General features: G+C 41.2%; 2 protein-coding genes across 2 annotated transcripts; both read left to right on the top strand.

The window, feature by feature from the left end:
• Nucleotides 1-14,644: 14,644 nt before the first annotated feature.
• LOC310939702 (ankyrin-1-like) lies at nucleotides 14,645-99,668 on the top strand (the record flags this gene model as incomplete). Its single annotated transcript, XM_083904517.1, has 45 exons — nucleotides 14,645-14,770; nucleotides 47,915-48,007; nucleotides 64,569-64,670; nucleotides 66,731-66,829; nucleotides 66,915-67,013; nucleotides 67,331-67,429; nucleotides 67,617-67,802; nucleotides 67,880-67,978; nucleotides 68,299-68,397; nucleotides 68,505-68,603; nucleotides 68,971-69,168; nucleotides 69,263-69,361; nucleotides 69,449-69,547; nucleotides 69,627-69,725; nucleotides 70,080-70,277; nucleotides 70,468-70,566; nucleotides 70,664-70,762; nucleotides 70,843-71,040; nucleotides 71,138-71,236; nucleotides 71,517-71,615; nucleotides 71,946-72,044; nucleotides 72,150-72,242; nucleotides 72,346-72,418; nucleotides 72,575-72,595; nucleotides 75,634-75,754; nucleotides 75,978-76,056; nucleotides 76,756-76,871; nucleotides 76,970-77,194; nucleotides 77,840-77,994; nucleotides 78,079-78,290; nucleotides 79,928-80,132; nucleotides 80,267-80,363; nucleotides 80,468-80,696; nucleotides 80,774-80,902; nucleotides 81,020-81,139; nucleotides 81,230-81,314; nucleotides 81,407-81,481; nucleotides 81,709-81,840; nucleotides 81,981-82,136; nucleotides 87,088-87,733; nucleotides 87,951-88,296; nucleotides 91,145-91,228; nucleotides 91,507-91,659; nucleotides 94,353-94,451; nucleotides 95,965-99,668. 44 exons carry the CDS (start codon nucleotides 14,645-14,647, stop codon nucleotides 94,422-94,424), a joined length of 6,111 nt encoding a protein of 2,036 aa, XP_083760643.1. The 3' UTR covers nucleotides 94,425-94,451; nucleotides 95,965-99,668.
• A 988-nt stretch (nucleotides 99,669-100,656) lies between these two features.
• On the top strand, nucleotides 100,657-113,445 carry eif4ebp1 (eukaryotic translation initiation factor 4E binding protein 1). The gene is made up of 3 exons (XM_083904469.1): nucleotides 100,657-101,057; nucleotides 112,595-112,783; nucleotides 112,958-113,445. Exons 1-3 carry the CDS (start codon nucleotides 100,922-100,924, stop codon nucleotides 112,987-112,989), a joined length of 357 nt encoding a protein of 118 aa, XP_083760595.1. The 5' UTR covers nucleotides 100,657-100,921; the 3' UTR covers nucleotides 112,990-113,445.
• Nucleotides 113,446-113,656: the final 211 nt, after the last annotated feature.

Raw genomic sequence — 113,656 nt, 5'->3', positions numbered from 1 at the left:
CCATTGTTGCAAACTTTAAATGTAAATGACTACACCTTGACGATTTACAGTGTCATTTTTTTAAATGTCTCAGCCAGTATCTAAGTCTGTAGTCACTATGCAGTAAACAGCAAATAGTAAACAGGGTGTGTGTGTGTGTGTATGTGTGTGTGTGTGTTAGGTGTTCAGTAACCCTCATCATGCTATTTTTACCCATTTTCTTTTTTTTTGTCATGATCACCATACAAACCTCATTCTCAGGACATGAAAAACAAAGAAACACAAAGAGTTAGGTGACATTTTTGCAATGTTTTGTTTTTGTTTATAGTCTGGGTTTTATTATTATTTATTTAAGAAAAATAAATATTAGCAATTTTAATATTATGTTTATGTTTTGAAGCCATCTTTATTTGAAACACTACAGAAAAATGGTGCAAATGTGATTTGAATATCTCAAGTTGTAATTATATTTTGTGCTCCAAATAAAACAATTGAGAAAAAAAACAACTGCTGCTTTACTGTAAGTGTGAAAAAAATGTTTTTTTTTTTTTACAGAGAACAAACCGTATTTTCCTGGACGTGAGAGTTTCCTGCGAGGCTCTCTCTTCTGCGTCTGTGCACGTTCTGCTGGCTCTATTTTCGACTGTGCTCATCACCCGTGCGCTCGCACAGTTTGCTACGTTTTTTTTTCCCCCTGTATACATAGCTGATGAGCCGCAGCGTCTTAATTGTGATGAAAGCGTTAAAGACTGAGTCGAGCATGTCGAGATAAACACCACTACGCCGCACCTTCCCCACACACACACACACACACACACACACACACACACACCTCTCTCTTCTCCTCTACTCTCCAATAAGCCTGCTTCTCTCTGAGGACCAAGCCTCTGGGGGCCCGAGTGAGAACCACATGAGTCTTCTTCCAACATGGTCTCCTCCTCTCTCTCCTCCTCACTGTCTCTTTCTCACTCTTAAAACACACACACACACACACACGAGCCTCACTAGTGCCTTGTTTTTCAGTCTTTGTTGCTGCTTTATCCTCTCCTCTCTCGTCTCCTTTGCTCTCTCGAAGTGGCCTTTCTCTGCTAATGTAATTAGCACTGGTAAAGGAGGGCAGTTAATTACCCACTCTATTTTGATCGGGTAATTAATGTTATGCCAGGAGACGGCAACTGTTTCATTAAGGTGGCGCTCAGGAAAGGATATAACTGCCCAGTGGCTGTTTTCCGTGTTTGTCTGATATGATGATACAACACGCATGGACCAACAACTCCTCTCAGTGACAGTGACACACAAGGACTTCAAACATCTGTGGTTTGACCTCAATAGTATCTCTGTTTTTCCCGCCTGTGCTGTCTTTGTCACCATCGAGTACATGATAAAAAAAAAAAAGAAAAAGAGTCCAGGCTGTTGCCTTTCCCTTCTCATCCCTCCCTCCCTCCCTCCTTTGCTCCCTCTTTTGATAAGCTGTTAATTTGACAAGTTAGAGTCAGCTTTGTTGCCGGCACCTCAGCATTCATCTTGCTACAGTGCTCCTTCTGCCCAGCGGTGCAGGAGCCATATGCTCCTCTTCCACATGACTGTTCTGTTGTTGTTGTTGCTGCTGCTGCTGCTGCGGATGCAGCATCACCGTTTACTGTCGTCTGATCGCAGTTTAGATAAAGACAGGAGGAGATGCCACCTGCCACCGTGCTACGTTCCACGCCATCACTTCAAAAGAGCATCTTGGCTGCCGGGGCAAAACGGGTGCCAAAAAAAAAAAAAAAACCCTTGTCATTTTTCATTATTGATAAGACTCTTAACGCTGATGAGGCTTCATGTTGTCCTCAGCACAATGGATTGAACATAAACCACAAAACACAGCCTTCCTCTCTCACCTCTCAGGGGATGTGTTTGTGTTTATATACCCAATTAGCCCTCTGGCCACAGCATGGACATGCATTAGGCTGACATTAGCCCCGGGTGGATGTAACATATGCGCATGTGTGTAAAATACAGTGCACCCCTTCCTCATTTGGAGCATAATTTCAGGGGTGTGTGTGCCTTATTAGGCAGACGGAGGCCGAGCTTGACAGGGGTGCATGTGTGTGGGGGGGGGGACCCAGTGTTTTGTCAGATAGATTGGTAGAACGGCGTCCACGCAGTGTCCTTTGCCTTTGGCCCGTCAGTAAAACCATGCATTGTTGCCCATTAGACCACTGGACCCGGACTCTCCTTGCTTTTTTTTTTTTTTTTTTTTTTCAAAATGAATCCCCACCCCTTCTGCCGTTCCCCTGGGTGTCAGTAGAGTGGGGTGGCAGATGGGACAGACACAGAGCTGCCCCCATGAGACCACCCCCCCCCCCCCACAAAAAACACACACACATATACACACATGTAAACACACATTCACATATAGGTGCACACATGTGCTCAGACATGCATGCATGCACAAATGCATAAGCAGCAGCAATACACACACACACACACACACACACACACACACACACACACACAGCAACACATAGCTCTGTCTCCCCTGCCCCCAAACACAAACCTCATCAGTCAGCCTGCTGCTTTTGTCCCGACCGCAGGATTATATGTTCTGTGAGCACAGAGTGATGTCTCTGTCCCTGCCTCTCAATCTGTGCTTTGTGTACATGTGTGTGTGTCTGTGTGACTCTCACTGTATGTGTGTGTGAGAGTGACAAACTGCACAGCAGCACCTTTAACAGAGGTGGAATTTTCAAATGGATCGATGACGACAACGACATCACAGAGGAAGTTGCACTAGTTTTACAACTTTTATTTCCTTATATAAGTATATTACAGTCATATCAATAGCTGAAGACGCAGTACATGAATTCAAAGTGGTTTTGATCTCGTATTGAATCGCAATCGTTCATAAGTATAATATAAGTAGTGTAGATTTAGACGAGCCACTTACACCATAATAATAATCAAGGAGGTCACATTACAACAAAATCAATAGATGAGGATGCATAGATAGATAGATAGATAGATAGATAGATAGATAGATAGATAGATAGATAGATAGATAGATCATAAGAATATACTGTGCTGGGTAGACAAGAATAAAATAATAGAATCAAACAAAAAGTAAATGACCACTATATAAACATAAGTCACCTGAATGTATATACATTAGTGCAAAAGCCATATGTAAACATGGTTAAACTCAGCGTTTCTCATTTTTAATTTAGCATTATATTTATTATAATTATTTATATTATAAGACACATTGACAGCGTTAGAAAACGTAACTGAAATACAGTGATGGCGATAGTTTTATTATTGATATCATCATTATTATTGATCAGTAGATTCTGGAGTGATCTGTGTGTTTCAGTTAACCGTGGCCTGTTGTGTTATATACTGTATATTATACAGTACATAAACACTAGTAATCAGCAGGAAGTGTAGGTGGTTGTTAATTTATACTTTTAAATTTCACTCCCTTGCTTCACATGGGTTGACTGTATTTTATTTCAATAATCATTTTCTAGACTTAGATTTAGACCTTTTGGAAAACATCATATATATATATATATAATAGACACACACAGAGACCCACATACATATATATATGTAAGGTTGTATTGTCTTTTCCTTTGGGTGCAGCATTGACAATTAGCCAGATTAAAGAAGCGAGGATGTAATTTGGGCCAAACGCGCGCATTGGCTGCGAGTGCGCGCGGCGGTGTGAGGTGAGAAGGCCCCACACTGGTGATTAATTACAGCCAGGCCATGTGACAGAGGTGGGAGCTCTCCCACTGCTGTCTGAGGCAGACACACGGGGAAATACAGCCGGGCTAATTGACCCGGCTTCTGTAAGGCCATCCATCAACCGTGGCCCGAGTGGCCCCGCAAGAAACACATTATTCCGAGGTAAGTTAGTTAACCAACTAGCGCTTCACCATTCATTAATGCTATTAGCTCTTCTCATGGCTCTTCCTTCAAATAATAAATAAATAAATAAATAAAAGCCACTGCGTCACGAGTCGTGTGCTTCAAACCAGAGAGAGAGTTAGTACACAAAACATAAACAAGCACAATTCACCTGACAACTTTTATTTCCGGATATTTTCACAACTTACGCCTCTTTTAGCCTCGTAGTACCGAAGCTAACTTAAGCTAACTGAAACAGTTAGCTAATCGACTGAAGTTAGGGTTAGCTTAGCTTAATTATTTATTTATTTTACACGACACAAAAGTACTGAAACAACAACAACAACACACATTGTGCAGGAGAGACTAAGAAAGTAATATCATATCTCAAAATATGAATTAAATAAATAAATTAATAAATTAACTTAAAGCAGTTAAAATAATATAATGAGGGTGTCTATGTAAATGTGTAATCAGTAAAAACTCCCACTAAAGAGTAAGTCCTAAGTTTGTTTTTTTAAATAATTTTATGTATGTATTTATTTATTAAGACTTAAGTACATGTAAGTGTTCCATTGCTGAGACACTTTATACCTAATGGAGATATTTCCAATTTGTCACGTCATGTATTGTAGTTGTGAAAGTCAGATTTTAGCTGGAAAAATGTTGTTTGAGTTTAAATGTATTGACAGACACACAAACAAAAATTAAAGTGTGTTTTTAGTTGTGCTCATATCTTTTCCCAATCATTGCAGTTGACTGCAGTTCCTGTCTTAAACAGCAGAGTGCGCAGTGACACCCAACGTAATTGTAATTACTCACAGGAATATACAGTGACCTACTTTTTTAAAGTGAACACCTTTTTGTGCCCAAACATCTTCTAAAAATGTGTTTTCATGACACAAAGGTTCCCCTTGAGCGTATGAATGTGTGAATTCTATTTTTTATTTTTTTTTATTTTGCTCTTTGTTAGTAGTTGGACTATTGCAATCACTTCAAGTGAGATTTCTCTGTGTAGATGGTTCACATACATATTAAGCCAGTGTGGGGGTGGAGGCTGCACATAGAGGTCAAAGGTTAGCCACAGCAATGTGTTAAAAATAACACATTAAACATTTGAAACAGTTGACATTAAATTAGTTTTTCTCAAATGTACCAAATGTAGTTTCATTGACTGCTATTAGTTGAAGCATAACATTGCCTCACGACTCACCTTACAGCTTGTGTGGTAACTGTCAGTCCTGCCTGTTTTAGATTTCACTTCACCCTTTCGCCCCCCGTTGCAGCTTTAACAGACCAGACAGGTACTGTGGAGTCCAGGTCAGCTGTCAAAGCTATGGCTCGGTGTATTTTTCTTTTCGCTAAACAAGATGGAGAGGTCTCGGCTCTTCACACCTGGTCAGAGTCCACATGTGCTTTCACTCACTTTCCCACAAGAAAAATCCCTCCAGATATCTCACAGTAGAAGGGGGGGGGGGGGACATATGGAGACGTGTAGGGAACTGGGGTGGATGTTTTGATGTTAGCAGTGAGAAATGATTTCTCATCCCCAGAAGGTAACTTGTCATCCCCAAATATCTCCCCTCCTCCTACCTCCTCCTCTTCCTCCTCCTCCCTCCCAGCGAGTGTTTCTGGGGTCTAGAATAATTGCAGCTGGGTCACATCCAGTTGTCACGGTTGACCTTTTGCCAGTGATGAAGTTATAGTTAATTTGTGTGTGCGTGCAGTGTTACTACAACTGAATAATTCTTTTTGTTAAATTGCAGAGGAGCACTTCACTCTGGCTCTGGTGTGTGGGACAGCCCCATAGCGCCACCTACCTATGAAAGAGATTTTGATTTTCCTTTCCCTTCAATCTTCAGTGTCACTCCAGTGGAGGCATTCCTCTTCTCATGGTTGGCTGACGGCAGCTTCATTCGTCTTAAGATAAAACAACACTTCGCAGACGTCTGGACCCCACGGTGATTCCGTCACACACACACACACACACACACACACACACACACACATGCGGTGTTGTAGTAGCAACACTGTGACAAACACCCCCATTTTAATGTCTTGCTGTCTGTCCTCTGTATAGCAGCATGCATAAATATGTAGGACAAAATCTAATCAAATAAATCCGTTCATTAGCAGAGCTGCTGGTATTTCTGCTTTTGCATTAATTACATAGTCATTACCATATCAATTAGAGAAATCAGAGATCATGTAATTAAGGTTTAACCAAAAGCACCTGCTGCCTCTGAGCTGAGTGTGTGTGTGTTTGTGCGCTTCACTCCTAATCTAATCTCCATCCTTTGACAGGACTCCCCCTCCCTTCATCAATCCCGAGCTGACGGAATTCAGCTTCTTTTTTTGTGCGCGGGTGTTTTGTTTTTGTTTAGAGGAGAGGGTGGCAGCAGTGGTGGCGGTTGTGTTCGGTGTGGAGGGGGTGTGATGCGAGATGTTGTCATGGCAATCAAATTGATTGGCAGGGACGCCTGGTTAGAGGGGAAGAATAGGGGACAGGTGGGTGGAGGCGGGGCTACACATCTAAAGGAACAGATTGGGGACAAAAGTGAGGACTCGCTGGGTGTCAGGGAGGGGAGACACTGTCTGCGTGGCTCCAGTTTCACCTTGTAAAAGATAACCAGTAATTACACTTAACGGTCCATGAGAGTATTCTGTACTCTGAGGTTTTTGCTATTGAAAAAGGGCCCAGACAATTATTCAATAACAATATATCACAAGATAAAGGCTGAATAACACACTTTGAGACATAACGTGTAATTGCTTCGAATTATTTTCCTCTTTGGTCAACATCTATTTGATGTTTTCTGTCCATAAAATCAAAAGCAAATCTTTAATTCTTATACATCTATCAGGGTAATCTTTGCTCTGCTGCCCAGCCATAATATATAATATGTTTGTTCTAAACTGCCCAAAAAGACATGTAAAACCAGAATTCGTTAACTTCTTGCACTTAAATGTCTTCTGCAATAAAATGTCAGATAATTATCAATATCAATTGATTTTAAACCTTTTTTAACATATAATATGGATGTGGTTATATCGCTCAGCCCTAGTGTGTAACAATATCAGTCTATGTTTATTTCTTTGTCTTTATTCTAACTGAATAATACCTCATTCCCACTGGTCAAACAATCCCAAACAAAACAGCTTAATCTGTGATTTAAACACGTTTTTCACCAGTGGGGATATGTTTAATCGGTTGCTCACTCCCAGGTCAAAGAACTCTGCAAAGAATTCAGGTTTTTATTGGTATCAGTGGGAACATAAGACATATTTTCGGTAATTTCTGGCAGTTAGGATTAATGTTTGTAGCAACCCTTATGTTTTAAAAATTGGGACAGCGCTCAATATCATTAATTTCATCAATTTAATCTTCTAAAAGACAGATTTCTTTGTGGCATTTCACACCCAAGATGAATTTAGTACATCTGAAATTCTCAATGTTGCCACCAGTTCTGAGAGACATGATGGCTGTGAATGCAGAAGGAAAAAGCTGTAAAAGGGCCGTATTTTCAGTTACTGGCCACCTGTGAGGGAAAAGATGGATGGAGCTGAGGGGAATAATTCTTTTAATGAAGGAGTTTGGAAATTATATGTAAGAAAAATACACAGAGGAAAAGAGAGAGGACAGAAGAGGAGATGAGGAATGAAAGGAGGGAGGAGCGAGAGGAAGGGAATGGGGCTCAGGGGGATGGACTACAACCTCCGGCCTCTTCCCCCTCCTCTGCACTTCCTGCTCCATTTCCTGTCTTGTCTTGAGTCTCGGTTTTTGCACCTTTCACCCCTGAGCACATCTGGCTCGTTTTCTGAAATTAAATCATAGCTGCGCTTACGTAAATACCATAAATGCCATAGATTCCATACAGTCGTGATTATATCGGCACCTTGACATTATTACCACTGACAATTCTCTGAAGCACAACTTTATTTCTTCATTCCATGGATCAATTATTTTTATTGTCATTTACTCAAACTTGATTTATCTTCAAAGTACATTAACTGCCTTTAACAGTAACAGTTCTGTGCTTGGTGTGTAAAAATACTGTAGATACAGCTCAGAAATGACTGAAAAAAGTGGAACCACGAATAACACTGGTATTTGCTAGCTTCAAGTCGCACACAATATGCATATGCATTAGCCATGAAACATATGAAGTATGAAATCAGTATGGCTTCTATTTCTGTAACTATATGTTCATATTTGTTTACGCTTATTCATAACAAAACACTTACCTTTTTGGAATTATGCCTCTTACAAATGGACAAATATACAGAAAAATGTGGTTGAAAGTGTGTAAATGTCTGTGAGCTATGAATCAGAAGTGAGCCTCATCAACAAAGCTGAAAGTGCACTGTAAAGCCACTAGATGGCAGAAGAGAGCTGGATAAAAGTTCCTCAGCTGTTCATATTCTGTAGCCACAAACTGAAGCTTCCCCTCTTCATCAACATGAAAGGGAGCAAGGTATTCTGGGTATTTCAGCACACACTGAGCTGGCATATTTTCTCTCTCTGTGGAACTCTGCACATTTTTATACCAAGTGACGGATCTTTCTGTAATTGATTGGAAATTTCAAGAGATAAAAACAACGCCGCTGTCCCCACGTGTGTCTTCACCTGTAAAAACCAAGCCAGTTGCTTCTGTTCTCTGTAAAACTTTGCCTACGTTTGCTGAACCTGCAGTTGCACTTACTCTTCACAGATGGCAGTCGCTGCTATTCGTGGCAAAAAGATGCACCTGAATGATTTACAACACAAGGGATTTCACTCACTCTGAGCTATTTTTAGAGTTTCAGTCACAATTGGTTATGTAACTGCTTCAATCCTAAGAAAAGCCCCCTTTTTAACCTTCAAAGCAAAGGTTGGGTGTCTCCTCACAGCTGGTGGCACGGTGATAGTCACACATCTTTGACACCACTCTGAAGTGTTGTACACACCGTGGAGCCGGTGGTGCTGCACTGTCAGTAACACCGGTGTACACTGAGCTTTGTTCTACATATGTCTGTCGAGTGCGGAGCCAAATCGGCTCGGCTCTTTAGGTGAGGTGGCAGGTTGCCTGTGCCGCGGTGCAGCGTGTCCTGCCCCTGGTTTGTTATCTGCCATATGGCTTTTCCCAGTCACGGCTCTCTCTGGTGGTGTATTAGCCAGCGCAGAGACACTGAGAGCGAGAGAGTCATTCAGAACACGGAGCTAATCTGTGATATCCTCACTTACTAGCCAAGCAAAATGTACACCAGATGTTGGATTAGACCGCGGTGACCGCAATACTGCCTCAACAGAGGACATGAAATATGTTGTGTCTTCTGCAAACCTTTGTTCCAAGTAGATATAGTTACTGTTGTCTTTCGTCTATCCGTGTGTCATGATTTTGATTGTAAATCAAATATTAATCGAAAAAGATGTCGCAATCTCGACCTTCTAACATTTTTTTTACACTATGTTAAATGACATTTATTTCCTAAACTACATAGCCTTTTATTTATGGCCCTTCACTTGCTTCATTTAGCTAAATCTGGCCCTCTGGGGTGAAACAATGGTGTAGATTCAGCTCTGCAGTGGCTTCTGCTGCCCGCATGAAGACAGTCAACATAATAGTGACTTCAGTATCTTTTCATGTGCAGAATTAAATGCACAGCAATCCCACCTTGAAAGCAGCCTGCATTATGTATGACACCACACATGTTTACTGTATACTTTATTGATCTATTCTTTTACACTGATGTCATTTTATCATCTTAAGACTTTACTGAAGCTGCTTCTTTCAGCTGCCAAATTGTATATTAAGTATATCTTTTTAATTTACTATTACCAACACACTTCATATTACACTATAGACCCCATGTAATTATAATTCCTTTTTTGTTGCAGTTTATCCAACTCCTCAACAGAGGGCGCTGTCTGACGTGTTTTTCCATGTGTCATATTTCTTCCCTTTCCAATTGATCTCCCATTTGATGACCAACCATAATCTGCTTCATGCTTTAATAAGGCCAGTGTTAGGATACTTCTGTCTGCTTCACTCTTAAACGCTTTGTTGTATTCAGCCACGGTCAAGCAGCACAAATAAAGCCCGGTTGGGTTTTATTCAGCCCAGCATCTCCGTTTTGGTTGGAACCGACTTCACGGTGCTGCTGAAATAGCTCTGCTATAAGCTTCGGTGGATGGTGCAGAGGATGGCTCAGGCCTGTAGAATACTGTATTTCAGTTTAGAATGTAGCCCTCTGCCAGCTAACACACAGGAGACTCGCCGTATTAGAACCGTTGACGTGGATTCAGTACGAGCTGCATACTAAAAACCAGCAGTACAGTTGGTTTCGATGGGTGGAAGTCAGTGATGCAGAGCAGTGAGTCGCTTTATTAGCTCTCCTGTTGCTGTGACTAACTCAGATTTAATAAAGTGTTTGTTTTAGAAGTATTTTCCAGACCTGTGTGGTCTATCCCCAGTGAGGGTGAGGACTAGTATGTTCTTCTCACCTGTTAAACCACACTTGACCTCCCTGAGTGTGGCATTTTAAGACACTGAAAGCAGCCGCCTGCTTCCACCAAACTGTTCCAGTTTCGAGCCGAGACATCTCACTGAGTTTGGCTTTGCTTAAAAAAAAGTTACTTGACTGACTGACTGTGCTGCTTTGCCGAGAGCCTGGAGTTGTTACGCTTCCATGTGCTGAATATCTGTCTCTTCACCGTAGTGTCTCTGTGTGTGTCTCTCTGTCAGGTCCTCTCCGCTGTTTTCAGAGGAGCAGTGAAGCCGTTAATGTGCTGGCTGTCATACTAAAGACAGCGAAGGCAAGTAGCTCTTGTGTTTTTCTCCCTCAGGTCCACACAACCTGTCCCTTTGTTTCCCAGACGGGAGCAGTCTATATTCAGTACACAGGGTGTACTCTGCGGAAAAAAAACAAAAAAACAGACAAAATAAACAATTTTTTACCATTATATTCTCACAAAATATGCAGGAGCATTTATTTGGTAAATAAAAGTGCTTGTTAAAAAAACATGAGATTTATTGTCTATACAAACAGGCCTTAATAACTTTAATACAGCAGTCTTATGCAAACATAGAAGAGAAGACCTTAAAGGTGTGTAACATTTACGGTCTATAGGTGGAATTTGAATCTACTACCTATAAGTGTTTTGGTATAAGTGTAAAACTTATCCTTAGGATAAGCATTTTTTATAAACTCAATACAAAGTCCTTTCTTCACAGCCATCTTGTACCTCTATCTACAGCAACCTAAATGGTAAACCCCGCTTGAGCAGAGATGGGCAATTAGTTTTCCCTTGGGACCATGTGACAAACGGAAAATAGTGTTGAGGGCAGGATCAATAAGCTCAATTCTGCTCTATGCTTAATTTTATCTCTTTCTAAAAAGCAGTAAAAATTTACAATTATCCAGTATGATCACAACATAGTTATAGACATGATTTATAGATATGTGTGTATATTTTATAACAAATCATAATAATGGTAAATCATTGACTTTATAGGTTTATACAGGTTTTCAGGTTGTTTTGATAGCCGCTGGTTTCCGTTAGATTTGCATATGCTGCAGTAATTTTCAGTCACAACATAATTTACATCACTGATGCATAAAGCAGTTCCAAAAACAGCAACTATACCTGTTTCCTCTGTTTACTTAACTTCTCGATTTACAACATCAATAAACATTTTCCTGAGGAGTTTATGCTCTTAATAGCTCGTTTCTGGTCTTCTCCAAGAGCACACAATGTCGATTTTTGTAAATGATGTTTCCGTTCGGAGGAGGAGTTAAGTAAAGTGAAGCAAATCGTATATGAGTGGACCACAGTGTGATTGACGGCTGGTATCATCCAATCAACGTGGCGCCAGCCAAATTGTAAATCTCAATACTTCAGAATTTGGTGAGTTGAGTTTCTGAATGGGGCCACACGGTTGGTGTAGTGGTTAGTACTCCTGCCTTTGCAGCATCAGGCCTTTTCTCTGAGTTCTCCGTCTTCCTCCCACAGTCCAAAAACATGCAATATGGAGATTAGATAAATTGGACATACTAAATTAACCGTAGGTGTGGGAGTGCATGGTTGTTTGCCTCTATATGTGGCCATGCGATGGACTGGTGAACTGTCCCCTGCCTATCGTCCTATGTTAGATGAGATTGGTGCCTCGTGTGGAGGATAACGTGGTAGAAAACATATGGATGGAGTTTCTTAATGCATGACGTCATACCCCCAAAATACACTGGTTGCAGAACGGTTGCGTTGCGTCTCCGACCTGGCGTCGGAGCTGATACAACATTCTAGCGAAGGTGTTGGGTCCGCGCAGTTGCGGAAGGTCGGTGTATGCTGCAGTAGAGCCAAGTATATTCAGCAGAATTCTGCACTAGCGGGAGGAAGTAGGAAAATAAAACATCTGGAGTATTTTTCCAGAATAAAACATCCTGTGTTGATCATATTTCACTTAAATACATCACAGAAAGAATCCTTGCCCAGCGTACTCCGGTTGCTTAGGTCAGTAGAAATACTGCTCCGTTTTGTTGTGTTTACAACGTTTACAGTGTGTGAGAAGAACTGCGAGAAAACCTAGTCGCGCCTCTCTAGCGCAGAAATGAGACAGTGTAAAGCAGTGTAAATTGGCGGAGCTGTGCGGATCAGAGCGCACCGTTCTGCAACCAGTGTATTTTAAGGGTAATATGACACTGCGTGAACTGTCAGAGTCTGTAGGTTTGTCCGTATGTGATGAGGTTAAGACGCCCCTTTCCCCCCACAGTGTCACATTAAGTCTCAGATGGCCTTGCGACAACAAAGTGGTCCCACTGGCTACGGTAAGAGAATAGCTTAACAAGAACAAATTAGTTGGCTAAGCAAAAAAACCCACCACCATTCTAACCAGTGCAGTCAGTCCTGCCGGTGATTCATTTAGTCACAATTCCCTGGAGCTCGATATTGTGATGGATCTCTCGCCACAAAGCTGTCAGGTCATCAGTATTTGTGTTTGTTTGTGTCATGGCTGGGGCCACGCGAGCAACTGATCTGTGCAGTAACATTGCAGACAGAAGGCGATATGACCATGTTTTTTTTAGTATGATGCAGCAGAGAGAAACACACACACACACATGGAGAGTGTGAGCTGCTATCAGATCGAGGGGAGGCTGTCCAGGAGAGAGCAGGAGAAAGACTTAAATACAGCAATGTGGACACAGTAGAACGAAAATGTATGAGGAATTTCTTCAATTTAATTATTTGGATTTATCCATGTGATCGTTCACTGTAATCACTGTAAAAACAGCATACGATATGAGTGAAAACTAACCACATATGACGTCAGAATACTTTATTAATCGTGTGTTTCTGTGTGAGAGTCTACACAGTATCAGTGTGAACTGCACATGTGATGTATAGTGAGCCAAGCAAAGAGAGATGTTACAGGATCTTTTTTGCCTGCGTCAGCAGCATTGCAGGGAGGACGGGAGGGAGGGAGGGAGGGAAGGGAAGAGAGAGGAAAAAAGAGGGAGAGAGAGGAGAGCAATACAAGTAAACAGGTGCCAGCTCCATCAGCACCTCCCTTCCTGTGCACCTCTCTTTGCACACTTCCACACATACATTTTTTGAGTGCCAGACACAAGTAATTCATGCAATGATACTGTATATTTATGACAACGCCGTTTTCTTTTCTCATTGTATGGAAAACTGCAAAGGATGATGATGATGGTGTGAAAAATCGGTCGGTTCCACAAAGCTTTTTGTCGGTGTTACTATATGACACTTTATGTAAGATCAGGTCAGTTTTAGAGATATGGAATAAGCCTCTCGTTGCTCACAGGCTCACTCTAACATGCACAAGCACACTGCACCAACATACTTGCAAGGGTACCAATCCTGTCTGCTGCAGCGCCTGAACAGTAAGGAGGGAGGAGGGAGTAGAGAGGGATAGGGAAGGAAGGAAGGGAGAGTTAACGAGTAAGAGGCAGTGTGTGTGTTGTTGTTTTTTTCCCCCTCATGCATGTTTTACATTTTTATCCTGTTATCCTGTGTCTGTCTGTCTCTGTGTGTGATGGCATGATCGGCTGTGGTGGTGGTGGTGGTGGTGATGGGTTCCCTGTGCAGCCCACAGCGATTGTCCACAGATGGACACACAGCAGGACACTGTGAGATACTGAGAAATTAAATACAGGGAAAAAGGAAACAAAATCAATACAATGTGAGGAGGCAGAGCCGACTTTGATTTAAAAGCTGCTCGAGCTGCTCCTCAACTGGCTGCCAGTTCATTCCTTTTTAATCTTTGTTAATGGGGAAGGGTATAGGAGCATTTTCACAGCATGAGAGAAGGGTGATGTAAAGAAGGGGAAACAACCAGATAAGAAGGAGAACCCGTGTTTCTTTTCACTTATTTTCTTTCGCACACAGACAAAGGAAGACCGAGGAGGAGAGCAATAAATACAAAACTGAGCGAAGGAAGTGTTTATGAGCATTTGAAAAAGGACGTCCGTGAGAGCTTTGGAGAGAGAGAGAGGGAGGGAGAGCGAGAGAGAGAGTTGCGCTGCAGTAGCATCCCACAGCAGACGGTTGAGGACTGCCGATGTGTGTGTGACTGCACTGCTGAAGAGGAGGAGGAGGAGTAGGAGGCAGAGAGGGTGAGCGCGCTCGCAGACTCTGCAGGAACACACGGCAGCAGCGGCGGCGGCAGCAGCAGCAGCAGCAGCAGCAGTCCGGACCAGGTAGTCCCCCCCGTCCCCCACCCGCAGGACCTGCACACACCGACGGCGCTCCGAGACCCCCACCTCCGCCAACGCCATGGCACAAGCGGCCAAACATCTCCGCAAGAACAAGGATTTAGAAGCCGCCGCCGAGCAGGAGCGCAAGGAGAAGGAGGAGGAGAAGTTCAAACGGAGGAGTCGCTCGCGGGATAAAAAGCGCAAGGTACTGGGACTACTCCCAGATCGGGTGGTCATGGGTGGGGTGAGGTGTTGGTGGTGGGTTGGGGGGGGTGCTGATATGGGGAGTAAGGTTGAGATGCCAACCCCCCCCCACCCCGTCTTCTTTCTCTATCATGCTAAGCTGTGGTCAGGGGGTTCCAGGGGGCACACATGGAAACCCAATCATGAATGTGTGTTTCTACTGTGTGACACTCACATGTATGTCCTGCACATACAGACACGGGGGAAACGGTACAACACACACTGCATGTCTCCCTACTCCTCTCGACTGCTTTATACCTGCTTTATTGACTGTCCTGTCCGAGCCGTCTGATAAGGCAGTGTAGTACTCTCTCTCTCTCTCTCTGTGTCCCTCTCCACATCTCCCTCATCCCCTCTCTCTCTGTCCCCTCTCTCGCTTTTGTTTCCACACTGCGGTATCATGTCAGTGAGAGAAATTCCACCACAGCACCAGTCGTGGTGGAGCTTTTTTCCCCCCTCTATTTTGGCGTCTCTAATGACCGCAGAGCAATACCTGCAGGCTTCCTTCAGTGCGACCAATCCCAAGCTGTGGTGGTGTGTGGGGCTCGTTGTAAACAATAAATCTCTCATTCACTGCAGGAAAGGACGGTGTCATCAAGCGGGGTCGACTTTATCCCTTTTGGCTGCTTTGTCGCATTTCACCCAAACTCATTAATGAAAAAAATTAGTCATCTGCAGATTGTGCTGGTGTGTATTGGTTGGCAAATTGGCCCTCGGCGACTTGAGCATGAGTCCAGTCGCCCTGTGAGGCTGCACCGTGCCAGGCAGGCTGTAAACCAATCTGATGCTGATGCAGTAGAGACAGTGTTATGGACTCAGCTTCCTCTTTCACTCCAGAGAGGAGAGGCATCACTGAAATGCTGCTGCCAGGGTTTTGATTTTTTCTTTGCTTGTGAGTAGAGTGAGAAAGGTTTTAGACGGTGTGTTGGAGCAAAAGTATAGACGGGATAGAGACGAGGAGGTATGACTCACATGTACCTGGGGTTGTTGTATCTCAGCAAGGAATTTGAGAGTCGGCCCAGTCTTTTCAACACAGACAAACATGCTGCCACTCTGCGTGATGACTAACATGAGTCTGTGACTGGGGCTGTCACTTCTTCAAAAAAAAGAAGTTTGTTTCTTTCTAAGTTTGAATGGGGGAAGACACCTCTAACTGTGACTCATATCCGCCTCTGCCTTCATTAAGAGACACTATTCATGTTTTTGCTGAAACAATACACAGATGCTTGTGGGTGATGTGTGCAAACTCGGGTCACTGCTGACAGTATGAATGAGAATTCTGTTCTGATGCAGCCCAACTTTGACTGAAAGTGTGTGGTTTCAGAGAATCCCCCCATCACTTACATAACCATGCAGCTTAAGTCTTTTAAATAAGCTTCACTCCAGCTTCCCCTCCCAACCTCGCTTCCTTTACTTAACAGCAGCTTACAGCCATTTCTGCAGATATTCATACTGAAGAGGGGGGGGGGGGGTGCTTCCTCATATCTGTCTCTCTTTCTCTCCAGTTCCCCCCCTTTTTTTGTTTTCCTTCCCTGATGCCTGCAGCTAACAAGTCAGAAAATGACCAGTTGTTCATCGTAGCAGAACGAACAAAGCCACCGCCGTTGCACTTGGTGGTTGTTCTTTATTTGCCTCTCGACACCTGTGTTATCCTGGTTTTCCATCAGTGTCGGGCCGACATCTTGGAAATGCCCCCAACCTCGCAGTGTTGGCAAGGTCATCATAGTTTTATATGTACATGAAGACATTTATCGCACACATGAGTTTGTTACCTTGCAATCAAACGTTCTTGTGCGCCCATGTTTACTGTAGATATTTCATTAATCCTGCGTGTTTTATGTGTTCTGAGTTATCCTATGAGGAATGACTCAGAGCCTCTTGTATTGATCGTTTACATGCCTCATACAGAGAATTGTTTCACCTTATAGTGGTTGATTAATTGTCGCTCAGGTATTTCGGGCACAATAGCCCAGCTGTAAATGGATGGCGGTGTCAGTCGGTCGCTGTACGCCATCATCTAATTAATATCCTTTGGTTGACTTTGGTCTGATGAGTGTTGTGCCCTCTAGGGGCTGCTCGCTGGTGTTTTACAGTCAAAAGACTCCTAATTTAATTTTAAGAAATTCCTTCTAATTTACGGATCTGCTATAGCCGTTCATTGATTCGCTCCCTCCTTCGCTGACCCGCTTTATCATTTCCATCTCTTTGATCTAGTGTTGGTGTTTAACATGATTATTTGCCTCTCCATGGAGACACAAATCAGGTAACAATTAGTCATCAAAGGGTGGATGTGCCATTTTAATTGGCTTCCTGGTGTAGTGGTATAATACAGCACAGGTCAGGTGCTGAGCACTGGATAATGTTGTCCTCAAATTACTTTTATTGATGAGTTTGCTCCTCGTTGAAAAATGAGCGTTGTCGGAATGCGAACAAAGGCCTTTTTCCACGTCAGCAGCCATTTTCAACTCATTCTGTGTGTGTTTGTGTTTACATCTAATGCTTTAGAGCAAAGTGGTTCACCTGACAACAACGGGTCAGAAGTCTGGAAATATTTCTTTAAGAATAAGAATAGTAAACTATTATGATGGCCCATGCTTTCTTCACATGTGAGTAGTTACCGGCAGTGTTTTTTAAATCAAACATAAAAACAGCTTAAACTTAAAGCTCCAGTGTGTAACTTCTGTTGCTCCACACCTCAGGTGAGCATTCATAGTATCTCACTACCTCAATCATGTTTCTGAGAACCGGGGATAATTCCTTAACCTAAAGTTCACTGCAGTCTTCCCTGCATTACTTTGTGTCACCACTAGAGGTGCCATGTGTGTTTTAACCATGTGCAAATTGACAATTGACAATTAATTGAACAAATTAAGAGTCATAAATTAGTTCGAACTTATTTTTTTGACAAACTGACTGACTAATTGGTCTATACAGTATATAGTCAAAGTGTCAAAGAAATTGGGGCTTTTGTTTATATTAATGATGTTTGTTTGAAACTCTTTCTTTATTTTTACATTTTAAGTTTAAATGTTCAATAAATAAGTAATATTGTGTCCATTGATATACTCTGTAAGCAGCAATCTCTTAATTATAACTCGGATATAAAGGATATCGACTAAATATCGATATTGTTAAAATAAAAATAAAAAATTTAGATTTTTTTTTTGCCAATATCGCCCCCCCCTATCACCACAGACACGAGCCGTGTGTGTCTTTAGAAGATAAACGATAAACAGATGGTGTTTTTATTGAAAAGTTAAACAGTCAGTGCTATTTTTAACAATGATCTCAATTTGTCTTATGAGCTGGTCGTAAAAGTCACCAAAGTTTTTCAGTCAGGCTCTTAACGACCATAATGAGATCTGCTGTCCCCACTGTAACCAGTTGTTTCTCTGCTACAATATGTGAATATTTTTTATGGCGAACTCCCAGGCTGCTTAACTTATCCAGTATTTTGCCTTTTTGTTCCTATGATTGAACGTGTGTACGTTGTGTTACAGTGAACACTAATTCGGGAACATATTTTTTCAAGTCTATTGGTGTCGTATCATGTACAGTACAGCAGTAAAGTTTATAGAAAGTTTGATGAAACTACACTGAATTATTGTGGAGTTATTTAATATTTTTTTCGGGTGTTGCACTTTGTAGACGGTCCCTGCTCTCTGGTCCCACTGATGTAACTGCACGTATAGATCGGTGTAGTTTCTCGAGCCCTTTTTGATGAAAATTATGTTGTAGCTTGTTGTCTACGTTGCTATGATTCTTGCGTGCGTTTCGACAATGTTTAGTTTAAATGTTATTGATCGTAGAAATGTAAATCTTTGTAACTTTACTTAACTTACAGTACAATAACTTACATTGGATGGGAAAATCAAAACTAGACGAAACGGGAAATGCACGTTATCCGTTATTTAATATTTCCTTTTATTTTGAAAATCAAATAAGCAGTTCCTTATTTTGAAAAACCAATTGATGGGGGTGCACTGGTTATCATTTTTACTTGAGTGATAAGAGCTGAAAATAAGGATTAGTTTTTATTTTTATCAAATTAATTATTACGGTATGTTGTCCAACCGAAACTTTACCTTTTAAGTAATAATTTAAAGATTAATGTTGCCGATAAAATGTAGCTTGGTCAACTAATGGGGGGAAAAAAATCCCAATATCTTAAGACTTTTTTGAAATTAAACATTTTCCTGTAACACTACAAGGCCTGTTAAAGATATTACTTCTGAGCACAGGATGTTATTAAGTAAGTCGATAATTATTCCCTCATTACCAAGTGATCATTGGAAGTTTTTAGTTACTCTTATTTAAAGCTGGATCTTAACTGTACAATACTTTCTAATTGGTTATCTGATTATTCTTTAAATATAATGTTATTGTTTTATCCCATTCAAGGGAGCGTGGACTGGTCAATATTACAGTGATGGTAGTAATAGATTACAAGGATGATCAGAATAATAAACATATATTATATGAAGTCTGTGTTTGACACAGCTGAAAGCTCATTATGAATGTTTGCATACGACGTTTGACTGAGTGTTTCTCAGATTCTTCGATACACCGAGTCTGCTCGTGATCATGCACGATGGCTCTAATGTTGCTGTTTATTGTCTGGCACTCGGAGGTGCTGCTTCAGACTGCAGCCAATCAGGCTTTCTGGACAGTAAAAGTCAGGTGTACAGACGCTCTGGTTTACTAAACAATATATATGTGGCAGCAGTGGATCAGCATTCCAGTCTCATCCTCAGTTTGTCCTCCAAAAATCTCTTGCCCTCTCTCTCTCCCTGAACAGGAAGCAGCGTCTTCACTGCACTGAGGTTAATGTGTCTGAGACAGATTGGTGCTGTAGTGCTGTGTCTGTCTGTGTTGATGCTGTGTTAATGTATGTGTGTGTGTGTGTGTGTGTGTGTGTGTGCAGGATTGGTGCAGTGGATTAGGACTGCAGCAGTGATTAAGCCCATCACAGTCAACTCTAACACCCGTTTGTTCTCTCATTTTAAATGAAGTCGTCTCCAGGTCAAATATCAGATATGGGGATTGTTTTCCTCATTGGCTCAGATAACATTTAATTCAAACATAGATTTATAAATGGTGTTTAACGACAAAGAACTCAATGATACAGTTAAAAAAAAGTCATATTGTGATTATTTTTGTATATTAACAGCCATTTTCCTGAAAGAGATTTATATTATATATATTTGACATGTTTGTCTGTCAACAAACTATTTTTCATCTGAAGATCAAGACTTTTGGGCCAGATGATTCTGGCACCACTGCAGAATTTCATCTAGTGTCACACATTTTATCATAATGAAATAATTTGAAGTGTAATCTTTAAATTATTTTTTTCTTATCGAGAACTTGTTTGGTCCATAAAATATCAGAAAACGTTTCTCAGACCTGGAAATTAAATTTTAATGGTTTCTTTGTGAGATGGAGCAAAGAAACCAGAACATATTCACATTAAAGAAGCTGAAAAATCAGAAAACTTGTTTTAATCACTGAAAACACACTCAAAACCCATTAATAGATTATCAAAATAGTTGACGATTAATTTATTTATCGATTAATAATCATTTCAGCCCTTGGTCATACTGTGATTTGGATTATTTTGTGATTGTCCAGCCCTGGTAGCCATTGTTCGGTCACTATTAACTGGTATTCCCATCCATTCAATTGTCTTCTACCACTTTATCCTTCACTTGAGGGAATAATCAAATATGTGCTCCATGAAAATGAGTAAATCACACATTTCTTGGTACCAAATGTAACAAATGTACATTTAAAAAAACAAAACAAAAAAACACACATTCTCACAGCTAAGCTGAGAGCAGCACATGTGGCATTGGCTTAACCAATTAATCAATAATCAAAAGTGTTAACACTACATTTTCTGTATGAATCCAATCAACCCCTCCCTTCATGTCAGACCAGGAGGTGAGTTTAATCCATATATGTCATTTCAGTTGCAGGTTTCTCGCGTGACATTTCTTTTAAAATCAAGTCCTCATCGCTGTCTTGACAAAAATCCCTCTTTGGGAAACTATAAATGTTATACACACAATTTTGTTTGAGGGATGTGTATGCGTGTCTACCCTGTGGAACCCCTCAGACGGATGACTCAGCAGGCCCGGGCTGAGGCACTCACTCATGCTGATAGATCCTGGGAAGAATGAGTCTCAGTGAGTCCAGCTCTGGCCTCTACAGTAAGTGCTGCTGGGGCAGGTTGGACCAGTAGCTGCAGCCTTATACTCTCCTGTAATTAAAATGGGAATGGAAGGTGCATGTGAGGCCACTTCTCCAGCCCCCACCTCTCTCTCTCTCTCTTTACCAGGGCCACAGCATTTATTTATGAGCGTGCAGAGACTGAGTGATTTTTTTCTTCCAAAGTAGCTTACCACGTCCATTTAGGTCCCCTTTGATTTAAGAGAAAAAGCCAATTTACAGTTAAAATAGGGAGGAAAAAAATCATTAAATGCACATAAAGCATCCAGCAGACACTCCTTGTCGACTTCCCCAAAACTCCAAAGCCTGAGGGTATTTTTAAATGACAGTGATGGGGAAATCGGAGTTTGATTCTTCTATTGTCCATTCATCTATCATGAAAGAAACCCTTTTAACAAAATGTAAGCTTTCACCTCTAGGTCGTGTTTGTGAAAACCTAAAAAAAAATGTATATCTCAGCTGTAGCAGCAGTATTTTTCTGTGCACATATGATGTGTCATATCAAGAGGGTCTTCCTCCTTAGATTTGAGAGTGTCTCCCTCCCTCCCTCCCTCTCCATGTGGCAGATTGCGCTAATCTCTCCTCCCAATTGTTATTCTGATACCGCAGCTCTTACGTAACTCCCTGAAACAAGAATTCAGAGATCAGGGTTATTGAAATGGATCCTCATCATGACCAAAAAACAAAAGAGGGAGAGAGAGAGAGAGACGAGGTGAATGAAAATGAGACGAGAAGGAGGTGATATCATCTTGGAGGAATTTGATAGGTCGTTGCCGGACAGCTTGTTGTGAAAAGGAAAAAGCTTTCGGTGTCCGTTACCCAACCTGAGCTCTTTCCCTTTAAGCCTGTGCTGGCTGATGAGAGAGGAGAGAGGAACGGACAGGCGGAGGGATGGGGATCTTGGTGCAGTTTGATGTCCAGAGAGCTCTGCCGTGATATCCTCAGACTCTGCAGCATCTCCCTTTGACTGATTGTCTGGAACATTTGGTGTGCGACACGGCAATTGATTGACTGATTACTTTTGTGTTCGGCTTTAAATAAAAGATGAGATTCCTTTGCATGGGCCATTTAACTGACCTTTATTGTTTTTGTGCTTTCATGCTAAAAGCATGAGTCAGTAGTTTTTTTGGTATTTGTTGAAATTCTCCTCACACACGGATAGTCATCAATAAATAAAGTTGTCTGGGAAAAAGAATAAAAAATCAGGGTCTAGGAAACGAGCTGTAGAGGACGGCGCCCTTGATACTGACCACATTGCGTCTCGGCTAGGAATGGTGGGTGGAAGGGTGTCCATTATGCATGGCTAAAATTGTTGTTACAGTTTATACTATTTCTTATTCCTTCTTACCTGACTACCAGCCTTATTGTCTACTTATTCAATCGACCAATGTAATGCGAGATGTGAGCTTAGCGAGATTTCAACAAACATGGCGGCGACAGCGCGGAAGGCTTGAATCGGTGAATTTTGATCGCATTCGGCGAAGTTATCGGGGAAAGCCGGAGGGAAAAAATAGGGTGTCCTGCCTAAAAGTAGGGTGTCTAATTTCTTAGATTATGCACCCCTGCTAGCTAAAAGCCTGATCGCGTCTGAAAGATGACACTAAACGTTAGAGGTGTAAGAAAAAAAAGAAGAAGATTTTAAGAAAAACTAAAATTTGTTTTGGATCGGTGTCTCTCAGGATAGGTTGTAATACATGATGCACTGGCTTTTCATCCATGTTAACATGCTAAAATAACAGGGCAAACATACCAGGTTATTGCCGACATGTCAGTGTTGTGAATGTGAGCATGAAGAACTATGTACATGGTTAAAAAGACATGGTTTTGTTATCTAATGTGGCAAAAATACACATGGATTTACACAATGTGCTGGTCTATATATGTATTTTTTAAATGTGTGTGTTTAAGGTGAGGATGTCAGTGCAGGAAGGCTTGTGTGTGCGTGTGTGTGTGGGATGTACAGTACTTTTTATAGGCCAGAGGTAGAATCACAGCAGAGGAGTGAAAAGCGAAAAAGTGGTGAAATATCAGAAGAGAGTTGGTGACCCCAGGGTGACTCTGCACGCTTCCCTTCCATATTGGGTGACGGGTGTCGTATTTTTCTCGACTGATAAGATGATTCCTTTCTTTGTTTCCTACCGGAGAGGGAAGAGGAATAATTGAATCGAAGACCCTGCGGTACAGTAGACTTCTGCAGCACATGCTTCCCCCCGCTGTAAATCTCGGTTCCACTTGTCTGACTTCAGACAATAGCTAATGTCTTGATTCATTTAATACGTTGTGCAGGAGAACATTGAGTTTATGATTGGCTTCTGAATTTCCTGCATTAAACCTGCAATGTCCAAAGTGGCGTCCCAGAAATAAGTCAGTACAGACGTTTACTGGAGCTTTAAAGGAAGCGAGCCGATTTCGTTTTTATGACACAAACGATCCGCTGCAGACGATGTCATTACAAAAACCTAAGAGTTTGGCTCTAATTGTTGCCTTGGAGTATCACGCTGTTCTCCTTGATGTCAAGTTAGTAGAGCGCAGATTTGTTGAGTCATCTAATCCTTGTGTCAGGTGTCATCACAGTGTTCTAGCATTAGACATGTTATTAAAAGCTTAGCCATTTGTAAATGCCTTCATCTGAATCCCCTTGGGGGGCAGATGTCACTGTGATGTGATCCTCTTCACGCTTCACATGTAGTGATGCACTGCTGTTTGGGAGAAAGGTCAATGAAATGTACACATGAACATGAACAAACATTATAAGGCCTTCAACCATACATCCCCTTTTATGATAAAAATTATTCACCTGCAGATCATTTAGTTAGTCCAATAAATGATAAAGCAGGGAGTATTTTAGAGTGTGTGGGGACATCATGGGATGTCCAAGCCCCTTTCTTCAGACTTCCCTCCGAAGCTACGCCTCCTGAGCACAAGAACGCGCAATGCTTGTTTCACACGTATTCGTGAGCATTACAGCGTCGGTAACTCTCGATACTTTTAGGTGATGCGGAAAAACAACAAACATTCTCAAAAGATCACAAAGATAAAGTTAGCCTATCTGTCCAATAGAAATGGGGCCACCAAGGCATCACTTTGCAGCCCTTTCTGGGCTTCCAGTTGTCGCCACCATTGAAAACGCAGCACAGATGTTCACTCTGGTCTTGGATCGCTCTGCCTTTTTCTTGGCAGTAGTTTTCCCAAAAAAACGTCTGTTGTTGGCACCTTGGAAGTGGGTATGATATTCAACTAAATTCAGTTGTATTTGTATAGCGCCAAATCACAACATACACTCAAAATTGTGCGTCTATCTGACACGACTGGTCGGGACGAAAGCGACAGCAAGGGGGAGAGAAAAGACGGTTTATACTGGACATTTCTGATGTATAAACAAAAGTAGAAATGCCATACATTTTTTAATTAGTCTGACTTTTAGTTTTGAGTAAATAGACAAATCCCAGTTCAAGAACTTTTGTTTGAACGCCATCCGTCCATGTTCTCCTCTGTAGCATCTTTAGCCCCCGTAGCATCTCCACCACAGAGCCCCACACAGCTGTCTGCCTGCTGTTTCTCAGCCATGGGCAGGAGGATGGATCCTGTGCACTCACCTCCTGCACTGTGTGCCCTTATAGCTTCCTCCTGCCTGCTGCCGGGAAACAGCGGTGAGTCAGTTCCCTTCCCTTTGTTCCACGGTTACGATGCTGGGCTAAATGTGCTGCCTTACTGTTCCTGCAGAGGACGCTCTAGAAAGTTAGCGCCTCCCAGACCTGCAGCAGCTCTTCTCCTGGTTGTGATGTGAGTGAGAGCACTGAGGCTGTTGTTCATAAATGCAGTGCTTATATTGGGTTTCACACCAACCCAAACAAACTGCTCCACGGGCTTTAATGCTCTAGGTTTTCAGTTCAAGTGGATTAAAGAAGGATGTTATGAACAAATCATAAGATTCTTCCATCACTCCATCCATTAATGGTCTCTACTGATTTGGAAAAACACCCCAAACAAACCAAGATGGCACCGACTAAACCTGCACACAAACACCTGAGGCTTCAAAACTGAACAACGACCAAAGACACTGTCTTATCTAAGGTCCACTCAATTCCGGGGCTGTTGATCATATCACATCCTCAGCAGATCGAGTCGTCCACTTGTCAAGGAAAAAATTTTATTTCCCGGTTCCGGCGTTTTAGCAACGAAGCGACTCCATCTGCTGAGGGAGATTATGTGATTTGTTGAACGGCTTCTGACTTTGATAGCTGAGGAGATATTACTTCAGTTGAAATCACTAACATCACAGAAAAAGTGTGTAGCAGGGACATTGTTTATATGAAGCAGTACAATCAGAATACAGCAGCAGTACAATAGAGGCAGAAATTGCGGAGACGCAGATCTCACAGCCTGTGAAAAAGTCAAATCAAATCTATCTGTGTTCATGTAGATGAGTGTGTGGTTAGTGTAGGAAGATTGTCAAAGGTTGAATACTGATGGTGAGCACTCTTTGGTTGTAGCTTGACTGATTGGACTATTGTATACAAGCAGTAGTGGGGGGGAAATGACCTGATTGAATGAATGGTGTCCTCGGGTTTCAGTTTAGCTCACAGCAAGTTGTTATCATTCAGAGTTGTCTCCGTTCACTTAAAACTATTCAATTCTTTACGCCGAGCATGAAATTGGCCTCCTTATCAGTCCAAAATAATGTAGCGGTTGTCTTATTTTTTAAATTTTATTTCCAGGTAGTAGCTGGAGGGTAGGAACTGTGGTGTTTTGACTCTGGTCGGACAGAAGGTTTATGTGCAATAGTAGCTCTACTTACATTATCTGTAGGGCTGGTAATTCATTTTTTAGGTTTAAGCCAGAAATCAACATTTACCTGAGGTAAATGAGGATGATGCTTTATGTTGAAGTCAAATGAGGAAGTATTTCATTTCAGATGACTGTGGAATTCCCTTGGCAACAATTGTAAGTCCATCCATCCATCCGTTTTCTACCGCTTTATCCATATGAGGGTCGCGGGGGTCGCTGGTGCCAATCCCAGCTGACATAGGGCGAACGGTGGGGCATAATCTGACTGGTCACCAGTCCATCACAGAGACACACTTACACTCACACCTATGGTCAATATAGAGTGTCCAATTTGCCTATGTACGTAAAAAAAGTATGAATGACTAGTGTTGATTTACATTTATGTTCTAAAATAAGATGAGCTCAATATTTCAAGACATTTCCTCTTCCTACTCCTTTGTTTTGTTCTTTGATGGTGAATAGTTTAGTGAGAAGTGTTGTTACATTTTGTAAAACTTGTTAATGGACATGAGCCAAAAAAATAGTAATGTTATTATGGCGTTTTTTGGACAAAAATTGCACAAAGAAGGTGAATATGTACCTCATACCTATCTGATTAATGCAGGTGACGATTGGCATTAAATACATCATCCATCTTTAAAAATCACCACATATAATTAGATTTTTTTCCCCTTTCTCGCGTGTCATCAGTCATTCATGTGGCCGTATATGAGCTCACATGTTTATTGAACGGAGGCACGTGGGTTGTCTTGTGGCACAGGATTTAGTAGCGGGCTGGTGGGATAGTGGTGTCACCCGGGCCACTAATTGGCTGACCCTAGAGATTTTACCTTAAGCTGATGCAGAGCGCCGGTTGCCCAACCCCTTCCCTTTCCCTCTCTTCCTGCTCATAGAGTACATTCCTTCATTCGTCCGATAATCAATTCTCCTGCTTTAATATAGACTACACAGCTCCTACCCGTTTCTCCCCCTCCCCTCTGCCGCAGTTACTTGCAGCACATTGCATTGCTGCAAGATCATGTTTTCATGTCTTAACACCTCCCCCTTTTCTCTTCTCTCTCAGCCTCTGAGTTTGCACCAAACATTATAGATCCACGTTCAGAGGGATAGAAACAAGAGAAATTAAGTGAGAGAAGGGGGGGATGGAGCGTCTGTCATTTTTTTTTAGGGCTTAATGTTTTCAGTCGGCAGGGAAACAAAATGGGAGTGCTGAGAGTTATTTAGATGTGGAAAAATTAACTTCCTCCACACAATTAAACACATATTGTTCAGATAATGCCTCAGCTGCATTATCCCACTCCATATTATATCAGTTTGGGTAGAGGACGAGAGTGAGGAATGAGGTAGAAGGTGGGGGGTTGTTGTTCCTTGAGGAAGAATCGGTGTGAATGCAGCATCTTTACAAGGTCAGCTGAGCCTCATGCTCCATCACATGTACAACGCACATGTATGTAGAAGTGACACACACACACTGTCAGCCAGAGCCTTAGTCAGCAGCACAGTCGGCCACTCTGTGGCAGAGTTGGATGTCGCCACCTAGTGTCGTCTTAGAGGACCTTGAAGACTGACATCATCAACATTCACTCTCTCCGCCGTTCCTCCAATCTGATTCTCAGCTTTCTGCACAATAGAGGCTGCACAGGCACAGTGTCCTCTGTAATAATAGTCTGAATATCATGTCGTCTAAATGTACTCAGAATAATAAGGAGGAACGGCAGGATGGTATTTTGTTACTGATGTGTGTGTTCTGTTCTTGTTGCCACTTTAGGACCTTTTTCTGGAATAAACACCTGACCTTGTCAGGACCAGTAGTCCTCATGGAGACCACAATCTGGTCCTAGTGGGACAGAACCTCATCTCTGAGGAACAGGTTATGTTTAGGGCTAAGATTTGACGAAGTCAGCGAGGGTCCTCAAAAGGATAGCTGTGTGAACCTGTGTGCATGCGTGTGTTGTGCATTCACACCAAACTGACCCTGGAAAATGCCAGCAGTTGGCTCTGGCACCAGTGTTGATTATCTCCCCTAGAAACACTGTCGTTTAAATGTAACCTACACATGCAAAGTGTATTGTACTGTATATGCTCTTACACACACACACACACATCCATATTTCATTTCCCTTACCTCCACATGCAGCACTGAAAATCTATTTTAACCTCATTTACATGAGGTCACCAATGTTGAGCACCAATGTTTTTTTGTATTTTTCCACCAGTTTCATCAAATGTACACAGACAGAGTGGCAGTTTTCTGCAGAATGACTTGGTAAATTATACATTTTCATTGATGACTGGTGGTACATTCATCATTACCTCATCTCTTTTCTCTGCTATAACTCTCCCCCCCGTTCCCTCGCTCCTGCTGCCACTCTCCTCTCCAGCCGTTACCGCTGTAGAGTCTAAGTGAAGGAGAATAGATGGCGGAGCTCGAGGCGTTGCAGGACAGTTAGTCTGCTAGTAATGAAGAAAGTGTTTGTCGGAGCATAAAGCGCTGTGACGTTGGCCTCTGCATCCCCTCAGGCACAGACCTTTTATTACCTACATACACACACACACGGGTGGAAACACTTCTGCATCCCATGCGTGTGTGTGTGATGGAGAGAGCAAGTGATGGAGAGAGTATTTATACGTGTACGGGAGGTTGTAATGATACTTCCAATAGACGCTGTTCATCCTGCTCTGTTAAAACCGTTTAGTAACTAAGCTCGTTGTGTATGAATGTGTGTATTGCTCTTTTACAGAAATGCTCCGAGTAGAGCTGCAACTTACCGTTATTTTCATAATCTGTTGATTTATTTTCTGAGATTAATCGAGTATGAGAAATCTCTGACACAATACAGTTGATCAAATACCAAATAACAATAGTCTCAGTAACAGAGACACAGTAGACACGTCTGTTAATGATATATAGTTAATAGAAACAATAGAAAAAGGGTAAACTAGGGCTGCAGCTAGCGATTTTTTTAATAATCGCTTAATCTGTTGAATATTTTATTGATTATTAAAATACATATTATATTATGTCAGATTTCTTTGTTATATCAAGCAAAGAAACCTGAAAAATCATTAGAGGAACTGGTTTAAATCTTAAAAATCACTTAAACCGATGAATATAGCAAAATAAAAAATAAATGTCGACCGTACGTTTTAACTAGTAAAAAGTCAGGTAATCGTCAGTGCAGATATTATTCTCAACCTTTAGGTGTGTTGTTGTCGTTTTCGTCCACATATCGGCTTGTTATTTGTTGTTGCTGGGTGTGGTTCAGTTCGACCTTGGTCAGGAGACCACTAAAGCGTATACCTTTTAAAAGACGTGCTTTTTTCCTCCCGTTCCCTCCATCATTCATCACTTTTCTCACCTGTCAATCCGTTTTTTAGTCGTTTCTGCATTTATTGCTTCCTGCTGAATCAATGAAACTGGATACTCTCAAACACTTAACTCGCTGTTTTATTTCACCAGCTCCTGTGAGTCTTCACACTAACTCTCTCCATCTTCAGGTTCTCTTTTAGGTCATCTTAACCAAATTGACTTTATCGATATGTGTCGCTGATTTCAGTGTAGATGCAATGTATCGTTTGTTATATAATGATATAAAAATCTATTTTATTTCACCTCATTATGTAAATTTACTCCAGTTTCCTGTTCCATGGTATTCCAGTATATGCTTTTCTAACATGGCTCTTTAATTATTAATCAAAGTTCTTTCTCATTCACATGCCTGTTTTTACATTCTCGTAGCCCCGCTTGTTATGTAACATGCACAGGATGCTGAGTAGAGGCGTATTTTGGCACGCATTTCCACTCTGAGTAAAGAAATCCTTGTTTGATCTAACTGTATAAATCCAAAATAGCCTCTCGTGTAGTTCGGATGTGTCATGGTCAGTCGGATACTGTATCTGTAACACTTTTCACTTATCGCCAAACTGAGAGCGACTTATGTGTTTTTAACTTAAAATTTGGTCAATTAATGCAGACAAAAAGCAGGTGAAAACAACACAAGTTGGAAAAAACAAGTAAGGAGATAAAATAACAAAAATAGCTGTACTTTCTAAACTTAAATAGATAGTATTTAGTCTAAAACACTGTATCTATCATATACTATTTGATTTGATGTAAATTTCCACTAAATATATAGAAGGGGGTGACTTTAGCACCCTCTGCTGGTCATTTAAACTCCACCTCTGTGTGGCTTCTTCAGCACATGAGCTGTTTGATGCAGTCAGTTGCCTGACAGGTGGAGCAAAGGTTGTCCACGGACAAAATCCTCAGGAGAGTCACAGAGGAGAGGACAGGAAATGGGAAGGAAAAACCAGCTTCACACTGCTTTCACAAGAAAGTGGTAGGGTTGTGATGTGTTGTGTTGTGTTGTGTTGTGTGGGACTCCTGCAGGATTCCGTCTTCAACACACACACACACACACAAAGAGTCACACTTTGCCCCAGATACCAGCCAAGTGTGCAACACACACACTGTGTTCACGCACAAGCTGTGTTCACACCTGCTTCTCTCTCTCTCTCTGCCTGTGCTCGAGAGTCGAGTGCAGCAGGCGATTCAGTGCTGCTCTGCAATACTGTTACGCAGCGTCATCAATTATTCATTAAGGATATCTGCACTTGTTTCGCTCCTCGGCTTGATGGACGGAGAGATGGAACTCGGGGGGTGAAGAGGTTAAAAACTGATATCCCTGTCACTGAAACCTCAATGAAACAGTGTATGAAGTCAATGACTTTGAAAATCTATATTCCTCAGGCTATTGATTGTGCTAAATTTACTGTAATGAACATGTTAACCTTGGATTGAATGGGTGGATAGATAGTGGTGCAACATGCCACTTTATTAGATACACAGTTTAACTGTTAGTTAACACAAGTATCTAATGTTGTTGCCAGATGAGCAGAGAACCTTTGAGATGGACTGGTGACAGCTGGTACCGTCTAATAAGAGCCTGGTTGCAGGTGACATCTGCGAGTTCCCTTTTGCAAAACATCAACATTGCACCAGCCAAATCTGGAATCTCAAGGCTTTGAAATGGAAGATTATTGTTTTCCTGTGGGAGATGTCGGGATCGTTTGCCTCTTCTGTGAAATATGAATGATGTATACCACACATACACAAATGAAACGTCACCATGTCTGTGTCTGCATCTTCTATTCATAGATAACATCCATCCATCATATCTGTCCTTATCTATCTAATCTGTCTCTATTTTATTGATCTAATCTGGGTTTATCTATGTAAAATGTCCCTTTATTACCTATCTAATCTGTCACTATGTCAGATACCTTATGTCTTTATCCAGCTAATCTGTCCCTATTTTGTCTGTCTAATCTGTCCCTATCCTATCTATCTAATCTGTCTTTATTTTATCGATTGAATCTGTATTTATCTTATCGATCGAATCTGTCTTTATCTAGCTAATCTGTCCCTATTTTATCAATCTAATCTGTCTTTATGTAGCTAATCTCTCTTAATCGATCTAATCTGTCCCTAAATTATCTACCGAATCTGTTTTTATCCAGCTAATCTGTCCCTACGTTATGTGTCTTTATGTGTCTAATCTGTCCCTATTTTTTCTATCTAATCTGTCCTCATCTAGCTAATCTGTCCCTATTTTTACCTATCTAATCTGTCCCTATGTTCACTGTCTTTATCGATCTAACCTGTCCTTATCTCATCTATCTGATCTGTCTTCATCTAATCTGTCCCGATCTCATCCATCTAACATAACTATCATTAATCAATCATCGGTTAAGTCTCAGTGAAGGACTCTCCAGTTGACTGGATGAATTCAATAAAGTCATCGAGTCCCAGATGACTCGGCTGTTTGAGGACAGACAAAAATGTGAAGCTTCATTTGCCTTTAATAAGCGGAGGAACATTTTGGCCGAGAGAGGACAGGCTGACAGCGGAGGGCGGGCGGGGGGACAGACAGTGTGTTAGGGAAGCCCCTCTGCAGTGTCCTGTCGGATGCTCTGCAGAACTCATGAATATGGACGTGTGGACGATCAATGGTGCAGGGAAAGTGACTATTAGAGCACAAGAGGGAGATATTTTGATTAATACGCGAGGATACAAGTGCAGGACCAGGGCAGCACAAATAAATACCGACTGTCTGAGTGTTAGAGGAACATTTTTATTTGCTGTCTGTAGAGGAGGGTTTTAGTGTAGTTTTAAATCTGTGTGTGTGTGCATGTGAATACTGTCAGAGTGTAGAAACACAGATTGGTGGAGGCAGGTCTGGCACTGTGTGGTCCACAGCACTGCAGGGTCATGAATGATTTAATGGCAGAAGCGGTGAGCTCCGTCCTCCGCCTCCACCTCCTCCTCTTCCTCCTCTCCAGATACCACAGAGGCATTTATGTCACACAGAAGTGATTCACTTTCATGACTGAACCAATTGTTGTATCAATATTCAGAATAAATTGATTTCTCCCAGCTGTATTTATGACTGTACGTCTTTATATCTGGCTCAGCGCGCTGGAAACGTTGCGGCACTTTAGCAAGCAGTAGATTTCACTCCTACAGGCGAGCGTTGATGTTATTCTTGCACATTTTAGTGTAGACTTACGTAAGTTTCATAAAAAAAAGAGCAGTAGGATCGGATCTGCAGGCCCACGTACTTACAGAAATATAATTTTTCTTTCATATAGCATCATTTCTACACTAGATATGATGGCTACATTGTGTTTGTAAGAACAACGATGTAGTTGGAAGTGTCAAATGTAGTTTCTGGGCTTAAAAATGGATGTAATAATCTTTTAACGACATGTCCCTGAGCTCATACAGTGTGTTAATATGTTAATGCTGTCTTGACATACAGTAGAAAAATGGTGAAGTTATTGTTGGACTGTAGCCACTGAGAGTGTTCATATGCATTATTGAACACAGCTTTGTTCATGTGATAGATGTTGTGTCATGTGTGAGATCATTTGAGCCTCTTATTCCAATTAGAAATGGTAGTAGTGTGTCTTCTCAGCAAGAGTCCAAAGGCTAAAACGTTTATTCACCTTCTTTTCCTGCTCAGGATTCCCGTCTATTTTAATCACCGGCTTTTATTTTTCTCTCATTCCTCTCTAAATTCTTTACAAGTGATACATGTTTTTAGAACATCACAATTTATCTCTAACTGAGGCATTCGTATATGTAGATGGTATCTGAGTTACCACAGTTACCTGCTGTTTCCAGTTAAATGTGCTGCTTACATTTCCTGCTCAGAGGGGAAATCGCAGTGTTTAAACATTTGATCGATTTCTGTTTATTAAAAAAAAAAAAAAAGAAGAATGGAACAGTAACTCAAAACCCAACAGTGTTAGTGTCTCTACACTTTTCATGCTGCAGTGAATGTGTTTCAGAGTTGAGGGGGGGGGAGAATACAGTGCCCATGTGCAGGGTAATGAAGGAGCATGTTACCCAGAGCAACAGTTATTATTAATGTTTTATAATAGTTTTTTTGTACACAGAGGAATAAGCTATATCTGCATCAACACTTTATGAAATTCATTATTCATTCATTTTGTGGGATTACAAACAACAAAAACATAGACTATCACCACATTTAGCCGTTACAGGACACATGTATTTTGACACAACACATGAGAAGGAAATAACCAGAAATAAGACATGTCAGTGGATCATGGAGCGCTCAGGATGGTGAGGATCTACTGTAGCTTGGCACTTCCTCGGCTGGCTGATCATCCCTCTTCCATGCTCCATTTATTTAAAGCGGGATCCAATGTTGCTGCCTAAGGTTGAAACTATTTTAAAGCTTTGTGTCCAGTTATAGACTTTTTGTATTTCACATGCTGATAAAGCCGTTTTCTGAGGCCGTTGTATGCATTCAGCATTCTCAAAGCACTATGTCCTTGTCCGTTCTGGTAGAAATAGTGCAGCAAATGTGTTTCCACATTGTGATCTCCTTCATTTAACCTGTTTCTTCTTTCCCTGTTGTTCATTTTACATGTTGGGTTTGGATCAGAGGTGTTTGCTCTATGACAGCAATGGCGGCTCTGCTTCCCAAGAACTGCTTCCCAAGAACTCAATGAAAAATATGACTTTAGTTCAGAATCAGCTGTTTATCACAGATCACATTCCTGTAGCAGCACAGTTTATTAAAACCAGTAGAAGCTCAGCCTCAGTTGATCTTGATGGTTCAGAACAAAATAGGTTATTTCACTTTAGTAAGTGAGAGGCTGATTGGAAAGATGCAGCAAAAATGTCACTTCCAGGGAAGGTAGGCTATTCTGGGAGTCTATGGAACAATAAATAGCTGCCTGTTGTGTGTTATTGGCCTGAAATGAACTTCCCATGTTCCAACGACCAGTAACTGCCACTGGATACATGGCCCACGAGGACAATAATATCACAACACGGTGATAATTGATATCTATCTAACCTCAGAATGCTAAAATGCAGGTTCACAGACTGTATACAAAACATGGATTTAGTCCAAGAGTTGCAAATACAAAAATACAGTTTTGAAGCCTTGCGATTCATGATTTTGACCGGACAATACTAGCTGTCCATCACAGTGATGTCCACTCATACATGCTGTGTGCTTGTGTCTACTGTTCCTCTAAAAGGGAACATCCATCCATCCACATAAGGGTCACGGGGGGTCGCTGTGCCAATCTCAGCTGACAGTGATAGGCCGGTACACCCTGGACAGTTCGCCAGTCCATCACAGGGACACATAGAGACATTCACTCTCACACTCTTACACTTTGGAGTGTCCAGTTTCTAAAAGGGGACAATAAAGGGCACCGTAAACTCTTGTTGTTTAGTGACATTATAAGTCATGTTGCTATAGACTTCCATTCACACACAGTTCTTTATGAAATCAGTGGAGTTGCCCCTCTGGTGGATAGCAGCCATTTTTTATGTACAGTCAGCAGATTTTGCTCCGTCATCTTCTTCATTCACTTTAGTATACAATTGTTGTTTTTCATTACCCCTGAATGAGCCTTCTATTACTTTATTAGGCTTTGGGTCAACACCATGTTTTTACAACAGGCCACAAAGGACAAACTTAACGTAATCTTTTGAGTTTTTGATGTTAACTGAAGGCTCCGTAGTTTCTCTAACACACTTGTTATTCAGCTGCAACAATATATAACAACTTCATTAACATATGTTGCTACATGTTTACACCCTGGACCTTCGTTACTTTTATAAATGGTTCGTTTGATTTGTTGCACAGTGCTGCTGTTTTCTCTCACTTCAGACGAGTGGTCTTGATTCGTCCTCCATGTCTGACCTCTGCATAATGATAATCTTTATTTATTTCCCCCACACACACACACACACATTGCATCTCCACTTACAAACATATGTGTTCCTTCCTCTTGACCTCTCCGTCGTGTACATCTTCACTTACAATATTCTCTCCCATGACCTCTAAACCTTTCCGCACTCTCCTCTCCACTCTCTCGCTTTAGCACTCCTCTCTCTCTATTTGGCTCTTGAGTTTTTTAACTAAAAAAAAAAAAAAATCCCTTCTCCTTTTCATTTCTCTTTAGTCCTTGAACTAACCTCAGCCTCTCCTTGTGTAGGGTCTTTGTGTTTGACAAACCCCCCTCAAGCCCCTCTCGCCCATCAAATCCCAGCTGAAGTGTCCTCTTCCTGTTGCAGAGGGCTTCGCTGAGGGTTGGACACTTCTCTGTGGTTGCTGTGTCTCTGCTTTGTAAGAACATAAGTGTGTTTTTCTCAGGCCACAGGTGTGCAGCTGTGGAGAGAATGTGTGTGTACTCCCTGCAATAATGCAGGAGGAAAGTTAATTTGGATGTCGGGCGACGGAAGGGGTTAAGAAACTGCATTTCCACAAAGGACAGGAACTGTGTTCTTTGCGGAGGTTAATCAAAAAAGGCTCTTGATGGTTTGATGAAAGGATTATTTTTTTTCAGTCTGGTTGATATGTTCCTCTAGGCTATTAACTGTCAAAGAAAACATGGTCTTAAAGGTGTTTGAACTCTAAAAAAGACAGAGTTTGATGTTGGGAAGCAGTGGGGCATCATGGGAACTGTTGTCAACAAAAATACAGATTTTTATGGATTTAAAGAGAGCTGGAAACATTTGGCTATAGTAAGTAAACTAAGTCAACAAAGGAAGTTACCTTTCATTCCCTCAATGCAGGTTTATAAATGTCATATTTTTATCCTATGAATCAAACTGTACATCCCATAATTAATCCATCCATTTTCCTTAAATTCCCATTGATGAAGAAAATGCCATCCCAGCAAGTCATGGACAAGTCGTGTATGGCTATTTTCTTATACCGTGGAAAAGGCCTAAAATTCTATGTATTTTCCATTCCAAAAACAAACACTAGATGGCTCGATTGAGCTGTCTCTCTCTTTATTGGCCTGTATCTCAGTGAGGGATGGGTCTATATGAATGATTGACACCTTTGTGGCTTCCTTACAGCCAATGGAAGGACGCTGTCGTCTGGAAATTTTGATTGACCGCTTTGTTAGAAGCAACAGAATGCCTGGATATGACGCAACTGGCTGATTGCTTCCCCTAGGGTCGTTACGTCAGTTAGAGACGCATGGAATGTTTTGAGTGTAACATAGGAAGTCCGTCACAGGAAGTCCCAGCTTTGATTAGAGCCGCATGGAGTGTGTTTTGGACAAAGTGTCTGAGCGTTGGATACACAAATGTGGCGAGTGGGTTCCGCAGCGGTTCCGTACGAATTTTGATATGTAATATGTAATTTAGTTGTTATTTGAGCCGTGTTTGTATCATTTAAAATATGTTTAGGAGTCTCTCAGTGTCCAAATTGGGGGATGTTCAGGTTTAATTAAACGACATCTTCTCGCACCACTGAGTTTGAACATGTAGGTCATGGCTTCTCTGAGCTTTTATGCTGATTTTCTTCTCACTGCTTTCCAAAACAAAAAGTGATGAAAACCATGAGCAAATATTGCTCAGTAATAGAGGTCGACGTCAGCTGCAGGAAGCAGGATTTATAGATCATGTATGCTGCAGTGGTTCAGACATGATTGACATGTTTCTGCTGCAGTGTGTAAAAGATGAGAACTGTGGAGATTCTACTCCGGTCTCATCCCTCTACTTTTATCTCGTTTCATCTGTTGTCAGCTGTGGCCGATGTCATCTTCCTTCGTCAGTATCGTCGGTTCCTCCTTCATCTCTCTTGCCACACTGTGGTTGGTGTCACTCATCGGTGTTTCCCACTAGGCAGTTGGGGAATTACAGAGATGAGAGATGGAGGGCTAAGAAATTGGAAGGAGGGGAATGGCGATGTGGGACGGGGAGGTGAGGAAAGCTCTGTGAAAGCAGCTTGATTGTCCACCAACAGAATGAGCCCATGCTGCTGCTGATAAGGACGATGAAAGGAAAAATGATGGTAGTGGGTGTGCCAGCGTGCTGCTATTTTTAGAAGCATGCAGTTTGCCTGCTTTGTATGACTGTCTTTGAGAGTGTCATTACATGGACCTCTTTATTTGTCCCCGTCCTTTGCACAGGTTCTTTAATACAAGGGTGTATAAAGGCATGTGTGTGTGTATGAGAGAGAGAGAGAGTGTGTGTGTGCATGTGTTTATAAGGTCCTGTCCTATTATGCACATGGGTTTGGGTGTAAGCCACGTGCCGTTTATGCTGACTACAGAATAAGGAAAGAGCTGCAGTAAGGAACTCAATGTGCCCTCTTCATGAACACACAGAAAAATGGCTCTTCAACAGCTGTGTGTGTGTGTGTGGACATGTCTGTAGTGTGGACCATTGTGACCTTGTGAGGACATTTTGGCTGGTTCAACTGGTTTTTATTGTTAGTTTAGAATTAGGTTTAGATAACGGTGTTAACCATTGTAACCATGGTTATAGGGTCCAGGTTATAGGGTTAGGTTAAGGTTAGGCACTTGTTGTGATGGTTAAGGTAAGGGGCTAGGGAATGCATTATGTCAATTATGTGTCCTCACTAAGATAGAAAAACACATTTGTGTGTGTGTGAACACTACAGATAGATGAGTGTGGAAGAACTGCACAGTCATGCAAAGACACTGCTGAGGCACACAGCTGTGACAGAAATGTGTCATTTTGATTGTTGGCAAAGTTGATTGTGCAAATGCTCTTCTGTTTTTTTTTTTTTAGGTACAAAAACTATCTACTAACTAGGGTCTCGTAGAGAATAAAAATGGCCAAAGAATTTTCAATGTTAATGCAGTTTGTAGTGTTCATATCGACATCCTTCTCCTCTCCTCTCTTCCCACACTGCTCTGCTATAAATTGATAAAGTATCTGTATTTTTATCCCCGGCGCTACAACACATGTGTTCATGCTCAAAAACACACACAAATCTATACTATTGGCAGCAAAGAACTGAAACCAAGCCCGGTCTCATGATTGAGTTTCTCTGAAGGCTGAATCAGCGACTAAATCAAGGAGGGAAGGAAGGAAAATTATGAATAAAAGAAGAGATTTATAAATCCATTAGACGTCGATCTAACGCATGACAATGGTGCAAAATCTTAACACCAAGCATTTTACTTTAAAGTTCTATATAATTTCCATTTTTCTCTCACATGGACAGGTTTAATGCCTCGTCTCTCACCCTCGGCGTCTGCTGCTATTTTCCATTTACATCCTGAGAATATTATCCTTCAGAGTCAATATCTCCTCTGTGAATCTAATCAAGGATCATGGACTTTTGTCTTATGCTGCAGCAGCAGCAGCAGAGTCTTCATGTTACAGCACTGCAGTGTGTCTGTGCACCTCTGCTTCTGCTGCTGCAGTGTGAACCGTCTCAGTGATGCCTCTTTAAAATTCCAGACTGGTTTATAGTTCGGGTTCACTTCAGGTTGATTTTTTGAATTACGACGCCATCGCTTTTACACATCAAAGTCTGTGTGTCGACCTCTGGTGCCTCATGTAGGATAATTACCATATTTGTGTGATAATTTAGCTTCACACATGTTCATTGTACACTGGAAACTAGGAATCAAATCTGTCTTACAAATCCAAATGTTGTGCTATTTCATATTTAATTATCTTAAATATGCCATCTAATATGCCAGTGCATCATAAAAAAACGGACTAATTAGTTGTTTTCTAAAATGTCTAATGTGTAAGACATGACAACATTCCTAAAATAATATTTGGCACGATACTTTTAATATTTCACATCTGGCAACCAGAGCTGGCTCTAGACATAGACTATGGGCGGTCGCCTAGGGCGCCATCTACTGGAGGGGGTAAATCTTAATATGTGCAGTTTCCAGGGTATGTGTAAATACATGCAGTATATATAAACATTTGCATACATGTGTGAATGGTGTAGTGTTTTTTTAGCACAGCAAAAAAAAACATGTCAGAGGAGGCTTCAGTTTTTTCTGTCCCAGGAGGAAACTGCACAGAGTGAGAGTACAGCTGTGATGGATAACCAACACAACCTCCCTGATCAGCACTGCGATACACATATATATAGTACAGTGTATACACAGTGTCCAGTTTGCTGCCATACGTACTTCATGATACAAACAACAAGTCATTCAGCTTTTGCAGGTGGAGCCTGTTAATCTCTCATTGCCTCAGTTATTAGTTGAAAATCAGAACTGTAACAGACACAGTGCATGAAATTATTAGTATATCAATAGTGAGGACAAGCTATATGACCCTGTAAACACCCACACCCTGATTTTTTAAAATCTTTTTTGTTAAATTTCTATTATTTCAATTGTTCTTTGTTCTGTGCCAATTTAAAAAAAAAAAATGCTAATGATAAATGTCAAAAACAATTCGTATCTTTAAGTTCTAGTTGGGTTAGCGCAAATTAGTTAATATCTTTGATAGTCTTGTTACAAGTCTAGAAAACAGTAAATATTGACCTGAAGCTTGACTTACGAGGTTTATGTCGCAAATTATCTCAGAATATGTAATAGAAAAAAAAAAAAAGATTGCAGTTAGATATTTGCATTTCATAAATCTTTTAATCCAGTCTTCATCAGGTCTGTTTTTTCGTTCTTCAAACCTTTTGTACCAGCACGTATTGTTTTCCCGTGTATTATTACAGGTCTAATGTGAGGCACAGACACATGTTGGGCTTGTGTTTTCAAAGGCAGATGATGACCTCGGGCTTTTCAGTGACAAAGCGATTACTTGCGTCACCTCGACACGACTAATCTTATTGGCGTTGAGTTTTCAGATATGGAGCTCAGTGTTTGCTGCACTGCACCCTGCGACGCTGATTATCAGTGGACTGTAACACATTTTGTCCAGTAGTGTGATAGTAGTGCCCTGGTTTAAAGACCTAGATGTATTGTCTCCGCTGATATTTTTGCGATATACAGCAGCTGTTCCTGTTTTTATTTTTGGGTTACGGCTCTTTCGCCACACTAATTAAAGCATGCAACGCTCATGCTACGTGTGGCGAGGTACGTTTTTCTCCAGTCTGGTTTGGCGGTTCTGCCGAATCGTTGACGTGAGTCTGGGTATAATCCACCGTTCTTTACGCTGGCCCCCGTACAAAAGAGCAGACCTGAAAAGCGCCATAATGAGGCACCGGGTGAAAGAAAAGGCATGTCTCTTTCCATTTCTCTGAGCGAACAAGAAAAGAGCAACATAAAAGAATAGATGACAAGAAAGAGAGATGAAAATAAGCCCCTGAAATCCAGGTTTTTGGCCGTGCTGTCTCTTTGAGTTTATCTGTTTTTCATGCATGCGTTTTATTATGGTAATGAAAAAAATAGTCTATGGAAAAGGGAGAAAAACAGGAGGGAGGAGCAGAATGTCATTGATAAAACACATAAAGAAATTTTAAACTGGTTCCCCTCATCCTCATACTCATTCATATGTGTTGTTTTTCTTTAAAAGTCCCAAACGTTTCCATGAAACATGAAAACATTTTTCACACCATGTCATGTCAAGAGTTCAGCGACAGTAAACACTGGCATTTCATTCAACAACAACAAAGTTTCTTCTTCTCTTCCATCAACTTTTCTTCTTAAGAGAACTTAAGAGAAAAATGTACTATTCATTTTCTTGCATATAAAGTTAATCTGTGTCATTAAGCTTTCAGCGCCTCTGAAAACCCTCTTTAGTGAAAACTAGACTCCTCAGCGTTGTGTCCTAGGATAATACAGGAGAAAAAAGAGGGCAAACAGAGCCGGGGGAACAGAGGAGCTTGTACTTGTTCTTCACCGCGGTGAACATCAAAGCGCTCGGTCCTGTTTGAGCCGTGAGGTTAATCTCTCTCTGCTTTAATGACCGCTGACCTCCTCCACAGGCTCCGAGCACGAGATGGTGACAGAATACAGCGAGGAAGTGACAGAATAACAGGAACTCTTGAATATGTAATGCAGTCCAGGACATTGGGCCACTGTTATAAGCTATGGTGAAGTCTGGTGTTGAGCTGACATGCTGCTGAGAATCTACACGTGTTACTCTTTTCCATATATTTTGTCAGATAAGGGGAAAAAACCGGATATCGATATATACGTTGTTCCTTTCGCTCAACCGCAGGTTATTTAGTCCCAAAGTTTGTCGTGTCTGTGGCCGCCCACGTTTTTTAAAAAGTCACGTCAGATTTCAAAATCCTCTAGTGTGGTTTGCGGGGCTTAATGACGATGAGTGGAGATTGCGGGTGAATGTGACGATGACAGTGAAGGATGAAGACGATGAGCTGCACATGCTCAGTTTGACTGAACATGCAGAGAGCGACTAATATGAAGCCAGATGGAGAGTTAGTCACAGAGGAAAGGTCAAGGTGAAAAGTGGAGGTGCCCACAACATCATTTTTTATCCCAGCTGGTGGTTCCACCTCTGGCTCCAGCTTCTGATGGAGCTCAGGCTGGTTGCTACCAAAGGCTGTACATAAAATGGTCTGTAGTCTTTGGGCTGCAAAATAAACTCTTGAGTACCTCAAGATTTGTGATTAGTTTGGCTATTTAGTATACTCCACTTCTTGATTTACGTCACTTTTTTTTCCCACTCCCTGTTGCCCCCTGGTGGCTAACTTCTAACTTCTTCTGTCCTACTTCCTGGGCTTCACTTTTCAAATCAGATGACTTTTCATTTTCATATACAGTCTAAAGCTGCTGCTACTGCTGCTGCTGGACACTGAGCTGGCAGCTTTTCTGTCATGCATTATTAATCAGGCTGTGAACTGGAGAACTCTCATCTTCATTCTCACTGTGTCATCTCTTCACTGTTCCACCGCGATCGGCCACAACTTTGAAAAACTGGTAACGGGTTTTACTGTTGTGGCTGTGTGCTTTTTCAATATTATCACACCAAAGTGTATGTGTTTGTTTTCAGCTGAAAATGTCTCCATGTAAAGGGTTGAGGTTTAATTTGTTCGTTCAAAGACAATTAAACACATTCTATATCAAAAATTTATTAACAAATCTATTGTCATCAGTCATCAACTAAAAGTTGATCATTTATAGTTGACCCTTTTTTTTTTCCCATTGCTTTTTGCCTTGGGTATTGGCTGATTAATTGTCTTTTTTCATGCTTCAAACTATCCTTATTGTTCTGGCCTTTACAGATCTACTACCAGTTGGACTATATTGAGACTGCAACTAACGATTATTTTCATAATCGATTAATCCTTTGACTATTTTCTCCATTAATCGAGTGCTTGTTTAGTCCGTAAAATGTCAGGAAATGTTGATCGGTGTGTTTACCGAACCTGGAAATTATAATGTTCTCAAACTAAAATTATACATTTTAAAGGATTTTTATGAAAATATTCACATTTAAGAAGCTGAAAAACCAGAAAGCTTGTTTTAATGATTACAAAAAAACACTCAAACCGATAAAGAATAATCCTTGCAGCTGTAGACTTTATTGAATGTGTAAATAAAGCGATTGTAGCTGGTTACATATTTCGTTTTTGTATTGCTATTTTACCTCAGCGTTTGACTTTGACCTCTTTCAGATACTGTACTCCATTAGGAGCATTTCTCCTCTTTAATCACCCTCACACGAACAGCGAACATCCCCTGTGCTTCCTGATGTGTTCAGTGAAGTCGTATTGAAATAAGACCTGGAGACCTGTTAAATCAGGTGTGATATTAAGAAGAGAGAGCTCTATCAGAGAAGATTCTATCTTGTTGTATATGTTTTTTCCCTCCCTCAGGACTTGAATTATTTAGCACTTGTCCATTTAGTTTACATACTGTGTCAGCCTTTTACAAAGAACCCGGCCTGGGGTTGGCCTAGTTCGACTCGTCACATGAAAGCTCGACTACTTGAGGTTTTCCGATAATGGACATGCAAGAGGACAATCGAGAGAGCGGCGTGCACACAGTCGAAAGACGAAAATAAACGGGACTGATGAATAGGTGTTTTTGAAAAAAGGGTGCTCTGACGTTAATGCTGTCATTCGTATATCGCAGCTACCTCTGTTTTCACGGAGAGGAAGTGTGTGAGTTATTGAGGCAGTGCAGATCCACTGAGCAACACAGAGCTCTCCTCTCCCTGTGGAGCACTTACTCTAATGAAAGCTCAACGCACACTGCTTCTCCTTTCAGTGAAACCCAGTAAGTAGCTCGACCAATTATGCACTGTAGTATTCCACATATCATAATAATAACAATGATAATGTCAATAGTATAGGCAACGCACTGGTCATTTGTTTTAATGAATCATCAATAAGCATCAAATATACCTTTAAGTATCAGTTCCCTTTGCTCATACGTTTCACAATATTTACAGTTTTTCTTGATCTGGTAAATGATCTCGAGGTTGTTTTGAAGAATTTTTTTTTAAGAAAAGTGGAAAGTCTATAACCTCATAAAAAAGGAAAAGAAAAAAAGGGTCATATTGTTCTGTAACAGCAGCACACGACAGGCTATTTACTGCTGGGTTCAAATTAAACAGGGAGCCAATGGGAGCTGAGCTCCCATAAAAAAGGGGTTGGGCTCCCGTGGAGGTAGTAAAATTGTACATCTATGGTTGTTGTTAAAATACAACCAGGAAAAAACATTATTTTTATTATTATTTTAATAGCAAACAATGTAGTTTTTCGTGTAAAGAGTATAATTTACATACATGAGATAAACAGGCTGACAAAAACATGTTTTACAATATATATAATACCCGATATAATGTGGGCTGCTTTAGAAACATCAGATTATAATTCAAACCCTGATTTACTGCACTTTTTTGTCCCCATCATCTTTTCTATGTTTTTTCTCCAAGTTATTTAGTTTCTTGTTCCAGTAGCAGTAACTTTCTCCTTGTAGTTAATTCCCCTGCTCCTCCAGAAACAATCATACATCAGAACTCATCTAATGACCCTTGTGACGAATGAAACACCCAAGTTATGTGACGTTTCAGTGGTGCACCGTTCTCTGTGGATTACTCTCCTATCATTCTTCCACTTCCCTCTCTCTCTGCTGTGTTTGATATGAGACTCTTTGGCTTGTGCTGCTCTGTCTCTCTCGGTCTGTGAAGTATGTGGAGGGATAACAGCAGAGCTACTCTGGAGGCCACGAGGAAGGGCAAAATGCCGTCCTTTTCTTTCCTTTAACGTCACACATTGGTTGTTTTACGCTGCTCCCTTGCTCCCCAAATGCCAAGAGTCTGCTAGTTAGTTGTCCAGAGGAGACGACTCTTATCCTTTTATCCCTCTAATCTGCAGTGTTACGGTTTGGGTCCATTCATTGCCTAGTTGCTCCAGGAGGCTCCACAGAAAATGGCCTGTTATGGCTCTTATCAGCACCTCTCTCCCCCGTCTGCCTCACCCTCTTTCCTCCACCTCCTCCTCCTCCTCCACCTCTTCACTCCTCTCTGCCTGTCATCACAGGCCGTCTGCTACTTAATCCAATTATTCTTTTAAGCTGACACGCTCTGTAACTCACCGCAAACTCTCAGGAACTGACGCCGCAGTGCAGCACGCACAAACGCGCACAGACTTCACAGAGCCGCATGCACGGGCACAAGCGTTACTACAGCGACGTTTCTCGCAGACGAAGGTCACGCAAAGTGCAAATCCGAGTGAAAAAAGATGAGCAAATGCAGCACATCCACTGTTGTACATTTAAGTTGTCCCCTTCAGCGGCTTGTTTAGTCTATTTTAGGACATCCTAGCAGATGCTGTGGCCTCTGCTGTCTCTGTCTGATTCACTGTACCCTTGAGGTGACTCCCTCTGCTTCCATGCATTGTCCTCCACTTGTCTGCCATGTGTTGACCACCGCACGCGTTTGTTTTCGCGTCACACATCACCTGACAAAAAACAAACAAACTCTGTCTCCCCTCGTGATTTACCGAAAGACCTTGTGAATGTGTCTTGTGGGAAGTGCAGAGGTGTCAAATTTGCGGCCCTCGGACCAACGTGCAGCCTTCCGATTGATTTCCTGTGCCCGCTACTTAAAATAAAGTTATTTCTGTATGTTTTTTATTAATAGATACATTTTACATCATGAATCCATTTTTTATTACATACACTTTTAATTTGAAATTCTGTGAAATATCGATCATTACAGATATTTCTGTTGTGATATCAGTGATGGAGTATCTTGGTATGATTGAATAGTTGCTTTTTCTGTTCACTTGACCGTCCCCCTCCTTTACCCCTAGAAATGCGCAAAAAAACAAAACATCGCAATGAAAATTGGTAATGGAAAAAACCCTGAAAAACTCTCAAATATCACAAAGACATTTTTAAGCTCTCATGAGGTGGTTTTTCAGACGTGTCGCTATAAAAGTCTATCGTTAGAGTGTAATGGAAACACCTTCACCACACATGACGTACAAAATGCTTTTGGCCATGTTCCTCAAAGTGGAGTTTGAGGAACTACACTTTGCGTCTCATACGCAAAACACCTACAAGTATCTTTGTCAGAATTTTAGATATATCACATTTATTTTGCAAAACAAATGTGATATATCAAAGTGACTTTACATGGCATATGTGTTGATGATCAGCATCAAGACCACTCAGGAAGTGGTTATCCAGTCAAAGTTCCTTTTTTTAAACAATAGAATCCACTTTCCATGATTTCCGTTGCAGTCTTGCTTTACTGTTTTATTGTTGCTGGTGTGCTTCCTCCTTCCCTCTGTCAGTTTTTATATAAAACTAATCACTTCGTGCAGCAGTGTCACTGGGAGAAACAAGTGTCAACACACCGTTATACTGAGAAACACAGAGTGTTTTATGGAGCCTTAATCAGCTTTGAGTGAACTCATTTGGCAATGTAACAGTCGTTCATTTATATTTAAACATTACTCACTGCAGCACTCAGTAGGATTCACAAGTACAAATGTGTATCAAGCTTTACAATAATATCCTCACTCTACATTCTGTATCTGTACACTTGACCTGTATTTATTTATTTATATATACGTAAGAAGCAGTCGACACTTTTTGTCCTTCAGTCATCAGTTCGTGTGCTAAACGGTGAAATAAATGTTGTTTTGTGCAGCGTTAAACTCATGACAGCTCGCATCGTTGCATCTTAAAAAATATAAAAACGCAAGCACATGAAAGTTGATGGCGTAAAGCAAACGGCGAACGTGCCGCCGTGGATGTGACAAGTTAATTATTAATCCTTGGAAGTTCTGCGATTTTGCGAAGTGTTTTTCTGCTGCGGTCGAAGGCAGCGAGTGACACAAAAGGAGCTGCGGTTGGTTGTTTTTCGGTGCTGACGCAACAACAGTCAAGGGTGACAAGTGTGAGTTTGCTGTGTGTGTTTGTGTGTGAGGGTGACCGAGACTACACTTGTTTTGATCTGAATCTGAGTCTTGCTTTATGACTGTCTGTGTTTCTTCATTTGTTGATTGTGCGTCTGCAGGAGGAATTTTAGGTGACGCTTGTTTATTGCTCGTCTGATTCGCTGAGAGGAGACAGTTGTGATCTGGTTCTTGTCTGGAGTTCACAGACTTTGGTTGGCTGTTATATTTTCCTATTCCTATTATTTAACCTTTGTCTAACCAGGTTGGTCCCATATTGAGATCAAAATATCAACTCATTCAATGTAAGGAGGGATTGAATTTGAAGTTCAGATTATAATTTGTTCCATATACACTACCGTTCAAAAGTTTGGGTTCACTTTTTTTCAATTAATTTAACATTAAATGAATCATAAATACACTCTACATTTTTGAGGCATGTGGTAAGCGACTATTCTAGCTGCAAACGTCTGTTTTTTAATGGAATATGTACATAGGTGTATAGAGGCCCATTTCCAGTGATATAATGGAACATTGTGTTTGCTAATCGCGTTAGAGGGCTATTGGATGATAAGAAAACCCTTGAAAACCCTTTTGCAATGATGTTAGCACAGCTGAAAACAGTTTTGCTGGTTCTTTGACCAAAGCAAGGTTTATTATTTTGAATAAAAATCTATACTTCTAATCTTGTCAATGTCTTGACTATATTTTCTATTCATTTTGCAACTCTTTTGATGAATAAAAGTGTGACTTTTAGTGGAAAACACAAACAAATTGTATAGGTGACCCCAAACTTTTGAACGGTAGTGTATTAGTTGCTGAAAATCTTTGTAATTTGTGGACAAGGAAATCCACAAACATCTTGAAAATAGTTGTGTCAGATCGTCTGTTTCTCTGAGATTCTTTGTGCTGTGATGTTGGAGATGATATTCTGTCTGTCTAAATGTGAATTGTGGGTAAGTAAGTACATTTTTTTTGTCCACTAGCACATGTGCAATGTGAAGGACTCGCTCCACTACAGTTACAGTTACTCTCACTTTGTGAGCCACAAACCACATCAACACCAGATCATCCTCCATCACATCATCAGTGTACAGCTGTACGTGTGATGTTCTCACTGCTCATAGCGCTCATCCAAACCTGACCTCTGTTTCTTTTTTTTTTGTGGTGGGAGGGAGAGGGTGGGTTCCACACGGCAAGGTGGGATCGCGGTACGGTGGGTCAGGATGGGGTGGTGGCACCTCCTCCTGCCCCTCCCTCCTCGCTCCTCCACCTCCTTTTATCTCAAAAAATGTTCACCTGTTCGTCTGTGAAACTTCATTTCCTTGCCATATTTTCCCCTGTCCACTCTTCCTCTCTTTCTCTCTCTGAAACCCTTCCTTTTCTATCTCTCCGTCTTCCTGCTTCTTACTGTTGCGATTAACTGGGCTCTGTTTTTATGTCGTATGTCCTTTTAGGCCCACGCCGTGCATCGCTGGCTAATCGATCAGGACAGTAGTGTGAGCTCTGAGATGCCGGATGGCCAAGGAGTATGGCACTATGATGATGAAGTAAATATCAGCAACACGTATATCTGGCTTTTCCTATTTCTCTATATCTATATATATCTATATGTATATATATATATATTCTGTATTTATGACCATTCTGTATCTGTGTCACTTGAAGTGTGTGTCACTGTTGTTGCTCCTCTGTTGTTGTTTTCTATCTTTATTATTATTGTTGTGTGTTGCTTATGGTATTTGTAGTTTCTGGTTCCTTTGACCTTCTAGTGTTGCTGTTGTGCTGTGAGCTGATACAGTCAGGTTTCATGGGATCAAGGCTAGAGCTTTTTTCTTTGTTCCTGTCCGTGCTCGATGTATATCGTACTAACTTGCCAATTTGAGTTATTTTCGTTTTGGTGGTGGTTGTTTTTGCTTTATTTTGTTGTTGTTTTAGTTACACACATTTATATTTATACATAACCTGAGTGTGTATCCGTATTTATATTCACACAGTGTCTGTGATTCTTCCTGAAGTTATTGTTGACAAGCACCATATTACATGGCAAGAGTCCACCGGCAAAATCTAGCCCCTGACATCATTTTTAAGTAGACTAACGATATCAAGTTTCATGGACATATACGTTTTTTTCCCCTCAAACTGCCACACAAAGTATTTCACACTGCACAGGATAGCGGTAGCGTTTACAGACAGTACACTAGTCCACGTATTTTTCCTGTGGGTTCTTCTGGTTTATAAAGTATGCTTGTCATGTGTACCACTGTGTTCGTGTGTAGGATTAAGTCAAAGTGTGTGTGTGTATGAGAGAGCAACAGTGAAAGACTGAGGAACGAGTGTGTGTGGGGGTTGGGGGTTAAAACTCTTACTGTGTTTGAGTGCATGCTTTGTTTCTGTCCTTGCATGGCTGTAATTGGTGTATCAGTGTCCACCTGTGTTGTCTGTGTTTGTGTGTATTGTCTGTTGTGGTGTCGCTGTGCGGTGCTGTTGTAAAATGTTGTGGTTGTCTGTGGTTGTCTCTCCGTCTGTCTGTGCCTGCCTTTGTTGTTGTTGTGTCAGCGTTGTGTATTGTGGCTGTGTTTTGTCATGTCTCTGTGCTTGTGATTTTTGTTATCAGTTGAAACAGTCTTGGATACGTTTGCCAAAGGTTTTATTGCACCTACGTGACGGATGATCTTGAATCCATTACCTCTCATTATATTCTCATGGAGGAGAGATCATCTAAGTGCAATATGGCTGCTGGCAAACTTGTTCTAGACGACTCTACCTACCTACTGCCTGATGATTTCCCCTCAAATCCTAGCCCCCGTTTGCGCCCGTGTCAAAATCCTAAAGCTACTCTCCATATTGCTCCCAAACACTGGAGCAACCATTGAATAATAATTACCAAAAGAGACAGGTTGAACACATTTAACTCACATACAATTGATGGACCTACACACAACAATAGAGTACTGTCTTTCCCTCAGTGATGCTCATGACTCTGCATTGAGCAATCATGTTTTTTTCCTTTTTGTTTTGAGTTTTCCTTTTCCTTTTAGAATGAATGGGTAAAAAAGATTATATTTCATTTATCTGTCAGGACAATAAACACTAATCCAAGGTTCTAACTGCTTCACCAATAATAAGCCGTAAACAGAGGTGGTCCTGTGTCATTCCTGTGAAGGAAATATGGCCGATAGCGAACACACTTTGTTCCCTCAGGGAGAAAAAGTGGTGCAGTGATAGATCGGCTCGAGAAACCCAGTCCACCTCGCTGGCCCTAAGCCAACACAGCAGCAGAAATCCTACAACACACGGTGTCTTCTACCTGAACAAGTGGAGAATGACACGGTCACCCCCCTACTCTCTCAGCAAATGGCAAATTATCTCAACGTTTTAATCTAAAATGACATATCCAATCAATATATCAGAGAAAGTAAAGCTGAAGATGTTCAACTTTTCCAAGCATCAGCTTGAGAATCGGCCAGTAAAAATCATGTTATGGAAACAATTTTATTTCAATCTCCAGAAACTTTATTGGTCCCCATGGGCCAATTCAAGGTCCATAGAGCAGATGGCAGCAAACACAAAACAGTCATCTCGGTTTTGTTAACGTATGAATAAGAGTCAAAATAAAGATTTGAATTAGAGTAACACACAGGCAGGATTTACAGGTGCAACGGTTTGAGGTATAACTTGAATGTGTAGCAGCACAGTCTTCAGAAATACAATTAAATCACATTTAACATTCAGCTCAAACAATTCACTGTTCAAATGAAGCTCTCGGACAAGATTCTTCCTGTTTACCAATGTTTTTGTTTGACATAGAAGACCCAAAAATGCCACTTTTGCAACAACAGACTATAGTTGTGCCAGTGGTTAAGCACATTATTGTAAACGATGACCCAATTTACCATTCTCTCTAAAACTGTGGTAAATGTCAGTTATTACTGTTTGCATTTGAGTTTTTCCCTGTTAAACCGGTGATAGTTGTTTACAGCAATCAGGTAATTGCAACATTAGCTTTGGTTAAAGAGCATGTAAGAAATAGCGACATCTAATGGTGAGACTCGGCAGTGCATCAAATGAAGGACACTTTTCTCAACACGTCAGGGAACTAATGTGGGCGTTCATAAAACAATACCGCTGTCCTAAGTACATAAAAAGGCAGATTTTAAGGCTGCAGAAACCCAACAATGTTTATTTCAAACGCACTTATATGCACATATTTATTATTATGCTATTGCTTTCTTGTCCTTTAAAGGGTTGCAGGAGCCACTGGAGCCAATCTAACTGACACAGGATGATAGGTGGGGTCAACACACAAAGACAAACATCCACTCACTCTCACACCTACAGTCAATTTAGAGTCTCCAATTATATTGAATATCTACTTGTTGTAGATACATTAGTTGAGTACATGCACAACTCCAAATAGGAAGGCACTTGTCCAAACCAGGATTTGAACCGGTTACCTTCTTACTGTACGGCACAAACATTCGTTCCGATTGTTTATATTTCGATTGTTTGGATGAGAAGAACTAAAATTGATAAAAACTGTGAAAATAAAACCCTAAACTGGAATACACCGCGAGTTCACTAAGTCCAAAAGCATTTAGTATCATGCCGATTTGGCCACTCAGCATCTTAGTGATTGAAACTCTCACCACTCCTCAAACTGGGAACACAAACCGTGACTCTTTACCCCCCGAGGGCTGATTTAATCTACACAAAAATCTATCGCTTCATCAAATGCCGTATCCGTCCCCACCCCCTCCTGTAACACACACACAGTTGTGAGATGTCAGAGGTCCGTGTAAAGGCCCCGGCCCACTTTTTTTTCCACCATTAATAGTGGAGAATATCCCTTATCATCCCATAGCTCTAATTACCCCTCAGTGAGTCCTTGGAGACAGATGCTCGCAGAGCCAAGCCCCATTCGTCACAGTGCGGCTGCACGGCAGACTCGCTATGAAAAAAAAGCAAACTGTCACACTCTGCACTGTCACATAAATTCTCTCCTCCGTCTCAGTCTCTGTTCTCCAGCTGCTCCCCGGCCCACTGTAGATGCAGACTACATTAGAAAGCCCATTCATGTCCAGCCACCAGCAGTTGGCTGTAATTTGTTTCGGGCTTGGGGGGGGGGCAGAGTTTCATTTACATGTGAAAGGCCCGCGCAGTATTCAGATAGTGTAACTCTCATTTTTTTGTCCCAGGGTTATTGATACCAGCTTCACAGTATTTCGGATTAAGGTAGATGGGGGGGCTTTGCTGCCATTGTGCGACGCTGCAAAAGTCGTGTAATAACGTCTCAGTTGGCCAGAGACCAGGAGAGCAGCGCTCTACTCGTCTTTGCTGACCAATTATAAAAGTGATGTTTTCTTGCTTTTTTTTGCACCTTGGTCGATGCCTCGAGGGGGAAAATATGACCTACAAAAAAGGATATGATAAATGAAGCCATGCAAAATAACTGTAACCTAAATGTCTTTATAAATAAATACAGACCACACCTACTGTACTGTGTTTACAACACTGGGCTGAAAATCCCCCTCAGAAAAAGCATTTAAAGTTATAAATTTACAGGGTCAGCATCATCACGTCCAGTTCACCGAGGTGTGGGATTGTGTTCTTTTTGAACAGTATTGATCTTAAGTCAAAATTGAAGAGCAACATCCACTAATAGTTGAAAATGTGAAGGTGTGTGAACGTTTCCTGTAGCTGTTAAGCTGCTAACTCCAGGATTTAAGTTCATTCATCCCCTTTCCTTCACTCCCCGTACGCCTAACTCACGACATCATCTGACACTTCTGATGCTATTTTATTTATTTTACTTCTAACTTGGCAGTATTTTACTTCATTTGTGTTCCGTTCCCCCCACATTTTAATACTCTAAATCAGTCCTCATGACCACTTTAAACAAATCAAACCAGTACAATTTTCCCTCCCCCTCCTCATTTCATTACAACCCTATAACACATTTCCTTCCTGTGTATTTACCTGACAGAGGAAGAAAGAAAGAGAGAGAAAAACGGAGCAACGTGCATGCATGCGTGCATGTGCATGTGTTTTTAGGTGAATGCGCAAGCGTGCATGACGGAGGTGGAAGTATACTCCAAAAGAAGTGGTGGTCGGGAAGAAAGTGTGAAAACTGTAGGGCAAAGAGGTTCATTGTGTTAGAACTGACACAAAAGTCTGATCATAAAAAAAAAGAAAGAAGAACTGAAGAAAGACCAGGACCTGCTTGGGTTTTAAAAATTCTCAGGGAGCTTCTTGTTGCAGCGCAGAGGAGAACACGGAAATCAAACGTCTGTCCTCATTGTGCCTCCAATTCTGTCATTAAAAAACCCCCGATCATTTTACAGTTTTATTGACCCTCTGGGATAATTTACCAACACTAGAATAAACCATAGACTGTAAATAAAAACGGAAGCGAGACATCACCTAACACCAGGCTCCTATCACACCAGTGTCCTCTTATATATGTGTGCCGTGCTTTATCGTCCACTTTCCTCTAAATGGGATCATAACTTGGTGACCTTAACGTAGTCATTGAGATCATTAATTCCTCAAGAAAATGTTTACTGGTGTTGTAAATCAAGTGAGGATATAAGCTCATGTTCCTATTGAGAGTCAACGTGAAGTCCCTGGGAATGTGGTTTGCGTTCATTCTATGGAGAAAGCTAGACAATTTAAAGTGTATTTTAATATTGGTATGTCATATTATATTATTGTCACCACCGTCAAGCCAAAGGTAAACACTATGAGATGTAGGATATTAGTGCAGCTCTCCATGACCATGAGTTAAGCGAAGAAAAGTTCAAATGTGATGGAAACATTATTGTAAACAGTTTATAATCCAGTAACTCTCTTTATTTCCAGTGTTTTAACAGAAATGTCCATGTTTTAGGCTCATCTTCACCTGAACTCGGGTGAAAATGAGCCTCAGTTCCTCTCATACCTCCTCCCCACGCCGATGACCAGCTTCTCACGCCGACTTCCCAGCGTCTTGAAAACACGCAAACACGTTTGGTTGGACAGGTTGCACGGCTGTGTTCAGTTTGAGTATACCGCTGCCTCGACTCTGTGCCTGCATATGAAGGGTTGCTGCCAGATAATGAGCGAGTGTGTGTGTGTTCTGCACCTGCATGTTCTGCACTGTAGGTGAATATATGTGTGCGTGTGTGTGTGTGTGTGGGTCTGTATGTGTGTTAGTCGACATGAATGAGGCAGCTGAGTACTCGGTGTCACTTTTATCTTCTTGTTTATGATTTCCCCGCCTCTGATTGACGAGAGCGTCTCCTTTTTTAATTGCTCACATATGCAATATTTATCACCGCGTCAATCTCAGGTGCGGCGTCTGTCCCTCGAGGCAGCGAATATTAACCGTCCAAGTGGAAAGCAAAGCAATCGCGGCAGATGCATCAAATATGTTTGTTTATTCCCGCCCCCTAATGAAGAGCCGTGCATTAGTCGATGTGTGAATGTCTGCGGCTTCAGTGTAGATCACGTGATGACAGGAAGTGTGTGTGTGAGAGAGAGAGAGGGAGGAGGAAGCAGTGAGGGAGAAATCAGAATCTGACTCAGCAAATCTGTGCAGATGAAGATGCCTTTTTTTTTTTTTTTTTTACCATCAGCAAACACAGTGGAAGAAGATGCTGCACACACACACACACGCAGACACACTCAGTGAAGCACACAGGATATTTATTTATAATGGCTTTGCTGTGCCCTGAACCTTTTGCTCTTTCCAGAGAGGAGAAACTAATGTTTGGAAATGCCAGTGTCCAAAAACAAATAGTAATGATCTACTGTGGGTCTATATCCTCTATAATGACTTAAGAAACTTAAACAACAACAACAATATATTGCAGCCAGGGTTGCCAGCAAAGTTTATTTATGAAACCTTTTCTTGTAAAGAACCTGATATTAATTACATTTGTTTATTTGAGTGGCTTTTCATGGACATTTTACATTTTGGTATCTACAGTAGATTCAAATCAACACATCAGCATGGCCAATATTGCAATATTTCATTTTCTAAATTGCCTAGAAAAGTGTTTTCCAATACGTGGGGAATGGGGATCCACATTTTAAAGATAACAATCTATCGATAGCCAATTCATTTTTTAACACAAGACAGGGGGCAGCCCATGGCAAAGTGGAAAAGGAACTTGGCTTGTGACTGTAAGGTTGCTGGTTTGAATCCCCGCCAGGTCAAAGGCTGAGCAAGGTACACGATCACCAGTGCTCAGTGTTAATTGGACACTAAATTGACCCCAGTTTGTTGCATCAGGGTTAGTGTAAAAATCTATGCCAGATTATGACACAACTTCTTGTTGTGACCCCTAGACAGAGAGAAAATACAGATTATAAAAAGTCAAATCTGTCATTTACAAGAGACGTGACAGAAATGAATCACATTTAATGCATTTTTTGCATATTCAGCAAATTTATTTGGTCGACCCCAAAGAAATCCCCTGACCTACACAACACCAGCCTCTTTAGTTATTAATTGAATTTGTAGTTATACTCGTTTGTTAGGTTTTGCTATTGTATTTGTCTATAATCTATTATATAGCTGACTTTTCTCCTTTTAAGTCTATTATTTGCTCAAACGTTTGCTGTCATTCATTCATTCAGATATCCGTCGATACACTAATAGTTTTTCAGTGTTCCTGAAAGCCTCAGACATCACAGAGAGATGACGTTTAATCCTAAAACAGCAGGGTGAGGTTGGGTTTGTAGGATTTATGGTGGAGTCACATTATGTCCCGCTTCGACACCAGCAGGTCAAAGTCCTCGCAGAGTTTAAATCTCACACTTTCAGGACATACGGACACTTCAGCTCTGCATATATTACCTATAGACGTATTGAATTATGGTCTGGCCCGCTCGGATCCTGCGATGCTGACTCAAGCCCAGCTTGTTGAGTGATGGTTAAAGCGCTTGTTTTTAATTTATGGAGCCAGTGTTCTGAGCTCGTGCTCGGGTATCAAGTCCACACAGAGAAAGACAAAGAGAGAGAGAGGGATGTGCAGAGTTGTGAAGACAGAGCCTTTCACTCTCCTCTCACACACCTTCTCTCTATGTATCCACGCTCATGAAGATTAATGGGAGCCCGGGCGGCGCACAAACCTATCGCCGCTGTCATTCCTCTCTATTGCCTTCATCTCTTCTGCTCCGCTGCTTTGTCTGAGCTTTTCTAACCTGCCGTTTTTTGTCTTCCACAGGTCAGTCTGAGGCACGTGTGATGTGCGTTTGTTGAGGCTTCTTCTGTTTTTTTGTGCCGTGTGTGTGGTGTTGTACTGGACGCTGATAGCTGCTCGTCTCTTGACGTGTGACATGTGAACTTTCCCCAACTGCTGTGTTTAATGCTGAGTTAAACTGCACCTGACAATCTACAGTTCTGTGTGTGTGTGTGTGAGAGAGAGAGTGAGTGTGTGTTTTGTGCCAGGGCTGCAGTATTCAGCCCAGCCCATGCTCTCTTCAGAACTGCTGCAGGCTAAAGCTATGGAGTGTCTCGATGCCACAAGGGGGCCTTTAGGCTATTTTGAACAAATAATCATTATGAATTCCACATTAGCAACATTTAGTGATTATTTTGGGTTGTTTTAAACCTTTAACACACCTAACGCTCGAAATCTGGACTTTTTTTGGGCTTGTTTTTACCATAAAAGGGTCCATTTTTCCAGAATAACTTCCAATATCTAGCGGTTATTGACAATTTACTGTTAAAATATTGTTTAAACCTTTTAAAATGAAGAAAAACACTGCCGTTGTACATGAACAACAGATCTTTCAAATTCAAATTCATTCAATACATGTATTTTTATCCTGATAATGTCCATATTAATCATGTTCCCGTGTGCATGATGGTCTCTGCCACTGCTCTTTCCTCCCCTCCATGTTGGGTATTGTCGTAAACCTGCTGTTATGAACATTCTTTTGACCCGACATTGAAGACAGGATGAAAAAAAAAGCACAAAGCGTCTCGTGCTTTCCTCCTAAATCTAAATCTTTACGGAACAATCAAATTTCCAAACCTGCACCTGTTCTCCCACCTAAGAACTTTATCAGTTCAGTACAGGAAACACCAAGCAAAGCTGGAAATACTGCAGCTTCAGCTCAGACCTGCTGGGCTTGTCAATGTGCAGGTGTTGGATAAAGGTGTCCTTTTTTTTTTTTTTTTTTTTTTTAAATTTAGACACTTAAACACAGAATTTATTTCTTCATCTGCTTCATCAGCATGAGTTTAGGGCCAGATGATTCCTCCGCTGCCTTTTCACCTGTGTCTCCAAGACATCAGGACAATAAACCACCACGTTGGACAGCTGTAAACTCTCTTAAACTGGCCAACAAGAGCGGTGTGACACAGGGGTGCACAGGGCACGTCTGTCCCAAACTTAAATTAACCCAGTTACAAAAAGCAGGAGTGTGGCACTGACACTTTTTTTCTAATGACCTGAAAACACACTGGGCCCGAGGCCCTGACAGCGAGACTCCTGTCTGTCTGTGCAGGACAATATACGAGAAAGCACGCTGGCACAGAGTCACAGCAGAGAGAGACGTCCAGTGAGTCCATCTGAATAAACCATGACGCTTTGTCCTGGGGTTATTATTTTGTCAAAGATTTTCAAATGAGTTTCAATCAACTACCAGTTCAGTTTTGTTTCTTTTAGTGTGAGTATTTAAAGTCTGTTTCCCTTAGGTTTAGATGATAAAATGACTACATAATATAGTAGTAGTAATAGTAATTTATTATTATTATTGATTGTTTTGTGCTTTATGCAAATTAAAACATACCCTACATAAATGTTGGAGACAGTTCATATATTTAAGTTCTCATCCTTGCATTAGATAGTAGTAGTAGTTCATAATTGTATAGTATCATCTGGTAATGCTACTTAACTTTTAAAATCAATTTCAAAGTGAATATTAAACTGAATCTTGGCTTAGATTATATTGCAAATCACCTCGAAATTAAGATATTTTCCCCAAATCATTTAATCCAACCCCCAATTATAAATTATTCTGGATCATACACATATTATATTTTAAAGGTGAGGATAGAGCAACTTCCCCCTTTTCCACAAACGGATGTGAAAACAACCGTTTAGAGCCAAACTCTGTTTAACTAAACTTCCTCACTTAACACTACCACTTCCATAAGAACCTGCTAAGTTTCCATTCCCCTCTCTTCAGAGCTGAGTTACAGAACCGCGCTCTGTTGTCTGCGGGACTCGCGCTCCCCAGTTCGTGGAAAGACCACAGGATAATTTGTCATGTCTTCATGGACATTAGCGTCCGCGCACCCATGCCTCACATTCTTTGGCAGCCGAGCTCTCATCGCTGTCCGAGCTCAACGCTGTGGACGGCAAAGAGATGTCCCCCACGTGATGTTTTTTTGCCCAGGTCACGGTCCAGTGGCACTAAGTAGCGCGTAGCCTTCTTTCTACAACACCCCCCCCCCCTCTCCCCCCCCACTCTTCCCCTCTCCTACAAGCATTTATCTCTCTGCATGGTTTTGGCATCGATGTGCTTTTCCCAGCATTTAGCCCAGGAGAGGGAGAGAGGGAGAGAAAAGGAGGCCTTTTCAAGCACAGAATGACGGACGCTTTATTAAAAGAGGCAGGGCCTTTTCAGAGGCTGGCCCCCTCCGTTCTCAAGCCCCCCCCCCCCTCCTCCACCACCACCCCGCGTGTCTGGCCCATTGTCACGGGGCAGTGGCAGCAACACCACCACCACCTCCACCACTCACCCCCCCCCTCTCTCGTCCACTAGGCGCTTTGTCACTGTAAGTCACCTCACAGACTGAAACAGGGCCCATTCTCCACAGTAACTCTGGGTTATTCTGGTGTTTGTCTGACTGTCACAAAACATAGAGGCTGTGCAGAGACGGACGGAGTGTGACGCGGGGGAAGAAGCGGAGTGGAGTTAGAAATATCACATATAATTCAGTTGAGTTCGTTCCATATCACGAGAGAGAGAAGTGAGAAAAAGTTGAATATGAAGCAAAGGAAAGAAAAAGTAGAAAATAATAATAACAATAATAATAATAAGTTGTCAACACGCGTTGAGAGTGTGTGTCATTGGCTGTGTGTGAAATGTGTGTCTTTAGATACAGGCAGCATTCCTCCAGAGATAAACCCACAGGCCCCCGTCCGTCCCCCCCCCCCACCACCACCACCACCGCCGTCCCCACTCTCTCCACCCACCATGCTTACTCAAGTGTGTGTGTCTAGGCGTGAGTGTGTGTGTGTGTTTGTGTTTACGTTGGACAGGGGTCTGCGTGCCCTGTGTACGGCAGCGCTCGCAGGAGAGGGGGGGGGAACGACAGGAAAAAGACAGCTGTGCGTTTTGAAAGAAACAGAAAACATTAGAAAGAAGGAGAGAGTGGAGGGCCAACAGGCATGCCAGTCAAGACGGTCACTTTTGGAGTGAGTACAACACACAAACTCTGCTGTGTTCTCCTGTCGCCTCTTCAACCTTCTTACCACAGTCTGTGCACTCTGTCACTCTCTCTGTACCTGTGAGCTTCTCCATCACTCTTTTGTTTGTTTTATTTTGCTGTCTTTATGTCCTTGTTTTCATCACTTATGACCTCCATGCACCTGCAGCTCTTTATCCTTTCACGTCAGACTTTGTTCGCAGGTATCGTACTGGACTTACGCTTGTTTTCAGTTCCTTTACATCCTCAGTTTCACTTTTGAGAAAAATTTATAAGTAATCTAATTATCTGCTACTGTATCTTATGTTTTAGTTGAATTCAAAAACATTTTTATCGCTGACAGAGCCAAACACAAGCTCTTGACGTAGCCCCTCTCAGGGAGGGGAACGTGTTGCTGTTGGGAGTATCTCCCAAAGTTGTCGTGTGTGTGCGTTCAAGATTAGTCGCGTAAGTGCGTATTTGTGTGTGGGTGTGTATCCAGTTCTGTTTTCCTCCTTAATCTCGTTTTGTGACTTTATCGGTGCCTCTTGTTTGGCGTTCAGATTGTACGATGTCGACCGGGATTAGCTGTGGTAAGTAAACCAGAGGTCAGTAAAGTGATTAGCGGGGTCAATTAATGAGATGCAGTTAGTGTGGGGTTTCACTAAAGACTATAGACTACTTAATCTACTCAGGCAGCAGAGGTAAAGACAGTGTAGGACACAGCATCACATGGTCCTGGGTTAAGAGAAAATGCAGTTTATGTGTGAATTTACTATTAGGATGAATTAAAGTCACTTCTAAATGCAATTAGTAAAGGTTATTTGCCTTTTTTGTCAACTTAATGTATTTTCTTTAGCAGTATTTCATATTATTACTTGCTTTTTTTAAAGTTGTTCTGCTCAAAGATCAGGGGAAATTGGAAAGGAACAGGAAAAATGTGTCCAAGTTGATTTAAAATAGTCAGTGTTGTATAGCAGCACTTTTATGACTGTTGCTTTAAAAGCATTTTTGTCGTAGCAGGTGGAGGTGGAGCTGATTTTCCTTTTAATTTAATTTATAGAAGAACAGGTTTTGCTGATAAAATCTGGAAAAAAGTCACAACATTGGTTAATTACAGTATAATTATCTGGCTACTCTGAGTCCTCGGGTAAAACTGTAGATGTTACATTTTTACATAATAACTATTGGAAAAATGGTTATTTCACTGCTGAACATCAGCATAGGTTTCCTTCTTTCTTTCTTTACAGTCTAGATGTGCCATTAGTTGCATAAAGTTAAGGTGCTTGGTTCAGCATTAGATTTGAATTTTATAAATGGAACATGACTGACTGTACTTATATGTTATACAGATCTTTCTTTTTAAGTGCAGTGTAATTCTGCTGTGTGGCTGTTGCAGTTACAACGGGATGTTTACAATATCCAGATCCTATGCTCCATAGGTTTCAAAGTCTATCTCCTCCCCGTGGTTTTTGCCCTCTTTGTCATCCCCACAAGAGATCACAGTAACCATGACAATCTCATCTACAAGCGTAGAGTTCTGCAGCATGGCTAGATATAAAGAGACAAAGACTATGGCAGGGACAAACAGTGGGATCCAGAGTGGTGGAGGGGTGGGGGGGGGGCAGTGAGGCTGCGAGTGTGAGAAAGTAAATAGTAAAAAATGGAACGAGACGCTTTGCAGAGGCAGACAGACATTTACATACAGGTCCACTGTGCTGAGTGGGGGAATGCAGCAGCTTCATCCTAGTGGCCGTGCTCACTCGCTTCCTGTAAATGTGCCTGTAGCCGAGTGGTCCCTCGGGCCTCAGCCTTGACTCACTCCACTCTTACTACCTGTACAGTAAAGTATCTGTAGCCCGGAAACTGCCGTCAGCCAGGCTCGACCTGCAGCAGCTCCGAGAGATAAATGCAGAGATGGAGGAACAAGGGGGGGAAAAAAAGGGGACAGCGAAAGAAATCAATTCCCCCGAGAAGAAAATGCAAGTCAGCAAAAAATGGCAGTTTAAATAGCTGTTTAAGCACTACTCTGCAGGCATTTCCATATGCAATGTTCAGGGTCTGCTTAAAATGTGCAGAAACTGTCCAGACGCACATTTTAGCCTAAAATACATTAGGATATTGAGTTTTGTGAGGAAATTAACAAAAAAAGATCATTTATTTTGTTCTGTTGTATAAAGTTTAGGAACGTTTCTGCAAGTGAGGCAGGATCCTGTGACACGCTGAACATACGCACGCACCTTATTTTCACCTTTCTGCCGGGTGCACGAAAAAGCTGTGGTGGCACTTCAAGTATTTATGATTTGCACCTGGTGCTGTGTCTGCAAGTGTGTGTGTGTGTGTGTGTGTGTGAGGGATAGAGAGAGAGAGAGAGACTCTGTAATGTGAATGTTTATGTTGACTTTAAATAGAAGTGCTGTGATTATTGAGAGGATATTATAGATTCATATCCCAGAGTCTGATCTTTGCCATTCATTAGAAAAGCCCCAGGATTTGTCTTTTGAAAAGAGTTCTGACAGTGCTTTAAACCAGCGTGAGATCTTAGGGGGTAAAAGATGATTAAAAACATTTTAAGGGTCACATTTTTTCCTTCGTTCCTTCATTTCTGCCTTTTCTGGCCTTTAATTTCTTTAGAAAATCCTTTAAAACTGATCTTAACTCGAGTAAGTGAATGTGCTTGATTCATATGGATATCAAAATAGTTTTAAAATAACATACAGTATAGTTAAGTGAATAAGAAATGATGAGTCATTGTCTTTGGAGTCAGAGTAGACTGTAAGCTTTACTAAAAAGTAGGGATGGACCGATACCGATTTCACAAACTCAATTATCTACTGATATCAGTCCGATACAGTAATTTTAGACCATTTATGAAGCTGTGTCATTTATGCTGAGTCATTTCAAAGACACAATTCTCCAACTGTGTTGTAATCAACAGCCCAAACATGACTCAGCTAAAATGCTTTTGCTGATTTGTCCTTAGATTTGCAGCATGTGATATGTATGATTTTGGATTATATCGGATTTTACATATTTATCTGTCCAGTATCTGTGTTTTTTTTTTACAAATTCGATATTACCGATATAACCCCCATCCCTACTAAAAAGCCAGGTTCTTTGCTGTTTAATCAACAAAAGCAGATGATTAAGAAGCATTATGGTGTCTTAAAATAGCCCTTAAACAGTTTACACGCACAGTACAGCTACTATAAACATGTAGGATGAAACGTGCTTCCACAGAGATGTAAAGCAGATGCAGAGATGACACCGTGAAGATCTTAACATAGACATAGTCTGCTTTCTGTCCGACAGCCCCCTTTATCTTTCTGTTTAATCTCGCATTGTCACACCTTTACACGAGCCTAATCTGAAGGGCCTGCACACGCTTACTGCATGTGCACAACACACTGCAGTCCACCCGGCGAAGGTGATGATGTCATTCTCTCTGCTGCAGCATCAGCCCGAGGAGGCGAGTGAGTGAGAGAGAGAGATGGAGGGAGAAAAACGTAAGAAGCCGGGAATAGAGAAGCGAAAGGAAAGACCAAAATGAGATAAGGAGGAAAAGGAGGGGAGGTTTTTCTGTGACGAGATAAGGGACTTAATGTTACGTAAATGTGAACCTGGCACCGTCTTAGCCTGTGGACAGCTGTGTTGGACAGTGCGTGTTGATATTGCTGGTATTAACAGTTTAGGCTATTGTCTTGTGTTCCTGTTCGCACCAAACAGAGTGATTAATGCGCTCGGCCCTGCGGAGCCATGGAGCTCGTCTGCTCTCTGTGGGAATAATAAGAGAGAGCGAGTCATTCATCTAAATCATACAACGCGTCCAGGTCCAGCAAAGGGAGGAATTACCACAGACCATTTTTAGACTGCTGCGTACGTAATCTTTTCCACTGGTCTGTGCTGCTGCTGCTGCTGCTGCTGCTGCTGCTGCTGCTGCTGCATGCACGTGCACTTCACCTGTTTACGTCTGACTCGAGTGCATGGGCGCGGTTCTCCAGGCGTCCTTATCACACGGCACACACACACACTTCTTGACGCAAGTAGATACACACACACACACATGCAAAAGCAGGACTAGAAAATTCTCACCCAGGAGGGAAAAAAGGGTTACTAAGTAGAGTGTTTAAGAGTCTTTTCTTGCAGTGGTGCTGGACAGTGTAACCATGCTGAAACCATGTCTGTTATGTGTCAGCTGTGTTTGTTGAGAGGACACTCGTCTCGCACAAACGTCTCGCACAACAAGACGTGTGTCGTCCTCTGCTCCGCTCGCCAACGAGCTCCTGTGTTTTTCCCCCGTTTATGATAATCAAAACGCTTTTAATATATTCGCTTCCATTGTGACATTTGTGAAACCGACCACTGGCATAAAGCCCCCGCCGCCGTATAATCCACCAGACATACAGTTTATATTTTTTTCTTCTTTTTTTTTACGCCAGTCCCCTCTTGTAATGCAAATCCTCCCAGATTTTAGCATGTGGACACAAACACGCACTATACACGCACTCTGCTGAAGATTTACATGACAAAACAGTTCTATTAAAGCATGATGGTGACGCTAACTCTTGTGGCAGGTGTGTATATGTGCAAGAGAGAGAAAGAGAAGGTTGATATGCCTCTGTGTGTGAACCCAGGCCACAGATGTGTTACTGTATCTTTATTTTTTACGCACATTACTGGATGTTATATGAAGTTTATCAGATACACAGAAACCTGAATGGAAGAAGGCGACAGTCAGCTGTAACTTTTCCTTTTCCCTGCCGTCCATCTCCACTTTTTTGATTAAAGAGACCTCTCTCTTTACTCAGCACTGTGCCACTGGTGTCATGCAGTGTGTGTATGTGCTGTGTCATTTGTTGCTATGCCATTAGTCCAGGCATCTGGAGCTTTTCTCTTCCTAAACCCAGACCATAATGGACGACGACAGCTTTAAAACACTTGTGTTATGAAGTCAGGAGAAGCAGATTCTTTGGTTTGTGTAAAGTCTGTGGGAAATGGACGGTTGTTTTATTTGAGATGGCTGGTTTAGACGTCGAGAGGTGACAATGAAGACCAGGGATTAGGAGGAGTTTTGTTGTTTTGTTGCACTCTCTCTATGGTTCTGCCTTTGGTCTCGCTATGGCTTTTCTTCTTCTTCTCTCACCCTGATCTTCTCTGGTTGCCGCATGAGTGATCCTCGTCCAGCCTGGAGCAGCCATGAATCCCTCAGACACAACACTAAAACACAGACGGAAACACTTGACGTGCCATGTGCCGTCTTTTTCTCTCTCTTTATGTCACACGCACACATGAACTCGGAGGTTTGGCGCAGCTGACGCAGCAGAAGCTGTCGTCACACTTTTCCTTATCAACTCGACACATATGGGCAAACCTTTCAAGAGGTTTTTTTGAAACTAAATGGAGAGTTTGCACTCAGAGGGGGAGTCCGTGCACTCCTGCTACTTCTGATTATTCAGCCTGCACCCTGAAAAACACCAGGGGAGGAATGAAACGAGAGGGGAAAACTGATGGCAAAATCATCGTCACTCTTTAAACGTTTACATTTCTTTTGTAAAATAAATAGTAACCAACCTCTTTCTCCGTTTCCCCTCCTCTATTCTTCTACTTTATGTGCCTCTCACTTTCTCTTTCACCCCCCCCCCCCCCCTCCTTACCTCCCTCCCCTCTCTCTCTCTTGTTCCCTTTCTCCGGTTCATTTGCAGGCAGATGCTGGCAACAGTTTTCTCAGAGCGGCCCGATCCGGCAACTTGGACAAGGCCCTGGATCACATCAAAAATGGCATAGATATAAACACAGCCAATCAGGTGAGAGAGCTGCACAATCCCCCCCAGGGACTGAATTGGTTGAAGTTTGAAGTGCAAAGTAAGAAAAACATGGTCTACGGTGATACTGCATAATGTTTTTTTCCCATTATTAAATCTTCGGGATTTATTTGTGTGTCTTTCTGCGTCATAACTGAGTAATTGATAGCTCAGGGAGTGGCTGTGCTCACTAAATGGAAAACAATTTAAGTAGCGGCGAAATGTAAACAGAAAGATTTCCTTATGTTTATATAGACTATATCTGCTCACCTGTTGTCCATGTATACAACAACATGCTGTGTCATTATTTCTGTATTTTCTGTGCTTTGAGTTTGCATGATGTGTCCGAGGTGGCCACTCACTCCCTCACTCACGCTCTCACACGTGCATGCTCGCTCAGACTGTTGTTAATCAGTGGCTGAAGGTGACGACGAGCAGAGTTTACAGGGGGACTCTGGGGAAGGTGTTAAATGGGGCAGGATCTTCTCCTCCGCCCTGTCCTCCTCCATCTTTGCCTCCTTTACTCTGACGGTAGCTCCCAGAGTGTCTCGGATACTGCAGCGCTGGTGGGTTAAGGACTGCTGCCCTCAGGCTACTGAAATATGGCCAAAAACTGTATGTGTGTGTGTGTGTGTGAGAGAGAGAGATTTCTCTGGCTCATTAATCTAACTTAGTCATGGTTTTCTCTCCATTCACTTGTGCTGTCCCCAACATTTTTGTAAATAATCCTGGTTATTCAGCTGACAGGATTTCTTTCAGGACGCCTATTCATGGGTTTTATAACGGACCCCCTATAATAATACTAATAATAGTGTCACAGTTTATGTTAAGTAACAGTGTGCAGTGGCCTTTACTGGACAAATCCCTCCCCTAGTGATGAATACACATAAAAACACATGTGATTTAAAGCATTAAGTTTGCAACATAGCTTCTTTGACTTGGACATTACATTTTTTGATTGTAAATTTTTTTAAATTTATCTTGTAGCTTTTTTTTATTCGGAAAACAAAACCTTTCTCGTGAAATTTGCTGCAATCCATCCTCAGTGTGTTGTTCGCAGTTAACCTACACTGCCAGCAGGTGGCAGCAAAATCAGGAGTTTTTAAATTCTACTCAAATAGGCTGAAATTTTTTCCAGTTTGAATTAGTCTAAAGAAATCACTTAGTTTCTTAGGAGACTTAAAAGAAAACAACAATATTTATGAGAACTACATAAATTTCTCAGAGCTTTACACTCATTATTCATAGTTTACTTTATTAATACAGAATATTTTGTTTTATTTATGTTGCAAAGTTACAGACTGTCACTTTAGCACCAGCACTGAGAGCGTTTGTCCCGATGCTTGTGTGTGTGAGTGAAACAGCTGCCCGTGGTTCACTCATCAGCACGCTGCCTTTATTTTTGTGACTCCTCTTCTCCTCTTAACCCTCTCTCAGTCTCCACTTCCCTCTCTCTCTTCTTCTGGTTTACTTAATCATCTTCCTTTTCTCTATTTCTTTCTTTTTGCTTTCCCCTCCCTTCCCGTCCCTCCTTCTCTCCTCTGTCTGCAGTAGAGTGATGGTGTGCTGTGGTCTCCCCACTCAGAGGAATAATATCAGTGGTGTGGGAAAGGTCCAACCTCACATGTCCTGTGCGGCTGAAGGAAGGCTGTGTGAGGTCAGACCTATTCCACACGGCTCGTATTCTTCCCAGCCACGAGACCAGCGGCCTGCCATCCCCCTCCCGTCCTCCTCCTCCTCCTCTTCCTCTTCTTCCTCCTCCTCCTCTCGCCGTCATTAATCGAATGAAAATGTTCACATCCTGATTTTCATCCACAGTAGAAATTGATTTCCGCTAATGACCACTTTGATTCAGAGAGCACTGCATGCACGGTGTCTAGTGTAAGTATTTGCCTGCTGTAATTTCTTGTGATCACTTCAGTCGTTGTGATTTCTGGCATGGCCTACACACTGTTATTATTATGTTTGTGTGTATACATGTGGGATACATGGGGGAATATCTGTGTCCGTAGTGGGGGGTTTATGACCCGTCAGTATGAGGTCTGCTCTGCTCTCTCACTCAGAATGGGCTCAACGGGCTACATCTGGCCTCTAAAGAAGGCCACGTTAAAATGGTGCTGGAGCTACTCCACAATGGGATCGTACTGGAGACCACTACGAAGGTAACAACAGCAGAAAAAAACGACTGAATACAAGGGATGAGCCACTATGATATTGCCTTATCTTTATCTTTCTGTGTTGAAACAGAAGGGGAACACTGCCCTGCATATCGCAGCTCTGGCGGGGCAGGAGCAGGTGGTCGCAGAGCTGGTTAACTACGGGGCCAACGTCAACGCTCAGTCGCAGGTGAGTGCAAGCCCTGCTATCACAGCAGTGAACACAGGACACCTGTGATGTGATGTGATGTGTGGCCACTATGTGAACTTTTTACTGTGAAACCATTGTAGTGACTATTGCAGTTCCATCTGTTAACATTGGTCTTTGTACCTATATCTCTGTGTGTTGGTGTTTCCTCCTTTTCTACATTGTTGTGTGTGTGTCTCTGTGACTGTCTTCCTACCTTTCTGTTGCTGTGCTTGTGTCTCTGCCGCTCCTCCTCCTCCTGCCGCTGCTGCCGTTGCCGCCGTGTGCTTGTGTACGTGTTTTGCGTCTTCCTGAGACAGAAGGGTTTCACTCCGCTCTACATGGCTGCGCAAGAAAACCATCTAGAGGTTGTGAAGTTTCTTCTGGAGAACGGAGCCAATCAGAGCATTCCAACCGAGGTATCCACGAACTGAGAGAAGTTTAATCTAAGCTTAAACTTTTTTAAAACTCCCTCAATCCCATCCTCGCTGATCCAGACTCGCTGTGTTCCCATTCTTCTCGTGATCCCTCTTCTCCTGACATCTCTGCACTTTGCTCTCCCTGAGTAAACCCTGAGTGTTCTAATTCACTCCCTGTTTGCTTCAGGATGGATTTACTCCTCTCGCCGTGGCCCTTCAGCAGGGACATGAAAACGTTGTAGCCCTGCTCATCAACTATGGCACTAAAGGTAAAGTCCGGCTCCCCGCGCTACACATCGCAGCACGCAACGACGACACGCGCACGGCCGCCGTGCTCCTGCAGAACGACCCCAACCCTGATGTACTCAGCAAGGTGTGTGGGTGTAGTAAGTCTTTGTGTTTCTAAAGTGCTAGTGTAATGAAAACACTCACACTCGTGTGTCCTTGCAGACTGGATTCACTCCCCTCCACATTGCTGCACACTATGAGAATCTTAACGTTGCTCAGCTGCTGCTCAACAGAGGAGCCAATGTCAACTTCACCCCAAAGGTAAGGAAAACAGTTTATATAATGCAAAATCAACTTTTTTAATCATTTTAATACTTATATTTGGGACTGTGTAGGCCCTATGAGTAGGCAAAGTGTGAAAAAAGTTTTTGTAGTACAGTAGATAAAACATGTGGTGTTCATTGTTACATCACATTGTGCAAATTCCTGGAATTGTTGTCTCTTGGAGCTCCACTTTGTCCCGAATAAAAACACAAACTTCCAGCCTTAGAGGATTTACGTGTCCAGTGGTTACATTTTATATATGATGGCAATGTCTACTTTAAATCGCTTGCTTGAAGTGCACCTGTGTCTCTCCAAAGAACGGTATCACTCCTCTGCACATCGCAGCCAGGCGGGGGAACGTGATCATGGTCCGACTGCTGCTGGACAGAGGGGCACAGATCGATGCCAAGACCAAGGTGCGCTGAACATCGCTCTTTGTGTTTCCAAAAAAAAAAAAAAAAGTGTAAGTGAATTTGATGCAGCTGTAACTTAATTATCGACAATCGTCTCTCTCTCCCTCCAGGATGAGCTGACTCCTCTGCACTGTGCAGCCAGAAACGGTCATGTCAGAATAATAGAGATCCTGCTGGACCACGGGGCCCCAATCCAGGCAAAGACCAAGGTAAAATAATCTTGTTGCTCAGCAAAATCGGCCGAGGTCCAAGGTGGAACAGTTTAGATCACTCACTCTGTGGAATAACATCTGTCAGGAGCTTTTTTTGGCAAGATCATTGTCCTCTTTTGAAACCTGACACTTTTTTACTATGGCTGTCAAACCATTCATTTTTCTCATAGAGATTAATCGATAGTTAATTTTAATGAATCATATTATTCTCACACTATCTCAGCAGTTTTTAGATCCATATTAACAAAGAAGAGTAGCAAAGAACGCAAAGAAAGTTACTTTATGAACTTTACTTTTAGATTTATTTGATTATTTCAATTCAAAATAAGTTATTTTCTATATTTCCTGTTTTTGTGTTGTGCAGAACGGCCTATCTCCAATTCACATGGCAGCTCAGGGCGACCACATGGACTGCGTCAAACAGCTCCTGCAGTACAACGCTGAGATCGATGACATCACGATGGACCACCTCACTCCCTTGCATGTGGCGGCACACTGCGGACACCACCGTATGGCCAAAGTTCTTCTGGACAAAGGCGGCAAACCCAACTCTCGAGCTCTGGTCAGTGACAATTAACTCACGTTGTCAAAGCAGCCAAAACAAAAGTTTGTTGTTAGCTTCGTGCTGATGATAATCGATCCTTTTGTTTTCACAGAACGGCTTCACTCCCTTGCATATCGCTTGTAAAAAGAACCACATGCGCGTCATGGACCTCCTGCTCAAACACGCTGCGTCGTTAGAGGCTGTAACTGAGGTGAATGAGGGAGCAACACCATGATGTATTAAAAGCTTTTTTGTGAATCATTTGTAATCATACTAAAGTTACCCTCTCTTTGAACAGTCGGGCTTGACCCCTTTGCATGTGGCATCATTTATGGGTCATCTGAACATCGTGAAGATCCTCCTGCAGAAAGGAGCTTCCCCCAGTGCGTCTAATGTGGTGAGTTGTGTGATAAATAAATACATGTTGTTGCTCTGTTAAAGTGTCGGCTCTGACTGTGTGGTCTGTGTGTGAGCAGAAAGTGGAGACTCCTCTCCATATGGCTTCTCGTGCAGGACACTATGAGGTGGCAGAGTTTCTACTGGAGAATGCAGCACCGGTCGACGCCAAGGCCAAGGTAGAGTTTTCATAAGGCAGAATCTGCCGAGTCATGCTCGTGCAGATAGTCATTTTAGACCATTTATGAACTATGACGACACATTTTGTGCTGAGTAATTTCAAAGACATCAATCTCCAACTGTGTAACAAAAAGAAGAAATAAACAGCCCAAACATGACTCAGCTATAAATTCTTTGCTCTTTTTAAATTTACATTTTTACAGTCTGGGCATTGTGAAGCATGCCATATATAGGATTTTACATTTTTATCCGTCTGATATCTATACAGTGCATTTTGATGTCCCTGTGAAGAAAGTGAGAAATTAAAACACACACACACACGTTTCCTAAGTGCTGTCTCCTTTCCTGACCAGGACGACCAAACCCCTTTGCATTGCGCCTCTCGAATGGGCCACAAGGATCTTGTGAAACTGCTGCTGGATCACAAAGCCAACCCCAACTCCACCACCACGGCCGGACACACACCCTTACACATCGCTGCCCGGGAAGGTCACGTACAAACTGTCCGCATCCTCCTGGACACGCAGGCTCAGCAGGCCAAGATGACGAAGGTAAGTTGTCCCAAACTCTAGGGACTCGCGTTTTCAAGAGGACAAAATGACACAATTTGTGTTATATTATATTATAATATATTATCATATTATTTTGAAGAAGCAACACAGCCATTTTTCATTTTAATTTACTGACTTTGGATTTTAGTCGCCCAAATCTTGTGTCCCAATGCTGATTCTGTCTCTGCAGAAAGGCTTCACTCCGCTGCATGTGGCTTCCAAATATGGGAAGGTAGATGTAGCAGAGCTGCTGCTGGAGAGAGGAGCTAATCCTAACGCTGCAGGCAAGGTAAACAAAAACAGAGAAGAAGTCTCAGGGTTATGGCGGAAAATATTTAAGAAGTCATAATATATAGATCACACATTTTGTAATTGTGGTTTTACAGAATGGTCTGACACCGCTGCACGTCGCCGTACACCACAACAACCTCGATGTTGTTAACCTGCTCGTCAGCAAAGGAGGATCGCCACACAGTGCAGCCAGGGTAAATGAAAGAAACTAAAATGAATGCACACACAATGTCGGAGCATTTGAACATGAACATGACTTATATCTGTGCTTCAGAACGGCTACACCGCCCTGCACATAGCCTCCAAGCAGAACCAGGTGGAGGTGGCTAACAGCCTGCTGCAGTACGGAGCTTCAGCCAACGCTGAGTCACTGCAGGGAGTCACACCTCTCCACCTGGCCTCGCAGGAAGGAAGGCCAGACATGGTGTCACTGCTCATCTCCAAACAGGCCAACGTCAACCTCGGCAACAAGGCAACGAACGGCATACATTTAAATTGTTCACATGCACACACGTGTGCGTGCTTTCTGTGAAATTTGCTGTGACATGTTATCCATGTGTTTCCTACAGAGTGGATTAACCCCACTGCACCTGGTGGCACAGGAAGGACACGTTGGCATCGCCGACATCTTGGTGAAACAGGGAGCCTCGGTCTATGCTGCCACACGGGTAAAACCTCCTCTGCCTAAATAGTCCAAGACAAAGCAGTTTTAAAGCTCTGTATCATAAAAAGCCTGATTTATGTGGCAGAAACTAGTGGAATTATGCACTGGAATTTATTATAATGTCAAGGTGATTTTATTATATGCTGTAAAAGGCTTTTTAATCGTTGCTGTCTTTTCAAAATAAAATGTACTGCGTGAATGCGAAACATACACAATATAAGACATTGAACCTTCAAATTATTGTAACGTTTTGACTTTTCACTATTTGTTCTCTTTTCTATCAGATGGGTTACACCCCTCTCCATGTTTCCTGTCACTATGGCAACGTCAAGATGGTGAAGTTCCTCCTGCAGCAACAAGCCAACGTCAACAGCAAAACAAGGGTGAGTGCCCCCTCTGGTGTAAGGTAGAACTAAACTAAAAAAAAAAAAACGTGCTTATTACAGTTAAAGGTACAGGTCAAGACTGTAGCAGTTATATGATGTTAATCGGCCCTTTTTTATGCATCTTAGATGCAGTATTTACTGTGAATTAACTGTATGCAAGGCAGAGGAACTCATTGAAAACATGATTTTGGTGTTTAGTGAAGGACAATTTCCCCCTTATTTTAATGAGTACTAGTTACACAGCATTCCCAGATGTACTATAATGACAAATTTCTACTGAAAAAGCTTCCATCTTAAGTTTGTATGGTCTGTGTTTGACTCTTCCAGCTTGGATACACTCCTCTTCACCAGGCGGCACAGCAGGGACACACTGATATTGTGACTCTGCTGCTGAAGCACGGAGCTCAGCCTAACGAGACCACGACAGTGAGCACAACAACACACCGTCTCTTTCAGTTCTTTAAGTTCAATAAAATTGTTTGGTTTTCAGTGACCTGATCAATCCCTCTCCTCCCTCTCTGTTTTTGTCAGAATGGTACTTCAGCCTTATCCATTGCTAAGAGGTTGGGCTACATCTCTGTCATCGATGTCCTGAAGCTCGTCACTGAGGAGACAGTTTCCATGGTGAGAAGTTTACCAATGTCGTCAAAATACTGTTTAAAAAGTCGAGTTTGAGCCCTTTTCTCTTGACGCTGTATCCACGAGTCATTATTTCTGTGTCCTGCAGACGAGCACAGAGAAACACCGCATGAGTTTCCCCGAAACGGTGGACGAGATTCTCGACGTGTCCGAAGACGAAGGTAGACCAATGATATTTATTTTTTTAATCGCACAAAACAGAGTTAGAGTTAGAAACAGCGTGAAATGGACAAAAGTCAGCGCTTACTAGACTGATTTTATGATGTTTGAACTGGTCCGATAAATATTCTTTTTGCATTTTGCCCCCCTTTTTTTAGGAATTGCACAGCTAACATTAGGTATGAATGTCTCTTTCTGTCTTTGTGTGGCATTCATAGGTGGTTGTAATAAAGTTCTATGGCTCCATTTCAAGCTCACCCATTCTCTCCATCCTTATCTTGCTGCCTCTCTCACTCGCGCCCCCCCTCCCTCCCCGTGTAGTGGTAACTCACTGTGATGGTGGCTCTGGTTTTTCCCCATCGGCATGCGCCCATGGCACCTTTTAATAACACCTTCATCCTCTCAAGTTCCTGCAGTTATATTTATCCTTTTAGTCAGACATCATTAAGATCAAAATCTAATTATTTAATTATTATTTTTGGTTGTTTTAAAGAAAAAACGCTCACGAAATTGAGTTGCTTTAATGTCTCTGACGTCATTGTGTTGATGTTGTGTCCAACGTTGTGTCAACATTTGAATTTATTGTGCATCTTGTGTTCTTGCTGCGTGACGTCCGTTTGTTTGCAGTGAGTTTGTGGCGTCACGCGTCCGAGAATCGTGAATTTAGTCACACCTGCAATAATTATGTGACTTTTGCTTGAATTCAAAGCTCTTTAGTGACTTTTAACTGATTATTTCCCATTATATTACCAACATATTTCAGTGAAAACAGGTGTTGTATTCATGCACAACCCTTAAATCACTAAGTGTATTCTACTTTCCCAGCATTTAACATCAGTCAGACACTGTTATCAGGATTTAGTGTATAAACATGCAGACACTAAATGTTGCTCTGTGTGTGTTTAAACTACAGAGGAGCAAGTGTTTCTGCTGCCCCCAAGTGGCCAAATATCAATTGCTGCAGTTTTAACTGTTTAATGCTTGTTTTTCACAACACTGACAAAGTCAGAGGGCATAAGTGTGATGATGTTTTCAGGATGTTTAACTGACAGATCTGTCAACATGGTACTTAATACAGTCACTAGTTAAAATACACATGCCAGATCTGGATTATAAAAATGATACTGACAGGTTATAATATGTGTTGAAAACATGAAAACACTTCCTACCAAAAAAAATACAGTGTCCAGAACATGAGTTGACTCATATAAAGCAGTGGAGGTGCACTTAGAGTCAAGAGTAATGACACCTACTTATATCACTTTGGCTCTGCAGCGCAGTCAAACACCTACTCTCACATTATGTTGCCCTCAAACACTCACAATAGAGGAGGGGACACACTTTTGTTGCTGGTTATTTTGCCCATTTCAGCGAGTTTTTCAGGGTAAGTAACCAAAACCTGCCTCTGCTCACTTTACTGTCAGGAAGAGCTCGTACTTGTGTGTCTGTCTGTTTGTGTGTGTTGTTGTCGTCTGTGTGTGTTTGTGTCCGTGCGCATCACTCACTCTCCGAACCAGACGAAAAAACCTCTCGAGCCTCAGAGTTCACAAATCGGTTTATTTGCCCGACAACACATCTCTGAGAATGAGATTATACGCTGATGCATGGGATCTCTCCAGAGATAGTGCTCCGTGCAACAAGCGGTGATGTTGTGATGCTGCAGCTGCAGCAAGCCGAGCTTTTAATGGTTCTTTAAAAACTCCAGTTGACATTTATCTGGAGCCCTGTCTCCTTTGAGTGGAGTAATGTTTTAGATGTGCTGAATCAAAAGTGCAGGAATCAGCAGCCGCGAGAGTTCACCTATAATATAAGGTGATGTATTCAAAATGTAATCCCAGTAGAAAACACTGACAGAGTGGAGTTGTCAGATTCTCCATACAGAGGTGTTCTTTTACCCAGTGTAAAATTGTGTTGACGTATAAACACATATTCAGAATTGTCCTAGAGTCTCAGTGAGGAGAGCAGACTGTAAACATCAAACATCCACAGACAAAGTGTGTGAAAGAAAGTGTCACATGAAATTTGCGAGACAAGTGTCCACACACTGGCATGTCTTTGTGCATCTTCACCGACCTTAGCCTTTTTCTCCTCTGTGTTGAGACCTTATTGAGAGTGGTACTGAGGTTTTTTAGGTCTTTTAGATTGCATCATGTGTTGAAATGCTACGAGTTGCATTATTGGGTGAGCTGTGGTGGGAGGCACAACAGACCAAAGCATAAACTGCAAAGAGTTTGCGGCCCTCAAATGTAATTTTATTTTGTGAATAATAAACAGGCTGTACCATTGTTATCAGTGAAGCCATTTTACCCTTAATCTCTAACATCATGGTCATTTTCAGAGCCGGCCCAAGGCATAAGTGAACTAATGTAGAGCCTCGTGACCACCAGGGGGCCCCCTAGAGCATTTAATGATGTTATTTTTATTGGATTATTTTAGAACAGTGAGTCTTTTGCACATGCAACACAGTTTTCAGACAAATGTTCTTAACATATTTTGTTCTTGAACCGTTTTGTTATATTGTTACAGTTCCCTCTTTTTTATATTGTTTTTGTTTATTTTATTTAATACTGTTTTTAGTGCATTTACACTCATTTGCGAATTAATGAGGTTCTGTTTAAATTATTTATTTGACTTCCATTGTTGTGTAATTCTTTTATTCATGTTTGCTTTAATGATAAGATAATATAATTATTTATTGTGGTTTTATTTTCTTCATTGTTCTTCAATTGTTGCAATCATGGTTACAAACAAAGCTTTTATTTTGTTACTTTTCAGTAGGCGGACACCATATTCACCTCTTAGTATTGTGTAATTTTTAAAACTAAGTGGAAATCATTCTCCTGATTTTGCTACCGTTGAAGATTAAAGCCAATATAATGGTAAGAAAGGGCGTTGATAAAGGGCCCTCAATATCAAATTGTACTTCAGACCCTGTATAGGCTTGGGCCGGCCCTGGTCAGTGTCTGCATTAATGTTCCTGTCCCTTTCAATATAAGTAAACTGAGTGTTTCAGGTGTATTCAGTGGCTGCATTTGACTCACGAATGTTTCATTTCACCGGTCTAACACTTAAATCACTGAATCCTGGGTTATCATGTCGTGTTAACCACATCTTAACAGTCTCGTTCTTTTCTTTCTCTCTTTCTCTCTGTGCTGTTTCACCCTCCCCACACCTGACCACCGTCTGTTCGCTCTCTTTGGCATGTTGTTCTCTGAAGGAGAGGAGCTCTTGGGGACCGAAGGGGCCAGGTATATGAAGATGGATGACATGAAAGACCATGATGACGATTTCCTCTCCCCCAAGAAATCACTGGAGTACGAGAGAGGGCTGGGCACAGCGTAAGGGGGGCTGGGCACAGCGTAAGGGGGGCAGGGTGGGGAAGTAGTGGACAGAGCCAACCTGGTTAGCCACAAGCTCATAGGTGGATGAATAGAGGGGGGGGTGCACCATAGACAATCACTGAGCACCAGGGATGAGCACTGGGGAGGAGGTGACTAGTGGAGAATGTTCATCCTGATTTGTGTTGGTTTTTGTCTTCTTCCTTTTCTGTTCAAACATTAGAAATTACTCGCCAGCCATTCCCAGGATCCCCCGCGTCTCTCCAGAGACCGTCATCCTCAAAGAACATGAAATAGAACAGGTATTGTACAGAGCAGCGTGGATCACGCACAAGAAAACACCACATATTATAATAAAATAATAGAATGAATGAATAAATGGTTTACATCTTCCTCAATTTTTATATGCCAACATTTTAGATTCCAACCCCAGATTAATGGAATTACAATCATAAATGTGAATTTTCCAAAGATAACTTGTCCTCTTTTAGTTTTCCTCAGTGAAATAAAGACATTTTTTATCTAAATTCAATTTCAAAGATGCATCGTGCACTGGAAAAAGTAGAACATAGTCACTCTATTAGGTACAGACCACCCATTTTGCCCTTATTCTGCTGTAGCCCGTCTGTTATAAGGTCAAATGTGTTCATAAACGTTAGTTTTCTGCATATCATGGTTGTGATGAGTAGTTACTACCTTTAAAACTCGTTTGGCTGTTTTCTCTGGCATCAACAAGGTGTTTTTGTCAAACTGCTGCATACTGCATTTTTTCTCCATTTTGGACACTTCCTTAGTGATAGATGGTTGTGTGTTAGTAAAGTAGCAGATTAGATACCTGCAGAGTGTACCTAATAAAGTGGCCAGATGGTGTTTCTATTTTTCATCATAGCTCTATCCATGAAACAGTTTATAGTCTAACTTGTTTATTTTACACTTTGATAAAATAGCATCATGCTAAGCTGTGTTCTTCTGAGAATAAACCATTTCCCCCTCCGCTGCAGCAACACACTCCTCTTCCACTGCCCAAAGAATACGACGACGACTCACTGATCCCCAGCAGCCCAGCGACTGAGACATCAGACAATGTCAGCCCTGTCGCCAGTCCCATACACACAGGGTCAGCTTAACGCACCTCACTTCTCTTAATCTACATTTACATCGTCTGATAAAGCAGCTGATTCACAGCATGTGACACCTGTCTGCCTCTGACGTCAGGTTCCTGGTCAGTTTCATGGTGGATGCTCGAGGCGGCTCTATGCGAGGCAGCAGGCATAACGGTCTGCGCGTCATCATACCACCGCGCACCTGTGCGGCCCCCACCCGCATCACCTGCCGCCTTGTGAAGCCGCAGAAGCTGACCAGCCCCCCTCCTCTGGTGGAGGGAGAGGGGCTGGCCAGCAGGATCATCTCCCTGGGTCCAGCTGGGATGCAGTTCCTGGGGTGAGGATTGGAATCCTCTGCTATAGTGTTATTAAAGGTCCAGTGTGTGACATTTAGTCAGGTTTACTGACAGATATTGAATATACTGCTTGTAAGTGTGTTTGTATTGTGTATTTGTGTGTGTCAGTGTGTGCAAAGAAAATGGCACCTGTACTGATATGTTACACACTGGACCTTTTACTTTTCATACAGGAGAATAACTACAAGATAAATGTTGATTAATGATTAAAGGTGCATTATGTAATAAATCTAAAGCAACTGGCCATAAAATCCTCCTAATATGTCACAGAGACTCAGGAATAATGTTCATATAACAAACTGAACTCACCAACAACAACAGTACAGACAAAATATTTGCATTAAAAAAAATATTTTGCAGACTGCAAATCATGTTTATGTTTTGTAATCATGTTTTGGCATGTGGCGCCACCTACCGCCATCTACCAATCATTGCAGTCAGTAGTCTCAGCTGCAGAGCAACCACATGTTGACAGTTACGTGAGAAAACAAAACCTATAAGACCTCGTTATTTTGAATTTGAATGTAGTAAGTGTTTTTGGCCACATTCTTACATATGGCACCTTTAATAGACTGCTTATAAATGCTAAACATAGCTCCATCCATGTTGTTGTTGTTGTTGTTCAGACCAGTGATCGTGGAAATCCCTCACTTTGCTGCTCTGGGTCGAGGCGACCGGGAGCTTGTGGTGCTGAGGAGTGAGAACGGCTCCGTCTGGAAAGAGCATCGGAATCGCTACGGCGACGAGGTGCTAGAAACAATCCTCAACGGGATGGATGAAGGTAAAGTGTCAGCCACAGTGTGGTATATCTTTTTTCTTTAAATAAATGAAGACAAAGAAGCTGAGCCGTCCGTCCTCTCCACAGAATTAGAAAGTCAAGAGGAGCTCGTGAAGAAGAGAATCCGCCGCATCATCTCGACCGACTTCCCCCTCTACTTTGCCGTCGTGTCGCGCGTCCAGCAGGAGAGCGACCTGATCGGTCCGGAGGGAGGTTCTCTGACGAGTAAACTGGTGCCGCTGGTCCAGGCTTCGTTTCCGGAGACGGCAGTCACCAAACGAGTCCGCCTGGGGCTGCAGGTGAGATGGGACGATGAGGAGAATGAAGGAGAAGAAAGACAGAATCGTTAATGCCTGAAAAACAGAAGCATGTTGGATGTATATTAATTGATCTCGGAATGATACGATCATATAAGCATGTGTTTCCCCCTCTCATGGTGTTTCTGCTTATTTTGCTTTTCATATTTCCCACAGTGCATGCACTCGGCACCTTTACATAAACATGGACCGCTTATTTAGTTTCTATCCAATGATGTCTGTCTCACTCGTGTATTTATGTCACCTGTAAAATGTATGCAGTATATTTAACAAATGAAGTCAAACATCACTTGGTGGGAATCCTTTTGCATGCTGTGGCCAGGAAATACTGTGTTACTACTAGTTTTTACTTGTTGTGCAGTAGTTTTGGTATCATGAATGTATACAAATACTAATAAGAGGCCTTATCCACTTAAAGCACTTCACATCTTTTACAATTCTAATAATATCATGTTTTTAATCCCTTATATTGAACCTCTACACTCGTCGTGTCTCAGGTTCAAGTCGTCAAACACCAAAGACAAGAGAAATTCTTTACCTCACTTAGTCAATGATATAAAAACTATAAACAACATACTCAGCAACATCTACACATGATGATTTAGCCCAAACTGCAAAATGTCCCACTCCCATTTCTTTATTAAAGGTGCAGTGTGGAAGATTTAGTAGAAATTATTCTCATGCAGGACTGCAACCAACCATTATTTTCATAATTCATCTTTCGAGAACTTGTTTGGAACATCAAGTGTCAGACAATGCTGATAAATGTTTCCTAAACCTTGACATAAAGATATCTGAAAAATTGGGGACAACAACACACTGAGAAGGGAAGGATGAAGTGAGGGATATTCAGATGCAACTTCACCAATAAATGTTACCTAATTTCACACTTATTTTACACACTGTACCATTTACAATGAAAATAACTCATTTGTGAGTCATAAAATCAAAATTTAACATTCAGCACACTGATTTTAAACTGTAGATTGAGCACAATAAATGACAAATAATGTATTTTATAGCCATTTTGGCACACAGAGATGATTTTAACTTTTATTAGTTAAATTTTTTTTATAATACTTCAGATGTTTATGGAGCTTTAAAAACAGTGAATTCTAAGTATAATAGTTCTTCCAAACTAACACTATATATACATATATATACAGTATCTATATAATCATGTATAGAACGGCCTTATGAAAAACCACAAAGCCTTTTTCTTTGATATCCTTTTTTTTTTTTTTGCATGAACAATTGTAATTGTTAAAGCACATTGTTAAATTTCCTAATAAAACAAATGAATACGTCCCGCATCCAAGTTGTGTTGCTATTGTTTTTCCAAATACTGTATTGTTAAACAATTCACTGTGGCCTTTTCTCTCTCTTTCTCTCCCTGTTTGGTTGTCATCTCTGTGACCTCATTTTCCCTCATCCACATGCACTATTATCTCATTCATTATCCCAAATATCGTCTGGAAAAAAAACTCAATTTCCTGTTGATTTGTTTTCCTTTTCTTCTAATTTCCATTCTTTCTACTACATCATCAAAAACCGCGCCCGTGTTACGCTCCCCCCCCCCCACCCTTTTCCTTCCTCCCATCGTTTACGCTCAACCTCAGGCTCAGCCAGTTCCAGATGAACTGGTTGCAAAGCTGCTGGGTAACCAAGCAAACTTTAGCCCCGTGGTCACCGTGGAGCCACGGCGGCGCAAATTTCACCGACCCATCGGCCTGCGCATTCCCCTGCCGCCGTCCTGGAAGGAGAGCCCTCGAGACTCTGGGGAGGGTGACACCACCAGTCTGCGTCTGCTCTGCTCCGTCATAGGTACTGCATGGGGGTTGTGGGTGGTTGAGGAAGGGTTGGTTTTGAGGGGAGCAGCAAAGAAAGGTTGCTGATTTGCACACGTAGAAACGCTCAAACTAACCAATGTGACCTTTGCCCTTCTGCCTGATTCCCAGGAGGCACAGCACCAGCCCAGTGGGAGGACATCACCGGCACAACCAAGCTCATGTATGCTAACGACTGCGCCAGTTTCACGACCAACGTATCGGCACGGTGAGTTCAGTAATCAAGATGTCCTACTAGAAATCTATCAATCGGCTTTATTGCGATAATAAAAGCCCATTATTACGTTGAATTATTTATTTCCCCCTCGTCAGATTCTGGCTCGCAGACTGTCCCCGGACCGCCGAGGCCGTCTCCTTTTCCAACCTGCTCTACAGGGAGCTGTCGGCCGTTCCCTACATGGCCAAGTTTGTGGTGTTCGCCAAGATGAACGAGCTGCGCGAGGGCCGCCTGCGCTGCTACTGCATGACCGACGACAAGATGGACAAGACCCTGGAGCAACACGAGAACTTCACGGAGGTGGCTCGCAGCAGAGACATAGAGGTCTGTAAACCGCCGGTAAAAGACGCTATAAAGTCATTATCTGATATCTCGGCTCATGTCTGCGTCCTGTCTTGCAGGTGATGGAGGGAATGCCGCTTCACCTGGAATGTTCCGGAAATCTCCTGCCAGTGAGGAAAGCCACCCAGCAGCCTCGCTGCTTCAGCTTCCAGGCCTTTAGGGATAACCGCCTCCCGGTGTCTGTTAAGGTTGGAATTCTCCTCGGTTTAACACCACCACCACCACCACCACCACCTCTTTCTCCACTCTACATTCTGTATGTTTATATGTTCATTGTTTCCCCATTTGTGTCTTGTTCATGTAAGGTGAGAGACAGCAGTAAAGAGCCCACGGGATTCTTGTCTTTCCTGCGTAAGACCACCAAGTATGAGGACAGTCAGCACGTGCTCTGCAACCTCAACATTACGATGCCTCCGTGTATCAGGGTAAAGCCATGAAATTTAGCTCTTATTTACGCAAAAATACAAAAAGGCGTTCACGTCTGACGTCAGTGGTGGTTTGCTTGTCGCTGGCAGGTTGTGGGGAGTGAAGATCGGAGGAGAACTCTGACCCCGCTGGCATTAAGAGAACGATACAGTGCTCTAAATGAGCCCGCGATGGGTAAGAGTTTTCACACGCCCCCCAGTGACTCCTGTAATCCAAACATCACATTAAAAGATGTTAATATTTATTTTATACTCTGGTTTCTGCAGCGTCGATGAGTGCGATGGAGAGGACTGAGCTGAAAATGGCTGTGATCGCAGAACAGCTGGGACTGAGCTGGGCGGGTAATATTTCCGTCTCATCTGACTGACTGAATGCTGCAAACCATCTATGTTTACATTGTGTCTGCCTACTTCCTTGGTGTCTAAACAACATGGCCTCCAGCCATTCAAACAAATTATTATAGTTATATAGTTTTCCAGCCAAGAGTGTTTGCTATTTTGGCATTCTGGTTAGCTCTAACGTGAAGCAGTGTTCACTTCATCTCGATCTTCTCTGTCACACGTTTTAGAGTTGGCACGTGAGCTCCAGCTCAGTGTGGACGACATCAATAAGATCCGTGTGGAGAACCCAAACTCGCTGCTGGAGCAGAGCTCAGCTCTACTCAACCTGTGGGCCACTCGAGAGGGCAAGAGGGCCAAGAGTACGTACACTTCCTTCCCCCCCCTCCTTTTGAATCCATTTAAAGACAGACTGGTGTTGTTATTGAATTGCTGTTCGTTCTGGGAACCTTTTTTTCCCCCCTCCTTGTTTTGTGTCTCTGTCATATGTCCGTCTCTGCAGTGGAGAGCTTGTACGCGGCTCTGAAGAGCATCGACCGAATGGACATCGTAAGCATGTTGGAGGGACAGCCGCCGCAGCCTGCGAGACAAGGCGCCCGTGATCTCAGCAGGCGCCGGCACAACGACAGAGAGCACGTTTCCCCTGGTATGACCAATGGTAAGCTGCTTTTCCGGATCCCACAGTGCAGCCTGTGTCCCTGTGTCCCGCTTTTTTTTTCCCACAATAAACTCACATCCTCTTACACCCAATATCTCCTAAAGTGTAAGTGAAATTTGATCCCCTGTGATTTTCTCATCGTCTGTGTTGTTCGTATATATGTTCTCCGTGATGCTGTTGTGTATGAAAACTGCCGCAAACATTAAACTTTTGCAGGACTTTCCCTACAACAACACGCAGAGTGACTCAGGACACTCCTACTCTACTACATGTGCAACCTCTGTACAGTGTACAGAACCAAAAGCTAAGTTGGGAAATGCTTGGACCTCGATAGTGAAGAACATTTGCGCAAAACACTCTCTCACTCTAAATAGTATTAATACTAATATTGAGTAGTCGATCCATAAACTCTAATAAGTCTTCAGAAAATTCAGAAAAAACAACACCTTGTTATACATGATCACTCCATATACAGTAAATCATAATTGGGTTTCTTACCTCAGTCTTTTACTCCTTTTCCTCATGGTTTCCTTCACATGATGCATAGTCTACATCTTAATGACTCCATTTTCACCTCTGGATGGGTGTGACCCCCCCCCCCCCATCAATGAGTCGGTCCGCCAGGTGCCAGGTCCTCTCTGTGAAAACTGGAGCAACAGTCAGAGATGTAACAATGCATACACAGTTATGACCATGAGGGTCAAAGGGTAAAGACGGAAACATTCAGATCACGTTTGCAGTGAATCTGATGATAATCATGTATCTCTGTGTTGTCTCTCTATCTGTCTGTTAACCTGCCTCCCAAAGGCTGCTCCTGCTATGATGTTTACATAAAAAGAAATATGAGGTGACACTTAAACATAGATATATCTACGTAGTGTGAGGCCAAACCATATACAGAGTACAATTTTGGGATGTCCCAAATAAAAGATGACCAATGTAAAAGAATGTTGTACTGTGAGAAATCTTTAAACCACTGTTTTGACCAAAAAATAGCCTGTGAAAATTATCTGACAATGTTAGAAATTAAGTATGACCATGTCTCAGTGTGTGCTGTAACTACTACAGTTCTTCTTAATTAATAATAATAAGTCAACAACTGTTATCATTGCACTGGAGACATTCGGCCAAAAATGAGGTAAGACAAATGGTCAGATAAATAAATATATATATATTATAATAATAATCATCATAAAACATGAAAAATAAATTGGTATCAGTTCGTCTTATTAGGGAAATGTTATGAAACGTTATGAAATATCTAAATATAAAGCCACAACTAGCAGCTAGTTAGCTTGTCTTAACTTAGCATAGAGTCTGGCAACAGCTAGACGGGACCGTACCTATGTTCCCCGGGTCCTATGTTCCCCGCTTTGTATGTGACCGGGGAACATAGGACCCTTTCTCTAACCCTAACTCTAACCCTACCCTTTTTCAAAAAAAGGGTCCTATTTTCCCCTGTCACAGAAAAAGTGGACCTTTTTTGGGAAAAATGGGGAACATAGGTACGACCCCCAGCTGGGCTAGCTAAGACTGTTTGGTCAGTGTCTATATAGTTACAATACCAAGAAATAGGACCAGCACATAACATATATAAATATATTGTATATTTAATGACGTGTTGGTTGATCCGTTTCAAGTCTTCAGGCTTCGCTAACACTGCCCGCTAGCGTTAGCTTCATATTTAGCATGCTAGCAAACACTGGAGTGGTCGTGGTGACTTTTTTACACCACGTTTTTACAAGAGAACTTTTCACAATGGAAGAAACTCAAAATGTGTTTTTTCCCCCCAAATATTTCAGCTCATTAATGCAAAAGAAACGTAGTCATGTAGGAATAAACATCAGCCATTATTCTATCTATCTTTCTCTATTGTGTTTCTGTCTTCGCCTCTATACAGTTTGTCAAAACGATGTCTTTACAGCTTTGCTCAAGAATTTTGATTCATAGTGCTAGTGTACGACTGTAGGTAAGCACATTTCTAATAAGACCGAGAAAATATAAACTATACTAAATGGTAAAGGCACCTTCTTTTAGACTTTGGTGAGAGGACGTTTAAATGCTGTCTGCCTGTGGTTGCATGGGGAGTAGTTTGAGTCTCTCTAGAGCTAATGTTGGTGCACTGAATGACCTTTTGAGAGCCCTGTTTTCATTCCCTGTGAATCTGTCCCTCTCTCTGTGTTTCTCTGGACATGTCATCTGCAGCCTAGCCGCCCTATTCTTCCTCCTTCTCACTCCTCTCCGAAACTCTGATCTCATGCCGACCTCATGTTGACCTCTGAACCACATCTTTGCCTCCTTTTTTTTTGCGACTAGTTGTGCATCTTCTTTATGTTTTGGAATTCTTGAAAAAAACAAACCCCCCCCCACACACCTTTTTTGAGTGTCCACTCTGTGACTGACACACCTCACACACCGGCTGTGTACGCAGCACCCACTGGGAGGGGGGAGGTGACCCTTGCTGTCTCTCACTGTTTCTGTGTTCATCGCCCTATTTCATCAACCCTCTTTCTGTCCTGCTGCCGACTCCTTTCCTCGTGTCCCACTCTGTCCTCTTCCCTCGCTCTCCATCCTGTCTCCCACTTTCCCCCTCTGTCTGACTGCATGTGCACGTATGGCTGAGTTCCATCGCTCATTTAACCCTCTGTTTTGCATGAGGAATAATAACACTGGCTTGTTGGAGATGACAACTCACAGACTGCACCTGATTCTGCTCGACTGAAAGACGTGGTTTTTGCATGGCATGCATATCAATAATGACCAGTTTTTTATGGGAGGATTTAGTTTTTCTTTCAATGCCACAAACTTTTTTTTTTGTGTGTGAGACACTGTGATTGTGCTCTGTCCATGTGTGAATGTCGCAGTCGTTCTGTGTGTCTCTAATTCTGTGTATAAACTCAGTCCATCTGATGAGTTATTTGAAACCTATGTGTTGATTGTCCTTGTGAGTGTTGTACAGGGGTCAGTTTGATGCTGTTCCTCCTCTTATTGTAAACGTGCTTATTGTTTGATGTGAAACTCATCAATCGGTCTCTGTGTTTGCGTCTTAATTTGTTTTCCTTATGTGTTTGGGCAAAACCTTTATTTACTTTATGTGTTTTTTTGTTTTTTTTTACGTGAGCTTCGCTGCTTTGTTGTTCTGTATTATGTCTTTCTCGTGTCCCACAATGACACATGCATTTTTCATATTCCACACTAAATTCCTCTCTTTCACCTCTTTTGTCATTGAGAAACAAGTCTGACATATTACAGAATCGTTCAGTGATAATTAAAAGATTGCTCAGACAACTGCAGTTGACTTAAAACTCACTGTTTTAATATTATAATTATTATAACTAATGCTTTAACTGGATTTGCTGCAGCGTATATTACCCCTAGTGTCAGGCGTTTATGAATGGTAAAAAAGGAACGTGAAGAATGTGTTACAGCTTTGCACAGTGTTGTGTAGGTTAACAATGTCTATGAACAAATGACAGTGGTTGAGAGGCTGAAGAGGAACTAGGACAAGAGGTCATATCACAAATATCTCCTGCACTCTCAGCAATACCCAACAGCAGTAATGCCAAACACGAGTCAGGTTACACCCTCCACAGCTCTGCACCGTTTGTACACATACAGTCTCTGTCTGTCTGTCTGTCTGTCTGTCTGTCTGTCTGTCTGTCTCATGCACACATGCACGGAGGGGGGGGGGGGGGGGGTTCAACTCTGCTTACCGCACTTGATCTGCATAGTACACCTCTCTCATCTCCATTGCCATCATTTTATACATAAATCAACAGTGCAAATAGTGCAGTGAGACACTAGTTAAATTGTGCCGTGTGACATTGTGCTTTATCATGCCATGTCTGCCTTTACAAAGAAGAAGCTGTACACACAAACATGTGCCATGTAGGAGTGACCTGAGTCCGCCGCACATTTACTGTACACCATGGTCGTTTTTGTGAATTGGTTTTTGAGGCAGTAACAGTGTGGCTATGACAACAGACCAATCAAGGCGAATGTATATGTTTTGTTTGCAGCAGTTCTATCAATGTATGTTAATACACTCAGTTGGCAGTTTATGAGGTACACCTAATGAATAATAATTATTCAATAACTCATTCATCTGAATACATATGTAGCACATACAATACAGCACCCCTCTGGAATGATGTTGTTGTTGTACCTGATAGACTGCCACCTAAGTGTACTTGTGTAATACAGTGTTGAATGCATAATAATAAATGTACAGTATGTGTCAAAATAAGATTGAGCAGCTGTGTGTACTGAGCTGTTGTGTGCGTGGGAACGTGTGTGTGTGTGTGTGTGACGAGAGAATGAGATTTGCCTGCATGCATGCTACCCAGCCTGGCAACGATAATAACATGCCTGTTCTCGAGTGGATCTGAATGCATGCATACTGTATGTGCGCGTGAGTGACGGTACGAGTGAGGGAGCGTGTTTTCTGGCATGTGTACGTGCGACAGGTTGTGTGTCACTGTTGGACAGGCGTGTCTCGCAGCCCCCAGGTTGGGGGGGGGGGGGGGGGGCAGATGCAGTAATCCCTGTCCGTCTCCCTGCAGGTGGCAGCCAGCAGAGCAGCATCAGTCACTGCTGGGTTCGAAACTCGGTCTCTCAGTCCATCTGGCTGTGCCTGCTGCTGCTGCTGCCACTGCTGCTCCCACCGTCGGCGCTGACTGATCGAGCTTGACGCCCCCCTTTTCTAAAAGTTGCCCTTGCTCTTTTGTCCAAAGCTCCTTGCACCTTTATTGCAGCTCATATTGTCTTGGCCCTACCCTCTCTTCCTCCCCCATTCTTCTCCCATTTGTCCCTTCAGCCTCTACTCCTTCCCTAGATGCCCAGCTCTGGGCAGGGGTACTTACCCCCTCCCAGGGTCCAGGTGCTGTAGGGGTGAGGCGGGGAGCGAGGTAGGGGGCCGGGTGTCAGTGTGCCTCTCTCTGTCTCGCTCCAGGTTATGGGCTCGCGCAGGAAGAGCTTCTATCACCGGCCTCCATGCAGTACAGTCTGCCCTCACCGCTGGGCGCTGAGCCTTACTGGCAGGAAGTCTCCAGTCTCGACTGTGCACCCATTGCCACCACAGAAGAAGACACCCTCATGGAGATGTCTGACGTGCAGGTGTGGCCCTCGGGCAATAGTCCCTCCCTGGTGCCCGTGGAGGACTCCTCGCTGGAGTGCAGCAATGCTGATGATTCGGAGGGTCTGCTGGGCCTACCGTACGGAAGTCTGGGTCGACCAGCCAGTCAGGCCAGTGCAGCCAGCGGAGGGGGTGGGGTGCTCAGTGGCTCCATTGAGCTGCCCGAAGATGATTCGGAGATGGGCGTTGACTCGCTCAGCACTGCCACGCCAGCCTCGCTTGGGGGCACCATCGCTGGGATCAATGTTAACGGGCTGAACAATGGTCAGGGGTCAGAGGCGGGCTCTGAGGTCTCGGCAGTCACCAGTGCAACTGGTGGTGGAGGAGCTGGAGGAGGAAGAGGAGGAGGAGGAGGGACAGGCTCAGACGAAGGGCATTCTCTTGTTACAGGACAGCAAAGGGTGTATGCTCGGCTGAGTGAGTCACCTGGTCTGAGCTGTGTTCCCGATCGAAATGGAGACAGGTGAGTACGAACGCTGGCTGCCTCTCGGGTAACCAAAGTCATGCAAAGTTACAATTCTGTTCTTATATTCTATTTAACTTTATCACATGCCATCAACTGGAGTTGCTCTTGACAATTCCATGATGAGAGATCAGTAACCAAAGCTATGCATGATGTTTAACTCGTAAATGTACACAGTGCACGTGCCACTTCCTTATTGAACATTGTCTCATTCCAGGTCAGGTAATGGTGGAAACAGTGGTGGAGGCTCTTTCCTTTCCTACCTGCAGGAGCAAACAGGCCCTCAGTGGATGCCTGTCACTGACCCTACTCAGGCCTGGGTGGGCAGTCAGTCCAAGCCCAGGCAGGCCATGGACTCCATGATGTCGTCGGTACGCAACGCTGTCGACGGAGACCAGTCGCACATGTCACCAGAGGCCTTGCTTCAGCCTGTGAGGGACATGGGGCACTCGGAGATCTTATGCGGGCACTTCAGAGGTACCCAACCGTTTGAGAAAGGCTTGGGCTTCCCACACAGAGTACCAGAGCTGCGGGCCTGGGACGATGTGCGTCTGAAGGGCCAGGTGAGTGTACTGTTCCTACTGTGCAAAGTAAAAAAAAAAAAATGGAATGCTGGGAAGTGTGGTGTATTTTGGCTGAATCTACATTATTCCATTATTTTTAAATGCATACATTCTTCACCAAATACATCAAAAATCAACAACGTCCTGGCTTTTAAGGGTTAAAATTCAGTCTGGAAGGGCATTCATTTCCTTAATGGATACCATCGACCATGAGGTCATGTAACGTTTACTTTCAGTTTCACCTCATTGTTAGTGTCTTCACAGAAACCCATGCTCTTATTGTCCACTATTGCTGTGTCTCATTAGGAGTGAAACTAGGCAAACAATTGCAAAGGAGAGAATCAACTTCCTGTTTAATCCAACACACGCAAATGCCCAGTGCACCTGAATGGTCACATGATGAAGGCATGATGAGGGCACCCATGGACATAATGCATTCCCTAGCCCCTTAACCTAACCTTAACCATCATAACTAAATGCCTAACCCTAACCTTTAACCTTTACCTAACATAAACCCAGTTCTATCCCTACCTCAAAAACCAAGATTTAACCCTCAAAAAGCCCTTTAAAGTTCTAAAGACCTCACTAAATATCCACACAGGGTCAAAGTGGCCTCATAAAGATAGGTTACATGTAGACACACACACACACAGTCTACGGCCCAACATGGGCACAAACGACATGTTCAGCCAAAAATAGCAAACCCTCTCAAGTTACATGATCCATTCCCACCTCAGTCATTTGCACGTCTAAGCTTTTTGGGACAACACACACACATCACGCTGTAAAAGACCTACTTATAAAATAGAAGGTTGTGTTTTGCGCTTTTGCGAGCTTGATAATGGCTTTATATCTTTTTTGAATCATAGAGACAGTTTGAAAGATCACTTTGTTTTTATTTGAATGCAATGCAGGCCGTAAAGTTGTGTTTGCATACGGTTGTAAATGGTTTTTATAGACATTCACCGACCAGTGTGTGTACAGTAAAGACAAATATTAAAAGCAGTGCATGAGGACATGCTTTAATGACAGTATACAGAGGGACAGTGGAGCAGCCAGAGGTATTTAAAGCCCACAGGTCACATGGTCAGAAAGAGGGAGAGGTGCGAATAGAAAGCTCCCAAGGTTGCTTTTGCCTTGATTTGTCATTGACTGGATACTCCTGAAGAAGAGGGAATAGAGAACAGAGGAAAGGGCCCACATCCCCAGGAAGCTGGAGCACAGATATGAACTTAAAGATTCCAAATTTATTTTGACTGATCCAGTGTCAAAAGGCAGAGGTCTTGCAGCTGTCACCCTCTCTCTACGCCGAGAGAGGAGCTGAGTTGAAGCCGGAGTGAGTGTCGCGTTGTCTCGTGCAGGCTGCGTTGATTTGTGGGGAACCTCTGTGGGGCGATGTGGGCCCTGGTGACCGAGCTCCTCTTCAGCTTTGTGCTGCTGGCTTTCCTGGTCATCAGCTGTCAGAATGTGCTTCACATAGCCAGCGGCTCGGTGCGGTCCGTGCTCACCTACATTCACTGTCAGTTGGACCGAGAGCTCGGTGAGGTGGAGGGAGTGGCCGACGAGGAGGAGAACGTCACCACCAGGGTGGTCCGCCGCAGAGTCATCCTCAAGGTACGAAGAGAGAGAGGGACAGAGGAGAGGCTAGATGATACGTAGAGACAGAATTCACAGGCAGTAGTGAAAGGGAGGATGACTGTTTTGGTGAAAAGTTGAAAGATGTGATAGATGAGGAAATACATGAGGAGAGAGTCAAATCAGTTTGTCTCCAGAGGCGATTCTAGAGTCTGTAGGGGCCCTAAGCAAAAATTCCCAGGGGGCCCTTCCAACCAGTGTTCATCACCATTATGTTGTAAATAATCTGACACCAACGAAAAATGTATGAGTTCAAAATGTTCTTTTTTTTTTCCGAAATGAATGAAAGAACATGGAAAAACCTTGTAATTAAAATGTATGTGAAAATATAAATGTAAAGAACAATAAAATACTGTAAATAGCTTTTAAAAAACTATATAAACTTAGTAAAAAAAAATACATTACATTGTAATGAACCCACATTATAAAACAATATAAATATATAGAACAATAAAATACTGTAAATAACTGAAAAAAACATATAAACTGAGTAAAAAAGATATGGATTACACTGTAAATAATCCTCTTCATTTTCCAACTTGCAGAACAATAACTTCACACAGGTTAACATGAGGTGGGGCCCCTTTAGGGAGGTTTCCTACTGTCATTGCAAATCGCCTATTGTTTTTTAAGGGGGACTGGGATGCGACTAATCACTGCACATTTCAGTAAAAAACAGCCCTCAGGCTCCGAGTGTTGGGGGGGCCCCCTATCAGCTCGGGGCCCCAAGCAGTTGCCTGCCTTGCCTGTTCACAAGCTGCGCCTCTGTTTGTCTCAACAAGGCAGGTGTATATATATATATATATGTATATATTTTGCTTCCTATGACTGAGTTTTAGTCACAAGTTTAGCTGACTCTTGCTCACTTCACCGGCTGCACTGCAAGAATTTCTTTGAGCTTAAAAATAGCTGCGTCGACGCACTCGCTGCAAATCATTGTGGGCTGTTGTCGTGAACTTCATGAACCGTGATTGCAAAGTATCAGCTACAAAACAGTTGGAACTGGCATTACTTCCCTTCACCCCTCACCTGCTTCTCTGAGTTTCTAATCAGTGGATGCATTCATGGCTGTTTTAATCTGCCGTAGATCCATAAATCACAAAGTGCTTGTTTGCTTTCCTCCGGCAGAGGTCCAGCATAATCAAGAGGAGATAAGTGTATTTATGGTTTATTCGGAAAAATAAAACTAAAGTTGGCAAAATGGTTTCCGCAGGGCGATGAGGCTGAAGATCTTCCTGGGGAGCAAGTAAGCGAGGAACAGTTCACGGATGAACACGGAAACATCGTCACAAAAAAGGTGAGTCGTTTAAAAACAACGTATTCTTACTGTAAAGTGGGGTCCACTCGTTGTCAGTGTCACAGTAGCCTCACACCTTCTCTTCCCACAATGATTATTAAGTGAATAATCATTATGTTAAGTGCTTCATCACATACACCTTTTACACTGTGGATTTATTTTGTTTAGATTAGAAGATTAGAGAAATGACATAAAGAGTTTCTTTTCACTGTCCCACTCTGTTTTCACCCATCACTCTCTCCCACCCTCCTGTCTGTGGTCGTGTGTGTATGTGACAGATTGTGCGTAAGGTTGTGCGCAGAGGGAAGGGTTCAGGTGAAGAGGGGGTTCAGGAGGTGTGCATGGAGGGTTCTCTGCAGGACGCCAATGAGCTGGATGTTGATGCTGAGCAGTTCATGAGCTACGCCATCCTGGGCCGCGACAGCAGCAAGGTGGGATTCTGATCTGCAGGCAGCTCACTGTCAGCCTCACCCCGAGGCCTCTGTTGTTAAGATGCTCCTTGTGTCGGGTTAAAACCATGTAGCGGCTACTTCATATTGAAAAGGGAAATGTGTGCTGCAGTATGCTTACTAGTGTCATGTCATCATGGTTTCCCTCAGCAGTCCTTCAGTAGCTTAACCTGCATGAGCTTCAGTAAGAAGTAGACTGGGAGCATAGTTTTGGTGCTTTTCCACTATACAGTTGTAGCACGGCTCTGTTCGGGTTGTTTTCCATTACTATAGTACCACCTCAACGTGGCTTGAGTCATCGTACCGTGGCTGCACTTTTATATTGTACGTGACTAGTGCAAAGAGCAAAGCGGGTTGTTTTCAGTGAACTGGATCATTAGAATCAGTTAATTAAAAATGCTAGTTCAGTATTTCCGGCATTACCGGAGCACAGACTCCAGACAGTCACTGAACTGAAATGCGGCTAAACAGGTTGCCATTTGGCTCACTATCGCCACCTTTTGGCACACACTCAGAATAAAAATATATCCTTGCTAAATGTTGCAGATTAACACGTGTTTTTGTGGATCATTGTTTGGTTAGATTTGATTTGATCAGTGGCCAGCAGTCTGTCAATGTCACGTTTTAGTATGGGCATCAGCTCGCTTGGAACCTCACCAGAGCAGGTACTAAAAAAGGTACTATCGCTAATGGAAAAGCAAAATAAAACAGCCCCACGCCGTGCCAAGCCGTGCTACAACTGTATGTTGGAAAAGTGCCATTTGTTTGTTATAAGGCGCTGACTTTAAAATCTTATTCCTACAACTTTTAGCTCACTTTGTTCACATTTTACTCACCCATGAATCCAATGGGCGTTGATGTGGGGGTGTGGCTTTGTTAGCTTAGGCTACGCTAACGGTAGGCACACACGAACGCAGTGGAGGCAGCAATGAAAACACTTCTTTAACGTTAAACGTAGGTGTGTCAAGTGGGTCGGTCGCTTCACTTTGCTTGCATTACACTTTGACAAATGTTTGACTTAAAGTGGCGCCGCGAGCGGCAGCCAATCGAGTCACGATTATTACAGGTGCTAGCCAATCAAATCATTTAGCTTAAACGCTACACAGACCAAACAGAGCTTCGGAAAAGGTTGTTCTTCCAGTTCTCAATGGTTGTGATTTCAACAATGGCAGATGTCTCCTTCCCTTTAACACCAACATTAGCAACTTTTGCTACGTAGTTAGCCAGTTAGCCTCACTGCTCTGCTAATCTCCGATCGCTACCTACATTTAGACTAGGTTTTACCATTTAGATTTTTGATAGTTCTTTCTCTACATATGAAAGAGTAATATATATATATATAAGACCTGTATTATATGACATGATAAAGGGGCTAATGCAGGGGTGTCAAACTCATTTTCACTGAGGGCCACGTCAGCATAATGGTTCCCCTCAAAGGGCCAGATGTGACTGTCACACAGAATAAATGTAACTAAATATAATGTAAAATAAAGGTAACTACTCCGTAACGTATTGCTGAATAACTTCCGATATTTATTACTTCAATTTCACTCGTCGCATGATGCACATACAATGATACACTGCGATCTAGTGGCGGTGCCATCGCTTTGCGGGTAACGCAATAGCCATGAATTGTGGGAAATGTAGTTTATGGTCAACGCACGCCTTAAAGCAGCATGGACCTATTTTAACACTGATTTTTATGATCAACGAATCACTCGCGGGCCACATAAAATGACTTGGCGGGCCACATCTGGCCCACGGGCCTTGAGTTTGACACATGTGGGCTAATGTTAACAAAGTGAGCTATTAGTCAAAAAAAAAAAGTAGTAGGCTAAGCTATAAAACTGTAACCAATTGTTCAGTTGTGTTTCATTATGTGTTGGTCCTCGATCACCACAGAGGATTGTGCAAAGTTGTTTGTTTGTCTGATTTCTGTAACATGAAGGTTTCATACAAATACGAGCACCATGTTTATCGACCGTGTTCTAGAGGCAACAGACGAGGCCCCGTCGCTGTTATTGCTCACAGTGACATCATTTCAGTCGTCAACTAAGCTGCTCTTACATATCATATGTTTTTTTTTTTCCTACGCATTCATGACTGAATTAACTGACTGTGGCCTGTGGTTATATTTTCCCCATTTTCTCTCCACCAGTTATCCACACTTTTCTGTCTTTTTTTTGTTTGTTTTGCCTTCATTAAAAGTTATAGTCCTTCACCTGTGACTGTGTGCTGTGTCACTTAAACCTGCAAGAGCTGCATCGAGTATTATTTACAGTCATTCATTGGTTTTGTTTTGACTGCCAGGACATAAATCTCCTTGAAATTAGTCTTAACCATATCCATTTTTTAAGATCAACATCTTATATTCAGCTGCCATCCATCACCTCTGTCCTGCCTTGACTGTTTTTTACATAATTTCCTTCTTTTCTCCCTTCTTTCCTCTCCCCGTCACATATATGTTCCTCACATTTATTTCTCTGTACTTCCTGTCTTCCCCTCCTCCGCATCTTTCTCCCCTTCACATCTTTCCTGCTTCTGTCCTTTCTCTTTTATTTAACTCTCCCTTGACTAACCCCCCCCTCAATCGCTCCTTCCTTCTCTTTCCTGCCACCTCCTCTCAACCCTCACCCTTTTTCTGCCGCCAACTCCCCTTTTCCCCCCTGATGTAGCCCGATACTGTGGATGTGAAGAAAGGTGCTCAGATAGTGAAATGTGCCAGTCTGCGGAGAGTTAAGCAGTGAGGCAGACTGAGCGCTGCGTCCCCTCAGGTACGGGACTGACCCACAGTGCATCGTCTGACCTGCGGGCTAGACCATTTAATCCAGCCTCTCCGGGTTAAATGCATCTGAATGCACCTTTAATCCAGTACTAATGATATGTTATGTGAGACTGGCACAGCAACAATTACAATTAATGAACTTATTTGATAAATTAATATCTATAATAATTAATAATAATAATAAAAAAAAAATCATCCCTATCACTCTTTCTTATCTCTTGCAAATGATTATCATCAGCAAATCCGAAAAAAACAACCACCTTACTTGACTAACATTTATTCATAAACAATTATTCATACTCATAAAAGATAGTTTAATAATAGATCATTATGTATCTTTTTTCTTTATATCTGACAGACTGTCAGTCAGTGTTAATGTATGTGATATGAACAGATATTTATTTATATTTATAAATATAATTTAAGGATGCTAGTCTTTAGGTAAGCACTTACTTTGTTATTTGTCAATAGCAAAATAACTGATTATTGTAAGAGTTTAGAATTCTGTTTGCTCAAAATAAACAATTCTTGGATTATCGTGTTTTTGTACATTCATTCATTAATAAGATTCCAATATTCACATATAATTCCATACACACTAAGCACGTTAGATGCCAGTGGATTTCTACAGTTACAGATAAATGTTGTTGTCAGGAGCTGGAAAATAGTTGGCACTCAGTAAATAAACAAAAGGCCAGTCAAGAAAGGTCATCGCTGCAAAACTGTGTGTGTGTGTGTGTGTGTGTGTGTGTGTGTGTGTGTGTGTACTTGTATTTATATCTTTGTGAGGTCCAAAATACATATAAACCTATCTCTGTGGGGACATTTATGTGTGGGACACACAACTTCAGGGTTAAGACCTGGTTTTAGGGTTAGAGTCAGAATTGGCTTAAGGTTAGACACTGAGTTGTGATGGTTAAAGTTGGTGTAACCGTGTAGGGAACGCATTATGTCAACGATATGACCTCACTAAGATATTTAAAAACAAGTGTGTGCGAGTGTGTGTACTTGTATTTATATCTTTGTGAGATCCAAAAAAAACATTTTGTGTGCGGCCTATAACTTTAAAGGGCTTTTTTAGGGTTAAGACCTGGTTTTAGGGATAAGGTTACGTTTAGGGTAAGGGGTTAGGGAATGCATTATGTCAATGATGTGTCCTCACTAAGATATTTAAACACAAGTTTGTGTGTGCGTGTTTGTGTAACTTGCCCTTTCCAAAATAAAAGGCCTTGACATCCCTGTGATTACTTATATCTCCAGTGACTCACTTCTGAACATTAAACCATTTTGCTTGGATGCTTTCGCAGAACTAACTGTTAAAAATAAGACAAAAATGATTAAGGAGATGGACATTCTTAGCCCAGGTCCCTTTTTAAAGAATGGTTTGTCTCGTGTAAAAAAAAATACCTTCACCAAATGACCGCATGTCTGCCGTGTGTGTGCGACAGTTTTGCTGTGATTTTGCGCTGACTCTGCGTTTTTTTTCCTGTTTCTCTCTCCAGAGTTCTCCGCAGGATTCGACCCCGTCACCGAAACCATCCTATATGGACACATGACCAGAAGCAACTCATAAGGAGGAGGAAGAACACGTAAAAAAAGAAAAGAGAAAAAAACGAACAGCTACAACTTAATGACAACCACGGGCGGCTAAGCCGGCTATCAGCACGCACCAGAAGAGAAAGGGATATGGATTTACTTGTAGTTTTTATTACTTTTTTTTAAAGAAAACATGGGGAAAAACATATATATATATAAATATATATATATACATATATATATATAAAATAACTAGGCTAGAAGCATGATTTCATATAAAACAAAAACCCAACACAAAAAAAACTAGCAACCAAAACGTGCTTCCTGTTTATCTGTATCAGCATGAGTGACTGCTGCCGCATGGCCTGTCTTTAACTACAAATACCGAGGGAATGCAGGGGGGGCGGGTTCAAGGGGCGGGTTCAAGGGGCGGGGAGGAGACACCGCTGTATGGGACAGGCATGCACTGTAAGGTTCGGCCAATCGCCGGCCACTTTTCTAAACCGACAGGGGAAAATGTACCTGTGAAACATGAAAAAAAAAAATATATATATATATATCGAGGATTACATAATCTCTAGGCAACATGTTACCCCCCCTCCACCCCGCCCCCGTTCCCGTCCCCGCCTTTACAACCTGCCCACATTCTTCAAAGCGTCACAGACTTGTTTTGAATCCGTTCCAGTGCTCTCAAAGTCCAGTAAAAGCTACAAAACATCACCCGATAACATTGGTGTTGTACATATAATAGTGTACATGCACTGAAAATGCTCTATACGTGACCGTGTTACATGTGTTGTCGATGTAACATTAAGATCCCCCAAGCGACACCACTGATGCTGCTGTTTCAGGTTACACAAGAAACCCCCCCCCACCCCTCCCTCCCCGTTTGGTTCATTTGGTCTGAACCGATGTATTATTCTATATATTATCTCGAGATCTTTGTGGGGGTACAAGAAACATGCAAACTGTCGTGTGTGTCTCTGCCTGTTTTTAGCATCAGATTTCCGTGTGTCCGTCCAGCTGTCTGTTTCTCCGTGCTTCCGTCATTTGCTTTTAGACGTGTAAAAGTGGAGAGGGTACGGCTTTTTACGAGTACGACGAACCTGTCTCGAGATAAAACGCTATATGGCAGATTAGCCCACTCTGCCATCCTAATCCTCCACCTTTTCATCCACAGTCTGCGGTAATCCGATGTCTGTGTTTAATCCCAACGCCTCTCATCGCTCCATCCATGTTGTTACCGCCCTACCTCCACCTCTGACCCCCTCCAACCCCCCTTCAGTCAGCCTCTCAGAGTAGATGTAGCAGTCCTGTCCACCTCCAAAACCACAGGTACCAGGACACAAATTCAGCTTCGTAGCAGTGTCTCTATATCCTCTTTGTGCAGTATCTGATGCCACCGCCCAGTGGGGGGTGCACCCATAGACCATCTCACCACCACCACCACCACCACAGAGTGTCACTTGATAGTGGGTGAAGTGGCTGAAAAAAATGCTGGTAATAATGTAGCACTGGAAGAAAACAGAGAGACAGCTGGAGAAAGGAGGAATGTTGTGTTTCGCGGGTCAAGGACGTGTTGAGCTTTGATGTTTTGTCTCCTTGGTAACTCTTGGTTAAAGTTGTAGCAAAAGGCAGTCGGTCACCAATCACTGTGATGAGAAACTGTAATACTGACCCCGCAACTGTGAGCCTCCCTGAAGTGTGTCTCTCGTCTCACTCCTTTCTTCTCCCCCCCACCTCCCCCTACGTCGCATCTTTTGTGTTTTTGTTTTTTACTTTGTCACGTCTTAACTGTTCTTCAAACAGAAGCAATAACTGCTTTACAAAAGTTACGCTCGTTTTTGTGAGTTAGTGTGGCCCGAGTGTGTTTTCGTGTGACGGGAGCGGGGGGTTTGGGATCATAGTTCATGTTCTTCCCGAAGCTTCAGATCTGATTTCACACAGGTTTGAGCCTCACTTACACTCAGAAATGATGTCAGCACATTAGCATCCCATATTTGACCACCTTTTGGAATAAGGAAACGTACGTTTTTGAGTTTGGTCTCCCATCTGTGGTGTGGTTTTAAAAATCACATTCATATGCACCTTGAAATAAATCTTATAGGGCGTGTGTGTGTGTGTGTGTGTGTGTGTGTGTGTGTGTGTGTGTGTGTGTGTGTGATTTTACTATCATGTATTCAGTCCTGGATCATGGGACATGTCAATCGTTGTGATAATATCACAGAAAAAGCTATATTGCAAATGAACAAAGAGCAGCAGCTCTCACGGTATATACACATGTAACTCACGTCTGTCTTTTTTTTTGGAAAATGAAAACTTAATTTACCTCAAAAAGCAGAAAACCATCTCACGCACTGAATGACATGTTGTATGTTTAAGTCACCAAAACTTTTGCAATAAGCACCCTGTCGATAAGCGTTGAGTTTTTCCGGCTCCGCGGCCAGAGACGATGAATGTAAAGTCTTGGTAAAACTGTACGTCTCGTTCTAAGGTTGTGTTGGCGTTGTACTTTTAGTAGATCATAGGCTGTTTCACTCGCTATCTGCTCTTGATCGTGCCATTTTGCGTTGTCATTTCATAACAAACAGACAGTAGATGTGACAAATATCCAGTATTATTTCTATTATATTGCTATTTTTTTAAGAGTCATAAAAAACGGTTGGATGTCAGTACTGTTTTGACATAATTGCCCCACGTGTCATATGGTTTTGCTCTCTTAAGGGCTCATGATTATGAGACAGGCTTGCATTTGAAGGTTTGCTGATGAAAGGGGCCTGTTTTATAAATCCACTGCTGATGTCAGGAGGTGTGGGGACGGGAGGGGAGGGGAGGGGAGGGGAGCTCTGCACGGTGAAAAGACAGACGAGGGGATAGGGAAGCACTTTGAGGCTGTATGGAATGAGGCGCGGTCGCTCTTTGGACAAGACAACAAGGCATTTTTACTCAGCACACAGCCCCACGCTCAACGCCGAGGCCACTTTGAGGAATCCGAAGTGCAAGCAGACAGACGGAGCGCTTCCACGACAAAACACACAAACAAACAAAGTGGCGAGCTCTGCTCTGAGGGAACTGCTGAGTCGACGCCATTGCACCACGTCCATGCAAAAATATTAACTGTTGCAAAAGACTAGAGAACACATGTATATTCCTTTAGAATGGATTGAAGACATTATTAACGCAATAGCATATTACTCAATACTAAGGAATGCAACTGCGTACATGCACAGAAAAATGTTTTTAACATAAAAGGATATATATATATATACACATATATATGCACATATGTGTGTATGTATATGAGAAATATATTAAAAAGTATATATATTTACTTAGAATGCTATGCACCCTTACTTGTCAAATGGGATTCTAGTTATGTTATGGATGTACTTTTAGCATCATACAGCTGTAGCTACCAAGAGACTGTTGAGCTCTGAGTAATGCCTGCAAACCAAGGGATACAATTGGGTTCTTGTGGGTATTTTAACCTGATTTTTGGTTTTTGTTGTTTTTGTTGTTTTTTTTTTCTTCTTTTTTTAAATGTTATGGAGAGTCGAACATGAATTTAAAATACACATGTAAGAGCCTTTTAATCCCAATCAAATCTGAGGACATCTATTGACAATTTACTCTGTACACCAGCTCAACATTTACAAAAATTAATAAAGAAATGAAATGTCCTTGTGTATAGTGTGTGTATACTTTTGTATTACACTTTAAATCCACGTGCATCCAACTATTGATGATCATATTGTACTTTATTTATAGTTTTGTTCATCCTTTAAAAAAAACTTCAACAAAAAAAAAATGATTCAACCAATTCCAAAGAAGGGACAAGACAGACAGCAGCACAGATTAAAAATACATTTACAGACAGGAAAGAACACAGAAAATAAACATTTGCACAAGTGCAGAATTGCCCAAGGCCTTAAACAATGGCGCCACCAGGTGGGGACCAAGGGGGATGCAGCATCAACCCAGGGTAACTTGTCATAGCTGTTCCCACCTTACAGTATGGAAAAATTTACCCCTTCAAAATAAAACTGCCCCCACTATGGAACATTTTAAATAACCTTTAAAGACCCACCTCTTCTTTGGTGGGCCTTTAAAAAAAAAACAAAAAAACTCATGATGTGTTTTAACTGTGTTTTATGTTCTTATGTTGCACCCTTTACCCTGTTAAGGTCAACCCTGGTTGTTTTGAATTGTACTCTAGAAAAGAAGAAAACTAGTTATTCCTCAGTAATGGAGCAAACAGGAAATCAAAAAATGATACAATAACACACTGTACATCTGTAATAAAAACACCAAACATGCTCATATTTAAGCGTGTGATTCGTATAAACATGAATCAATAAATCACAATGTAAATGACTACGTTTTAAGGTGAAGACATGTTGTAAAGTTAGGTTAAGGTTAGGGTTAGGGTCGGGATTAGGATTAATACAGTCAGGGAAGAATTTAACTGTTACTTTTCATTTTTTTCCTGTACAATATAATAATAAATGAATTGCACCATCAATGGAAACTGCACAGGGGTTCAGCACCAGTAGGGGGCAGACTGTGTCTCTGCAGTCTGCTCTGCTCCGTGTGTGTGTGTCTCTGTGTTTTGTTTGATTGCAGAGGCTGACTGTGGACGACGTGTGTGTGATTGTAAATGTGTGTGTGTGTGTGTGTGTGCTCAGGTGCTTTTAACAAAGAGCCCGCACACACTGTGTGACTGCGTGTTGTGATGTCAGACACCACCTTCCATGGTTTGCACTTGTGAAACATAGAGACATTTATTCGCCTGAGTGTTGAAGTCTGTGTCTGTTCTGCTGAAACAGACACGGTGCAGCTCTGTCCTCGCGCTCTCTCTCTCGTCTGTGTCAGATGTTGTTTAGATTAGTCACTTAGTTTAACCCTGTTACACTTAAGACAAAGATGTCCACTGACTGCCAGAAGACCACTGCCAAGGCCATCCCGTCGACCAGGAGGGTGACAGTCAACGACGCGGCGCACATGCCCCACGACTACTCCACCACTCCCGGGGGGACCCTGTTCAGCACCACCCCGGGCGGTACGTTTACAGCGGCTGTTCCGTTCATTTGTGTGTTTATTGCATATTACAGAACAGGTGTGGCGAACGTCCACGGTCACACGTTGAATTGTCCTCATGCCAACTCCACGAGGTCGTGGACGCGGTCTGTACCACCCCGTCAAACACCACCGTGCTCCGCCCCAGCTAACTGCTAACGCCGTGTAAGCTACTTTGTTGTTGTCAAGAGATTTGGACAGGAAGTTGTTGTGGGGGCTCTTATTTTGAAGGCCCGTGTGACATGGGAAGTGAGGAGTGTTTGCGTAACTGTGTCTAAAAATAAAACAGTCGTATTGCCGGTGTTATGCACGTCTCCGAATCTTATTTATTTCGAAATAATTATATTTTTCGCTCTTACAAAGCTCACTTCCCCTTTCACTCTGGCCTTCAAAGTAAGAGTCACAATAACTTCCTGTTTTTTTTACAAACTTTATTGACAAGTATACAGAACAACTTAAAACCCTACCAAAAAAACCCTGAAATAATATACATATAATATATTTTGGACGACATACTATACTATGATGTTTTTGACCATTTTTGCACGACATACTATACTATGATGTTTTTGACCAATTTTGACCATTTTTGGACGACATACTATACTATGACGTTTTTGACCATTTTTGGACGACATACTATACTATGACATTTTTGACCAATTTTGATAATTTTTGGACTGCATACTATACTATGACATATGACATTTTTCAAAAAAAAAATCTGATTTTGGACAACATAGTATAGTATGTCGTTTTTGTCATATTTTGGACCAATTGTTTTTTTTCAAAAATTGATCACATTTTGGACGAAATAGTGTAGTAAAACGTACTATATAGTATAGTGTGACGTTTTTGTCAAGTTTTGGACCAAAAAAATGTTTATCAAAAAAATTGTCCGATTTTGGACGACATAGAATATAGTATGTCGTTTTTGTCAAATTTTTGACCAAATTTTTTTTTTTTTTAAATTGATCACATTTGGGACAACATAGTGTAGTATGACCTACTACATAGTATAGTATGACGTTTTTGTCAAGTTTTGCACCAAAAAAATGTTTTTCAAAAAAATTGTCAGATTTTGGACGACATAGTATAGTATGTCGTGTTTGTCAAATTTTGGACCAAATTTTGTTTTCAAAAATTGATCACATTTTGGACGACATAGTGTAGTATGACGTACTACATAGTATAGTATGAAGTTTTTGTCAAGTTTTGGACCAAAAAAATGTTGTTCTAAAAAATTGTCAGATTTTGGACGACATAGTGTAGTATGACGTACTACATCGTATAGTATGACGTTTTTGTCAAGTTTTGGACCAAAAAAATGTTTTACTAAAAAATTATCAGGTTTTGGATAACATAGTTGTCGTTTTTGTCAAATTTTGGAACAATTTTTTTTTTTCAGAAAATTGATCACATTTTGGACGACATAGTGTAGTATGACGTACTACATAGTATAGTATGTTTTTGTCAAGTTTTGGACCAAAAAAATGTTTTTCTAAAAAATTGTCTGATTTTGGACGACATAGTATAGTTTGTCGTTTTATTCAAATTTTGGACGTTTTTTTTTTTCCCAAAAATGGTCACATTGTGGACAACATAGTGAAGTATGACGTACTACATAGTATAGTATGACGTTTTTGTCAAATTTTGGACCAAAAAAATGTTTTTCAAAAAAATTGTCAGATTTTGGACGAGATAGTATAGTATGTCGACTACATAGTATAGTATGTTTTTGTTAAGTTTTGGACCAAAAAAATGTTTTTCTAAAAAATTGTCCGATTTTGGACGTTTTATTCAAATTTTGGACCAATTTTTTTTTTCAGAAAATGGTCACATTGTGGACGACATAGTGTAGTATGTCGTACTACATAGTATAGTATTACGTTTTTGTAAAGTTTTGGACCAAAAAAATGTTTATCAAAAAAATTGTCCGATTTTGGACGACATAGTATAGTATGTCGTTTTTGTCAAATTTTGGACGACATTTTTTTTTCCCAAAAATGATCACATTGTGGACAACATAGTGTAGTATGACGTACTACATAGTATAGTATGACGTTTTTGTCAAGTTTTGGACCAAAAAAATGTTTTTCAAAAAAATTGTCAGATTTTGGACGACATAGTATAGTATGTCGTGTTTGTCAAATTTTGGACCAAATTTTGTTTTCAAAAATTGATCACATTGTGGACAGCATAGTATAGTATGACGTACTACATAGTATAGTATGACGTTTTTGTCAAGTTTTGGACCAAATTTTTTTTTAAAAAATGGATCACATTTTGGACGACATAGTGTAGTATGACGTACTACATAGTATAGTATGACGTTTTCGTCAAGTTTTGGACCAAAAAAATGTTTATCAAAAAAATTGTCCGATTTTGGACGACATAGTATAAGTATGTCGTTTTTGTCAAATTTTGGACCAAATTTCTTTTTCAGAAAATGGTCACATTGTGGACGACATAGTGTAGTATGTCGTACTACATAGTATAGTATGACGTTTTTGTCAAGTTTTGGACCAAAAGTATGTTTTTCAAAAAATTGTCAGATTTTGGACGACATAGTATATAGAATGTCGTTTTTGTCATATTTTGGACCAATTGTTTTTTTTTTTTAATTGATCACATTTTGGACGACATAGTGTAGTAAAACGTACTATATAGTATAGTATGACGTTTTTGTCAAGTTTTGGACCAAAAAAATGTTTATCAAAAAAATTGTCCGATTTTGGACGACATAGTATAGTATGTCGTTTTTGTCAAATTTTTGACCCAATTTTTTTTTTCAAAAATTGATCACATTTTGGACGACATAGTGTAGTATGACGTACTACATAGTATAGTATGACGTTTTTGTCAAGTTTTGGACCAAAAAAATTTTATCAAAAAAATTGTCCGATTTTGGACGACATAGTATAAGTATGTCGTTTTTGTCAAATTTTTGACCCAATTTTTTTTTTCAAAAATTGATCACATTTGGGACAACATAGTGTAGTATGACGTACTACATAGTATAGTATGACGTTTTTGTCAAGTTTTGGACCAAAAAAATGTTTTTCAAAAAAATTGTCAGATTTTGGACGACATAGTATAGTATGACGTTTTTGTCAAATTTTGGAACAATTTTTTTTTTTCAGGAAATGGTCACATTGTGGACAACATAGTGTAGTATGACGTACTACGTCGTATAGCATGACGTTTTTGTCAGGTTTTGGACCCAATAAATGCTTTTCAAAAAAATTGTCAGATTTTGGACCAATTTTTTTTTTCAAAAATTGATCACATTTTGGACGACATAGTGTAGTATGACGTACTACATAGTATAGTATGACGTTTTTGTAGGGTGACCATATTTTGATTTCCAAAAAGAGGACACTCGGCCCCCGCCTTGAGACACAAATTCAGACAGACTTCTCAGAGGTTCATGAACATGCTTTATTATGCCTCAATGGTGCAAAATGAACTTCTGTAATGAAATCAAATCAAATATGTAACTACTTGTAATAACCTGTAACAAAATAATAGCTCTCTTTTCAAATAAATAAATAATATGAAAATATGACCTCTTCTGTGTTAGAAAATCCAGCTTTAAATATCTCTACAAGGTAATAAGATAAATAATAAATTAAAACAGTCTCACAAAGATACTAACTTAACAAACAAACAAAAAATATCTACTTTTAATCTTTTGTTGTCTAATTCATCCTGGTTTTCTTTTTCATCCTCCTTGTCTGCCCATCCATATTTTGCTGTAGAGCTGATTTTTCCCAGCAGTTTCCGGTTGCTCATCAAATAAGCATAAAAGTCTTTGCAAGACATCTCTTTGAAATTGTATTGCACTAATAGAATCCCCTTCAGTGACTCAACAGACAGCTGGTTCCTCTCCTTGGTCCACTGGCTCTGCATCATTGAGAAAACCCTCTCAACATTTGCATTGTGAGAGGGAAGTGCAAAGACAAACTGTGCAATCTTCAGTAGCTCTGAGTAGCATGCAGTGCTTTTTGCCTTCTCAAAATATTTGGTCCACTTCTGGTGCACTTGCAGGCCACTGAACTCTTCATCATGGTTGCACCTTTCTGTGAATTTCCTCAGATTGGTGACCTGGTCAACACACTTGACATCATCAACAGGCACCCCCTTCTCACCTAGGTACTTGATGCAGGCCTCCACATCATTCCAGTTTGGTGGCTCACTCAGATCCATCCACAGGAATTGCACTTGCCAGAGGTAGATCTCAGCGAAGTCATTTTCAAAAAACTTCTTGAGTACTATGGGTGGCCTTTGCACAGCACAGTTATTCAATATGTTTTGCTGGGCAACCCACACCGATCAGAGTCTTGTTCTGCAGCAACCTCTTCAAATTTGCAAACACATTCTTTCCTGCTTCATCACGTCGGATTCCTCCAAAATTTGTGTTGCAATTGTCGCCAGTAAATGCAATACATTTTTCAGACAAATTGTTTTTTGCCAGGTGTTTCAGTGAGATATTTTGCGATGGTTTCTGCTGTCTCGTTAGGTGTGTCTTTAACCTCAATCAATTTTGTTTGCAAACCACCCTTCTTCCAGTCAAAATACTGGATTATGATTGGGAATATTTTCACTGCTCCGTGGTTACTCCCGTCTGTAGAAACACCACAGTACTGGATTTCTTTCAGTGCTTCATGAGTGACTTCAATAGAGTGGGGCGCTATAACACCATTGACAATGGCTTCGGTCTTAGTGCGAGCACTACTAAATCTTTTAGCTATGTCAGAGTCTGGAAATGCCTTTTTTTAGCAAGGTACTGGTGCAGTCCATGGACCTGTAGCTGTTGTGGTGTTTAACAGTATGAAATGCCAGTGCACCTTCTGCTGCATTTACAGCATCCTCTGTTTTCCCGGGTCTGACAAAGAACTCAGTCAACTTTGCAGAAGAACTCTCACCTTTTTTATGTTTTTCAGTATCCATGTGAGCTTTGAGATCTCCAGAACCTTTATTAGAAACTGAAACATATGTGCCAGCTTTGCACACAGTGCACTCCGCCTCCCACCGGTCCCGACCGGGACGGAAGTGTGGGAAAGTTTTTTTGCAGTTCATCTGTGAAGCTGCACTTGCGCTTCGGCATTTTGTGTGCAATGCTGCTCCGCTGTCTGTTTTGTTCCCTGTGCATGTGCACGTCAGGGAGCCGTCCACAAAGCAGCCTCTCGGGAATTATGTCACGCAACAAAAGAGGTACCGTAGTATTTGTATGCAAAGCGCCGGTCAATTTAAGTACACGCTTGATGGTTAGATGAAAAACAGTGAACCCCAGACATTTTCACGAATTTATGAAACCCCCCCGGATGCCCCGGACAGGACGTAAAAAGTGGACATGTCCGGGCAAAAGAGGACGTTTGGTCACTCTAGTTTTTGTCAAGTTTTGGACCAAAAAATGTTTTTCGAAAAAATTGTCAGATTTTGGACGACATTGTGTAGTATGACGTACTACATAGTATAGTATGACGTTTTTGTCAAATTTTGGACCAAAAAATGTTTTTCAAAAAAATTGTCAGATTTTGGACGACATAGTAAAGAATGTCGTTTTTTGTCAAATTTTGGACCAAATTTTTTTTTCAAAAATTGATCACATTTTGGACGACATTGTGTAGTATAACGTACTACATAGTATACTATGACGTTTTTGTCAAGTTTTGGCCCAAAAAAAAAAGTTTTTCAAAAAAATGGTCAGATTTTGGACAACATAGTATGTCGTTTTTGTCAAATTTTGGACAAATTTTTTTTTTCATAAATTGATCACATTTTGGACGACATTGTGTAGTATAACGTACTACATAGCATAGTATGACGTTTTTGTCAAATTTTGCCCCAAAAAAATGTTTTTCAAAAAAATTGTCAGATTTTGGACGACATAGATAGTATGACGTTTTTGTCAAATTTTGGACCAAATTTTTTTTCAAACATTTATCACATTTGGGACGACCTAGTGTAGTATGACGTACTACATAGTATAGTATGACGTTTTTGTCAAGTTTTGGCCCAAAAAAATGTTTTTCAAAAATGTTTTCAAATTTTGGACAAAATTATTTTTTCAAAAATTGAACACATTTTGGACGACATTGTGTAGTATGACGTACTACATAGCAAAGTATGACGTTTTTGTCAAATTTTGGACCAAAAAAATGTTTTTCAAAAAAATTGTCAGATTTTGGACGGCATAGTATAGTATGTCGTTTTTGTCAAATTTTGGCCAAAATTTTTTTTCTCAAAAATTGATCAAATTTTGGACGACATTGTGTAGTATAATGTACTACATAGTATACTATGACGTTTCTGTCAAGTTTTGGCCCAAAAAAAAAAAAATTGTCACATTTTGGAGACATAGTATAGTATAAGGTACTACATAGTATAGTGTGACGTTTTTGTAAAGTTTAGGACCAAAAAAAGTTTTTCAAAAACATGGTCAGATTTTGGACGACATAGTATAGTATGTCGTTTTTGTCCAGTTTTGGACCAAATATTTTTTTTCTCCAAAAATGGTCACATTTTGGAAACATAGTATAGTATGACGTATACTGCATAGTATAGTGTGACGTTTTTGTCAAGTTTAGGACCAAAAAAACGTTTTTCAAAAAAATGGTCAGATTTTGGACGACATAGTATAGTATGTCGTTTTTGTCCAATTTTGGACCAAATTTTTTTTTCAAAAAATGGTCACATTGTGGACGATATAGTGTAGTATGACGTACTACATAGTATAGCATGACGTTTTTGTCAAGTTTTGGACCGAAAAAATGTTTTCCAAAAAAGTTGTCAGATTTTGGACGACAAAGTATATAGTATGTCGTATTTGTCAAATTTTGAACAAAATTATTTTTTCAAAAATTGAACACATTTTGGACGACATAGTATAGTATGACGTACTACATAGCATAGTATGACGTTTTTGTCAAATTTTGGACCGAAAAAAATGTTTTTCAAAAAAATTGTCATATTTTGGACGACATAGTATAGTATGTCGTTTTTGTCAAATTTTGGACCAAAAATTTTTTTCTCAAAAATTGATCAAATTTTGGACGACATTGTGTAGTATAACGTACTACATAGTATACTTTGACGTTTCTGTCAAGTTTTGGCCCAAAAAAATGTTTTTCAAAAAAATGGTCAGATTTTGGACGACATAGTAGTATGTCGTTTTTGTCCAATTTTGGACCAAATTTTTTTTTCTCCAAAAATGGTCACATTTTGGAGACATAGTATAGTATAAGGTACTACATAGTATAGTGTGACGTTTTTGTAAAGTTTAGGACCGAAAAAGTTTTTCAAAAAAATGGTCAGATTTTGGACGACATAGTATAGTATGTCGTTTTTGTCCAATTTTGGACCAAATATTTTTTTCTCTAAAAATGGTCACATTTTGAGACATAGTATAGTATGAAGTACTACATAGTATAGTGTGACATTTTTGTCAAGTTTAGGACCAAAAAATGTTTTTCAAAAAAATGGTCAGATTTTGGACGACATAGTTTCGTATGTCGTTTTTGTCCAATTTTGGACCAAATATTTTTTTCTCCAAAAATGGTCACATTTTGGAGACATAGTATAGTATGAAGTACTGCATAGTATAGTGTGACGTTTTTGTCAAGTTTAGGACCAAAAAAACGTTTTTCAAAAAAATGGTCAGATTTTGGACGACATAGTATAGTATGTCGTTTTTGTCAAATTTTGGACCAAATTTTTTTTTCAAAAAATGGTCACATTGTGGACGATATAGTGTAGTATGACATACTACATAGTATAGCATGACGTTTTTGTCAAGTTTTGGACCGAAAAAATGTTTTCCAAAAAAGTTGTCAGATTTTGGACGACATAGTATAGTATGTCGTATTTGTCAAATTTTGAACAAAATTATTTTTTCAAAAATTGAACACATTTTGGACGACATTGTGTAGTATGACGTACTACATAGCATAGTATGACGTTTTTGTCAAATTTTGGACCGAAAAAACGTTTTTCAAAAAAATTGTCCGATTTTGGACGACATAGTATAGTATGTCGTTTTTGTCAAATTTTGGACAAAAAAAGTTTTGGCCCAAAAAAATGTTTTTCAAAAAAATGGTCAGATTTTGGACGACATAGTATAGTATGTCGTTTTTGTCCAACTTTGGACCAAATATTTTTTTCTCCAAAAATGGTCACATTTTGAGACATAGTATAGTATGAAGTACTACATAGTATAGTGTGACGTTTTTGTCAAGTTTAGGACCAAAAAATGTTTTTCAAAAAAATGGTCAGATTTTGGACGACATAGTATAGTATGTCGTTTTTTTCCAATTTTGGACCAAATATTTTTTTCTCCAAAAATGGTCACATTTTGGAGACATAGTATAGTATGTACTACATAGTATGGTGTGACGATTTTGTCAAGTTTAGGACCAAAAAACGTTTTTCAAAAAAGTGATCAGATTTTGGACGACATAGTATAGTATGACGTTTTTGTCAAATTTTGGACCAAATTTTTTTTCAAACATTTATCACATTTGGGACGACATAGTGTAGTATGACGTACTACATAGTATAGTATGACGTTTTTGTCAAGTTTTGGCCCAAAATTTTTTTTTTTCAAAAAAATGGTCAGATTTTGGACGACATAGTATAGTATGTCGTTTTTGTCAAATTTTGGACAAAATTATTTTTTCAAAAATTGAACACATTTTGGACGACTTTGTGTAGTATGACGTACTACATAGTATACTATGACGTTTCTGTCAAGTTTTGGCCCAAAAACATGTTTTTCAAAAAAATGGTCAGATTTTGGACGACATAGTATAGTATGTCGTTTTTGTCAAATTTTGGACAAAAAATTTTTTCTCCAAAAATGGTCACATTTTGGAGACAAAGTATAGTATGAAGTACTACATAGTATAGTGTGACGATTTTGTCAAGTTTAGGACCAAAAAAAGTTTTTCAAAAAAATGGTCAGATTTTGGACGACATAGTATAGTATGTCGTTTTTGTCCAATTTTGGACCAAATATTTTTTTCTCCAAAAATGGTCACATTTTGGAGACATAGTATAGTATGAAGTACTACATAGTATAGTGTGACGTTTTTGTCAAGTTTAGGACCAAAAAATGTTTTTCAAAAAAATGGTCAGATTTTGGACGACATAGTATAGTATGTCGTTTTTGTCCAATTTTTGACCAAATTTTTTTTCTCCAAAAATGGTCACATATTGGAGACATAGTATAGTATAAGGTACTACATAGTATAGTGTGAGGTTTTTGTCAAGTTTAGGACCAAAAAAATGGTCAGATTTTGGACGACATAGTATAGTATGTCGTTTTTGTCAAATTTTGGACAAAATTATTTTTTCAAAAATTGAACACATTTTGGACGACTTTGTGTAGTATGACGTACTACATAGTATACTATGACGTTTCTGTCAAGTTTTGGCCCAAAAACATGTTTTTCAAAAAAATGGTCAGATTTTGGACGACATAGTATAGTATGTCGTTTTTGTCAAATTTTGGACAAAAAAATTTTTCTCCAAAAATGGTCACATTTTGGAGACAAAGTATAGTATGAAGTACTACATAGTATAGTGTGACGATTTTGTCAAGTTTAGGACCAAAAAAAGTTTTTCAAAAAAATGGTCAGATTTTGGACGACATAGTATAGTATGTCGTTTTTGTCCAATTTTGGACCAAATATTTTTTTCTCCAAAAATGGTCACATTTTGGAGACATAGTATAGTATGAAGTACTACATAGTATAGTGTGACGTTTTTGTCAAGTTTAGGACCAAAAAATGTTTTTCAAAAAAATGGTCAGATTTTGGACGACATAGTATAGTATGTCGTTTTTGTCCAATTTTTGACCAAATTTTTTTTCTCCAAAAATGGTCACATATTGGAGACATAGTATAGTATAAGGTACTACATAGTATAGTGTGAGGTTTTTGTCAAGTTTAGGACCAAAAAAATGGTCAGATTTTGGACGACATAGTATAGTATGTCGTTTTTGTCCAAATTTGGACAAAACTTTTTATTCTCCAAAATTGGTCACATTTTGGAGACATAGTAAAGTATGTCATTTTTGTCCAATTTTGGACCAAATTTTTTTTCTCCAAAATTGGTCACATTTTGGAGACAAAGTATAGTATGAAGTACTACATAGTATAGTGTGACGTTTTTGTCAAGTTCAGGACCAAAAAAACGTTTTTCAAAAAAATGGTCAGATTTTGGACGACATAGTATAGTATGTCGTTTTTGTCCAATTTTGGACCAAATTTATTTTTCTCCAAAAATGGTCACATATTGGAGACATAGTATCGTATAGTATGAGGTACTACATGGTTTAGTGTGACGTTTTTGTCAAGTTTAGGACCAAAAAAACGTTTTTCAAAAAAATGGTCAGATTTTGGACGACATAGTATAGTATGTCGTTTTTGTCAAATTTTGGACCAAATATCTTTTTTCTCCAATAATGGTCACATTTTGGAGACATAGTATAGTATGAAGTACTACATAGTATAGTGTGACGATTTTGTCAAGTTTAGGACCAAAAAAAGTTTTTCAAAAAAATGGTCAGATTTTGTACGACATAGTATAGTATGTCGTTTTTGTCCAATTTTGGACCAAAGTTTTTTTTCTCCAAACATGGTCACATTTTGGAGACATAGTATAGTATGACGTAATACATAGTATAGTGTGACGTTTTTGTCAAGCTAAGGACCAAAAAAAGTTTTTCAAAAAAATTGTCAGATTTTGGACGACATAGTATAGTATGTCGTTTTTGTCAAATTTTGGACCAAATTTTTTTTTCTCCAAAAATTGTCACATTTTGGAGACAAAGTATAGTATGAAGTACTACATAGTATAGTGTGACGTTTTTGTCAAGTTTAGGACCAAAAAAACGTTTTTCAAAAAAATGGTCAGATTTTGGACGACATAGTATAGTATGTCGTTTTTGTCCAATTTTGGACCAAATATTTTTTTCTCCAAAAATGTATCACATTTTGGACGACATTGTGTAGTATAACGTACTACATAGTATAGTATGACGTTTTTGTCAAATTTTGGACCAAATTTTTTTCCAAAAATTGATCACATTTTGGACGACATAGTGTAGTAAAACGTACTACATAGTATAGTATGACGTTTTTGTCAAATTTTGGACCAAAAAAATGTTTTTCAGAAAAATTGTCAGATTTTGGACGACATAGTATAGTATGACATTTTTGTCAAATTTTGGACCAAATGTTTTTTTCAAAAATTGTCAGATTTTGTACGACATAGTATAGTATGACTTTTTGTCAAATTTTGGACAAAGAATGTTTTTAGGAAAATTGCCTTATTTTGGATGACATACTAAACTATCACTATTTTATGTCACATTTATAAGGGAATAAAGAAGGTATATTATTGCATTCATTCATACATGTGAAACAGGACGCCAGACAACTCATGCAAGAATGAACCTCAGCTTCACCCCGTGTGATGCTTAGTTTTCTCTTTTCCTGCCTCTTTGCACCACAGGTACCAGGATCATCTACGACCGAAGGTTCCTGCTGGAGTGTCGTGGCTCTCCGGTGGCCAGGACTCCTCCTCGAGGTCTGCCCATCATTCCAGGGGTGACCAGTCCTCCCTCCAAAGTAGCCTGTGAGAAAGCCTGTCATGGAGAACTGCTGAACAACAACATCACTGCACCTGACAGCAGCAACACAGGTCTGTTGACACATCAGACATTAAACACAAGGAGGCATTTAAATGTCAGATGTCATAATATTTTGTTAGCAAATGTCTTCAAACACTATTTTAGGTGTCATTATGTTAAACATGATTAGGTATCGTAACATCAGATTGTGGAGAGTGACACATCTTTTTTGTGTTTCTTTTAAGGTGATGACGCTCAGTTTGAAATGGACATCTAGGTGAAGCTCGGACGAGCATGAACATGTCAGACTTACCAACGCGACGCTTTTAAGAACAGTCATTCATTCCACGATGATTGAGGGTTGGCCTTCAGTGTCCACAATTTCCTCCAGTCTGTCGTCGTCGTTGGTGTCATTTAATTGTCTGGCCCCGATCGAAACTGTAACAAAGCTTTTCCTGCCTCTGAGTTTAAACCATTAGTCGAAAGTGTGCCTTCCTGTAATGGCTAAAAGTTTGACATAACACCAGGAAGTACTTAACACCAACAGCCTCATCCCCTTAACCACTGAGAGAAGATCCAATTTTGTGAGTTTTTAAGCATTCCAGAGGAGTCCGCCACACCACGATGTGCTTTACTTTGACATATTTGTGCCATCACGGGCTCTTCAGACGATGCCTTTGATTATGTTAACATTACTGTATAAGTTGGAGTTGGATCATCGTCTCAATTGTCGTGCAGAGAATGCAAGACGAGAGTTTTGTCAATTAAATTTTGAATCAAATGTTCTCACCGTTATAATAAATAAATAAAGCAAACACCATAAAAAAAAAAAAAACACTGTCATGTTTTATTCAACATATGTTGATCAAGGGTCATGGTTGTGTATTATTAAAAAAAAAAAAGTTCACTTACATTATGGAGTTGTCTTTGTTGCACTTGGTTTG

This window comes from Microchirus variegatus (genome assembly GCF_963457635.1).
Source record: "Microchirus variegatus genome assembly, chromosome: 18".
Lineage (NCBI taxonomy): Eukaryota > Metazoa > Chordata > Actinopteri > Pleuronectiformes > Soleidae > Microchirus > Microchirus variegatus.
Note: the sequence above shows the minus strand (reverse complement) of the source record. Positions and strands in the feature narration are given on the sequence as shown.

Coding starts and splice junctions, on each gene's coding strand:
- eif4ebp1 (XM_083904469.1), top strand. CDS start 100,922: ATGTCCACTGACTGCCAGAAGACCACTGCCAAGGCCATCCCGTCGACC. Junction 101,058..112,594: donor GTTCAGCACCACCCCGGGCG/GTACGTTTACAG, acceptor TTTGCACCACAG/GTACCAGGATCATCTACGAC. Junction 112,784..112,957: donor ACCTGACAGCAGCAACACAG/GTCTGTTGACAC, acceptor GTTTCTTTTAAG/GTGATGACGCTCAGTTTGAA.